The 140173-nt window shown below is 43.2% G+C and overlaps 14 protein-coding genes, 1 long non-coding RNA gene and 1 pseudogene across 16 annotated transcripts; 8 read left to right on the top strand and 8 right to left on the bottom strand.

Annotated features, from left to right (window-relative positions):
* Positions 9802–12557, bottom strand: LOC8054649 (putative F-box/LRR-repeat protein At4g15060). The gene is made up of 3 exons (XM_021456995.1): positions 11001–12557; positions 10462–10644; positions 9802–10321 (listed from the first exon to the last, which is right to left on the bottom strand). Exons 1-3 carry the CDS (start codon positions 12000–12002, stop codon positions 9935–9937), a joined length of 1572 nt encoding a protein of 523 aa, XP_021312670.1. The 5' UTR covers positions 12003–12557; the 3' UTR covers positions 9802–9934.
* On the bottom strand, positions 12701–17586 carry LOC8074526 (ATP-dependent Clp protease proteolytic subunit-related protein 4, chloroplastic). Its single transcript, XM_002455396.2, has 7 exons — positions 17242–17586; positions 16934–17137; positions 16470–16525; positions 15091–15217; positions 14763–14840; positions 13372–13485; positions 12701–13290 (listed from the first exon to the last, which is right to left on the bottom strand). Exons 1-7 carry the CDS (start codon positions 17464–17466, stop codon positions 13219–13221), a joined length of 876 nt encoding a protein of 291 aa, XP_002455441.1. The 5' UTR covers positions 17467–17586; the 3' UTR covers positions 12701–13218.
* LOC8074525 (NEDD8-activating enzyme E1 catalytic subunit) lies at positions 46039–53248 on the top strand. The gene is made up of 9 exons (XM_002457591.2): positions 46039–46259; positions 46363–46526; positions 47452–47654; positions 48184–48416; positions 48493–48555; positions 48634–48690; positions 50727–50848; positions 51844–51961; positions 52742–53248. The coding sequence occupies exons 1-9, from the start codon at positions 46140–46142 to the stop codon at positions 53027–53029; spliced, it is 1368 nt and encodes a 455-aa protein (XP_002457636.1). The 5' UTR covers positions 46039–46139; the 3' UTR covers positions 53030–53248.
* LOC8074524 lies at positions 55479–57919 on the top strand. Its single transcript, XM_002457590.2, has 3 exons — positions 55479–55803; positions 55907–55959; positions 57555–57919. The coding sequence occupies exons 1-3, from the start codon at positions 55713–55715 to the stop codon at positions 57672–57674; spliced, it is 264 nt and encodes an 87-aa protein (XP_002457635.1). The 5' UTR covers positions 55479–55712; the 3' UTR covers positions 57675–57919.
* LOC8074523 (hydroxyproline O-arabinosyltransferase 3) lies at positions 62759–65617 on the top strand. The gene is made up of 8 exons (XM_002457589.2): positions 62759–63410; positions 63708–63775; positions 63998–64199; positions 64370–64467; positions 64561–64630; positions 64720–64791; positions 64931–65044; positions 65254–65617. Exons 1-8 carry the CDS (start codon positions 62958–62960, stop codon positions 65317–65319), a joined length of 1143 nt encoding a protein of 380 aa, XP_002457634.1. The 5' UTR covers positions 62759–62957; the 3' UTR covers positions 65320–65617.
* On the top strand, positions 70717–72635 carry LOC8074522 (pentatricopeptide repeat-containing protein At2g15690). Its single transcript, XM_021455547.1, has one exon. It carries the CDS (start codon positions 70793–70795, stop codon positions 72308–72310), a length of 1518 nt encoding a protein of 505 aa, XP_021311222.1. The 5' UTR covers positions 70717–70792; the 3' UTR covers positions 72311–72635.
* Positions 75250–76430, top strand: LOC8054648 (early nodulin-like protein 1). Its single transcript, XM_002457587.2, has 2 exons — positions 75250–75722; positions 75827–76430. The coding sequence occupies exons 1-2, from the start codon at positions 75494–75496 to the stop codon at positions 76213–76215; spliced, it is 618 nt and encodes a 205-aa protein (XP_002457632.1). The 5' UTR covers positions 75250–75493; the 3' UTR covers positions 76216–76430.
* Positions 76728–79942, bottom strand: LOC8054647. Its single transcript, XM_002455395.2, has 7 exons — positions 79208–79942; positions 78943–78996; positions 78646–78855; positions 77597–77736; positions 77409–77506; positions 77149–77273; positions 76728–77062 (listed from the first exon to the last, which is right to left on the bottom strand). Exons 1-7 carry the CDS (start codon positions 79712–79714, stop codon positions 76910–76912), a joined length of 1287 nt encoding a protein of 428 aa, XP_002455440.1. The 5' UTR covers positions 79715–79942; the 3' UTR covers positions 76728–76909.
* Positions 82125–86268, bottom strand: LOC8074521 (protein DELETION OF SUV3 SUPPRESSOR 1(I)). Its single transcript, XM_002455394.2, has 3 exons — positions 86025–86268; positions 85832–85944; positions 82125–82561 (listed from the first exon to the last, which is right to left on the bottom strand). Exons 2-3 carry the CDS (start codon positions 85929–85931, stop codon positions 82428–82430), a joined length of 234 nt encoding a protein of 77 aa, XP_002455439.1. The 5' UTR covers positions 85932–85944; positions 86025–86268; the 3' UTR covers positions 82125–82427.
* Positions 86395–87659, top strand: LOC8054646 (ubiquitin-conjugating enzyme E2 19). The gene is made up of 3 exons (XM_021456837.1): positions 86395–86989; positions 87113–87172; positions 87298–87659. Exons 1-3 carry the CDS (start codon positions 86539–86541, stop codon positions 87339–87341), a joined length of 555 nt encoding a protein of 184 aa, XP_021312512.1. The 5' UTR covers positions 86395–86538; the 3' UTR covers positions 87342–87659.
* On the bottom strand, positions 87907–91740 carry LOC8074520. Its single transcript, XM_002455393.2, has 8 exons — positions 91535–91740; positions 91361–91427; positions 91182–91239; positions 90988–91046; positions 89079–89302; positions 88946–88979; positions 88736–88864; positions 87907–88463 (listed from the first exon to the last, which is right to left on the bottom strand). The coding sequence occupies exons 1-8, from the start codon at positions 91580–91582 to the stop codon at positions 88288–88290; spliced, it is 795 nt and encodes a 264-aa protein (XP_002455438.1). The 5' UTR covers positions 91583–91740; the 3' UTR covers positions 87907–88287.
* On the bottom strand, positions 89468–90981 carry LOC110433882. Its single transcript, XR_002451289.1, has 2 exons — positions 90069–90981; positions 89468–89980 (listed from the first exon to the last, which is right to left on the bottom strand). It is a non-coding gene; the product is annotated as an uncharacterized LOC110433882 (long non-coding RNA).
* LOC8054645 (uncharacterized abhydrolase domain-containing protein DDB_G0269086) lies at positions 96585–98949 on the top strand. 2 transcript variants are annotated; one of them, XM_021457264.1, is made up of 2 exons: positions 96585–97125; positions 97156–98949. In XM_021457264.1, the coding sequence occupies exons 1-2, from the start codon at positions 96772–96774 to the stop codon at positions 98578–98580; spliced, it is 1779 nt and encodes a 592-aa protein (XP_021312939.1). In that variant the 5' UTR covers positions 96585–96771; the 3' UTR covers positions 98581–98949. The 2 variants fall into 2 exon arrangements, with proteins under 2 accessions (XP_021312939.1, XP_002457630.1); XM_002457585.2 differs by having other exon boundaries at positions 96585–98949.
* Positions 100240–101693, top strand: LOC110433973 (annotated as a pseudogene).
* LOC8054644 (RPII140-upstream gene protein) lies at positions 102376–105305 on the bottom strand. The gene is made up of 5 exons (XM_002455392.2): positions 105034–105305; positions 104793–104927; positions 103999–104254; positions 103285–103362; positions 102376–102759 (listed from the first exon to the last, which is right to left on the bottom strand). Exons 1-5 carry the CDS (start codon positions 105109–105111, stop codon positions 102617–102619), a joined length of 690 nt encoding a protein of 229 aa, XP_002455437.1. The 5' UTR covers positions 105112–105305; the 3' UTR covers positions 102376–102616.
* On the bottom strand, positions 108646–111067 carry LOC8054643 (phosphatidylinositol 4-kinase gamma 1). Its single transcript, XM_002455391.2, has 2 exons — positions 110562–111067; positions 108646–110451 (listed from the first exon to the last, which is right to left on the bottom strand). The coding sequence occupies exon 2, from the start codon at positions 110403–110405 to the stop codon at positions 109020–109022; it is 1386 nt and encodes a 461-aa protein (XP_002455436.1). The 5' UTR covers positions 110406–110451; positions 110562–111067; the 3' UTR covers positions 108646–109019.

Below are 140173 nucleotides of genomic sequence, written 5' to 3'. Positions count from 1 at the left end.
TATCTCTTAATTAAGCATGGTGCTAAGTTTAGGGCTGATGATCTTACTTCCAATGGTTTTTAAATCAAGCTTGGTGCTTAGGTTAAAATGCCCTCCTAAATCAAATTAGACATGGTGTCTAGGTTGATCTTTGAGCCGATAGTATGCTATAGTAGATATTGGATATTTTGTTGGACTAACCCCTGCAGGAAAACTTTTAATATCGACCTGGGAAGTCCTGAGATAAACTCACATTGGAGACAAAGAGAGAGACGCATGAAGGTTAACAATTTACACAAGGAAGACATAGCTCACAAGAGATGATCCATGGAGGGTGCCACAAACACAATGCACAACCGCTAAGAGAGGAAAGCTTCCACAAGGTGATACTGTACCATCACTCTTCAAGTAAGGTAACATCTTAAAGTACTTGACTATCACTTCTATAAGCTTCTCCTTGGTTTTGGCGTTCACATAAATAAAAGAGACAAACATGTATGATTTACAACTCTAGATTAACCAACTCAACCGATTCAATATGTTTAGTCCTTCCACCTTTGTGATTCCACACTCCTAATCATATAAACTAAAATATTGCACACTCAGTCTTTGGAAGATATATATATATATAAAAGAGAGAAAACATATAAGTATAGATAGATTATCTTTCCATTAGGTTGAGCAATCTGATCTAACAAATGTTTTAAATGCTACACTCATGATGTTATTATCCATCAACTTTGTCTTGCTCACTATGCTTAAGGTTAGAGAAGAACAAATATACTTTTGGTTCTGTTGGTGTTTTCCACCAACAGGGCCCATGCACTTGATCTCTGCCTTGTCTCTATGAGCAGGTACACTTCGAGCAAAATATGAAGGAGTTTTACAACTTCCAGACTCCACCAAGTGAAGAACCTAGATCTACGAGCACAAACACACTGGAGATACTGGACACTCATGCAAACACTGCCCTGAGATGCTTGAGGATGTAACTACTGGAGTAACCCCGTTGTGGAAGTAATTACTGACCTTCTGTTGGTTAAGAGAGGCGATCCAGGACGCACCGTCATCCCGATCTCCATCGGCATGGTGGACTTCCCAGAAGCACTCTACAACTTTGGCTCCAGCGTCAACATTATGCCCAGGGGAATATTGAAGAACCACTACATCCGAGTTGGTACCTTGTACGTCCCAGCAGACTTCGTAGTGATAGAGACTGGTACTGATGAGAGGGCACCCATCATCCGAGGGAGGCCATTCCTAAACACGTCGGGAGCTGTCATCTACGCTAGTGCTGCCAAGATCAGTTCTACATCAAGGGGAAGAAGGAGACGTTTTTCCTTCAAGAAACAAGACTACACAAATCCCAGAGCAATCCCGACATGAGCCAAGGAAGAGGACCAACAGGAGGAACAAGAACAAGCAAATGTGTACCGAGTCAGCTAAGATGGTCACTGCAGCTCAAGGAGGTCAAGATCGTCAACTCAAGTCACCTTTCTTGATCAAGAAGGACGACCCTGGTGTCCCAAGCATCGAGTGCACAATCAATGGATATTCTTTTCAGAAGACACTCTACGACACCGGATCTAACGTTAACATAATGGCCGCACTGTTTGGAACCATGCCCCTAAAACCGACATACATTTAGCTCCAGATGGAAGATTAGACATTCCGAAAGGTTGAAGGTTATTGTCATGGGATAAGACGAGTACGATCCACCCATCATCCTTGGAAGACCGTTCCTCAGCACCGTTAAAGCAATCATCTATATTGGAACCAGAGAAGTCCACATGCACTTCCCCTCTGAGAAGGTACGCCGCTATTTTACTGACCCTAACTATATAGTTGAAGACTCTAAGTAGGTCGGGACAAGAAGAAGACGACGCAACCGCAACCAGAGGAGGCAAATCATCAAGGACGGATGGGCAGACTACGAAGGAGAAGTGGTAAGGTCTGAAGACATACAACTTGAACAGAACTGTCCTGAGGAGATCGTAGCACCGAGTCAGGTGTGGAGAGAGAAGATAGTTATACACGAAGAGGAGACGCCACCGGAACCACCGACTACGGCATCCAGCGAATCCCAGGACGAATGAGAAAACGGAGAGTCCCGTTCGGAGGACGTAAAAACACCGAACGCCTTGCCAAAAGGTAAACTTGGTAATTATCTTTCTCCTTTCAATTATTTAAAATAGTTTGCTTAGTTAATCAGGTTCACATCATCTTGAAAAGAAAATAAAAATGTTAAAAATAGTAAGCCCCATGTGAGTATGCTCATGGCATAAAACCCATAAGTACATTCACTGTGGTGGCGTAAAAATAAAATAAATATATTCCTGTCCTATAAAAATGAAAATATAAAAATAAATTTATGATCCTACCAAAGAAAGTAATATTTATTGAGGAGGCTCAACATGATAAAGGCTAGATATTTATGCTAACACTTAACTAGTTCCACAAAGCTTTGTTGTCTATTTGAGCTCCACAGAATTCAAGGATCAAAGAAGACTAGCAGACGGAGGACATCCTAATCGCTGTCAGGGTGCTGCTGACATTCAAATACACCTCCACCATTTGCTAGCTACATTAGAAGAAACTACGTCAAAATCCAGCTTGGGGGAGAGCACCCCCATTTATCCAGCTAAGTATTCTACTCACGTTTATACTTTACTCTAATAATAAAAAAGATGTACAATTATAAAAACCCAAATAAAGATTTTGTGCTTATATATATCTTTGCTTAGTTTGCTAAATAAATAAATAAATAAAGTTTGCTATGAACCCTCATGATAAGCTCTCACATGGAAATGATGAATAGTTGCTCTGCCATGACTAGTTCTCAAAATTGAAATCTCTCTCTCAAGTTTAGGCCTGGCTGTTATTAATTTGCTCTAAACCTGAACTTGTGGGAAGAGTACTTGATCTAAAGTCTAAGTCGTTAACGGATATGATATGGGAAGGTTGAGCTGCTGTTTATCTGTTCCTAGAGATACTAGAATTCTGGAGAATTTTATCTTTGAAAATCTTTAAAATGTTGCATGATGAGTTCCTGTATGATGAGAGTCTAAATTCCTACCACAGCCATATAAACCTGAACTTGTTAGACTATAAACCATACATTTACTTTTTACTGCTTATGAGCATTGAGTGTGGTCAAGCTGTGTAGACCCTTAGGAGCTTGTCATGTGGTTAAATCAAGATTCACTTGCACGTTCACTCACACATGCTACTTCTACTCTGGAAGTACCATCTATATATATCCATTTTCATCTCCAGAACCACCCAAAAATATTCTACTCGTAATCCGGGAGAGAATAGCCAAAAATATTTCTGTTTTTCCCTGTGAAATAAATGCTCAAGTTATCTTGTTACTACCACTTGCTATATTATCTCATGAGATGAGTGCTCTAAAAAAAAGAAGAAAAAGAAGAAAAAAAAAGTATACGAGGAAATAAAAAGGGGCAAGTGCCCGGAACCTCGAAAGAAAAGAAAAAGTGAGATGAGAGGTAAAAATGGACAAGTGTCCGACAGTAGAATTAGGGGTACAAGATACCCACCTGAGAGAAAAGAAAAAAAAGAAAAAAAAGGGAAAATATAGAGCATCTCATTCTCCTCAAAAAGTTTCAAAAGAGCAAGAAAGGTATGTATCCCCTCAAAAGAGCACAAGTAGAATTAGACTTTCACCATTGTTATCACCGTCATCACCATACACCATTCATTCGCCACACATGCACATCTTGATTTGACTTATTGACTTGTTACTCTGGATCCATGGTTTGACTATGCAATAAATGTCTTGTAAGTATGTATTAGCTGTCTCCCACCTATGAGCTCCAGATATCAAAAGCCTTATTAGAGTAGGGTGAGAGAGAAGGCAATGTCACTATGCCTCATACCAAAAATACCACATACTTTGAGAGAAAGCATATACCATTACTGCCTTGGTAAGGATCCAGAAATACCACAAAAGAGAGACTAGAGAGAGTCATACAAGAAATCTCTGAGTTTTATTTGAAAATCTGCAAAAACTCCAGAGCTATAGTTAATCGAAGAACAAGAGACTATATAAGCAAGGCCCCCTGGCCCCTGGAGATCATACCTCTTCTACAGAATCAAAGCTAGGGTTTCAATTCTTCATCCAAGTAGAGAGGATCCCTCTAGTTCTTCTAGTTCTACCTCTAATTCATCTAGATCTAGTTCTAGTTCATCTAGTTCTAGTTCTAGTTCCTCTAGTTCTAGTTCTAGTTGTAATCTAGAAAATAGGGAGAGAGAAGAGGAGAGCGGAGGAGGAGCCGGATCTGTCGGATCTTCCTCAACATTGTACTTTTGCAGCAACTGGTTCGTTCTTCATCGTTCTCCAGGTTCTTCAATTCATAATTCCTGAGTTCTTTAATTACTTTTATTTACATTCAAGTTATTTATTGGATTCCCGCTTGCATCAAGTGCTCTAATCTTTGAAACATTAGAGTAGTAATTAATAGATTAGACGTGGTGTTTAGTCTTACGATTACCTGGAATTGCACCCAATCCTGCGGATTGTTGTGGTAGCCCTAGGGTAGTGACAGCCCTATCGGTCGACGTATTCCACCACGTTCGGATCGGTGTTTGTAGGACCGTAGTCGGAGCTTCCTAGCCCCCTTCTCATCTCTTTCTGTGGTTAGTGTTCTGATGTCCCGATATAGATAATCTTGAAGTAATTCTTGATTCTTAGATCAACTAGAGAACTCTCAGGAAACTTCCTCTCTTCCCACCAAAAATACTTATATAGTTATCCTTGGGCGATCTTGGATCTTAATTAGTACACTCATGTTCCCTGTGGAAAATCGATACTCTGGAATACTCCCGGGTGAAGGCTACATCGGTATCCGTGCGCTTGCGAATTTTTCTGTTTGCGTTTAAAATACCCAACAGTTGTGCGGGATGAGTGTGTTGTTTGGGTCTCTATGACCTTTGTATGGGTCTCTATGACCTTTGTACCTTTTTTCTTCCTTAATGAAATGACGCGCAGTTCTCCTGCGCTGTTCGAGAAAAAAAATATGGGAGTTACTTTTCATGGTGATTGAATATGGGAGTTACTTTCATTATTCTAATTGATTAAATGAATTGTCATTATCTCCACTAAGAGAGTGGCGTGAGCATCATGGGCTCTTGGCTTTCTTGCATGTGTGTGAGGCTTTTGACCTCCAAGCCATGAGGCTCCTTGCCTTTTGGCTTGCCCACCTCTTGCTTTGCCTATATATAGCACATACTACTACGTCAGTCAAGGGTGAAGAACACAATCTAGAGACACAATTCCGCAGCAACGTAGGCTTCTCCATCTCCTCGATCCGCGCGCACGGAGAAGGGAGAGGGCAGGTGCCTCCGAAGCCCTTGTCGTTCGTGATCCTTGCACGGGGAGGACGACAATTAGGTTTTTGGGGAGCGTCTACGCGACTGCCCAATTCACCGCCGCTGTTCGTCTTCCTCAAGCTGGTTCGGGCGGATTTCTTCTTCCCGGTGGAAAGATCGTATTCATCCTCTACATCATGAAAGTTGGTCAAGGATCGGGATCATCGGAGCGCATGGGAGGGTATGATCCGTTCATCTTCCTGCTGTGTTTTGTCTTCCTGTTCATACATGTTGCAGTAGTGTGTTTGTTTTGTTGCGCTTACTATCCTGGTTATGTTTCATATGTTCTACCATGTATTTTCTGTTTTTATCTTATATATGTTTCTGGTATAAGTTATATGTCATGTCTGCTTGTTTCGCTGGTTAATTTAAAACGTTTCATATGTTATTGTCTCTATGTTTATGTTTCACTAGTGGTTCAGTCACGTCGTTTGATATATTGTTTCTCATATGTTTCAGTAGTTCTATTTCGTCGTTTAACATACAGTCTCTTGTTTATTGCCTTTTTAAGATATATGTCTTGCTTTATTATTATATTTCATATATTATGCTTTTATATTTTTAATAATCACATGTTCTACATATTCATGGATCACATGTTCTATATTCCTATGAACATGTTTGATATCATTATTTCTATGATTAATTATATTATATATGTCATCATCGTAATGTTGGTTTATGAAATTAAAATGATATGGAAAATGCCTATAATTCTAACAAATTACGTTGCATGTTTGTCAGTAATAATGTTTTGTTTAGTTCCAAAAAGTTTTACGGCGCATACAACGCATGTATAGAGCATTAAATATAAATAAAAATATAATTAATTATATAGTTTATCTATAATTTATGACACAAATCTTTTAAATTTAATTAGTTCATAATTAGACAATATTTATTAAATATAAATTAAAGTGATACAATATTTATTTTACAAAAAAATTTGAAACTAAACACCTAATCATAGACAATCCGGCCCACGAAAGTTAAAGCCCGGCTCGTTCTCTGGTGCGTAGTTGTCCGCCTGCAGACTGCGGTGCTCGCGCTGGTGCCTACACACTGTGTAGGCTCATAGGCTCATAGCCACGGCACATCTACCGACCGAGGCTTCTCAAAAATTTTGCAAAACACATCGAATATTTAGACGCATACATAGAGTATTAAATATAGATGAAAATAAAAACTAATTATATAGTTTGGTCGGAATTGATGAGATAAATCTTTTAAGCCTAGTTAGTCTATGATTAGACAATATTTGTTAAATACAAACGAAAGTGCTACGGCGTCTATTTCCCAAAAATTTTTGGAACTAAACAAGGCCCGACTCCTATGCCTTGTTTAGATGTGAAAAGATTTTGGATTTTACTACTGTAGCACTTTTGTTTGTTTGTGGTAAATATTGTCCAATTATGGAATAACTAGGATCAAAAGATTCGTCTCGTGATTTACAGGTAAACTGTGCAATTAGTTTTTATTTTCGTCTATATTTAATGCTTCATGCATGTGCCGAAAGATTCGATGTGACGGGGAATCTTGAAAACTTTTTGGTTTCCGTACTTTCCAACTTTTTGACTTGGGGCCTTGTTTAGGCCTTGTTTAGTTTCCAACAAATTTTGCAAAATTGTTCAGATTCCCCGTTACATCGAATCTTTAGACACATGCATGGAGTATTAAATATATACGAAAATAAAAACTAATTGAACAGTTTGGTTGGAATTGACGAGACGAATCTTTTAAGCCTAGTTAGTCCATGATTGGACAATATTTATTAAATACAAATAAAAGTGCTACAATGTCGATTTCTCAAATTTTTTTGAAACTAAACAAGGCCTTAGTTCTCAAAATTTTTTAGTTATAGGCGTAGTATTTTCATTTTTATTTAGCAATTATTGTTTAATTATAGACTAACTAGACTCAAAAGATTTATCTTATGATTTACAGATAAACTGTGTAATTAATTTTTATTTTCATCTATATTTAATGTCTATATATTAGGACATCTCCAATATGTAGGCTAAAGATGTGTGAAGATAAGAGAAAAAAAATTGAGGTACACATATAAAATACATATTGGAAAAGCATAGCAGGTGCTAGTTTAGGACCTTAGGGCTTGTTTAGATTAAAAAAAAATGGATTTTAACACTGTAACACTTTCGTTTTTATTTGACAAACATTATCCAATCATGAAGCAACTATGTACCTGTTTTACTTGGTTTTATACTTTATGCCAAGAATAAATAAACATCACCTCTTATTCTCTCTTCATCGCTAAAGTTAGAAAATCAGAATGCTATATATTTTATTATATGCAGAGCCCACCTTATCCTGGATTAATATATTTACAGTCGTTTTAACTAGTTTAACTAGCAGTACTACAACACCGGTGAGTTGTGACATGAGAGAGCCCACCTTATCCGGAAGTAATTAATATATTTACACTCGTTTTAACTATAAGGTCTTGTTTAGTTCACCTCAAAAATAAAAACTTTTTCAAGATTTCCCGTCACATTGAATCTTACAGTATATGCATGAGACATTAAATATAGATAAAAAAAAACTAATTGCACAGTTTATCTATAAATCATGAGATGAATTTTTTGAGCCTAGTCAGTTCATTTCTAAACAATAATTATCAAATAAAAACGAAAGTACTAACAAGGCCATAGTTTAACTACTAGTACAACACCTTGTGAGTTGTGACATGCCCAGCGCCCCAGACTTGCATCTTTCCAGAAAATTAAACACTAGAGCTGCCCTTAGAAAGCATAAGGTAGTCTAGAAGTGTTTTGCTAGGTTTTGTAAGATATTATTTGGAGGATATTACACATATCAAACAAATTTATTTATTAAAAATAAATCCATAAATATATCTTTTCCAGCTTTTGCAACATACTCTCTCTGTACTTTGACAAATTCATAGAAAATGCATTAACATATAATCTCTCTGCTCTATAGATAATATGATTTTTACATTTACTATGGTTGACACCATGCATTCATATGATGTTTTTTTAAAAGGGATCATTTTATTGCCTTCTCATGGGTACATTTGAGTCCGAGTTAGCCAAAAAAAATTACAAACTCTAGGAGGAGATTAGTCCAGACATAGGATTGATCCAGGTCCCAACTCAAGCCAACACGAGCAAGTTTATGAGCACAACTATTACAAGATTGTGGCGCATGGACCACATTTACATGTACAAAATTCATAGAAATAAGAAATTTTGCTTCTCTAATGAGAACACCGGTAGCCGAGAAATCATAGTCATTAGACTGAAGAGCCCGTACTAGAACTGTTGAGTCCGATTCTTGGATTATATGAGACATTTATTGATCAATCATTGCAGCAAGAGCTGCAAAGACAACCATGGATCTCTGCCCTAAAGGCATCATGCAGAAAGTTTATTCTCCCTGCACCGACTAACATTGCTAAACCATCAGATCCCTCATAATGAACCCCCATCCACCTTTCCTCTCTTCCTGTGAAAAAGCCCCATCAAAATTGATCTTCAGGGTGTCAATACGTGGTGTAGTCCAAGCTGATTTCAATTTGACTTCCTTATGTTGCATCTTCAGTGCATACAAATTTATATCAGATTTTAAGACTTTGGCTTTATAAATTATATCCTCAGTGGAAAACATCTTGTCCATGCATTTGCCTTATTTCGTACATCCCACCGTGCTCGTAGAAGACTAACCAAAAGAGATTTCCTGTCATCATCCAAAGAAGGGATTTGGGAGGCAACCTGTTTGGCGGAGTCTAGATCAACCAGACACAAGTAAATTTTCTCTAAGTTAATTGCTCTCCAATATTTCTTGACAAACTTGCACTTGAGAAAACAATGTCCCCTATCCTCATTCAAACGCACCATACTGGACACCTGGTGTCAACATCCATTCCCCGACGTTGAATATTTATACATAGAGGAAGACTATTATGTACAAATCTCCAAAAAAAAACTGTTTTACCTTCGGTGGGCATTCAAGATTCTAGATCTGCCTCCATTTGAAAAGGCAGGAGGTATTAGGTTTTGAACTAGATTCATCCAACTGCCTAGAGTTGCAATTTTTAAGACAATGTTTGAGTGCTAGAATTGCACCGAAAGGGAAATAAAATGTTGGAATAAATATAATTCATAATGTATCAAATAAGTTTTGTTTGATATTATACTTTCTCTGTTCTAAATTATAAGTCATTCTAATTGTTTGGAGAGTGAAAACTTGACCAAGATTATATAATAACATAATAATACTATACCAAATAAATATTATTAGTTCTTTTATTAATTATAAGTTTTTGTAATTTTCTCTATAATTTTAGTTAAATTTGAGATGTTTCGTCTCTCTAAAAAAATTAAAATGACTTATAATTTAAAATAGAAGGAGTATATATTTATGCTTTTTTTTTGCCAATTTTTTTGAAAGTTTGACTTTAGACACAATTAAGATTGGCTTATATTTTAGAACAGTATACAATGCCAAAAGAGAGTAGAACAGGGCGATCAATAAACACCTCAATTTCTGCATTTTTTTGGGGTAGATCGGTGCAAGCATTATGCATAGTTTAGTCACATATATACTCATCATCCTCGTGGAAGATCCTGGTGTGTGCATGGTTCGGGCTATCGTCTTCCTTGGGCCGGCACACGGAGACGCGTGCCTCGCGGCGAGGCCTCTGCAACTCTGACACCCTCTCTCGCATGGCCTTTAGGTCTGCGGGAGCTTCCTCTTCTTCCGGCGTGACCAGCACCAGCTGCTCCAGGCTAGGGGCCCTCTTCAGGAAGAAGGCAAGCAGCCGCAGCTCTCGCCTTGTCCCCCTAAAATTCACAACCTTGATGAAGGTCAGCTGGCCAAGGACGATCTCGTGCTCGAGTGTCATGTCTGCGTCGTCGGTCTCCTCGTCCCGCGCTGCTGCCGAGCTGCTCCATCCGTATCCAGGATCGCTGGGGAGCTGCGTGCGCACAATGGAATTCAGCTGGTAAGCATGCCAGTTCCAAATACAAACACATTTTTTTTTCTCAGATCAGAGCTGAGGTGCAAACTCAGTTCGATTTGGGCAAGGAAGGGACTGATTGAGGGAGCTTTACGTACACGGAGAAAGAGACGCTGGAGGACGGGAAGTGGGGTGAGCATGAAGAAACTGGACACATGCTCCTGGTCTTCATTGCTCCGGTAGAAACAGGGCTCTGGTGGGGAGGCCAGCAGCAGCTGCAGCTCTTCTAGCTTCGGCATCTCCCTGAATGCGCTCTCATCCCAGCCGTGCTGGTAAAGAAGCTGACAGACAAGAGTAAGGCCTTGTTTAGTTCCCACCAAAATCCAAAAAGTTTTCAAAATTCCCCGTCATATCGAATCTTGCGGCACATGCATGAAGCACTAAATATAGACGAAAACAAAAACTAATTACGCAGTTTGTCTATAAATCCCGAGACGAATCTTTTGACCCCAGTTAGTCTATGATTGGACAATATTTATTACAAACAAACGAAAGAAAAGTTTTCACATCTAAACAAGGAGTAGTGTCTAATTAGCCTGCCCTGTTATCTTCTTCCATGTCTACTGATGTATACCAGGTGAATTTTACAGAGGGAGATAACTATTGCAATCAGTCAATTACTAGTAGAGATCGGTACCAGCAAGCCGATGGAGCAAAGCGTCAAGATCCGGGCATGCGCGACGACGTAGTAGAGGTAAGGGTAGGCCATGTCGTGGACGATGTTGTAGTCGCCGCAGCCGACGTGCGACAGGTACGCGTCCCGCAGCGCCGGCATGTTGCCGAAGTCGAAGAAAACAGGGTAGGCCTCTTGCCAGATCTGCTCAGGTTCTCTCCAGCAGACTTGGCCGTACAGGGTGAGCGACTCCAGCGCGAGCGCGGCGACCCGGAGCTCTTGCAGCACGGCGCGGCAGCCCAGGAGCTGCAGGTCCCGCAGCCGCTCGCTGGCGATACTCACCGAGGTGGGCAGGGAGCAGCTCCGGAGGCTGAGGGACTCCAGCGCCCCGCAGCTGGCGAGAATGCCCCGGACCGCCTCGTCGGTGACGTCGGCGTGGCTGAGGGAGAGCGAGCGGAGGCCAGCGAGGCCCGCCGCGGGGAGAGGGACGGCGCGGAGGCTGAGCCCGCCGAGCGCCACCCGCTCCAGCGAGTTCCTGACCTGGAACAGGTCGCCGGGGAGCTCCAGCTCCAGGAACGCCGTCAGGTGCAGGACGTCCACCTCGACCTCCCTGGCGCCCCTCCTCACGGCGGCCGCGATCCACCCGACGACGTCCCGCCCGAACGAGCCGTCGCTCGGCCCTGCTGCCCCTGACGACGGCGGGGACGCCAGCGCCACGCGGAGCACGTCGAGCGGCGCGCCGTGCTCGGCGTGGAGCCGGAGGCAGCGGCTCACCGTGGCCGCGGCCCGCGCCGGCGGCTGGCCGCGGGCGAAGTCTCGGTCCGTGAGGTCGAGCACCCGGGAGGCGGCCAGCGCGCGGAGCCACTGGCTCGCCCACCGCCGGGAGAGCGCGCTGGTGCGGACGGCCTGCTTCAGCGGGAGGCCGCGGAGGATGGCGTGGAGGAGGTCGTCGGGGAGGCTGCTCAGCCGGTCCTCCTCCTCCATGGCTCCGCAGTTGCTCGTCTTGCTCGAGTGGTGCGATTCCATGTCACCGCTGGACGCAGGGGGGCTTTCGCTTTGGTGGAAGTGTCAAATACTCAAATGTGCTCGGTGCTCCTGCTTAGGGCTTGTACCTCAATTCAATTTTACTAGTAAACCTGTTTTTTTATAAAATAGTTTTATAAATGTCTTTTTAGATAAAGCTGAGCTGTTTTGAAAAAAGTATTTAGCAAAATAACTTCACCAACTACTTCATGCATAGTTGAGAGAGAGAAATGAAAGAGAGAGCTGCAATAAGTTACTCTTATGTCTTTGTGAGAGAAAGGAAAAAATAACTTCAACCATGAAGCTGTTTTGGAAATAAATGTTTGATAAAAAAAACAGCTCATCGAAATAGGATCTCAGCTTCACTCATCATCAGTAATCACCATGATGCAGGAAGTCCGTCAAACCGGTAACTTTCACAAGTATATATATATTCAAAAATCTATTTGTAACACGGGATTTTCAAGGTGCAACAATAGGAAAACAAAGGATTAAACTGCCTAAACACCTCAAATCCTAGGGACTACTAACAAAAAAAACATAAATACCCAGAGCAAAATTAGCCAATAAAAAAGCACATAAAACTGCAAGAATGATTGCATAGATGTAAAACTGAAAAGAACACAAGAATCTGAAGAGTAATACAAGTACCTTTTTTTTTCAAAATACGGTACCTCATGCTAGAAATTCTCCAAGATTTCTATGAACATGCAATTCCATAAGAATTCTATAGGTTCACATTCCATAGGTTTTTCCCTATATGTAATTCAAACCCTATGAATTTTCTATTTTTTTCCTTGCTTCAAATTATGGAGATTAGGTCCTATTAGCTTTATTGCAATTTTGTGTATTGCTACTTGCAGCCTGTTACAAGTATGAGCTGAGCTGAAACAATGAGGGCCCAGATTGTAACAAACCACACGCCAAATTGCCACGATCCAACTATATATGCTTCCCCTGCAAGCTAAAACATACACTCAAACAGGGCACCAACGCCCAACAACCTACAAAAATTCATCTTTCAGCGCGCCCGTTGGGTAAGGGCAATAAGGCGTTGAAATGGTGGAGGAAGGAAATGCTTGCTCATTGCATTGGCTACTCATATGTGCTCTACGCCTCTACAGCCAGCTAATGAGTGATTGAGTGGTAACTACTCAATACTCAAACACGTGAATGACCACTAAACATACAAGACGTGTCTACTTGTGAAAAAAGAACACTATATCAAATTTGATCTTTTGAGTTCTGACACAACACCGCCATCTTCCTGGATTTTCTCGTTGTATATCACCTGTAGAACATGGTAGTTACTATCAGTTGTTGTCAGATCAGATTGAGTAGTTTCTTCTGGTCTGCTATTGTGATTGTTTACCTTGTCAATGATGCCGTAATCCACAGCTTCACTGGGGCTAAAGTATTTAGGACGTCTGATGTCGCGAGCAATCTCTTCAATCGGTTTACCAATGTGTCTTGCCAGCAGCTTAACCTGAACACAAATTAAGACAGTAAGTTGTACACTCGAAGAAACTTGTCACCCCATTGGGAACTGCAGCAAGAAAGAATAACTAACTTTCATGCAAGGAAATTTCTAGGCTACTGCTTTGAGATATATTTTTCCAATGCAAAGTGACTGAGATCTGTATATTCAAACTAGATGAAATGTGTTTCAGCCAACAACCCAACATTAGGCCAAGAAGAGATTCAGGTTTCCCTAACATTAGGCCAAAGTATTGTTATCAACATCCATGGTCACTACACACTACAATGTTTTGGTGTAAGCTTCAGATAACTTCCATGTAAGTAAACTTCATAAATTGAGTTGTGATCGATTACTACAGATGAAAATGGCTTATATACATCAAGTGGAATACAGTGAAAAAATAACCATGAAGTACAGAATTCCACATTCATGTATCTCACTTACTTTGAGGACATAATATCGTAGCAAATTAGATAATACCTAAATAGAAAAATCAACTCCCCATCCATAGAATGGAATCCCTTCTTTTTTTTCTCATGCAAAGCTTGGTCAAAAGTTTTAACACCTGTGCTGGGTCTTAAAACAACCGTACTCTATAATCTAGTCATAAAACATAAAGCTAGTGAGGCAGGGTAGGGAGTAGGGACCCCCTCCCCCCTCTCTTTCCTTCTGGTTTGTTTTACTTAGAAAAAAAATGGGGTGGGGATGGGGGTATTACTTCTTACTGCATTGTGATTCTATACAGACAGGAACATGACCAAGGCAGCATGGGGACTATAGTTCCCCTGCACAACCAGGTTTCCCAGGGCACATGACTACCACATGAACCAGAAACTATAAAGATGGCTTCCCAGTGTAAAAACTCTTCTGAACACAAACTCATTTTAAATCAGTAACCATGAGTAATAAGTAGTGATCTTTTTGTGGCCTGCCTGTATTTGGAAACTGAAAAGAGTTAGGACTAGGAAAAAGTTGGATGAATAGATGGTCGTATTAACGATAGTAGGATGGTCACTTTCTTTTCTTTTTTTTCTCAGTAGTTCTTCCAATAACCAATGAAATGAATGAACTGAAGAAATATAAGTCCGACACTGCACAACTTTCTATGTTTCTACATTGATAATGTGGAGCAATAATATCAACTGCTCAAAACAAGGTATCATTAGCTATGCTAGATTAGTTTAAATCCATGCTAATGTTATTAATTCTTTATTTATACATGCCCTAAAAAACTTTATTTATACAAGAGAGAGAGAGAGAGAGAGAGAGAGAGAGAGAAATACCATTTCTATCTTGACATTTCGAATCTCTTTTCTTGCAATGTCAACGTCTGTCGCCTGACCTTGAAAACGACCAATTGGCTGCACATTGCATGTCACAATGGTAAGACAGTCTAGCTTCACATTATTAGCAAGCAAATACCAATGATACTGCACATATTTTGTGTGTCCATAAACAAAGTATGTGGGAGTGCAGCATGGTATTGGAGAAAGGGTTTAAGATCATAGTATATCCTGCAGTATAATGTTATTATTTGTGTGCCATGTGCATTAAACTCAAATAACAAAGAAATTAGAATGTGTATATATCAACACAGGAAAAAGAAATAACCTGTTTTATCATTATTGTTGATGATGGAAGTGCAGCACGGTTGCCTTTAGCACCAGCAGCTAAGAGCAAAGCAGCTTCTCCCCATGCATTACCGACACAGAGAGTGAAAATAGGAACTTTAACATATCTGCAATGGGGGTAGAGATATTAAGCCAGTACCCCATAATCCTTTTTTAAAGAAAAAAAAGGAATAAGAGCTGGCATGGTAATGCCAATTGGAACAAGGGGAAGTTAACATACTACTACAAGTAAATTAATGTGTGTTATTAATCACTGAAGAAGGCACACTTAATGGACTATTGAGTATTGTATTTTGTACAAGGGGACAAAATATAAGAAGCTCAATCAACATTGTACCTTAATTTTTGTTTATTAACTATATGGGTAGTGTTTAATCTTTAATGTTCTAGATTCTGTGTGACTCGCAAAACTTTGGGGAACTTCAAACCTCAGCAAAGTCCCATAGGCTACTGTGTTGAGCTCTTATCTTGAAGTTTAACAGTCATAGGACCAAAGGCACCTGGCCCAGCTTGTTTGTAGAAATCTTACCAGTTCAGCAGTTATAGAAGGGGAAAACCCTCAGAAATCCAATAAGTGTAGTTATATATAACACCAGTCACCAAGCATGCGGCTTCACGCTTATTCCACTATACATGTTACTTTAGAAATATGGGTATGATTGAACTCTAATAGCTTTAACTAACAACATATTAAAGTAACAAGAGTGGATAAAAAAGTACTGGCAGATTCAATACTAAAAAAACTTACATAATGCTATATTATGAACATATTGCGATAAAAGTTAATAGACAAAATAGCATCTTGACATGGAGTGCAATAAACATGGAATTGGCCCGAATAAAACTTGGGCTGTTATAGTTATAGTATTTAGTCACAGACAAAATTCCTTGTTTCTCGTGGGGCTAGTCGGTAAGCAGGCATGGGTGGGATGTGAAAATGGGGTAGTGGCATGGACTCAGTAGCTTGTTTTCCATTCTAAAGAGCTCTGATCTACATAGGAAAAATATTTGAGTTCGATCTGAGTCTTTCAAGCCACATGCTTGCCAGCCACAAAAATAGGCATGTTTCTTCTGAGTGGCATGGACTCAATAGCTATTGCTTTCCATACAAAAGAGCTCCGATCTACATAGAGGATAAAATATTTCAGTTCAATCTGAGTTTTTCAGGCCATATGCTTGCCAGGCAGCCACAAAAGTAGGCATGTTTCTTATAATGAGCTAACTACAATATAAGTTCACATCGAGAACATGTGGAAAGCATCAGCCAAGTAAAGTCACCATTAAGAGGGGGATTAGGAATCGAAATAGATTTGTAAGGAACAAGAAAGCAGTATAAATACATAGTATGTCAAAGCTGACCTCATAGCATCATATACTGCAAGAGCTTCTGTCTCATAACCTAACTTCTCGCCATTCTGAATAAGGAGGGAGAAAGCATATCAGATGACATGAAGATTGAATTAAAACAAGAATTAATCTGTGATGCTTACTGACAAGTTGCTACAACAAAAAATCCATAGGCTAAGAAAACAAATACACTTGCATATATTCTAGGTGAACAAAGTTAGGCATTAAAGAACCGAAAATCCACAGGCTAAACTAAATTGATGCCCAATTCAAAAAAGGTTTTTGGATCCATAGGTCTGTCAAATAACCCAGGCACAGTTCAAGCTCGTAGCCTCATCATGTTCACTGTTTTCTAGGTAGGTGTGTTTTCATTTCGGTTGTGAGCTCTGATCTACGTCCACACTCATTTGACACAACCAAGTAATAATCACCATACAAGGAAAACAAGGAGAGGTGAATCAGAAGCAGCACCAAACCTTGGTGGTGCCAGTGGAGTTGATGTACAGGTAGATTGGCTTCTCGGCGTCGTCGTACTGGAGGTAGAGGAACTCGGCGAGCATGAGCTCCGTGACCGACGGCACGAGGCACATCCCCAGGTACACGATCCGGTTTTTGTAGAGGAACGAGGCCAAATCCGGCGGTGGCTGCTCCCACGCGGTCCCCCTCAGGAACGGCACCACCTGCAGGCGGCAACAACAACAAAAAAAAAGACACCATTTAGGCGTTATCGCACTCCAGGCACGACGAATTCGCTCCCCGGAGCTCGGCCAAGCGCGGACCGTACCATCGCGACGACATCCCTGGCGCCGCGGCCGCCATCTACGGCGGGTTCTCGGTGGGGGCTCAGGAACCGCGGCTTGGCAGCGGCGAGCGCGCGGGGGCGGGCGGCGAGGCGGAGCTGGGATGAGGGCGAGGCGGGGAGGGAGCGGGGCGGGGAGAAGAGTGTGCGGGCGTCGAGAGCGACGCGGGGAGGGGACAAGGCGGCGGCGGTGGCTGCTGCTGCCTCCATGGCGAGGCGGCAGTGCGGACTGCGGAGGGGACTGGGAGCGGGCTGAGCTGAAGGGAGGTGGCGCCGGTCGGAGTGCGGATAAGACCCCGCAGTCGGCGGTTTGGTTTTTTTTGGCCCCTCCCCCTAGACCGGGCGTCCGGGGCTCCGGGCTGACAGAATGACGGGCTAGACGGATGAAAAGGAGAGACTCTCGTGCCAGTCTAACCATGGACTTTCTTACATTTATCTAAGGCCTTGTTTAGTTCACAAAAATTTTCAAGATTCTCCGTCACATCGAATCTTACGACACATGTATGATGTATTAAATATACATGAAAATAAAAACTAATTATACAGTTCATCTGTAAATCGCGAGACGAATCTTTTAAGGCTAGTTACTTCATGATCGGATAATGTTTGTCAAATAAAAACGAAAGTGCTACAGTGTTGTTTTTCATCCGTTTTTGCGAACTGAACAAAGCCAGCCCTTGTTTAGATAAAAAGTTTTTGAATTTTGATACTGTAGCATTTTCGTTTTTATTTGACAAACATTGTCTAATTATGAAGTAACTAGGCTTAAATAATTTGTCTCGTGATTTACAGGTAAACTGTGCAATTAGTTATTCTTTTTATCTATATTTAATACTTCATACATGTGCCGCAAGATTCGATGTGATGGGAAATCTTGTAAAGTTTTGGATTTTTGGGTGTATCTAAACAAGGCCTAAATCATTAAAATGCTATTAAATAAAATTTATTTTATTTATCTTCATAAATTATTATTTAAAAAGTTATTTGAATAAAATCATTTTTTATATCTTCATACAATCCAACGTTTTTTTTGTATATGTTGTGTGTGTTTTAGAGAATTGTCTCTACTCAAATTCAAAATAGGGGATAATAATATTTAGATATTTAACTAGAGAACCTATTGAAGAGTGTTTACTTAACAAAATCTTTATTCCTATCAATTAAAAAAATATGATGTGAATATAGAACCTGATGTCTTGTCATCAAGTTGTGCAATGTGTTGAACCTTTGTGATTAAGGTGACATCTTTTCATTGTTTGGTCTAACTGTTTGAACAAATTAAAATAAAAAATGTTTTTACTGGTATCACTCCTAATAACCATGGTACAACTTCGTTATTTTGAAAATCTGAGTTAAAATTTTGAAAAACTAAAGACTAAGCTACAATAGAAGAAAGTTGCCTAAATTTATTATTAGAAACGCTAATTGAATATAATTTTTTAACAGTCGCCGCCGCTGCCATGGAGTGCTACAACATTGTTGTAACCGTTTAACTTTTCAGGGGAAGATTTTTGCATGTTCGCAAAATAAGAGTTTGAATTGGTAATGGTGGCTTAGAGCAACTCCAACAGTTTCTCATTTTTTGTTTCCCATCTTGATATTTGCTAACTCCCCAAATCATATGGAAAAGGAAAAACAAGGTCATCTCCAATAGTTTCCCATAATTCACTTTCTAAAAACCAATTTTCTGGACCCACCTAAAATTTTTCCCGCACTTTCTCTTCCCGCGCCGTCTTCGTGGTCTTTTCTTCGCGCCGTCCTCGCCAGGTCGCGACTCCAGATCAGGACGCCGGCCGTCACCAGGTTCGAAGGTTGCGACCCATCGCTGGTGCTAATCCCAGCAGGTCGTCCGTGCATCGTTGGCCAGAAGCAGGTCACAGCAAGCCATCCTCTCAGGTTCGTGCATGCTAATCCCGGCAGGCCGTCCGTGCATGCTAATCACAGCAGGCCATCCTCTCAGAGCTATCGCGCGGGAAAGAGGATTGCGCGCCCGGGATGAAGTGACGGCGCGCGGGAGGACGATGTGTCGCGATGGGAGACGCGATGCGCGGCTCTGAACGCGCGGAAATATGCGTCGGTTCAGATTGTTTTTGCGGTCTCTCCCAAAATAGGAAACCCAGATGGGAAACTGTTGGAGACATATTTTTTCTATTTTTCCTAAAAACCAAGGATGGGAAGGAGAGATGGGGAATTGTTGGAGTTGCTCTTAGAGAAACTCCAACAGTTTCTCATTTTTTGTTTCCCATATCTTGATATTTGCTAACTCCCCAAATCATATGGGAAAGAAAAAACAAGGTCATCTCCAATAGTTCCCATAATTCACTTCCTAAAAACCAATTTTTTGGACCCACCTAAAATTTTTCCCGCACTTTCTCTTCCCGCGCCGTCTTCGCGGTATTTTCTTCGCGCCGTCCTCGCCAGGTCGCGACTCCAGATCAGGACGCCGGCCGTCATCGGGTTCGAAGGTTGCGACCCATCGCTGGTGCTAATCCGGGCAGGTCGTCCGTGCATCGTTGGCCAAGAGCAGGTCACAGCAAGCCATCCTCTTGAAAGGTCCTTGTTTGGTTTTGGTAATTGAGTGACAACTTAGGTGGACTAATAGTGTTTATGTGAGATACACAGGAGATTAGTCCACAGGTGATGATATGATGATGAATGAGCTCATTGCACATGAGACATGACATGGAGTCATGTGACCAAGGTGGAGAAGATCAAGATGAGGCTTGGCTTGATGGACCGGTTGCAAGAGTGAAGGGCAAGTCGAAGGCTTTGAAGCGAGGGACCGCGTGTGACGGTGAAGCTTGAGCAAGACTTGGCGCCGATGGACTGTTGGGTATTTTAAACGCAAACAGAAAAATCCGCAAGCGCACGGATACCGATGTAGCTTTCACCCGGGAGTATTCCAGAGTATCGATTTTCCATAGAGAACGTGAGTGTACTAATTAAGATCCAAGATCGCCCAAGGATAACTATATAATTATTTTTGGTGGGAAGAGAGGAAGTTTCTTGAGAGTTCTCTAGTTGATTTAAGAATCAAGAATTACTTCAAGATTATCTATATCGGGAGATCAGAGCACTAACCACAGAAAGAGATGAGAAGGGGGCTAGGAAGGTCTGACTACGGTCCTACAAACACCGATCCGAACGAGGTGGAATACGTCGACCGTTAGGGCTGTCACTACCCTAAGGCTACCACAACAATCCGCAGGATTGGGTGCAATTCCAGGTAATTGCAAGACTAAACACCACGTCTGATCTATTAATTACTACTCTAGCGTTATAAAGACTAGAGCACTTGATGCAAGCGGGAATCCAATAAATAACTTGAATGTAAATAAAAGTAATTAAAGAACTCAGGAATTATGAATTGAAGAACCTGGAGAACGATGAAGAACGAACCAGTTGCTGCAAAAGTACAATGTTGAGGAAGATCCGACAGATCCGGCTCCTCCTCCGCTCTCCTCTTCTCTCTCCCTATTTTCTAGATTACAACTAGAACTAGAACTAGAGGAACTAGAACTAGAACTAGATGAACTAGAACTAGATCTAGATGAACTAGAGGTAGAACTAGAAGAACTAGAGGGATCCTCTCTACTTGGATGAAGAATTGAAACCCTAGCTTTGATTCTGTAGAAGAGGTATGATCTCCAGGGGCCAGGGGGCCTTGCTTATATAGTATTTTCAGATGAATCTGGGCCGTTGGATCAAACCGACATTAATCGCATGGTTTTCCTTGATCCTTTAGGTCGGTGGAGCATAATCCGCGAAACGTGTCCTGATTGGGCACTGTAGCTAGGCGGGCGCCCTGCCTCCGAGCCCGATTGCCTTCCCGTTCGTTCCCGTGGCTTCTGGAGTCTTCTAGATGATAGAAAATTGCGCGGCACGTTAATATCTCTATGTAAACCCGACGTGTGGGCCTTTCTTCCATATTTCCTCACAACCCCCTGCAGAAATAGACAAACACCAAAACTCGTGGAATTCTGTCAGATAAAACCCTAAGTCTAGGTGTTGGTTGCATTTAGATCCTTTTCCATGATTAATTGATGGTTAAATATGAGCATTAAGGACCGTCAACAAGCTCCCCCAAGCTTAACCTTTCCTCGTCCCTGAGCAAAGATGAACTCAAGAGTTTCTGCAGTGGTTTCATGCCTTAAAGATACACATGCGTTCAAACAAGATCTCATCTTTGGGTTAGGGTAAACTGTTAAGATTTAAACTTACACATTTTACCTTCCACCATGGGGCTTGCAACCGTCACTTCTGTCTTGAGTAGTTAAAAGATAGAACGGTCTAGTCAAGCGCCATGTCTCTTGTTCTTCGATTAACTATAGCTCTGGAGTTTTTGCAGATTTTTAAATAAAACTCAGAGATTCCTTGTATGACTCTCTCTAGTCTCTCTTTTGTGGTATTTCTGGATCCTTACCAAGGCAGTAATGGTGTTTGCCTTCTCTCAAATTTTTGGTATGAGGCATAGTGATATTGCCTTCTCTCTCACCCTACTCTAATAAGACTTTTGATATCTGGAGCTCATAGGTGGGAGACAGCTAATACATACTTACAAGACATTTATTGCATAGTCAAACCATGGATCTAGAAGAACAAGTCAATAAGTCAAATCAAGATATGCATGTGTGGCGAATGAATGGTGTATGGTGATGATGGTGATAACAACAGTGAAAGTCTAATTCTACTTGTGCTCTTTTGAGGGGATACATACCTTTCTTGCTCTTTTGAAACTTTTGGGGAGAATGGGATGCTCTATATTTTCTTTTTCTTTTCTCTCAGGTGGGTATCTTGTACCCCTAATTCTACTGTCGGACACTTGTCCATTTTTACCTCTCGTCTCACTTTTTCTTTCGAGGTTTTGGGCACTTGCCCCTTTTTATTTCCTCGTATTTTTTTCTCTTTTTTTAGAGCACTCATCTCCTGAAATAATATAGCAAGTGGTAGTAACCAAGATAACTTGAGCATTTATTTTACAGGGAAAAAACAGAAATATTTTTGGCTATTCTCTCCCGGATTAGGAGTAGAATATTTTTGGGTGGTTCTGGAGATGGAAATGGGTGGATATAAGTGGATGCGTACTTCTGAAGTAGAAGCAACATGTGTGAGTGAACGTGCAAGTGAATCTTGATTTAACCACATGACAAGCTCCTAAGGGTCTACACAGCTTGACCACACTCAATGCTCATAAGTAGTAAAGTAAATGTGTGGCTCAAAGTCTAGCAAGCATGTATATATGGCTGTGGTAGGAATTTAAACTCTCATCATACAGGAACTCATCATGCAACATTTTAAAGATTTTCAAAGATAAAATTCTCCAGAATTCTAGCATCTCTAGGAACAGATAAACAACAGCTCAACCTTCCCATATCATATCTGTTAACGACTTAGACTTTAGATCAAGTACTCTCCCCACAAGTTCAGGTTTAGAGCAAATCTTAATAAATAACAGTCATGCCTAAACTTAAGAGAGATTTCAATTTTTAGAACTAGTCATGGCAAAGTAACTATTCATCATTTCCATGTGAGAGCTTATCATGAGAGTTCATAGCAAACTTTATTTATTTATTTATTTAACAAATTAAGCAAGGATATATATATATATATATATATAAACACAAAATATTTATTTCGGTTTTTATGATTATGCATCTTTTTATTATTTGAGTAAAGTATAAAGATGAGTAGAACACATAGCTGGATAAATGGGGGTGCTCTCCCCCAAGCTGGATTTTGACGAAGTTTCTTCTGATGTAGCTAGCAGGTGGTGGAGGTGTATTTGAATGTCGGCAGCACTCTGACAGCGATTAGGATGTCCTCCGTCTGCTAGTCTTCTTTGATCCTTGAATTCTGTGGAGCTCAAATAGACAACAAAGCTTTGTGGAACTGGTTAAGTGTTAGCATAAATATCTAGCCTTTATCATGTTGAGCCTCCTCAATAAATGTTACACTGTTTAGTAGGATCATAAATTTATTTTTATATTTTTATTTTTATAGGACAGGAATATATTTATTTTATTTTTATGCCACCACAGTGAATGCACTTATGGTTTTTATGCCATGAGCATACTCACATGGGGCTTGCTATTTTTAACATTTTCATTTTCTTTTTAAGATGATATGAACCTGATTAACTAAGCAAACTATTTAAAATAATTGAAAGGAAAAAGATAAGTACCAAGTTTACCTCTTGGCAAGGCGTTCGGTGTTTTTACGTCCTCCGAACGGGACTCTCCGTTTTCTCAGTCGTCCTGGGATTCGCTGGATGGCGTAGTTGGTGGTTCCGGCGGCGCCTGGTCTTCATGTATAACTATCTTCTCTCTCCACACCTGACTCGGTGCTACGGTCTCCTCAGGACAGTTTTATTCAAGTTGTATGTCTTCAGACCTTACCACTTCTCCTTCGTAGTCTGCTCATCCGTTCTTGATGATTTTCCTCCTCTGGTTACGGTTGCGTTGTCTCCTTCTTGTCCTGACCTGCTTAGAGTCTTCAATTATATAGTTAGAGTCAGTAAAATAGCAGCGTACCTTCTCAGAGGGGAAGTGCATGTGGACTTCTCCGGTTCCAATGTAGATGATTGCTTTAACAGTGCTGAGGAACGGTCTTCCAAGGATGATGGGTGGATCGTACTTGTCTTCTCCCATGTCAATAACCTTAAAATCATCTGGAGCTGAATGTATGTTGGTTGTAGGGACATGGTTTCATGCAGGAGCTGATAAGTGACTGCGGCCATTATGTTGACGTTCAGTGGCGGACCTAGAGAATTATGGAGGGGGGGTGCGGCTTCCGGTCTAACGACAGGACAATAATGCAACTTTATATTACCACAGCCATAATTTTTCACACATAGTTTAAAACAAGCAATATTGATGCACATCAATAATAAAGTAGTGGTAATAAAATATTTGTGCTTACCATTTATCAAAATATACTTAGCGAATCCCACAATGATAACAATAATAGATTGTTGGTGTTGCTAAAATACAATCTGTGCTCAATCAAATGGTTCTAGTCACTGAAAAGGAAACAAATAATTCATTGTAAGCAAAAAGTTAATATATAATGTATCACTAAAAAATGTAAATAGGTGCATTACCTCTTATAGATCAAATCTACGCCTTTTTCCTTCCATGTTCATGAAGCGATGAACCACAACATCATTTGTAACTTTCTTTAATTCTTCTTTCTCCACATAGCAAATAAGTCTATTACTCAAGTGTGCATCACCCATGCGGTTACTAAGAGTTGTTTTCACAATCTTCATCCCCGAAAATATTCTCTCCACTGTTGCGGTAGCAATTGGCAATACAAGCACAAGTTTCAAAAGCCAATAAACTAATGGATAAATTTTTTTTGTCGACACCATTCTTTGTGAAAGCTCACTGATAGTATTTAGGTTGATGAATCGGTTGTCTTCTCTCACATCAGCAATGTAGAGGCCAAGATGTTCCCTAAGATCTCTCAATTCCATAGAGCTAAAATCATCATGATATAATTTTGCTAAGTTTACCAAACTCTCCATATCAAAATCATGAAATGAATCTCTTGGATTGAAAGCAGCTGAACAAACAAGCAATTGAGAGCTTGTCTCACTAAATCGGCTATTAAGCTCTTGAACTAGCCAATCTATAATCTCATTAAAACAATCCACTTCATAGTGATGCTTGTTTGTAATTCCAGATGCCTTCCTAGACCTTTTGGGATCAATATATGCATCTTCCATTTCTAACCTTGTAATATCATGCATCTCACAAAAATCATTGACTTCATCTAATAATTTGCTCCAACCATCTCTTCTACATTTGTCACATGCACAAGACCAACAAACCTCTCTTTCACAATTCCACATTTGGCAACATACCTCAAAACCACAGCCATTTGTTCTTTACAAGAAACATCCCTTGACTCATCAACTAGCAAGCAAAACACATCATCACCAAGTTCTTCAAGAATAGAATGTAGAATTTCATTTGCAAAAGACTCAACAATGTCTATTTGAATTTTATGAGCAACCATACAACTATTACCTGCAAGACCCACTGCTTTTTTCAAATCTGGATCATGATCAGCTAACCAGTCATAAACCTCTAAGAAATTCCCTTTATTCCAAGACTCCTTTGACTCATCATGACCATGGAAAGGCAAGCCTTGCTTTAATAGAAGCCTAGCAGTATCAATGGATCCATTCAATCTAGAAAAATAAGCCCTCTTAGCTGCTTCACTTTGCCTATGCAAAACAACATCTATGTGCTGATTTCTTTGTAACAAAGCATCACACTTCTTCATAGCATTATAATGTGCTCCACCAACATCACCAACATGAGTCTTTAGCCTCTCTTTCGTGTGGAAACCATTCCAACCATCAACAACAAATGCTTCATTTCCTGCATCCTTCTTTTCTCTGAACAAGAAACAACAGAAACAATATCCTCTATCTTTTGATTCACTATATTCAAGTCAACCTCCAAATTCATCAAACCATTCTGGTTGAAACCTTCTTGGATTGTCTTTTTCCCCAATCAATGTAGACGGAAAAATGCACGTGCGAGGTTGGCATGGTCCATTCTCCAAATATTTCCTTCTCACAGTCTCTCTATGATTTGGATGGTACGAATCAATTTCCTTCCTTAAGCCTGGATCATATTTGATCTCTTCTTCAAAACTAGTATCCGGTACTTTTCTTTTCAAAAACCTATCCATGATTTTCCTAGCATCCAAAAGAAAAAGACAGGAATTAACAAATTAAAATCACTTGAAGATGTTTACTGAAAGGATGGACATGAAAAGAAGAGATATGTACTGCTGCTTGCTTCCTTCTGCTTGCGAGATGCAAATTGCAATCTACTGACTGCAGATTGCTGCTTGCCTACTTGCGACGGTTAGCGGCAACCACGATTGGTCACTTCATTAGATGGTTGGATGCTCGCGTCAATGGAGATTCAGATCAGAGAAGATGAGAAGACGGAAGTGCAAACTACAGAGAAGGGAGGCTGCGGCAGTCCATGAGTCGAGTGAAGTAGTCAGAGCGTCTACGCGGCCGGTGGCTGCGTGCATATCAGATTGTGTACACGAGCTGCTGGGCTGTGTGGGCTGCCATTTTGTAATGATGAAACAGTCATGGGCTCTTTTAGGTGGGGCTGTGGGTGCAGCAATTTCAGTTGGGGGTTGCGTATACGGTAAAAAATCATATACTACCAAGGATCTCGTATATTGCTGTGGGTGCGGTCGCACCCAGTGACCATAATGTAAGTCCGCCCGTGTTGACGTTAGATCCGGTGTCGTAGAGTGTCTTCTGAAAAGAATATCCGTTGATTGTGCACTCGATGCTTGGAACACCAGGGTCGTCCTTCTTGATCAAGAAAGGTGACTTGAGTTGACGATCTTGACCCCCTTGAGCTGCAGTGACCATCTTAGCTGACTCGGTACACATTTGCTTGTTCTTGTTCCTCCTGTTGGTCCTCTTCCTTGGTTCATGTCGGGAATGCTCTGAGATTTGTGTAGTCTTGTTCTTAAAGGAAAACGTCTCCTTCCTCCCCTTGATGTAGAAATGGATTTTTGCAGCACTAGCGTAGATGACACCTCCCGAGGTGTTCAGGAATGGCCTCCCTAGGATGATTGGTGCCCTCTGATCAGTATCAATCTCTATCACCACGAAGTCTGTTGGAGCATATAAGGTACCAACTCGGACGTAGAGGTTCTTCAATATTCTCTTTGGGAAACTTAGCGTACGATCTGCAAGCTGCAAACACATGGCTGTTTCTAATAAAGGATGTGTAAAGAATTTTTCATAGAGTACCCTGGGCATAATGTTGACGCTGGAGCCAAAGTCACAGAGTGCTTCTGGGAAGTCCACCATACCGATGGAGATCGGGATGACAGGGCGTCCTAGATTGTCTCTCTTGACCGACAGAAGGTCAGTAATTACTACCACAATGGGGTTACTCCAGTAGTTACGTCCTCAAGCATCTCAGGATAGTGATTGCCTGAGTGTCCAGTCTCTCCAGTGTGTTTGTGCTCGTAGATCTAGGTTCTTCACTTGGTGGAGTCTGGGAGTTGTAAAAGTCCTTCATATTTTGCTGGAAGTGTACCTGCTCATAGAGGCAAGGCAGAGATCAAGTGCATGGGCTCTGTTGGTGGAAAACACCAACAGAACCAAAAGTGTAATTGTTCTTCTCTAACCTTAAGCATAGTGAGCAAGACAAAGTTGATGGATAATAAGATCATGGGTGTAGCATTTAAAACATTTGTCAGATCATATCGCTCAACCTAATGGAAAGATAATCTATCTATACTTATGTTTTGTTTATATCTTCCAGAGATTGAATGTGCAACATTTTAGCTTATATGATTAGGAGTGTAGGATCACAAAGGTGGAAGGACTAAACATATTGAATCGATTGGGTTGGTTAATCTAGAGTTGTAAATCATATATGTTTATCTCTTTTATTCATGTGAATGCCAGAACCAAGGAGAAGCTTTATAAAAGTGATAGTCAAGTACCTTAAGATGTTACCTTACTTGAAGAGTGATGGTACAATATGACCTTGTGGAAGCTTTCCTTTCTTAGTGGTTGTGCATCGTGTTTGTGGCACCCTCCATGGATCATCTATTGTGAGCTATGTCTTCCTTTTGTAAATTGTTAAACTTCATGTGTCTCTCTCTTTGTCTCCAATGTGAGTTTATCTCAGGACTTCCCAGGTCGATATTGAAAGTTTTCCTGCAGGGGTTAGTCCAACAAAATATCCAATATCTACTATAGCATACTATCAGCTCAAAGATCAACCTAGACACCATGTCTAATTTGATTTAGGAAGGCATTTTAACCTAAGCATCATGCTTAATTTAAACTCCCTTGGAAGTAAGATCATCAGCCCTAAACTAAGCACCATGCTTAATTAAGAGATAAATGAAACTACTCCAAACCTAGACATATACTAAAGCAAATAAAGGTAGCATGAGAGCATTTATAGAGTTCTACTCAAGTGGAGATGAAGTAGTGTGATTAGTATTTAACAAATTGAGCATGTCTCAAAGGTAGGGACAACCAACATAGCAACATGGCAAAGGATGTTTTTATGTAAAGTACTCCCCCAAGCTTGAATTTTGTAAAATTCAAGTTTGGATGAATTTAATTCAATGTTGTATGATGATTGGTTGGACATACCTTGTGCTTGTCATTCATCCGATCTTCTTGCTCCAATCCTGGAAAGGTTAGTGACAAGAATACCCGAAGGAATATTTTTACAATTATCCTTATATGCTGAATTCACAAGGTAATGATACAAATAATTAAAAGCTCATGTTACGATCTGATCAATGCTTGTTTTAGGACACTAAGCTTGTCCTTGGGAAACCATCAATTTATGTCAGTGAAGTGGTTTCCCCTCCAACGCTGACCTATATCAAGATCAACTCAACGAGATCTGTAAAATTTATTATAGACATATGCATCGACAACCGCCCTTTTAAAGTTTTTATAAATAGAAAGGAAGAGGGGGTTGGAGATCTCGAATGTGGTGATGTTGGAGAGACCAATGGATTGTGAAGATATTGCATATGAGCATGGAGTAAATGAAGTGGCTATGAAATAAATTCCATGCTCATTAATGCTTAGAGTGAAATCCATGTGGTATGGTGAAAATGATAAGGTGAGTGTGGTAAAAAAGGAAAAGAAAAAGGATACACGGACGACTTGGTTCGAAACTAGCACAGCTACCATTCCCCGGCAACGGTGCCAGAAAGCTTGTTGGGTATTTTAAACGCAAACAGAAAAATCCGCAAGCGCACGGATACCGATGTAGCTTTCACCCAGGAGTATTCCAGAGTATCGATTTTCCATAGAGAACGTGAGTGTACTAATTAAGATCCAAGATCGCCCAAGGATAACTATATAATTATTTTTGGTGGGAAGAGAGGAAGTTTCTTGAGAGTTCTCTAGTTGATTTAAGAATCAAGAATTACTTCAAGATTATCTATATCGGGAGATCAGAGCACTAACCACAGAAAGAGATGAGAAGGGGGCTAGGAAGGTCTGACTACGGTCCTACAAACACCGATCCGAACGAGGTGGAATACGTCGACCGTTAGGGCTGTCACTACCCTAAGGCTACCACAACAATCCGCAGGATTGGGTGCAATTCCAGGTAATTGCAAGACTAAACACCACGTCTAATCTATTAATTACTACTCTAGCGTTATAAAGACTAGAGCACTTGATGCAAGCGGGAATCCAATAAATAACTTGAATGTAAATAAAAGTAATTAAAGAACTCAGGAATTATGAATTGAAGAACCTGGAGAACGATGAAGAACGAACCAGTTGCTGCAAAAGTACAATGTTGAGGAAGATCCGACAGATCCGGCTCCTCCTCCGCTCTCCTCTTCTCTCTCCCTATTTTCTAGATTACAACTAGAACTAGAACTAGAGGAACTAGAACTAGAACTAGATGAACTAGAACTAGATCTAGATGAACTAGAGGTAGAACTAGAAGAACTAGAGGGATCCTCTCTACTTGGATGAAGAATTGAAACCCTAGCTTTGATTCTGTAGAAGAGGTATGATCTCCAGGGGCCAGGGGGCCTTGCTTATATAGTATTTTCAGATGAATCTGGGCCGTTGGATCAAACCGACATTAATCGCATGGTTTTCCTTGATCCTTTAGGTCGGTGGAGCATAATCCGCGAAACGTGTCCTAATTGGGCACTGTAGCTAGGCGGGCGCCCAGGAGAGTAGTGCGGGCGCCCTGCCTCCGAGCCCGATTGCCTTCCCGTTCGTTCCCGTGGCTTCTGTAGTCTTCTAGATGATAGAAAATTGCGTGACACGTTAATATCTCTATGTAAACCCGACGTGTGGGCCTTTCTTCTATATTTCCTAACAACCCCATGCAGAAATAGACAAACACCAAAACTCATGGAATTCTGTCAGATAAAACCCTAAGTCTAAGTGTTGGTTGCATTTGGATCCTTTTCCATGATTAATTGATGGTTAAATATGAGCATTAAGGACCGTCAACATGGACCGAGGCAACGGTGAAGAGCAAGTGAGGTCAAGATCGATGAACCAATACGGTCACGTGATGATATGAAGTGGATCATATCATTTGGTGATTGGTTGGTGCATGTGTTGCATCAACATTGGAGGAGATGGAATGGAATGCACAAGGCAAAGGTATAACCTAGGACATTTCCATTTCACCGGTCATAGGTGTGTAGAGAAGTGCTTGACCGGATTAGTATAGATAACCGTACTATAAAGAGGGGAAATCTTTAATTGCAATGGTTGTCTAGTGCCACTAAGTGTGAGTCTCATTTGCATATACCTAGTGCTTAGTGACGTGGTGAGTTGCATGAGAAAGCCTTTAAAAGTGTTTGTGAAATGCTAACACACATGCACATTGTGGTGTACACTTGGTGGTGTTGGCACATTTGCAAAGAAGAAGGTGTTGGAGTTGTTTTTGATCAACTTGGTGAAGAGAGAGAGGTGTTTCGGTGTTCTTCGGACATTAGGATGGCTCTTGGATTAAGACTTGGATCAAGTATCCATATGGATTGTATAGCCCTCTGAGTAAGCTTTCCAAAATGTCCAAGATCATCGAATTCGGAGTTCGGAGCTAGAAGTTAGCATCCTAACAAGTTTTGAGGTAGTGCTGAGAATGTAGGACCGAAAGTTTCGGTGGAACTTCCGGTGGTACTTCCAGTGCCTGACAGGAAGTTCTGGTTGGGCTGTGAGAGGTGCGCTCGCGTTTGAGAAAACACTTCCGGTGTCTGACCGGAAGTTCCGGTCCATGACCGGAAGTTTCGATCCACAACCGGAAGTTCCGGTCCCTGAATGGAAGTCCGCATAGGAGCCTTTGCGCATGGCCTCGCGTGTCAGGATTCACTTCCAGTCTCTTACCGGAAGTTCCGGTGGGACTTCCGATGGGCCCGAGTCTCTCACAACGGTCAGATCTGCTAGGCCACAACGGTCAGATCTGCTTGGACCGAGGCTCCAACGGTCAGATCTGGTTGGACAGGAAGTTCCGGTGCCACTCTATAAATACCGTTGGGAGCGCGAGCTGAGGGATTGGGGGCTGCAGCTGCCTTCTTCCTTCTCACTTCTCTCCCATTTAGAGCGCAAGGAAGTTACGGTTCCTCCTCTCCTCTATCTCTCCCATGGATTTGAGCTAAAGTTTCTTAGAGGGATTGAAAGCCCTTTGTGGGTGTGGATGAGAGGTTGAAGATCAATCCTTTCCCCTCCTCTCCCTCTCATGCTTGGTGCTATTTTGAGTGAGGGAGTGAGAGCCTAGTGTGTGCATTTGAGATTTGCATTTGGTGGCACTAGGAAATCTTTGTGGTTGGGGAATTATTGTTACTCTTGGTGATTGCCATCACCTAGACGGTTTGGTGGATTGTGACTCCGTTTGAAGCACGCAAGAAGATTGTGCGGTGCTCCGGAGGAGGATTTGTGAGGGGTACGGTGCTCACCAAACGGGGATCGCGAAGAGCAACTCTATTGGATCGCGCGTGTCATTGAGCTACCTCACTTGTGGGTAGGTTCTTGCGGTGTCCTAGTGGGGACGAGGTTCGTGTAACACCTCTTAGCCGCCGAACCACCAAGTGTTGGTCGACACAACGGGGACGTAGCTTGGTGGCAACCAAGTGAACCTCGGGAGAAAATCATCGTGTCAACTTTGTTCTTCCCGTTGGTTTGCAAGTCCCTAACACAAGCTTGTATTTACATTCTTATATTTGTGCTTGTGTAGTTGCTCTTATAATTGGTTAGCTTGTGTAGCTTGCTAGTTAACTTCTTGCTTGTGTAGCTAGAAGTAGTTCCCTTGCGTGACTAATTTGGTTTGTGTAATCTTGTTAGTCACTTTGCTTAGTTTGTGTAGCTAAGTATTTGCGCTCTCTAATTTGGCATTGGTTGCCTTGTTATTGAGCTTGCTAGTGTGCTTAGTCTTTGTGCGCTTTGCCTCACTAGTTTGTGTAGGAGCTCCCCCGGTTTGCAAAGTACTAGTTGCATAGGTTTGTGTGACCTTGCTCCTAGAATTGATTAGGTGAGCTCTTGCTAAGGTAGCACCTTGCTTGCTTGTTTAGGATCTTTTCAAGGTGCTAGAGAACTTAGATAGAGGGGTGTAGTCTTGGCTAGATCGATAGTTTTAATTCCGCACTTGTCTCGGTAAGCCGACGTGTTAAAGTTTTAAAAAGGACTATTCACCCTCCCTCTAGTCCGCCATCTCGACCCTTCAAGTGGTATCGGAGCTAGGTCTCTCATTTGTGGTCTTCACCGACCCGAGAGGATGGCGGCTTATGGGCTAGATGTTGAGTGTCCACACATTTTTGATGGCACACACTTTGCACGGTGAAGAAATTGGATGCAATGCAATTTTAAGTTTATTTCTCCTCAAATGTGGTGGATCGTAGATGTGGGATTTTCTTGTGCAATTGATAAAAAGGTTGCAACTCAAGCGCAAAAGAAGTGCCTACATCTCGATTGCCAAGCTACTAACATCTTCTACTCATCTATAAAAGATAATATATTTGGTGAGATCATGGACATGAAGTCCGCCCATGAGATTTGGGTATTTCTCAATGAGAAATATGGGGTGATCTCCAAAGAAGATGTTGTGCCAAATGTGGAGGCACATGAGAATGTTGAGCATGACCACAACACCATGGTTGTGGAGGATTGCTCCACCTCATGGTCAAGTGATGGTGATAATGATGCTACCACAAGATCACTTGACAAGGACGATGATGATGCCACAAGTGATGCAACCGATGATGCTACCTCATGCACACTTGATGATGAAGATGATGGCTATGAGAGTGATGCTTCCACAAGCTCATCTACTACATCACCACATTGCTTCATGTCACATGGTGACACTAAGGTATCTATTGGTGATGTGATTATTGATTGTGATGGTCCAAATTTTGAGCTTGTATGCAAACTCTCAAAAGCTTTAAGAAATGAGTTAGCAAAAACAAATAAATTGAAAAATGAAAACTCATTTCTAAAGACCACATGTGAACAACAAAAGCATCTACTTTATGTTACTACTTGTTCACATGAGGAGCTAAAATTGGTTCATGAGGAACTTTGTGTTACTCATGATAACTTGGTAAAAGATCATGCTTTTCTCACTAAGAAGATTTCTAATAAAGAAATTAAAACTAGTGAGAGCTCATCATTTGGGTCAAATGATCAATTATGTGATATTACTAACCCTTGTGATGTAGGAAAGAAGCATGTATCCACCTCTTGTGATGATTTATTGTTTATGCCATGTTCTTCACATACAAATGCTTGTTCTACTTCTTTGTCTTGTGAGACTAACCTTTTGAAGGAGAACAATGAGCTCAAAAGTGAAGTGAATAATTTGAGCAACAAACTAGAGAGGTGTTACTACTCAAAAGTCACCTTTGAGCATATATTGAAGACTCAAAGAAACTATGGTGACAAGTGTGGCCTTGGCTTCAAGAAGAAGATGACAAAGGGCAAAAGAAAGCAAGAAAAGAGGAAGCTTTCTCATTTCATGTGCTATCGGTGCCATGAAGTGAGACATCTTGCAAATGGTTGCCCAAACATTGAGAAGCTCAAGAAGACGAAAGAAGAAGAGAGGCTCAAGCATGTCAAGTGCTTCAAGTGCCGCACTTGGGGTCACCTTACCTCAATGTGCCCAACCAAGCAATTGGTGAAGCAACAAGTAAAGCCTCAACCAAAGCCAAAAGTTGAGCAAGAAAAGACACCCCAAGCTCAAGTCAAGATCAACCATGATTGTGATGACTTGAGGATGATGAAGAAGAAAACAAGAAGGGGTGGAAGAGCAAGGCATCCAATGCAAATCCAAGATGCCAAGATGATGAGCAAGAATCAAGACAAGAAGAAAGCTTATGCTCACATCATGTGTTTTGAGTGCAAGAATGATGGACACTTTGCCTCGAAGTTTCCTACCAAGCTTGAGAAGAAGGCTCAAGCAACTCTTAAGAGGCAAGGCAATAAGAAGCAACACATGAGCAAGGAAGAAAAGGCTCAATCAAGGATAAGTTGCTACTTATGCCGGGAAAGGGGACACATGGCTCATTCATGTCCCCTAGGTAATAATTCTAAGCCAATTTCAATTGATAACCATAATATGCTTAGAAAGGATGGTGATGGTACCTTTATGGTTGCTATTGCACAACATCTCACTACTCATACTAAGGCATCGCCTAAGTATGTTGCTCCTAACTTGAGAGGACCCAAACTAGTTTGGGTACCATCAAAAAGTGGATAAATGTGTGTAGGTATCATCGGCATTGGAGGCTTGATTCAACTGATATTATATTATTCGTCATATGATTGAATCAAGTACTGAAGCTTATTACATATCCTATCCCAATGCCACAACAAGATTAGTGAAGTCCAAATATGCTATAACATACAAGTGCAAATATTCAAGTTGTGGTATTTTATTGGATCATTTGATGGCTTGCAAATACATGAGTTTAAGCTTGCAAATTAGATGATCATGAGCTAACAAAGGTATATCTTTGTTGATCACATTCATTTGGTTGCATATGAGTTGATTGAATTGGATATATATGCAATGTTGCTTGCTATAAGATGATTGGATGGATTAAATGATTAGTAATCAAGTTTGGATTGATTTGAGTTGGATAAGTTCATGAGATGAATTTTACTAAGTGGATTGAATTGATATATGTCTTGTAAAAATATTCAAACAAGTCTTTTTCAAGTTTGATTCAAATTGAAGAAGTATAGCTCAATTGCTCGAAATCTGTCCAACATTGAGAATCTGAGCTAGCTGGGATCAAGTCTGCGTTTGAGTGACCAAATCTTATTGAAATGGCTTGAAATTTGGAATGCATGCTGTACAATTATCATAGAAGATGCTGTAGAAATTTCATGAGAATTGGATAAGGGATACTTCGGTTTTGGAGTGAATCTTGTCAGCTATAATGCAGCAGTTTTCAGCATGTAGCAGTGGTGGAAGAATTGAAATCTGATAGCTATCTAGAAGTCAAAAGAAGATCAAATTTTTACAGCTGCTATATGACTTAGTGAAACACATCTCCACCAAATTTCGTGGTATTTGGATCTGTACATTGTGAGATATGGATATTTCTTTAAAGGGTACAGAATCTGCCAGAAAAGTGACAATTATTGGATTGATCTAGAGTCACTTCAATTGAAAGGTCCTCAAGTTGGAAACATGATCATAAGTGTTTGAGGCACCTAAGTTTGGTTTTGAATTGATCTAGAAGCATGACAAGTAATGAGTACAAGGTCATTTGATTGTAGAATGTACTTGGTGTACACATTTAGTACTCAAATTGAAGATCAAGATCAAACTCAAGAAGAAGATAAAGTTTAAGTTCTAGTAACTTTTGGAAATCATTTGGTAAAAATAAAAGGACTTAAACAAAGAAGAAAGAAAAGGACTTAAAGAAGGACTCATGGTTACTCATCATATTAAGTCCATCACTTGAATCAATCAATCAAAAGCAATTCAAGTGAGTATCAAAAATAGTTTTTTGGAGAGAGGTCACTTCTCCCTATGTGAGGGGCGTGCCGCCCGAGGGGTGGGTAAACCAAGTGTGGTGCTTGGAAGGCTAACATGGAAGTGGTGATCTAAAGGACATTTGAGATGCTTAGTTGAAGCAATCAAAAGGATTGATCAAGAAAGCAAGCAACAACCCAAAAGAGAGCTAGTCAAGCTATTTCAAGTGATATTCTTAGTAGTTCTCTCATGCAAGCAATGGTCAAAAGAAGAAGCAAGCCAACCACAACAAGATAGTGCACTTGATCAATAAGTGGTTCTCCATTCATATGGGTGAAGATTTGATCTATCAATTGGCATTTATAATTGGTCTTCACCAAGCTTATTAATTGGACTTCACATTGCTATTGGAGAAATGAATTGGAATCTAACATAGCAACGGTATCATTGTAATGTGCATGATCATTTCATCCCTTACTAGTATGCGGTTAGTGCATATAGTACATGCTTAATAGGATCATGCATGACAAATGAAAAGTTTTAAATTCATAACCTACCACTATTGCTTGAATGATTAGTTGATCTAGTGGTATGTATATGAGTTTATTCATGAGCTAGTGAACCCAAATACTTGATCTATTTTGGATTGCTAACAAGTGACAAGTACAACATTGGCAAGATAACCCTTAATGTGAGGTGTGAAAAAACTTGTCATTGGTTCAAATCAGACTTGGAAGCTTAGGCAAATCAACATAGTTCAAGTCTGCAATTATAAGCTCATGATGATTAGAGTACAAGAACAAGACAACAATGCAAATGGATATCTAAACTCAAATGTTTCCTCAATTGGTATCCTACAATTGGTACTCATGATAGCAAATGTTCAAGAAAACAAACAAGTGGTTCCATACTACAAGACCTTAATTGATAAAAGAATCCCATATGGTATCGGACAAGATATGTCAAATGATATCACATTTATACATATGGTATCTATCATACAAGAAGGTGGTTCCACAAGTGATCCTCAACTTTAAGTGATCATCAAGCAAAGAAAGTTCCCTCACCAACAAGATTGACAAGTGAATGACCCATGCTATGACATAGGGGAGTGCCCCACCAAATGGTATCAAGGTCAAAGATCCTAAGTGGTATCTCAAGAGCAATTCAAGTAATGTCATTCCAACACATGGTGATGTCCATAAAAAATGCAAGATTCAAGCCTCAACCATCTATCCCAATGCAATCCTTTGTCACAATAAGATTCACACCTTTTCAATTGGTATCAATTGATTTAATTGGTATCATACCTTTTATGAAAATTGATGACAAAGGGGGAGAAGTTGGAACAAAGATATGATCATGGGGTAAGTTAGACAACAAAAGATATGTTTCAAAGGAGAGATCAAACAAGGACATGGACCAAGAGGGAGCAACATTGAGAAAAAAAAGATGGATCAAAATTCTTGAACATGAGAAGCACACAAGTAGGGGGAGCAAGCTCATGAACATTGATTGTTTGCATTTGATTTGTGCATATTCATGTGCTTGCTTGCATTGCATAAGTTTCTAAATACAATATGCATGCTTGTGTGGTGTATGCTAGCTATAGAACTTGATTGATGATATGAAAACTAGTATGCATAGGTTGGTAGCTAGACTTGTGTTTATCAAGTAAAAACTAGACCCTTGCTTATAATGTTGATCTCACGGGGTTTCAAGTATTTTTGTTGTCTAGCTACACATGGTGCTAAGGATGGTGTACATTGAATGCTTCAAATGATATCGAATTTGGTATCGAACTACAAAGGTTTACTCTATACACCTTAGCACTTAGTAGGGTTTTATGGTGCTTATCCAATTCTTGACATAGAGCTTAAATGTTGGATAAGTAGCATAAAATCCAAAACAAGTTAGCAATTTACACTTGTGTGAAGTGCTAGCTTGAAAAAGCTTAATTTCCATATCTTTGTAGAGTTGTCATCAATTACCAAAAAGGGGGAGATTGAAAGGTCCTTGTTTGGTTTTGGTAATTGAGTGACAACTTAGGTGGGCTAATAGTGTTTATGTGAGATACACAGGAGATTAGTCCACAGGTGATGATATGATGATGGATGAGCTCATTGCACATGAGACATGACATGGAATCATGTGACCAAGGTGGAGAAGATCAAGATGAGGCTTGGCTTGATGGACCGGTTGCAAGAGTGAAGGGCAAGTCGAAGGCTTTGAAGCGAGGGACCGCGTGTGACGGTGAAGCTTGAGCAAGACTTGGCGCCGATGGACCGAGGCAACGATGAAGAGCAAGTGAGGTCAAGATCGATGAACCAATACGGTCACGTGATGATATGAAGTGGATCATATCATTTGGTGATTGGTTGGTGCATGTGTTGCATCAACATTGGAGGAGATGGAATGGAATGCACAAGGCAAAGGTATAACCTAGGGCATTTCCATTTCACCGGTCATAGGTGTGTAGAGAAGTGCTTGACCGGATTTAGGATAGATAACCGTACTATAAAGAGGAGAAATCTTTAATTGCAATGGTTGTCTAGTGCCACTAAGTGTGAGTCTCATTTGCATATACCTAGCGCTTAGTGACATGGTGAGTTGCATGAGAAAGCCTTTAAAAGTGTTTGTGAAATGCTAACACACATGCACATGGTGGTGTTGGCACATTTGCAAAGAAGAAGGTGTTGGAGTTGTTTTTGATCAACTTGGTGAAGAGAGAGAGGTGTTTCGGTGTTCTTCGGACATTAGGATGGCTCTTGGATTGAGACTTGGATCAAGTATCCATATGGATTGTATAGCCCTCTGAGTAAGCTTTCCGAAATGTCCAAGATCATCAAATTCGGAGTTCGGAGCAAGAAGTTAGCATCCTAACAAGTTTTGAGGTAGTGCTGAGAATGCAGGACCGGATGTTCCGGTGGAACTTCCGGTGGTACTTTCGGTGCCTGACCGGAAGTTCCGGTCAGCCTGACAGGAAGTTCCGGTGAGCCTGACAGGAAGTTCCGGTTGGGCTGTGAGAGGTGCCCTCGCGTTTGAGAAAACACTTCCGGTGTCTGACCGGAAGTTCCGGTCCATGACCAGAAGTTCCGGTCCACAACCGGAAGTTCCGGTCCCTGAATGGAAGTCCGCATAGGAGCCTTTGCGCATGGCCTCGCGTGTCAGGATTCACTTCCGGTCTCTTACCAGAAGTTCCAGTGGGACTTCCGATGGGTCCGAGTCTCTCACAACGGTCAGATCTGCTAGGCCACAACGGTCAGATCTGCTTGGACCGAGGCTCCAACGGTTAGATCTGGTTGGACCGGAAGTTCCGGTCCCAGGCACCGGAAGTTCCGGTGCCACTCTATAAATACCATTGGGAGCGCGAGCTGAGGGATTGGGGGCTGCAGCTGCCTTCTTCCTTCTCACTTCTCTCCCATTTAGAGCGCAAGGAAGTTAGGGTTCCTCCTCTCCTCTATCTCTCCCATGGATTTGAGCTAAAGTTTCTTAAAGAGGTTGAAAGCCCTTTGTGGGTGTGGATGAGAGGTTGAAGATCCACCCTTTCCCCTCCTCTCCCTCTCATGCTTGGTGCTATTTTGAGTGAGGGAGTGAGAGCCTAGTGTGTGCATTTGAGATTTGCATTTGGTGGCACTAGGAAATCTTTGTGGTTGGGAATTTATTGTTACTCTTGGTGATTGCCATCACCTAGATGGTTTGGTGGATTGTGACTCCATTTGAAGCACGCAAGAAGATTGTGCGGTGCTCCGGAGGAGGATTTGTGAGGGGTACGGTGCTCACCCCGCGGGGATCGCGAAGAGAAACTCTATTGGATCGTGCGTGTCATTGAGCTACCTCACTTGTGGGTAGGTTCTTGCGGTGTCCTAGTGGGGACGAGGTTCGTGTAACACCTCTTAGCCGCCGAACCACCAAGTGTTGGTCGACACAACGGGGACGTAGCTTGGTGGCAACCAAGTGAACCTCGGGAGAAAATCATCGTGTCAACTTTGTTCTTCCCGTTGGTTTGCAAGTCCCTAACACAAGCTTGTATTTACATTCTTATATTAGTGCTTGTGTAGTTGCTCTTGTAATTAGTTAGCTTGTGTAGATTGCTAGTTACCTTCTTGCTTGTGTAGCTAGAAGTAGTTCCCTTGCGTGACTAATTTGGTTTGTGTAACCTTGTTAGTCACTTTGCTTAGTTTGTGTAGCTAAGTATTTGCGCTCTCTAATTTGGCATTGGTTGCCTTGTTATTGAGCTTGCTAGTGTGCTTAGTCTTTGTGCGCTTTGCCTCACTAGTTTGTGTAGGAGCTCCCCCGGTTTGCAAAGTACTAGTTGCATAGGTTTGTGTGACCTTGCTCTTAGAATTGATTAGGTGAGCTCTTGCTAAGGTAGCACCTTGCTTGCTTGTTTAGGATCTTTTCAAGGTGCTAGAGAACTTAGATAGAGGGGTGTAGTCTTGGCTAGATCGATAGTTTTAATTCCGCACTTGTCTCGGTTAGCCGACGTGTTAAAGTTTTGAAAAGGACTATTCACCCCCCCTCTAGTCCGCCATCTCGACCCTTCACCTCTCAGGTTCGTGCATGCTAATCCTGGCAGGCCGTCCGTGCATGCTAATCACAGCAGGTGAAGGGTCGAGATGGCGGACTAGAGGGGGGTGAATAGTCCTTTCTAAAATTTAATACGTCGGCTAACCGAAACAAATGCGGAATTAAAACTATCGGTCTAGCCAAGACTACACCCCTCTATCTAAGTTCTCTAGCACCTTGAAAAGATCCTAAACAAACAAGCAAGGTGCTACCTTAGCAAGAGCTCTCCTAACCAATTCTAGGAGCAAGGTCACACAAACCTGTGCAACTAGTACTTTGCAAACCGGGGGAGCTCCTACACAAACTAGTGAGGCAAAGCGCACAAAGCCTAAGCTCACTAGCAAGCTCAATAACAAGGCAACTAATGCCAAATTAGAGAGCGTAACTTACTTAGCTACACAAACTAAGCAATGTGACTAACAAGGTTACACAAACCAAATTAGTCACGCAAGGGGAACTACTTCTAGCTACACAAGCAAGAAGGTAACTAGCAATCTACACAAGCTAACTAATTACAAGAGCAACTACACAAGCACTAATATAAGAATGTAAATACAAGCTTGTGTTAGGGACTTGCAAACCAACGGGAAGAACAAAGTTGACACGATGATTTTCTCCCGAGGTTCACTTGGTTGCCACCAAGCTACGTCCCCGTTGTGTCGACCAACACTTGGTGGTTCGGCGGCTAAGAGGTGTTACACGAACCTCGTCCCCACTAGGACACCGCAAGAACCTACCCACAAGTGAGGTAGCTCAATGACACACATGATCCAATAGAGTTGCTCTTCGCGATCCCCGCGGGGTGAGCACCGTACCCCTCACAATCTCTTCTCCGGAGAACCGCACAATCTCCTTGCGTGCTTCGACGGACTCACAAGCCACCAAGCCGTCTAGGAGGTGGCAACCTCCAAGAGTAACAAGCACCACTGGCTTGCAACACGAACACCTAGTGCCACTCGATGCAATCTCTCAATGCAACACACTAGAATCACTCACTCGCTATTGATTCGCACTCTTGCAAGCACAAGTGAGTTAGTGAAAGCCCTAGTTTAGTTTTGGATAATTGATGAAACCCTAGTACTGACCTCTATGCTAAGTGTGTGTACACTTAATGAGGTTGGTACATGCCAAGTGATGGAGCAAGAGATGATCATGGTGATGATGACGATCAAGACACCATAGTGGGTGTGATCACATTTAGGATAGATAGCCGTACTATAAAGAGGGGAATTCTTTGGCTAAGCGGTTATCAAGTGCCACTAGGTGTCTTTGTTCATGTGCATGCATTTAGAACCTAGTGAGCTAACTTAACTCCTTCGAAGAAAAATGATTGTCAAAATGCTAACACACGTGCACTTGTTGGTACACACTTTGTGGTGTTGGCACACTTTGAGAAGGAGGTGGAGTTTGAAGGGTAGAGAGAGGATGGGTTCCTCTCTCCCTCCCGCCGAGCTTGCGAGGTGGGATTCGGCGCTTTTTGAGAAAATGAAGTGCATATTTTCTATTGCGCCGGTGGGAAATTTGGAGAAGTCACGGGAAACACTCACCGGACGCTAGCTTCTGGGGCACCGGACGCTAAGTCTGAGTGTCCGGTGCAGACAGTGCCTGGCCCAGCTAGAGTAAGGCACCGGACGATAGGCACCGGACGCTGGCTTGAGCGTCCGGTGGTGCGCGTCCGGTGTGCGGGCGTTCTGCGACCCTCTCTGCGCATGGGTCCGGTGTGCACCGGACGCTCAGGGTGCGTCCAGTGGCTTGCGTCCGGTGACCCTGCGAGTTTGTGGAGCTCTCTGCGCATGAGTCCGGTGTGCACCGGACGCGTCCGGTGCTCTGCAGGTTACCGTTAGACTCTGACACGCGGCTGACGTTGGAGCACCGGACGCTGGTGTTGAGCGTCCGGTGCCCCTTTAAGAGCGTCCGGTGACCCCGTATTTCGCCCAGTGAAAGAGCCAACGGCTCTATTTGTTTGAGGGGCTATATATACGTGTTTGGCCGGCTTGGGGCTCACACTCTTGGCATTCTAACATACTAGACATCCTTGTGAGCCTAAGCAAACACCTCCCACTCATCTCCTTCATAGATTATACATCTTTGTGAGATTGGGAGTGATTCCAAGTGCATTTGCTTGAGTGATTGCATCTAGTGGCACTTGGGGATCGATTTAGCTGCGGTTTTCTTGTTACTCTTGGTGGTTGCCGCCACCTAGACGGCTTGGAGCAGCGGAGGAGGATTGGCACGAGTTGGTGATTGTTCGTGGCCATCTCCCGGTGATTGTGAGGGGTCTTGTACCTTCCCCGGCGGAGAGCCGAAAGGTAACTCTAGTAAAGTGCTCGTGTCATTGAGTTACCTCACTTGTGGGTAGGTTCTTGTGGTGTCCTAGTGTGGACGAGGTTCGTGCAACACCTCTTAGCCACCGAACCACCAAGTGTTGGTCGACACAACGGGGACGTAGCGTGCCGGCAAGCACGTGAACCTCGGGAGAAAAATCGGTGTCTCAATTGTGTTTGATTGGCATTCTCCCGGTGCTTGATTGTTTATATTGGTGATTGGTTCATCCCCTACACGGCGGTATAAATATCTCATCCGATACTTACTTACCGCAAACTAGTGTAATTAGTGTAGTTGCTTTCTTTGCCTCGTGTAGCTTAGTTCTTGTGTGGTTAGTGATCTTAGCAACTAGAATTGTTGGGTAGGTGGCATGCAAACACCCCTTTAGAGCTAGAGCAAAAAGCTTCGCTTGTTTATTTTCTAACCTCTTGCTCTAGTGAGTTTGTAGATTTTTTTTATAGGCTATTCACCCCCCCTCTAGCCATATTAGGACCTTTCAGTTAGAGGCTTTCCTAGCACTCCCCAAGCATGGACACTAAGTCCCAAGGGTGCTCAGCACAAGCCAAGGCCGGCCACAACTTCTATTTATAGCCCCAAGGGCTAAACTAGCCGTTACCCTTCACTGCACAAAAGTCGACCACACCGGACGCGTCCTAGTTCACACCGGACGCGTCCGGTATTGACCAGACCAGCGTCCGGTGCTCTTGACCGTTAGAAAACTAGCCGTTGCCTCTGACATTGACAGGGCACCAGACTTTCGCTTTTGAAATACCGGACGCGTCCGATGTCACACCGGACGCGTCCGGTATGCACCGGACCCAAACTCAGGGAGCATCGCAAACTTGAGCCAACACCGGTCGCCACACCGGACGCACACACCGGACGGTCTGGTGTGCACCGGACTCACACCCAGAGAGCTCTGCAAGAGGAGTTTGCACCGGACGCTAACTCGGACGCATCCTAGTTCACACCGGACGCGTCCGGTGTGCACCGGACGCGAACTCAGAGAGTTTCACCGAGAAAGCGACCTCACCGGACGGAGCACACCGGACTCTATGCGAAAACTGTTTCCGCGTCCGGTGCCTCAACTCGGACGCGTCCGACCTCATACCGGACGCGTCCGGCTTGACAGCACTGCGCGAAACGAACTCCAACTCCTTCCCTTGCTTCCATGTGCCAACACCAAAGTGTCACAACACTTGTGCAAGTGTGTTAGCATTTTCACAAACATTTTTGCAAGGGAGTTAGCCTCTCAACTTGCCACGCCACTTGATTCTAACACGTATGCAAAGTTAGATCGTTCAAGTGGCACTAGATGACCGATATGCAAACAAGTTTGCCCCTCTTGATAGTACGGCCATCTATCCTAAATCCGGTCATAAACTTCTCTACACACCTATGACCGGTGAAATGGAAATGCCCTAGGTTATACCTTTGCCTTGCGCTTTCCATTTCATCTTCTCCAATGTTGATGCAACACATGCACCAACCAATCACCAAATGATATGATCCACTTCATATCATCACGTGACCGTATTGGTTCATCGATCTTGACCTCACTTGCTCTTCACCGTTGCCTCGGTCCATCGGCGCCAAGTCTTGCTCAAGCTTCACCGTCACACGCGGTCCCTCGCTTCAAAGCCTTCGACTTGCCCTTCACTCTTGCAACCGGTCCATCGAGCCAAGCCTCATCTTGATATTCTCCACCTTGGTCACATGACTCCATGTCATGTCTCATATGCAATGAGCTCCTCCATCATCACATAATCACCTGTGGACTAATCTCCTGTGTATCTCACATAAACACTATTAGTCTACCTAAGTTGTCACTCAATTACCAAAACCAAACAAGGACCTTTCAGCAGGCCATCCTCTCAGAGCTATCGCGTGGGAAAGAGGATTGCGCGCTCGGGAAGAAGTGACGGCGCGCGGGAGGACGATGTGTCGCGATGGGAGACGCGATGCGCGGCTCTGAACACGCGGAAATATGCGCCGGTTCAGATTGTTTTTGCGATCTCTCCCAAAATAGGAAACCCAGATGGGAAACTGTTGGAGACATATTTTTTCTATTTTTCCTAAAAACCAAGGATGGGAAGGAGAGATGGGAAATTGTTGGAGTTGCTCTTATATTGTTGGTAAATAGAGATGTGCAAGCATGATGTTGTCTCATAGGTGGACTTAATTAGTGCCACATAATTTAAAGATGACGTAATAAATAGCATATAAAATAGTTGTTTTTAAGTTATCTTGTAGTAAATCACATCCTTACCTTATACATAAAATAAAAATAAACTTGTAAGGTGCATAGCAACAACAATTCATACAATGGTATAATAGTCATATTATAGTCCTAAATATTAGCTCATGAGGTGGTTGTTTCGCAAAACGATGACCTATTTCTTATTTTTCTCTTTTCCTCCACATAGGCAAAATCCTACATAGCATTGCATGAGACGAAGTATGAGACCGCTAACGTGTAGCAATGTCCTTACCCTTAGAAAGAAATATAAGGAAGCTAGAGAAAACCAGGTTGCCAATTGCCAACTTCCACCTTAGCCGTCTGATTGAGCGTATCATGTATCCCAACCGTCCACAAGAAAGGACTTATTTGAGGCAGCTCCAAGTGCTCTAGAACCAAGAAAAACAGCTCTAGAACTTAATTTTCTAGCCAAACATATCAACTCCATGAGATAACACCCAAAAATCTGAATTTGAAGGCCAGATCTATGAATTTCGTGGAGTAGCTCAGAATTTGCTCTTAAATCACAAACAAATTGTTTCTCCCGTAAAGCTAGGTGGTAACTACCGGTGCCTTCCTCCATTGTATACATGTGGGTTTGTTCGGATGGAGACGAAGATTGAAAAAGAATAGAAGATATTATATTCAAGTCATCTGTTTTTCATAGCTTATTTAATCTTAGTCATTCATTCATTTTCCTTTTCCTATCCCCCTCTGTATCCCACTGTCCAAACGGCACAACAAAATAACGGTTTACTTCTTTCTTTCTGTCGTCTTCCTCTTTCCCACCGCGACTCCGTTCTGTTCTTCCGCAGCCGCGCGCGGCTCGCCCCTCGCTACGTCGAGCTAGCCCCGCCCGGCCGCCCTGACCGCGCTCGCGCTCGCGCCGGCCCCACCCCCACCCCCTCACCCGCTCCGATTGCCCCTGCCCCTCCCCACGCGCGCCGGAGGCCGGACCCTGGCCGCTCTGGGACAAGCCGAGCTCGCTTGCGGTCGATCTGTTGACCCAGCACCGAGCCCAAAGTGGTACTCATGGGCTGCAATTGGATGGTTATTGGGCCGGCCCAGCAGATCTAGGGTGGAGCTCTCCCAAACAGGATCCAAGTTAGAGCTGCTCCAGGGTGGATAATAAACAGGCCCAAAGTCCATGTTTTTTTCTCCCCGTCTTTCGTCTCCCTTCCGCCACACCCATCAAAGCTTCCTCCTTATTCCTTCTCCCCGCTGCTCGAGAGGAGGCGAGCCAAACCCAGCGCGCCGCCGCGATGGCCTCCCCTGACGCGGAACAGCCGGCGCCGACGGAGCCCGAGCGGTGGCGTGACCTCGACATGCTCCTCTCCCGCCCCGGGAACCTCGTGGAGGCCTCCTTCGATCCCAGCCCCGGCGTGAGTGGCCTGCCCTCGATCCCTCCTCTCCTCCGTTGCTTTCTGGCGTTTTTTTACCCCTAAGCTTAAGTGATTGGTCTCATTGGTTGATCCGCGCGCGCAGCTGCGAGACCTACTGGGGAGCCTCGTGGAGGTTTTGGTTGTGGGCGCGGGCGGGCTCGGCTGCGAGCTCCTCAAGGACCTGGCCCTCTCCGGCTTCAAGAAGCTGCACGTCATCGATATGGACACCATCGACGTATCCAACCTCAATCGCCAGTTCCTCTTCAGGTCCGTACGGTTCCCCATTGGCCTCCCCGAGTGGATCCTCACGTGTTGCTTATCTGGCGAGCTGGAGGGAGGTGATAGGGTTTATGGAATTTTTCGGCACACTGAGGGTTAGTTACTAGTTGGGCTAGGTCTGTTTGGAACCTGGCCACTAAAATTTAGCAGTATGTTTAGATGCTAATTAGAAACACTAATTGTGAACTAATTGCATAAGCGGTGACTAACCGGTGAGACGAATCTATTAATCTTAATTAGTCTATGATTAGCTCATGATTAATGTAGCATCATCTGAGCTAATCATGGGCTAATTATGATTAATAGATTCGTCTCACCAATTAGTCACCGCTTATGCAATTAGTTTTGAAACTAGTTCATGTTTGGATCTTCTAATTAGCATTTAAATATATTGCTAATTGTTAGTAGGTTGGATCCAAATAGGCCTGGCTAGCTACTTTGCTAACAACTAGTTGAAGACTTGGCTAAAGAATTAGCTCACCTATTAGACCTCTTGTTTGGATGCACTAGGACTAATTTTAGCTAACTTTTAGCTAGCTAGCAATTAGCTCTTGTATCCAAACAAGCCATAAAAATCTGGCTTTTGCCAAAAGATGCTGAAAAACTGATCTTTGCTGCAGGACACCATAATTTGTGTGTATTTTTTCTGCCAGACACGATCTACTGTTCTCCACCCAATGTTAGAAAAATGCATCCTTAAAAAGACACTTTGTCTTAGTGAGTTGGGAAAGAATTTTTCGCTCTAAATTCACATTGAGGCTAAAATTTGTTTTTTTTTGCCATCACATAAGCTGAAGTATCACTTCATTGGAGTCGCAACTATTGTGTGCCTTTATATCATATATACTTACTATGTATAAATTTACCTGTCATTTTTATTGTCTCAACTGGAGCTGGCTGTCCTGTTGTACAGAGTTCAAGATGTCGGGAAGTCCAAGGCTGAAGTAGCAGCGAAGAGGGTTATGGAGCGAGTTAATGGGGTGAACATTGTCCCTCATTTTTGCAGGATTGAAGATAAAGAAATAGAGTTTTATAGTCAGTTCCACATAATTGTCCTCGGTCTGGATTCAATTGAAGCTCGAAGCTATATCAATTCTGTGGCTTGTGGTTTCTTAGGTATGTTTTTTCTATACCATTTTTTTGTAGATATATTCTCTTGCTCGGAGTAATAGAGTTTAAAAGGAGATCCTTAGGTCTACAAGACGACAACATGTCCTTGTGCTGTGCTATTGTGGCTGACTTGCTGTAACATTATGCCTTGAGAATTGCAATGAACTTCTTTTTTGCACATTCATCGTACTTACAAATTAATATGACAGCAATCAACTGTGTCCTGTCCCCATGTTAACCTAAACGATCAATGGTCAATGTTGCTTATAGCTGTTTAAATCGTTATTTTTGTGCCAAGTGATAATTGATACACTGTCAGATAAGCTCAAGGTTTCGGTTATGTGGCCACTTGTTTGTCCTCAGTGCAGATTACATTTGTTTGTTATTGCTGGTCATGACATCGAATGTAGCTGTTTTATTGTCTTTTATTTATGTTTTCACTTCCCAGTTGATCAGAGAATACTTAAAAGTATATAAAATTCAAAATATGTCACGCATAACATAATGGTGTGCCATATATTCATTCACATTGCAGAGTATGACTCAAACGACAATCCACTCGAAGAGACAGTCAAACCTATGGTAGATGGTGGAACTGAGGGCTTCAAGGGACATGCTAGAGTCATTATACCTGGAAAAACACCTTGCTTTGAATGCAACATATGGCTTTTTCCTCCACAGGTTAAGTTCCCTTTATGTACCCTCGCCGAGACACCAAGAACTGCAGCTCACTGCATTGAGTATGCTCACTTGATCAAATGGGATGAGGTACTACTCTTCTGTGCGCATTATTTCTCTCCATACCCTGACCCAACACTACTAACTGTTATATTTACTGTTGTAGGTTCATCCTGGAAAACCTTTTGATGCTGATGATGCAGAGCATATGCAGTGGATTTATTCAGAGGTATCTATATTGCAATGCCATGTAACTTATTTTATTAGTAGTCTGCTTGTAAATCATTTGACATACATACATATACAGGCTTTAAAGAGAGCAGAGCTTTTCGGTATTTCTGGTGTTACATATTCTTTAACACAGGTTTGTTTTCTGTTTATTGACAGTTTTACCCATGATGTAGAATATCAAAAAAACTTTGCTTCTCCTTTTCTCCAGTTGATTTTTTAATTTGTCAACGATAGATGAATTCTAGTGCAAACTTGAGTTTTTCTCTGGAGTCATAATTTAATGTGTTAAATCTCTTTTGCATGTAAATATGTTAAACAATCCAATTCTGTTCTATTTAATTTTTATGTTCTAGTAAGAAGCTAGCAATTTGGGCCTGGGTATTAAGAAAAATGGACTGCTGAATAGCTCATCATCCTCTTCTATGGCAACTTGCGTTATATAAAAAGCTAAGTCTGAGTATAAGAATGGTTCTAAATTAGGGGTATATCTTCCTTAGTTCCATTAAGAGCATCTCCAACAACTTGGTATTTCAACATGCTATCCTACCAAATTTGCTAAAAGCATAAAAATTCTCCTCCAACAACTCCTTATCTCAACTTGCTAAATTTCCCAAGTTGCTATCCAGAGGTTTCTACTGCCGAGATTTGTCAAGTTGCTATCCCAAGTTGCTATCCCGAGCGCAACTTGTTGGAGACACATATTCTTTTACCAAGTGAGCGGGTCCCATCTGTCATCCTCTATTTTTACCAAGTGAGAATAGCAACTTATTGGAGACAATCCTTTTTTCTTTTGCTAAACAAATTAGCAACTTGCTATAACTCAAGATTTGACAAGTGAATTTTACCAAGTTGTTGGAGATGCTCTAAGTAATGGAATTGCTTATTGCTTATGTTTTAAATGTCTTATAATATGGTAACTGGTTAACTGCATATGCTCTACCCTGGTTCAAATGAAATCTCTCCTGTTTAGCAGTTTATCTTTGGTTTTAGTGCTATGGCATATATGCTTATTTGTTGCTTTGTGCACAACATGGATTCCATCATCGATTTATTTTTTCTACATAATTTACATGGTCCTTATCTCCAAGAGTTCCCAATACACTCTCCCAATCTAGGATTTTTGGTACAATTGAAAAAAAAACCCATCTCCAGCAGCTCCCAAATCTCACCTCTCAATCTTTTAGAACTTGGAAAAACTCACCTCCATCTGCATAAGGATTTGCACGTATCCTCGTCCATGCGAGTCCCCCCCGGGCGATCTGCTTGTTGTCTGCTGTGTGCCAGCTGCTGCTGGCTGACAGGGGGCTAGTGCTGCTTGACCGGCTGCAGTTGCCTGTGCCTGCTGCTGCTGACTGGTGAGGGCTGCTGGCTGCCTGGAGCTGCTGCTGGTGGCCAGCACAAAGCTGCTGTTGCCTGTGCCTGCTGCAGGATGGCTGGCTGTTGGCTCCTCGCCTCCTTCAGGCCAGGTTGCGGCTGTGGAGTGCTGGCAGGCGGCGGCGACGTAGATGCGACCCTAGTGATGTCAGCGCAAAAAAAAGAAAACTGTCGCGAAGAAAAATTCCTGTGGGACCGAGATTTGATATTTTAGGAGTAAATTATTAGAAATGGCTGGAGATGACCTTATTTATTCCTTGCAATACTTTTTGGCGAGTTGGAATTGGAAAACATCATCATTTTGGGGAGAAATTATTAGGTACTCTTGGAGATGCTCTTAGTTTACCTGTTTATTAGTTTTGTTTTAGACAATCATGTTTCTACTTGTTGGCACTTGACCTTTTGTTTCCACAGAATTGAATCATATTCTTTATCATAAAAGTTTCTGTGCCATTTGCTCAATAGGTCTGAAACTTATTCTCTGTGGATGTTATAGATAGTGCTTTGGTTTTAGTATGCCTAGAGAATCACATATTTGAAAGGAAATAAATTATTTCAATATGCGGCCTGTTTTGATTTTGGTGCTTACTAGTATCTGGAATCTTAATCTTTATTTTGTTAGTGTTATACTCTTGTCATTTTGTTCTATGTTTAGTTGATATGCCTACTGGTTCGAATTCTCCATTAGTTGGACAGTGGAATTTAGCTTTTAATGTGATGCACAACTTTCTACTTGAAAAGTCTATTCATGGGACAATGACATATGTAGTACCCGCTACTTTTTGTGAATTTCAGGGTGTTGTCAAAAATATAATCCCAGCCATTGCATCAACAAATGCAATTATATCAGCTGCTTGTGCATTGGAAGCCTTCAAGCTTATTTCTGGGTGCAGCAAAAGTGTGTCAAACTATCTCACGTGAGTTCCATTGTTTCATAACCCATAGTTACTGTAAAAGTTGATTTCCATTGTCTTATAACCCATATTAGCCTGATCAACTGTGCTATTTGGGTTGTGGCTGCAGCTGTAGCTGCACATATTTAAGCTGCTAAGCAGTAGCAGGCTAGCAGCAGCAGTTGGAATGTATGCAGCTTCAGCCCAAGTAGCACAAGCGATCACATTCACAACTTATGTTGTTTTTGTTTCATCATTTAATTGAATCCTGTGCCACCGGAAAACTGACCTACAATCTTATTTCTCTCTCTTTTTTTACTTTGCATATTTGACCAATAATGAATCCTTAGTATACTACATGTTAGATTTTTATTTGGTAAATACTCAGTAGAACACTTTAATTTGGGCAATAAGCTGGCAAACTTTTCAAGATACAATATATAGATGCAATCATGTGTGGCGATAAACAATGCACATGCAAATTTTGAGAGAAACAGTGGGCCTTAGATAGATAAATGTATTATCTGAATGAGCATGCATCTGTAGTGATTTTATTGCAGTCGTCCTGATACATTAACAGTACACCAAACACCATTCTGTGAAAAAAATGGAAATAAACTCGAGAGGAATTTAAATGAGAAAAAATATCAATAAACAATGGTTCTCATCTTGGATGCTATAAGTAGATTGAAGGAATCACATGAGTGATTTCGTAGATTGAAGGAAATGAGTTTAAAGTAGTTCAACTCCAGCGTAGAGGCCTTTAATATAAGTAAGTCTGTGGTGCTGAGTTTATTATTTTATTATTTGAGTTTTGCATTGCCACTCTGCATATATGCTTGATTTGTTCATGTCCTCTTTTCACTGATCACTATATTTCTTGAAACCACGTTAATTGTTAGTTAATTGTTATCCTCCTAGGTGCTACTGCTGTTAACTTTATTTAACAATTATTTCTGAATCCAATGTGTTTCTTATCAGGGTTAGAGACAACTAGTGATTATTATGTCTATTTGCAGGTACAATGGTCTGGAAGGAACTCACATTAAAGTAACTGAGTTTATCAGAGACAAAGATTGCCTTGTATGTGGGCCTGGTACCCTTATTGAGCTGGATACAACATCTACTCTTTCAGATGTGAGTGCCAATGACCTCATAAACCCATGTCAGTGGAGGAAAATTGTTATTGCATGAGCAATTTCTTTCACCAGGATTACCTTATTAAAACTCCTCATATTCCATGCCATGTCAATTGTGTATGCTAGTCTGTTGTAGATTGATTCATGTATTCTAGTACATGCTATGGATGAAGTTGTGGAAGGAACATAGATATGAAATGTTTTAAGCATGCAATAGATTCTATCTATATTGCATATATACAGATAGACATGCATCTATGATCACAATCATCATATAACAACCCTAAAAGGACAGTATTACCTGGATATATTATTTGGTAGAGTAAATTTCACAAAACTAGAACTATTTGGACATTTTTATCAATTAACTACAAGTTTTAGTTCCTATTCAAAAACCTATAACTATTTTGACATATGTATAAAAAAATTACAGCTTTGTGGCCGCATGACTATGTTCGGCCTCATGGCATGCAACATGGCTACATGAAGTGAACATGTGGGGTTGGTCTAAGGCTGCAGGTTTCTTAGACTGCCAAAATTGTTGTAGTTTTTATAACATGCCACATAAGTCATAACTTTTTCATACACATGTCAAACAATAGCTGTAGGTTTCTGAAATTTACTCTATTTGCTAATTTAAGGTGCCATATTATATATGAGCTCAAGGAGTTAAGGGTAACTCAATGGTTGGTTTGCATACATTTATGGAAACGTTTCCCGGTGACCACTTTATTTATCTGCTGTTTGATCTGTCTAAAGCCTGTTGCCTGATTGACAGTTCATCAAGATGCTTGAAGAGCACCCCACGTTGCGGATGTCAAAAGCCAGCGTGACCCACGAAGGTAACAACCTGTACATGCAGTCACCGGAGGTGCTGGAGCAGATGACACGGCCAAACCTGAGCGTTCCCATGTTTGAGCTCCTCAAAGAGGTCCCATACACCACTGTCCATGCCACGGGCATGGCAGAGAACAACGGGAAGAAAGTGTCCTCATTGAGGAAGCTCCGTGTGGCCTTCAAGGGCATCGAAGAAGCCTCCAAGATGGATACGACCGTGAGCTCATGAAGCCGTCGTCATCCTGTTGCTAATTTCAAGTCTCCCAGGAAAGATGAGGATTAACCCCAATGTTTTTGGGACAGGTTAAGTGTAGTTTTCAAGCGCCATAATATATACAAATTGAAATGTGCGCTTGATAATGTTCAAACATGAAGAAATTTAACGATTAGATAATACCGTGGTTTGTGAGAATCGACTTCATTCACTTATTACTTCATTGGTATGGTATGATTCCAGCCCAAATAGAGCCATCGGCAAAAGGGCTGCACTCGTTCGGTACCCATCGGAAAACAATGGTGAGGCCACCTGAGAAATCTGGTGCCTCCAGGCGTTGTTGACCGTTGGCGTGTCTATTTCGGTGAGGTTGGGTGGTCTTAAGGATGGGATGGACCTCTAAATGGGTACATGCAATTCTTCTCTAATATATAATTTAATGAATTAAATAGATAATTTATTCTCTTATTTTTTTATCATTTAGTTTATTTAGTTATATTAGAGAAGAATCGAGGGTATATGTTAAGAGCATCCATTCTTAGATGGTCTATTTTGATGAGGCTAAAATAGTACTCCCTCCATACCCATAAAATAAGTTGTTTTGGACAATGACATGGTTTCTAAAGTCTAACTTTGACTTCTTGTTTTTATAAAAATATTTATCAAAAAGTGATATAGATATATTTTTATGAAAGTATTTTTCAAGACAAATCTATTCATACGGTTTCATATTTTCGAACTCAACAACTTAAAAGTTATTCATGATTTATATTCTCAATGTTTAACCCAAACCTTATCTAAAACGATTTGTTTTATGGGTATGAAGCTGCATAGCCTCTGAGTAGCACCTCCAAACTTAGTGCTCTCTGCCTTCTCCCTACTACCTACTACGCTTCAACACTGCATAGCCCTTTCTCTGCTGGTTGTCTCCATTGTTTTTCTTTCTCTGCTGGTTGTCTCCATTGTTTTTCTAAATTCCAGCACTATCATGTCACCTCGAAATCTAAAAAGTTTTCAAAATTCTCTGTCACATCAAATCTTGTGGCATATGCATGAAGCAATAAATATAGACGAAAACAAAAACTAATCACACAATTTGACTGTAAATCGCGAGACGAATCTTTTGACCCTAGTTAGTTATGATTGGACAATATTCACCACAAACAAACGAAAATGCTACAGTAGCGAAATCCAAAAAAATTTCACATGTAAACAAAGCCTAAATTCCAGCACTATCATGTCATCAATAAAGTATGTTTCTGGTGGTGAAAAAGAAAAAGAAGAAAATGGCCCAATTTTGATAGAATGATAGAGGCAATAATATGTATGAAATTTATATTGAATATTTTTTGGATGTATGTTAGTGTGGAATATTTCTTTTATACATACGCACACATGTTGAGTATTAATGATAGAAAGGGGAAGTTTTAGTTTAGCTTAGAAAGCCATCAAACCTCCCTCAACTATTTTATTAGTCTGATTTGCCTCCCTTATTTGGAAAGCCAGATGTTTATACCACCTTGACTCTTGAAATTGCCTGATTTATCTCTCTATAAGTAGTTTTGAAAGCGGTTTTCACTAAGGTGGCGCCGCATCATCCATCCTATATGGCACCACGTTAGCAATGAGGGAGATTTACGTCCTATATGGCACCACGTTAGCAATGAGAGAGATAAATCTGGCTTTGTAGTAGTTCGCGGAGATAAATTAGACTTTATAAAAAACATTGAAATAATTTTTCAAAAATCATCCAAGTATTTTTTCTAGAAAATAAATATGCATTAAAACTACTAAATCTGATTTAACGTTAGAAAAAATGTTTGAGTTTAGAAAAAGATGAAGCCGGTTTCACATTTTTTTAAAAAAATTATGTTCTACCATTTTTGTTCATTGCTTAGAACCAAGACAAATAAGTGTGAGTCACCGCGCAAGCCACCATGTAAAATCCAAAAAAATGTCTACAATTCTTAAACCGCAAAAAAATAGAGGATTCATGAATTTAGAGAAAAAAATATAAAACCAACATATTTTTCTAAGTTTATAACCATTTTTTAAGGATTTCAACATAAAATTAGGTTTAAGTATTTTAAAATGCATATTTATTTTCTTGAAAATATTTAGATACTTATAAAAAGAATATATCTAGAGTTTTCTATAATAAAGTTTAAAACTATTATGAAAAGACCGATTATCTCTCATATGATTGACGTGGCGTGAATAGCTTACGTGACACCATGTCATTGGAAATTACTTTCAAAACCGCTCGGGTTGTTAAACGGACGGTTTTAAAACGTTTTTTTTTTCAGTCTGAAGGAGCCAAACTCGGGTTTTACGATTGAAGAGAGGGACAGTTTAACGAGGTTTAGATGGAATTTTTTTGTCAATGCGTAGGATATTTTCTAGAGGATTTTATTTTTAGGACGCCTGGGCTAATCGTCGATATCAACGATTTGGGCCTCACAAGCCATAATGCTAATTTCTCCGGCCCACGCAAGGCCAACAACTGCTCTCCCAAGTCCCAAGCCGAAGAACCCTAGGCGGTGGCGGCGCATACGGCATCATCCCCCACCGTAGTGGCAGCGATCTCCAACTCCAATAGCAGAGGAGGCTCCGTAGAGGCGGAAAGGCGCGAGGCTTCCGTCGAGATCGCATCAGCAGAAGCAACGCAGGCGTCGGCGTGCGACAGGAGAGGACGGAGATGACGCAGAAGCAGACCCTGTTCAAGGGGCAGAGCAAGAAGAAGACCATCCCTCCCAACCGCCACGGCAAGGCGCCCCATGTTCGTAAAGGTACGCGTGGGGGAATCGGGCTGTCTGTCTTTGTGTGCTGCTCTTTAGTGGTGATTTGTTTGGTTGTATTCTTGAATGATCGATTTGCCACTCTCTGTTGCAGGGAAGAGGGCCGTCAAGCCCACAAAGTTCACCAAGGACATGGACGCCGACAAGGTGTACTATGAGTATGAGAATGCGAGTGTAGTACAGCGTAGAACTAGCAAACGCCTGTGTCAATCGGCACTTGTCTTCTTCGTTTGCGAAATAAGATTAACATTAATCGAAAGTCTTTGCTCTGGTTTGTATTGTTTCAGTGAAACTGGTTATTTAGATGATTCAGTTTAATTGGGTGTGTCGTACCTAACCTAATTGTTCACTTTGACTAGGATGGTTATCAGTTCAATTTCGTTTGCCATGACCGTGTTTTGTTTCCTACTCCCTTGATTCTAAATTATAAGTAAAAAAAAATGACTTATAATTTGGAAGGGAGGGAGTGTCCAACTGTCCATTAGCATCTTTTGTAGTTGATTCTTTAGGGGTAGGGGGGGGGGGGGAGGCGGGTACTAAATTTCAATCGTACAGAGAATAGTTCACTCATTTTTGGGCTAATGGTTGTGTTTGTGTTAGCTTTATAAATCAATCTAGTTCTGGTTTCTTCCCTTGTTTCATGCATTATTACTTGCAATGGTATTTTGATTGTGGCATAGTGCGCATTCTTTTTAGTATCAGTCTTCTGTTTTTCCCAACAAAATTGTGCGTCTATTGCTAACTTTATCATGATTACAACTTGAAAGTTGGAACATACATTTTGGTCAATTATAGCCACATCTGTTAGTTTCTTGTAAACTAGTCCCACTGCTGTGAAATATAGGTTGCATGGGATCCATGTGGCCAACCTTTTAAGATCTAATATTTTCTAGAATTTAGTCATACCATATGCAAGTACAATAGTTAATGCAAATCCTCCATGTGGCCAACCTATTAAGATCTTATATTTTCTAGAATTTAGTCATACCATACGCAGTACAATAGTTAATGCAAATCCTATTATCTTCCAAGTGTTATTGTCAGCCAATGATCTAGTCTTGCAGAGATGCTTCTTTCCTTTTGCTGGTGCCAAGTTTTGTCAGTCAGATATGATTTAACTTCATTGTATTCTGGCTTTGATAAACGACACATACATTTTTTGGAAACTGCAATCTTGAACCAAAAGTAATTTGAATTTATATTCAAATCTTGTATTCCAACATTTTAGTAGGTAGTTCATAGAAATTTTCCTATTGAACATATAGTGAAGGGTACCCATACACACTCAGGGATTGGTACTACTTCACTAAGGCATATGTTTAGTCTGATGAGCAGTGTTTTTTTCCTTTTCATTTAGTCATGGTCACATCGAACTACTTTTTTCTTTTATGTTGTTCTATTCTTGTGCTGTCTGTACCTTGGTTCGACATCCCTTTTCTTTTACAAAAGGTTCAGTATTCTACCTTGTTTGTTTTTCAATGGTCCCTTATGCTTAGCTTTACTATTAACCTAATTAATTAGAAGTAATGCAGATATAGACACAATTTGAATATTTTGATATGTACTGCAGTGTGTTTGCGGACATCTATGTTTTCGTTTAGGTGCACGTATAGTGTTTCGATTTAGGTTATGAAACATTTGTATCCTCCTTTTGGAAAAGGAACCTATATAGCCTGCTTTTAACTGAACTTAACTCATATATTGTGCTCTTAGTTGGACCTAAGAATTTCTTTGCTTTGCAGGAACTCACCAAGTTCATCAACCAGTGCAACGAAATAAAAGCTGCAAATCTTGCTAGCAAAGAGGGCGGTGACCTCAACATATTGAAGGCTGATGGCGATCAATCTAAATCAAAGAAGTAGGAAGTCAGCAACTGAAGTTGAGTATGTGAAACGTGATATGTAGTAGGTAATGCGATGTGTTCTGCTGAAGAAATTCAGTTCCATATGGCTGGGTAGATGAATCTGTTTAGCGCAAAGTGACGGTGTAACTGCAACCATGCAACCATGGTAATGGCTTGCAAGTTTTGTTCTGTGTCATCTCTATTTTTGCAATTATTATATTGAAGCTTGTGTGTAATATCTGATCCGTTGAATATATTTTTTTACGTGGTCCAATAGGAACGCCGTGGTAGTGCTGGATATAAAAAAAAGCTCGTTAAACTGTTTCGGTAGCTTATTTCAAATTGCTCTGATTATGTTCATTTTTTTTTCCAAATCAAATTAGATCATTTTGACTCACGCATTAGGCCCCAATGGTCTTAAACAACTCAGATTGTACTAAATAAAAACAAATCAATTTCGAGAAAGGGGCGAAAAATACTTGTGCCGGCTTGGCAGACTGCAATCATGCTTTTCTTGCTTTTGCAAATAGGAGGACGTTGCAATCATCACGGGCATAGTGGCTTGTTCTATGCAGGCCGTTGCAATCATGCCTTTCTTGCTTTTGCAATTCGAGCTGTTTGCTTGCAAGCAACAACGCAGTCCTACCGTTTTGTTCTATCTAGAAACGGCCATTTGACTCGCACTTACTCTAGTTGAACTCCGACTGTGATTTTATTTACAACATTTTCGTGAGGTTGCACAATACTACATTGATGCTAACTTTTTATTTTTTCAAAAAAAAAGAAAGAATCATGGTCGTAGGTAAATACTACTAAATCCACCTGTAGGTGGTGCATTTGTTGGTCTAAATTTATGAGTTCAAGCATTGAAATCCTTACATTTATAATGAGTGCTGACTGCTGAGATACTACATGCTACGGTGCTACCCATTTATTTATATACTCCTTAACAACTCATTTACAGTAAGCATCCCAACCAAATCGCTTGGGGTGGTTGATTACTAGGTCTAGGATCATGAGTGAACGGACTCAAGTCACTTGGTTAGGATAGTGCTGTAAAAAAAAGGTGTAGATCAAGGAAGGTCCTCTTTGACAGGGTTCCTCTTGAGCGGTTTTAGTTCTGGATTTTGGTGAAGTCTTCACAACAACTCATAAGATGGCGAAGCCATTTTTTTTACTAGACTAGATGGGTGAAACTGTTTGTATAAAGGCTACCAAACAAGACCAAAGTTTTTTTTTCGAGACCCACTTACAAACGTAGATGCTTACATACACGAGCGCACTCATCTCTATGAACGCACGCACACACACCCTACCCATATGAGCACCTCTAAAGAACCAAGTTGGACCAACAAATCTTGAGATTGACAAAGTCACCACAGGCGTCTCGTTGCCGACGGACATGTCGTCTACCACTGAAAGCGTAGCGCCGTTAAATCATGGAATAAATCCAAAAAAATACGAGAACCTGTGTCAAGTTGAGGACTTGAACCTAGGTGGACAGGTTCCACCACAAGAATCCAACCAGTTGATCTCCTAATTTTGAAGAAATGGATGTTAGCGCATAAGATGGCTAAATACCAAAGCACTTGGACATGTGGGTCATATGAACCTCATGTACCGCAATTCTTAGATTGCATGAGAGAAGTGATAACTCATGATTACATAATGATGAACAAAGGAACTAACAAAGGGTAAATATCATGCTTAATGATGATGAACAACTAGTTTACAAGCAAATTGGTAATGTAATCAAAGCACTTATCTAGTAGGGACCTGTAGTGTGTGTTGTTAGACTATCTTAGATTGGCCAACAAGACTATGGCACCATCTCTGATCATTGAGATCAAATGATGGACAACGTATCGAGGTTGGAAGAAGAATTGCGGTACAATGATAGTAGATTGGTTTTGGTTTGGTTGTATGTCTTTAATTGATAGTGGCCCTTTATATTTGATAAGGAAGATCTTGTTCTATGGGAGGATGTGTTTCATGTACAAAACTTAAAGCAAACTAACTTAGAACAAATCTACAACTATGATTTCAATCTTCTAAAATCAATTAACCTAAAAGACAAGATGACCTATTTTGTGAAAACTAGATGATCTAATTTTAATTTTTTTCTATCATTGTAACTTTGTCATCCAGAAACTGAATTAGACGATCCATATGTCTATTTTTATAATATGAACAAGAGCTATGTCATGGTGAACTCCAATCTGTAATTTTCTTCATCTTATTGCCATCACAAGTGTTTCTTTAAGCATTTAGTGAAATCAAGCCAAAAAACATGAGAAGGATGAATATGACCCACAAAATATATTGACATACCAAATAATTGGTATATAAGCCAACTTATATAATGTCAAATTATCGTTAAAACACTCTAACTTAGAATTCAACTTTATATAGTTTAGGCAACCCTAATTTATGTAATCCTATAATAAGTTGCCCGAGAAAAGTTCAACTGAATTTATTTTAGTTTATTTTAACTTTTGTCTTGCACTTCTATAAGTTGGATTATCTAATCTGACATGTAAATAAATAAGTTTGTCTACAATCTATTCCCTTTGTTCCAAATTATAAGTCACTTTGACTTTTTTTAGTACATCCATTTTGCTATCTAGATCCATAGCAAAATGGATATACTAGAAAAAAAGTCAAAACGACTTAATTTGGAATGGTGGGAGTATATCTATATCGATACCTAATATTAAAGAGCGAAGTGACTCTTTCGCTCATTCTTCTTACCTCCCAAAGTGTCGTCACATATCTCCTTATCCGTATTTGATAGGGACTCACATCTATAAGTCGGATTATCTAATATGAGATGTTACATAGATACGTCAACAATGCATGATCGAACCTCTTTGCCAACCAAAAAGGCTAGACTAGGAGTTTTTATTATCAATATACATGTGCATCCACCACAAAACATCTACATCAAGGCAGTTTATCGTTTTCATTATCAATACACAGGTGCATCCACCACAAAACATAAAAATCAAGGTACTCATGATAGACGTTCTAATAGATGAGACAACATCTCTAGCTACTGCTGCAGTTCTTCTTATGTGACAGTCAAGATATTGTACATTTCCTAAATTCCTCATATCACGTCACAAAAAAATCCTCGTATCACTCTACCCCACCTGATTAGAGAATCAAGCACCTTATTACACAACACTTCATCAACTAGACACAACAAAGAAGCACAAGGACCTTCAAAAATAAAGAGAAGCCAACTTACCTAGCATTAAATTATCAGTAAAACACTTCTAGAATTCAATTTGTAAACCTTAGGCGACCCTAACTTATAAGTTGCCCAAAAATAGTTTATTTGAACTTATTTTAGTTTATTTGAACTTGTCTTTCACATCTATAAGTTGGATTATCTAATTTGGTATGTAAACAAATAAGTCTATCTACAATCTATGTCTATAGATTTAAAGAGCGAAGTGATTCTTTTGTTCTTACCTCCCAAAGTGTATCGTGTCTCTTCTTAGGCCTTGTTTAGTTTCTAAAAAATTTTGTAAAATTTTTCAGATTCTCCGTTACATCGAATCTTTAGACGCATGCATGGAGTATTAAATATAGACGAAAAGAAAAACTAATTGCACATATTGGTCGGAATTAACGAGATGAATCTTTTGAGCCTAGTTAGTTTATAATTGGACAATATTTGTCAAATACAAACGAAAGTGCTACAGTATCGATTTCCCAAAAAATTTTGGAACTAAACAAGGCCTTATTCATATTTGATCAGGACTCATAATCCGTGCCTATATATAAGTTAGAACAATGCAACAACAATGGTACAAAGTCCGGATACGTTTGCAAGTTACAAATAAAATAGAAAGGAAAACAATTATGTGTATCAATGTATGAATCTAGAATTTTTCGTGCATAATATCTGTTGCAAGGCCTTGTATAGTTTCTGAAGGAAAAAATTTCGGGACACTGTAGCACTTTTGTTTGTTTGTGCTAATTATTGTCTAACTATAGACTAACTAGGCTCAAAAGATTCGTCTCGTCAATTTTGACCAAACTGTGTAATTAGTTTTTATTTTCATCTATACTTAATACTCTATGCATGCGTCTAAAGATTCGATGTGACGGAGAATCTTAAAAAATTTAAGGTTTTTGGGTGAAACTAAACAAGGCCCAACTCGCAAGGTACTCCCTCTGTTTAGAAAAGAACACAATTATGAGATCCGTACAAGTTAAAGTAACTTAAATTTATCCAAATTTATAACAAATAATATTAATATTGATGTTTCCAAATAAATTTATTATAAAAATATATTTTACGACTACTCTAATGATATTAATTTGGTACTAACAATATTAGTATTTTTTATATAATTTTGATTAAAATTTAAACTGATTGATTTTTCGTGAAGTGAGAATCGAATTAGGCCTTGTTTAGTTATAAAAAATTACAAAATTCCTCGTCATATCGAATCTTGCGGCACATATATAGAGTATTAAATATAGACAAGACAAAAACTAATTATATAGTTTACTTATAATTTGTGACATGAATTTTTTAAATCTAGTCAGTTTATAGTTAAATAATAATTATTAAATATAAACGAAAGTACTATTTTATTTAAAATCCAAAATTTTTGACAACTAAAACAAGTCCTTAGGCCTTGTTTAGTTCCGAAAATTTTTGGAAAATCGACACTATAGTACTTTCGTTTGTATTTGATAAATATTGTCCAATCATAGACTAACTAGGCTCAAAAGATTCGTCTCGTCAATTCCGACCAAACTGTGTAATTAGTTTTTATTTTTGTCTATATTTAATACTGCATGCATGATTCTAAAGATTCGATGTGACGGGGAATATGAAAAATTTTACAAAATTTTGTGGGAACTAAACAAGGCCTTATTCTACACGGAAGAGTACCAACCACTTGGAGTCTGCGGCGTGAGAAGGCAAGGCACACGTGCGATCGCGCAGCAGCGTCAACGCTCTGCCCGGTTAGCTGCCGTTGACGAGCTGGCTTCCATGCCGGGCCCACGGGCCACCTCTCACGAACGGGACCACCTGCAAGCGAGCGTCGCCGTCACCCTTCCGCCGCACTTGTCCGCCATTTTCTTTGATCGACTGAAGGATACCACGTCATTTGTTCTAGGAATCGCCATTTCCTAATTCTCAGTCAGTCCTCGCTTCCGGCTTCCCTCCCAACCCCAACTCGCACGCCAAGAATTCTAGAATCTCTCTCCTCTCCTCTCCTCTCCTCTCTTTAAGAGGGGATACAGAGTAGGGAAGAGAGAGAGAGGGCAGAGAGCGATGAACGCGGCGGCGGCGGCGGCGCGGAAGGCCGCGGGCGGCGGCATGGCGCGCGCGCCGGCGCTGGTGCTAGCGCTGGTGGCGGCGGGGGCGTTCCTGATCTCCTACAACTTCTTCGCCATGCTGTTTCGCGGCGGCGGCGGCGGAATAGGCGGCGCGGCGGCGTCCTCGGGGACGAGGGACCCTGTGGTGGCCATGCCGGCGTGGATGCGCGAGGCGGCGGACACCGAGGCGCGGCGGCGGCCGTTCCATGTGGCGCTCACGGCCACGGACGCGCCCTACAGCCGGTGGCAGTGCCGAGTCATGTACTTCTGGTACAAGCGGATGCAGGCGCGGCCGGGCGGGGAGGCCATGGGCGGCTTCACGCGCGTGCTGCACTCGGGAAAGCCCGACGGGCTCATGGACGAGATCCCCACCTTCGTCGTCGACCCGCTGCCCGCTGGCAAGGACCATGTACGCAATCGAATAAACAACAAAACCACCTCTTTTTATCTCCTTCAGGCTTCAGCCTGTTTGATTGTTTTCTCATCAACGCGGGGCAATGTGGGGGGTACATAAGATTTATATGGTTTTATTTTCGGATTATGATTTGTCAAGAAGCTTGCTCGCTGAATAAAAATAATAATGTAGCATGTACAGTACTCTGTAATCTGTTGATGTCTCGTGATTGAAGTATCTATTCAACTGATTTGCTTGTCTGACATTTAGCCTTGATGGTCTGTACCCTGACATTCCAATGTTCTTTTGCAGGGATACGTGGTCTTGAATAGACCGTGGGCATTTGTGCAGTGGCTTCAGAAAGCAAAGATTGAAGAAGAGTAAGTTCCCTTGTATCTGTGTTTTTTATTTTGCTATACCGTTTCTGTTCAGTTTCAAGTTTTAATCTTCCACCCAAACCCTGTGATTCAGCATACAGTAAAGCATGACTTATAAAATAGCAAAAATTGAATAGTTTCCTTCCTCATGCTTAAATAAAAAGGACTATACTAAATTACTAATCTAATGTGTATATGACCGTTCTGCTTTGGTGAAAATGGCAGGTATATACTAATGGCAGAACCAGATCATATATTTGTGAAACCTTTACCAAATTTGGCCCATGACGATGATCCAGCAGCATTTCCCTTCTTTTACATTACACCATCAGAACATGAACAAATTATCCGGAAATACTATGCCAAAGAAAGAGGTCCTGTCACAGATATTGATCCTATTGGAAATTCTCCTGTAATCATTAAGAAGGTAATTTCTTCTTGCACAACACCCTTTTACCTAAGCAGTTTATTGATTTTCTGACCATCCATTTGGTGCATTAGCATTTAAATCCTTTACTTCACTTGTTTGCTATTTGGGTTTACTAACTTCGCGAGACCTCACTTAACACAGTCTCTTTTCATGTGAGAACTTTTCAGACACTTCTTGAGAAGATTGCCCCCACATGGATGAATGTGTCAATTCAAATGAAAGAGGATGAAGAGACAGATAAAATTTTTGGATGGGTGCTGGAAATGTAAGAATTACTTTATCCTTTATCCAAATTGTGCAAATTCTTATGTTCACTTGTTACGTTATTATGATTCCAGCCTTTTTCTTTGACCTTTAGGTATGCATACGCTGTTGCTAGCGCATTGCATGGGGTTCAGCATATCCTTCGTAAAGATTTCATGATCCAGGTGCTCCATTTGTTTGTGTTTTTATCTTGATAGTATTCCTCACTTCAAATAATGTGTTTGATTGACATGATGGTAAACAACAAATGCAGCCACCCTTTGATACAAAGCTCGGGAATACATTTATAATCCACTTCACTTATGGATGTGACTATTCACTAAAGGTATTAGAATCCCAAATTGCTGAATTTCTTCTATATATCTGGTTTTCATATGAAATTTAAAAAAATTGAGTGCATAAAATAGATATTTTACTGCTCCTGTTATTTTACTGACAGTATTTGACAATAAATAATATTTCAGGGTGAACTGACCTATGGGAAAGTTGGTGAATGGCGATTTGACAAAAGATCATTCCCAGATGGGCCACCACCAAGAAATTTTACATTGCCCCCTCCTGGAGTCCCAGAAAGTGTGGTACGTGTATTAGCAGATAAATTGAAAAGGCTTGGCATGTTTTTGTTATAATACAATGAACCTATTATGGTATCAATGTGTTTTAAATGTTCACCATCCACACGATTATTTTAAAATGCTCATCATTTACATGAACTTTTCTTTTGACTGCTAATGTACTTGACAAACAACAAACTAATCTGGCCTTTCCTAATCTTTTCTCAATGCAGGTTACTCTAGTAAAAATGGTCAATGAAGCTAGTGCAAACCTACCTCGGTGGGATGATGGAATATAAACTTTGGCTGATGTCAATTATACCTTAGGTTCCTTTGATTTGCCCCTTGTATATGGGGAATATCAAAGTATCAGGTGCAGTCGGCTGTTTGGTTTATGCCCAAAATAGCTGCTTGCACTCGCACACCATACCTGATAGAAGACGATACAGAATTATCTCATTGTACTTTTTAGAAAAAGAAAAGTAAGTTGGCACCCACAGTTTTCCATTTAATTATCTTGTAACTGTTGCTCACCGCTGAAAATCTCAATACAAGTTTTTTTATCCTAATAAAGTTTAAGTCATTTTAACCTTCTCATTTTTTTTTGAAAAATCTTTGTTTTAGATGTTCTACCTTCTATGTGTTTCTTACACTTTGTTCCTTCCCTGCTCCTACTTAATAAATACTATCACCCTCATGAATGAAAAATCGTCTTCCCAATAATACATAAAAACAAAGGTCACTAAGGGCATGTACAGCGCAAACGGTTTATTTTGCAAAAAAAACACCCTCACCGCCGCGAGTTCAATGAGGAGAGAGAGTGAACCCGTCGTCTCGCGACTCGCGAGGCCACGGGCTCAGCTCATGCTCCGAGAGTCCCAGGTCTCGTCGTCAGCCGAGGGCAGCGCTGTACGGGATGTGCCGTCTCCAAGCTTTGGTGTGGGATCCGGATGTGGCTCGCGCCATTTTAATTCTTCTGTGCCAAAATCACTCCCATCCACACCATACATGTGGCTCAAATCCTTCGTCGGCACCCAAGATCCAGCGCACCCACGCGATGGCACCAAAGAGGGTTACCGCGGAGGTGAGAAAGGAGTCGAAGGGCTCAGCAGCGACAGCGGATCCCAATGGCGCAGAGTCGATTCATCCCCAAACCATGCGAGACTGCACATCTGAAAATAGCTAAGTTTCTTAAAATAACCAAGTTTCTGAAAAATAGCCAATTTTCTGTGATCTGGTATCTAGCTGCACATCTGTAACATTTTATATGATCTGGCTGCTACCGTGAAGACTGCTGCTGAGGTTCTGAAAATAGTTGTTTAAGTTCTGAAAACTATGGGCTGAAAGTATGGTGATTGCAGTTTTGGCTTCAAGTTTCAAAAGTTCTGTTCACCCACTATTTTGCAGGTATGGGATGATTCCATGTTAGTTAGCTAACTTCATGAAGTTGGATCATCGTGGTCCTAACTTTGGCTTGCTGTTCATCTATGTCAAATGAGGTTTCCTAGTTGTTTTAGTTGAGTTGACCTTTTAGTAATTCAATCTTCGCAGTTTCTTATGGATACAGATTGCTAGATTATCTGTAGTTCTGTAGATATATCTGTATTTGCAGTGCAATCAGAATGCTTTTGGTCTCTCATGAATTTGTGTAAACTTGGAAACTTGTACTGTTGCTGGCAAGATATGGGGATGGAGGCCACAAGGATCAGTTCCTGTCTTGATCAGAGTCAGTGAAATCTAAGTCTTTTAATCAGAATCAGTAGTGCAAGTGTCTCTGTGGACAATGCCAAACACATTCCCTGTGATTATGATGAACTACTAGTTAGATAATAATATACTTTGTCATGCAGTACGTAGAGCTTTTACAGGTGTAGGTGTAATTTTGTCATGCAAAGTTGTTCCCAGCATGGAGTTCCTGCACAGCGGCGGCACACACATGTTTCTGAACACAGACCAGGAAGCAAGCAAGCACATGCATCGGCTCCATTTGCTTTTGTCTGATATGCTCTGTTCTGAAAACAGTAAACATGGTCATCATTATTAAGTTATGCAATGACTGACAACAGTAGATAGTTGATTTAAGTTAGTATTTGTTGTCAGTCAGTTCATCTACTTGTTCTACGCTTCTGGAATTTTCTGCACTTGAGATGATGCATATGCTTTTCACTTGCAATGATGAAGATGCTTTCTCCTGCAACATATATGCAGTGTATGTTTTAGCAACTGTATATGTGGATGGCTACTGGTAGTGTGTATGAAGTTGGTTAAGATATCAAATTTATGTTCTTCCAGGAAAGGATAGTTGCAAGATTCAGACAGGTGACTTGTAAAAGAAAGCTCATTTTGGTTTCTAGTTGTCTGAATGTTTCATATATGCAGAAAGGTCACTGTGATATATTAGATCAGTAGTGCTGTAGATGAGTGGAAACTTGCTTCTTCTTTTTTTTTACAGTTTATTAGTCTGTTGTTTTTGCTGCCCTGTAAACTGAACATCATGTTTTTTTTTCAGATGCTGTCAAGCTGTTACATGCTGTCATAGGCTGATAGGCACAACTGATGGTTTCACTGTTGCATGCATGCTGCTACCGTGAGAGAGGCTCTTTGTTTACTTGTAGGTGAAAGAGAATTCTTGACAATTATATTATAGTATGAACATTTGTAATCTTTGGTTGCTTGTAGGTGTGAAATCATGTTTTATCAAATAGCAACACAATGATATACTAAGATGATATTCATGATTGATTATGACTACATGTCATTAAACCACATGCAGATAGTCAAATAGATGATTTGTGGGTTGTATGAGTTAACGTGCAGACAGTCAAATAGATGACTTGTGGGTTGTATGAGTTATCTGTTTAGTTGTTTGTGTTGTGAATTTTAAGAACTTACAGATAGATATCTGTCGGTGGGTTGTACATGCCCTAGAATCCTTTAAATTCTTTATTGTGTACAAGTCTAAAATGACCTATGTTTGGAATAAGAGGCGATGAAAAAAAAATGTAAAAACCTACTGATATTGACATGATCTCCAACATGACACTTTGAAAGTATATTATAATAAATAGAAAGACCTATGTACTTATTATTAAAAAATTATTTTAGAATGAATTAGTAATAACAATGTTGTGATATCAATCCATATAAAAATTTTAGGATAAAAAAGTTTGATTTAGAATAAATCTAGATGGATAAGAAAAAGAAATCCACCGAACTATTTTCTCTGTATCTTGAGATCATAGATTTATATTATTAGGTGCATGTTTGTGACACAAAAAGAAAGTAAAATGTGGAAACTTTGAGGCCTCTTTGGAACATGGGATTTTTTTTCTATTCCTGCGTTTTTCCTACGAAAAATGAACTAAATGCTTTGAAATTTCTGTGTTCTAAGGCCATCCTCAATGGAGGTTTCATGACCCAGTTTCCAATACATCAATATTTTGGAAACAGTGCACAAGAATTTCATGGGGATGAAACTCTCTCTACTCCCATGAAACTCTTATCATCTCTCTTGTCATTAATATAGTGCCACATCAGCATATTTAATGTGCATGAAACTCTAATGAAACACCCATTGAGACTGGCCTAAAGAGGCCCTGAAACATCGGAGTTAGAACCTTACCTTGCTTTGGTGACAGAAAGGAAGGACATGTAAAATAGCGGTAGGAGTTTACAGATGGAAATTCACTTAGGAGCTTGATTTTTAGGCCCTTTTTAGTAGGGTCTAGGCTTCTTAGAAAAATAGTAAAAACATGTTATGGTGGTTTAGGTTTCTGACAAAAAACTGGCTTCGACTCCATCTTCTTTGGCTTCAAAGGCTGTTCTCACATGTGCAAGTTGTGGAGGGAACTATTACTAAGAAGGATATATTGAGTAGTCAATTCATGTTTTTTTTTGTGTGAGGGTTTGAGAGTGGGAAATTGTACCATGTGAACATCGTAGATGTATTTTTCTTTGACTTAAAGTATAATTTTCACTAATTCCCACCCTTCTCCTCATAAGTCGTAACAAGTTAGTCATTTGTGCGAGTTGACCCTCTTAAACTCTCATTCTACATCCTATAAAAATTCACATTCCCGCTGAAAAGGATTTTTAAAGTCTTTCACCAGTAATCTTCTACCAATCCTTTTAAACTCTCATTTACTTTCACCAATTATCTTCAACCCATAGCTTACTTTCTCCAATGCACCATGAATTCAAAGATTTTACCAACCCATAGCTTACTTTCTCCATCCATTTCAAATTTTATGATATTTTAGCTTTTATAGATACGTGGCTTTTGCTATGCACTTGGATATATATTATGTCTAGATAAATAGTAAAAGCACTTATAATTTAGAATTAAGGGAGTGTATATCATTCAATATCCATAGTACTCCCAAATTTGAATTTCTTTGTGGCTCGATTCCATGGGATCTATGTAAAGCCTCCAATCTAGTCCTCGTGACTTCTTATGACTTCTCAAACCATCTTTTATCATCTTCAAGCTTGACTAAGTTTTTAAGTTTATTTGGTAGAGCCCATGCATTTTCAGTAATGCTAGAGTTTTAGACATTTGCACAAGTAGTACATACTCCAGTGAGTTCTAGTGAGTCTTAAAATTTCAGTGAATCTTAAAATTTCAGTGAATTTTATGATAAGGCCATAATATAATCGAATCTGCTCAAAGGCCCGATTTTAATGAGTAAAGGCCATAATCGGATCTATAATTTCAGCGAGTACCCATCCATCTCGACAAGCTGGTTTTCTGATAAGCCCATAATCGGATCTGCTCAAAGGCCCCAGCTCCCGTAAGGACGTCAGGCCAAATAACTGACTGAGCTGGACACAAGATAAAAAAAGGAAAAAAAAGAAGAAGAATTCCAAGCTGCACCGTATGCAGCATTTCTCGGCAAGTGTGCGAGCTAGCGCTTCAGCACTCTATGCGATTCTTTTTTTTTTACTCTCTTTCCTTCATATAGTATAAAATATTCAGTTTGTTAGCTATTAGATCAGTCGCTTTCACCAGTATGTCATGCATATTTATTAGAGCGTCATCTCAGCAAAACTGCACTTTTTGCATAAAACGAAGAGTAGAGAGAAGGAAGTAGTTTCACCATGGTGAAACCCCGCGGACGTTGTTTCCCACGCGGTGAAACGGGATGAAATTTCCACTGGGGGCTAAATCGTTTCACCATCTTGCATGTGATCCAATCATTTTGCAGTAATTAAATGCTTTGCCCAGCCTAGGAAACGTCAAGGTGAAACTCGTGCATTGTGGAGGTTGTTTCATTATTCGTTTTTGTCAACAGATTTGTTTTGAAAATAGTGCATTGAAAAGGGCCATTGAGATTGGCCTTAGATAGCTTTGTTGGGACATCTAAGACTATCTACAACCAATGTCATTCAAAATACAAGACTTATTTGTCCTTTATAAAAGGTTCTAAACCTATTTTTAATCTTCTTCAACAACAATACCTAAAAGACAACACTCTATATAAATGAGTCTCAAGAAAAGAGGATATCCAAATTTAGGTTATGCTTCTCCCAATATCTAAAATGAATCTTTATATAAGTATTCTGTTAAAAGCTATAGGTATTATTTTGAAGATCTAATTTAGATTTAGGTTGAGGCCAAGTACAGTGTAGGTCTCGGCTGGATTTAATTTTTTAGAAATTTGAGGCCCTATCAAAGGGTAATTCACACTTTTCAGAAAACTAGCACGACGCTCTGTCTCTCCCGCCCCGGCGTTCCCAACCGCCAGCACAAGCCCTCGCCAATCGGCAATCGCCATGGCCGGCAGCCACCTGCGCTCGCTCCGCTTCCTCGCCTTCTCCTCCGCCAGGTCCCGTTCCCTCCTCCACCTACTCGCCCGCCCCCTCACCTCTTCCCAATCTTCTCACGCCTACCACCATTCCCCCTACCCTGCCGCCGCCCCCAACCATGTCCACCAGGCGCAGCAGCAGCAGTGGTCTCCCCCACGGAACCCTTGTCCCGACGCCCTCCCTCCACAATGGTCCTCGCAGGGACATCCCTCTCCGCGGCCGCCGAGAAACTACCAGCAGCAGGGGCCGCCTCCGCCGCGCCAAACCTACAGGTCTGCACCCACGCAGCAGCCGGTGCCACCGCCACGCCACGGCTACGAGCCTCCTTCCTCGCAGCAGCACGCGACCCCACCGCCGCCGCCGCCGCCGCCTGAACCTGTTGCGGGGCCTGGTGAGCTGATTGGACTGTGCCGGGAGGGACGGGTCAAGGACGCAGTTGAGCTTCTCGCCAAGGGGGCGCGTGCGGACCCGCCCGCCTTCTACGAGCTCGCCGCCGCCTGCTCCAACCCGAAGCTGATCGAGGAGCTCAGGAAGGTGCACGACTTCTTCCTCCGTTCGCCCTTCCGTGGGGATCTCCGGGTCAACAACAAGCTGCTCGAGATGTACACCAAGTGTGGTGCCATGCCCCACGCGCGCAGGACGTTCGACAATATGCCTGACCGCGACATGGACTCGTGGCACATCATGATGGATGGGTACTCAATGAACGGTCTCGGGGATGAGGCACTGCGGATGTTCGAGCTGATGAAGGAATGCTTAGCACCGACCAGCCATACCTATGTGCTTGTGCTCAATGCTTGTGCCAACTCGGAGGCTATTGAGGAGGCATTCCTTTACTTCGATGCCATGTCCAGAGACCATGGCATTGAGCCTGGTGTGGAGCACTATGTTGGGATCATTGAGGTGTTGGGGAAGTCGGGGCATCTCAACGAGGCTCTGGAGTACATCGAGAAGCTGCCTTTCGAGCCCAATGCTATGGTATGGGAGTCAGTTTTGAACCTGGCACGTATGAATGGTGACATTGATCTTGAGGACCGGGCAGAGGAGCTATTGGTGTCGCTTGATCCATCCAAGGCAAATCCTAAGAAGCTCTCAACCCTACCTCCAAAGAGGCGTATGGGGATTAACATGCTCGATGGGAGGAACAGGCTGGTGGAGTACCGATTGCCACCCAAGATTGAAAGGAAGGTGGTGAATGAGCAGAGGTATGTCCCAGATACAAGGTATGTGCTCCATGACATTGATCAGGAGGCAAAGGAGCAGGCATTGCTGTACCATAGTGAGAGGCTGGCAATTGCGTATGGTCTGATTAGCACCCCAGCAAGGACTCCACTTCGCATCATTAAGAACCTCAGGATATGCGGGGACTGCCACAATGCCATCAAGATTATGTCGAGGATCGTAGGGAGAGAGCTCATTGTTAGGGACAATAAGAGGTTCCACCATTTCAAGGATGGGAAGTGCTCTTGTGGGGATTATTGGTGAACATGGATCCTACAATCCGAATGTGGTAGATACTGAAGTTTACCGGTATCCTATTTGAATATATGCTTACATCATGTCCTTGTTCCTAGTGTGGCTGCAACATTACACCTTGTGATTTGCATGTGAACCTGTTGGTCATTGCCACCCACATAGTACTTGCGAATTGAGATTAATAGAGTTGGACAAAAAAAAGTGTAATAGAGAATTAATGGTGACTGATGGTCAACATTGCGTTCTGCTTATAATTCTTTAAAGTTACTGTTTTTGTGACAAGCGATAACTATGATAATATGCAGATAACCTCAAGGTTGGCTTTGTGAGTTCACTTGCCTGTCCTTGCTGCTGATTATATTTGGCCATTATTGTGGTTATGGTCTTTGTGATGTACTTTGATTATTTTTCTTCTTCTCAGTTGATCAGACCTTGCTATGTTATTACTACACTGTAGAGATCAATATATGTCATGCATAGTGTAATGGTGCTCCATATGTTCATTTACATTGCATAGTACAACTCAATGAAAATCCACTCATGGAGACAGTCAATACCTCTAACTTTAGGGTCATGCTAGAGTCATAATACCTCGGAGAACACTTGCTTTGAGTGCAACATATGCCTTTTTCCTACCCAGGTCAAGTTTCCCTTGTGTACCCTTGCCAGGAATTGCAGCTCACGTCATTGGGTATGCTCATTTGATCAAATGGAATGAGATAATGCTCTTGTCTGTATAGTTTCTTTTCAGTGTTCATCCCATACTTAAACATTTAAATTTACTGTTGTAGGTTCATCCATGCGAACATGTTGATGCTGATGATGCAGAACATATGCAGTGGATTTATTTAGAGGTGTTCTTTAATGCAATGTCATGTACTATATAATGTTTTGGCATTTATGGTGTTACGTATTCTTTGTTGTTCTCTGTTTATTGACCGAGCCGCGCCTGTGATTATATCTCAAAAAATCTTTTCATCTCTTCTATTGAGAGAATGTGCTTGTCTTCGAGTTGGCAATGATGCACAACTTCACATCAAACCAATTTTTTAACCCTGCAGTCATAATTCATGAAATCAAATTTCTATTGCATGTAAAGATGTTAGACAATCCGACCTTGTTCTGTTAAATTTTTATGTCCAAAGACTTTAAAGACTTATTTTATTTGCTCGCCATCCACATGAAATTTTCTTGCAGCTGCTCTTGTACTTTACAATCTAATCTAACCTGGCCTTCGCTAATGTTTTTCTGGGGGTATCATGTGCAGTCAGCCATTTGGGCAAAAACAGCACCGAAAACTAATACTCGCTCGGTATCCAAAATACTAGATGTCCTGAGCTAACTATTGGTTTGATTTCGTAAAACCTGACGTTCAAAGCTGGCCGCTGTGCGCATGGACGGCAATGCCCCTGGCGCTCACAAGTCCGTTCGATTCGCCATTGGTCCTCATGTCTGTGCCCCTGCCGCTGTTTGTGCCATGGACGGCAATACCCCTAGCGCTCGCACTTCTGGCAACCTAGGACGCAACACTATGGCCTCTAGGCACCGACCAATTGGCTGATTTACTTTCTCATACAAAAAGCACACGCCACCATATATTTATTAGGGACAGACATAGAAAACTAACTTTTAATTAATCATTACTTAATTACCACAATCATATCCTAAACGTTGAGCATAATGGATATGGAGGGATTAGCTACTTGCACCTACATTCCTCACATCAGAAGATATATAAGTTAGGAATCATAGGTTTTCGTATAATAATTACTCTCTTCATGCTAAATTATAAGACATTTAACTTTTTTATCCTAAATTTAATCACTCGTCTTATTCAAAAAAATTATGCAAATATAACTAAATTTAAGTTATTCTTGAAAAACTTTTATTAATAAACCAAGTCATGACAAAAGAAGTGATATTTTGCACAATCTTTTTAATAAGATGAATGGTCAAATTTGATGTACAAAAAGTTAAATGTCTTGGATTGAATAATTGGGTACTTGTTGCTATAAGTTTTTGCACTAGTGCAATTGTGCTTGCATTTATGTGCCCCCATGTGGTTGCCAAAATATAAGTTTTTGTTTATCTAAAAAGTCATGGCCATACCGTTCGCTGATTTTTGTGAAAAAATAACACACTACTGAATGACGATTCAACAGATAAACTTAAGCGAACAGGCTCGTAGATAACTTGGTTGTCCAGATGTGGCTCACCTCCTCGATTTCAATTTGCCAGCCGTAACGTGTTGGGTTGTATTTGCACTTTTTGCGAGCTCTGGTCCTTAAACAAGAGATTTCCAGAGTTATGAATGTAGATGGTCGTTTTTTGCTTTCCATAAATTTCATATGAATCAAAATGAGGGCTATATCCACTAGGGGGGGTTCAAAGTTTGTGTATATCCACTTGCGTGTTAAAAATGTTGCTTGATTTCCATTTTCCCAGTTACACCGATCAGCCAGTGTTCAGAGAAACCAGAGTCTAGTAGGTTGTTGTCGGTTATTTTGTTGTATTTTATTTATTTGTCTGTGAACTACCCCAAGTGAAATCTGAAAACATTAGGCTGTGAAAAGAATGTTTTTTAAAACTGAGAAAAGGACCACAAAACCGATTTCCACCCCAAATATTGTCTTTTGAAATGAACAAATCCATACTGTTATGTTTTACAGGAAAAAAAAATTGAATGTACAAGCAGATTTGAAGAATTCAGACACTGATTCGATAAATTCAGACGGTGCTATTTTGGTCTCTCAAATTCGAAGATCACCCTACGAAACCCCCTTCGAGATCCATGGGCCCGAGGCATAGCATAACGCCTCCCACGTTTGGCACAGCCCGGCCGGCGACGGCGACAGTGTGACACGCAGCGAGCAGCTCGCTAACCGCCGGCGCTCCCTCCTTCCCCACGTTCTCGCTCTCGCCCACGAACGCACGTCCGCATCGAAGAGCGCGCGCGCGCGCCGGCGTGTGGTCAAACTGCAACCGGCGACGCGACGCGATCCGGCAACCGTTCCCGCCCTGCCAAGACCCAAGAGCCCACTCTCCTATAAAGCGAGCGAACGCGCAGCCTGTGGAGTTCCACTCCACCCGCGCGCACCAAGCAATTCTGAGCACGGCGACCGGCGACCACCAGTAGTGCCATTTCCTTCTCCTCGCTCGCACCGCCGTGCGCCGCCGCCTGCTGCAAGATCCATGGCCGCTGCCAACAGCTCCCGCGCGCTTCTTCTCCCCGTGCTGACCCTCGCCGGCGTCGTCTTCTTCCTTCTCGCTCCCGCTGCCGCCGCCGACGCCGCCGATGCAGCCGCGCCGCAGGGCCTGGAGTTCCACGTCGGCGGCCCGCGCGGGTGGCGCGTCCCTGACGCCAACACCAGCTACGGCTGGTGGGCCATGAACAACCGCTTCCGCGTCGGCGACCACCTCTGTGAGTATCCCAACTTGTTCAGTTCAATCCTCCGGCTATCCACGGCCGTCGTCGACGGCATCTGTGTGTCTGTGTGCGTAATGATCTGAATTCTCCTGTCGCAGACTTCAAGTACGCCAACGACTCGGTGCTCCTGGTGGACCGCACCGCCTTCGACGCCTGCAACACCACGGAGCCGCTCGCGACCTTCGCCGACGGCGCCACCAGGTTCGTCCTCGACCGCCCGGGCTTCTTCTGCTTCATCAGCGGCGAGCCGGGCCACTGCGAGGAAGGACAAAGGCTCATCGTGCGCGTCATGGTGCACCCGGCCATCGTCGCGACGCCAGGCCCGGCATCCGCACCAGCGACGTCGGCGCAGCCGGGCCACGGCGGCGGCGGCGGCCAGGCGCATCCGCCCGGGGCTTCCTCCGGCGCAGACACAGCGGTTGCCGCTGCTGCCGGCGTCGCCGTCGCGGCGGCACTGGCTGTCTTCGTCAGTCTCGTCTCGTCTTGATGCTCCAGTAATCAGCTGTGTTGCGGCGCTTGCATGCGTACTCGCGTACGTAGTTTGTTAAGTTAATGCTATGCAATGTCTTAGTTTTGCTTGGATTCCTGTGTTTTTTTACATATTATTATTCATCAAATCACTCTTGTAGTATTTGTGGTGTATCGTGCCAAGACAATTATTAGCTAGTTTTACTGAGTAATTGATGATTATATTATATGCCATTGAATTCCTATGTAATGCGGTTTATTTTATTACGTTGAATTACTATGCGAGATGTCCTTGGTTAGTTTATTCTCGGTTAAAAAAATGCTTTGCATTGAATTTTTTGGTGTAGATCCATTCATTGTCTATCGGACGAACTAGTGTGCTATAACTCTGAAATGATTATGTGCCTGAAAGAACTTCTGAATTCTAATAAGTCTGAAATATAAATTTCATTGTTTGGCTAAACATTGCAGATACAGATCTGTAGTATATATTGTTGTATCAAATCAATTCGAAACTATAAAAATAAGCCGTGCAAATTTCAGATGAAGCATTCCACCTCCTGAACAACGCGATCTTCTGTAAAATCAGGAAATCGATTCATCCCGCATGGATTACCAAGTGGCTGTACAACATATCCACAGTTGAAAATGCTATATACAATCTGTAGTTCTTTGCTTGAGTTGCAAATTGCAACGAAGGTCAGCTACCTAAACTACCACGGTTCAGAGTTCTTGGTCCAGTAACTTGCCACAGGTCTACGTCTGCTCCAGCCATCCTCTGCTAAAATAAGTGTTAGCCGTGCTCTGAGAGTATTCACAGCTTCCTCCTCCAAGATCTCCAATCGATTCATCGGGGATTGCCCAGCCTGCAAAGAAACAATGCAGAGATGTTCATGAGTTTTACATTTTCTGGGTCACTCCCATGATAGGGTGTCATGTCTGAAAGAATTACCGTGGCAGTTTGGTACAATGACAAGTAGTGTAGGCAATCTTCATAGTATCCACAGTGGTACAGAAGGGCTGCGTAATCCCTCAGTTCATGCGGATCGTGATGCAGTAGTATCAGCCGCTCACAAGCTGAAACAAGAAAAATGCAAGATATGAAACAGGTATCTCACTGAGAGAAATGCAATGCAAAATACATTCATTTCTGTGATAAAGCAATGGCATAGGAATGGCCCATGAGGCCATGCTACATTCAAACAACAGTACCTGCTAAAGCACGACGCATATCACCAAAACGAACATTAGTCCATACTCCACGCATCAATCTATGATGAGCAGCTTTAGCAGCAGCCATCTCAATGGCACTGTTAACCAAAATTGACATAATTCCAGATCTCCAGCAGCATCCAGTGTAAGAAAAGAGGAACTACACTTGATAAATTCAGAGAAAGTACCTTATGTTTCCATGTGACCTTGCTTGGTTATCACCTAAAGTACCAGGGCCGTAGTGGTTTACAGCAACAGCATTCAGAAATAAGCTACTAGACTGATCAGACTGGAATGGCCAAAATGTACTCTTCAAAGTTCTCAAAGTCTGCATATAAGGACTAATAAAAATAAGCCCAAATCAAAAACCAGCAACTTTTGCAGCCTGCTTATACCATCTTTGACACAATAAAACCAAACATTATGAACAGGATTAAGAACAGACACCAACTTTAATAAAAATGTGTTCTGAAGCTGTTCAAAAAATTTGCAACAAATTGGATTCCTAACTCAAGTTAATCAGATGCAAGCCATGGCAGAAAGTATTGTTGGTTGATTTATTGTGAGAGAAAAACATTGTTGAATGGCTGGCAGATTTGGCTGATAAGCTCAAGCGAACAAGGTGAACCTGAAGTTTAAAGTTGGATTAAAAGGTCTCAAACATAGTAGGGGAAAACAGAAGATTTGTTAGAAACAAGTCTACTCACATTATTATATACTGAGTATAATGGTTGAAGCGAACCACAAGTTCACCACTCAAAGGTGTGTCTGTGCCTGTGTGTTTTTATTGTTGTCTGATCTCTAAGAAAAATCTTGTGCAGGCAAGAATGGAACAAAACCAAATTTCAACTTAGGCATATCTGTAAGTGCTGATAAAATGAATCCTCGCAGCAGTAGAACACCAAAAAAAAACAATATTGGTGGAATTTGTAGATAGGAGATAATATATTGAATTACTTGATTTGGTTGAAGTCTCGTTTGGAAACATGAAATATAACTGCAAACAATCTTTTTTCTGGTGAATGTGAAGGGCATAGCAAAATTAAGATGAAAAATCCCTTTTGTTGACAACCAACCAGAAATTTCACTATGGTATCTTGGGTGCATCTGGAGACTGCAACGAGCACCTTAGCTTTAACACTCGTTGCTCAAGACGAGCATAGTACTATATATTAAGCACACAAAAAGAAACTCAATGGACTCCGATAATAAAGATTGAAGGTTGGAATAAACTCACCTCAACCAAAAGTGACTTTGAGGTCATAATATGTGGCTCATCACCCAATCTGCCTTTTTGTTTGTCATAGCCCCTAGGGACGCTATTGAGATCATTTGGAAAGAAAATCTCTGCATCAAAATCCAGTAACCCATATATTCGTACAGTCTTCAGTATCTCTGAATATATCAATGCAAGCATTAGAGCTGATCCAGAACGGCACGTCAAGACCTGGAAATTGTACAACCAAATATCACTAGATGAGGCATAGCATATTACAGTAGTGTACAAGGCATAGAAAACTAGATTCTGTCATACCGAGTGAAGATACATAGTCCGCACATCCAATACTCGATTTGTTCTTCGAAACCCCTGAATGGAAGATCCTAGTAAATTAGCACCAATACTAGTAAGCTTTGCATGTAGAACAGAAATTTGCTTGGTAGAGACCACACACACTACATCATGCTACATCAACCAGACAGCTGAAATGGCTTCAAAATCAATTCGTACCTAGTGATACCCAAATTGGGTAGCAAAGCAACAGGATCAGAATAACTTGGCGACAACTATACACCAGTACCTTATGGATGTAGAGGTAGCGGTCAAGGTAATCGAAGAAGACCTCGGGCGGCGCGCCGGAGGGCGGGAAGTTGCCGCCGGCGCAGAAGCCCGCGGAGAGGCCGTCGAGGCGCGCGATGAAGGCGTCTACGGGGAGCGGGACCGAGGAGTGGGAGACGAGCGAGTCGTCCTCGGCCGCGACGCAGAGCGCGGCGCGGGCGAGGTCAGGGCCGCGGCTGATGGCGATGCTGCTCCCCGCGCTCACCCGGGTGAGCCGCCCCACCTGCGCCGCGAACCCCTCCCGCGCCGCCCTGGCGTGCGCGGTGGCCACCCCCACGGCGTCGAGGGAGTCGTGCAGCACCAGCCGCGGGCGCGGGGCCTCCCCCGCGGCGCCGCCGCCCTCCTGCTCCACGGCCGCCGCCCGGGGCCTGATGAGCCTGACGGAGGAGCGCCGCCTGCGGCCACCACGGCAGGGACGGCGGCCGAGAGCGGAGGAGGAAGGGGGAGACCACGCCGCCGCGCAGCTCATGGCGGCGAAGGTGAAGTCAGATTCACCGGATCGGGGCCGGGAGCGCGGTGGCGTCGGACGCCGCGGCTAGGAGACGGCGAGGCGGCGAGCTTGTGCTGCTGCGTCGTGTATATACGTGTATAAAAAAAACAAAATATGGGAAAGTATATAATATAATATATAATATGGTGGGCATGGAAGCTTGTTCTTGCGCCGCTCCTATATTTTTCTACTAGCGTCGGCATCGTCTGCTGCAACTGCAATGGCAGCAGCAGCAGCAGCAGCAGCGGTGCCCAAACTTGTTTGTCTCTCTGTTTGAAGCACCACTTCCCCAACCATACGCTGTGGAGGGGCCTTATCTCCTCCTTGTCTCCTTCTCCGCCGCGGCAAGGAGCCTCCATGGCCTCAGAGAAGAGAAGGCCAGCGCTCGCGAGCAGGTCCACGTCTCTGGCGCCTCACTTGCACGGACATGGCCAGCGCTCGCGACTTGGCGAGTAGATCCACTTCCGCGCGTCGCCGTCCCAGCAGCGTCCGTCGTCGTCTCCACGCACGGAGTATGAAGGCCAGCGCTCGCGAGCAGATCCACTTCCGCGCGTCGCTGTCCTAGCGTCGTCGTCTCCTCGATCTCCCGGCTCCCTCAGTGCCGGTCTCGCCGCCCGCGGCCCACAGCGTCCCGCGCCCCTCCGCCCCACAGGCCGCCGTTGCCGGTTCCGCTCGCGCCGACGCGCCCCCACTGGCAAAACGGACAACGGCCGCGCGCGGGCCCACAACACAGGAGGAGACGAAGGGTTTGTTTGGCATAGCTCAACTTCACTAGTAAAGCTGTTTTTTTAGAAAATAGTTTTATGAGTGACTTTCTAGATGAAGCTGAGTTGTTTTGGAAAAGTGTTTGGCAAAATAGCTTCACAACTACTTTATGCATAGTTGAGAGAGAAAAATAAGAGAGAAAACTGCAATAAACTACTTTTTTCAGCTTCATACCAACTTATGTCTTTGTGAGAGGAAAGAAAAACAGCTTCATCCATAAAACTGTTTTAGAAATAAGTGTTTAGTAAAAAAACAGCTCACAACGCTACGAAGCTGGTGTACCAGGCCCGAAGCCGGGTGAAGGGAGTATTTCCAGCTCTCTCCTGCTCTCCCTCCCGCATGCAGCTCCAGTCAGCAGGAAATTCGCGACTTCGCAATGGATTCGTGGAGGAGCAGTTTCAGAAGCAGGGGTTGAAGCGATACAAAACGGCTGCTGCGTTTGTTTTGCCAGCTGCTCCTGCTGCTGCATTTTGTGATGTTTTTCTCTTGAGCTTGAACTTATCGGCTAAAATCAGCCAACATATACCGATATTTTTCTCTCACAATAAATTAAGTTCAGCATCAGCCAAAATATCTCATGTCCTTAGGTCTTGTTGAGTTCAAGACAAAAAAATTTTGGGTATCACATCAAATATGTCAGCACAACTAAACATCGATTAATAAAAAAATAAATTACATAGCTCGTCTGAAAACTGTGAGATGAATTTGTTAAGCCTAATTAATGTCATTAGCACATGTGGGTTACTGTAGCAGTTATAGCTAATCATGGGCTAATTAGGCTTAAAAGATTTGTCTCACAATTTACAACCAAACTGTGCAATTATTTTTTTATTTTTATTTACATTTAATGCTCCATGTATATATCTAAAGATTCTATGTGATGGATAAAAAAAATTAAATGGGGAAAGAGCATCTCCAATAGTTTGCCAAAATTTACTTGGCAAATGTTGTGTTTTTGCCAAGTTGCTAAAAGAATATGCCAAGTTAAAAAGAGACTCTCTCCAATAGTTTTTTTATTTTTAACTTGCCAAAGTACGACACTTGAGAGTCTACGTAGATTTGTTGCTGCGGTTGTTGAGATTTTTGGAGCTGCATACCTAACATATCCCAACAAGGGGCATGTGGATAAACCCACTATCATTTTGGATGTTGTTGCTTCAAACGACCTTTGGATATGACATGTCTTCTTTAGAATGCTCATGTCTCATAATGACATCAATGTTTCATACACTTGATTTTGTATGTTATAGTTTATTATGATGGACACATTTGTATTAACTTACATTTATATTTCATCCAGTTGGACAATGAAATACTTAAATGTAATCCGTGGTCTGTTTTCACTCAAGCAATGATTTCTTTTTTACAAGTGCCGTTTATGCTTGTTTTATTCAGTAGTATCATGCGGTATCCATGTTCCATCAGGCGACGGCGCCATCATATATGTCCCATCACCATGTACGACAAACAACAGCATGTGGACCTTTGCGGAGTAGGATACGCGCGCGCGTAAAGATACACGCGTGAAGACCTTTGATGACAACTTGCTAAAAATACCAACCTCATTTGACAAACTGTTAGAGAATAAAATTTATGACAACCGCATTTAGCAAACTGCTAGAGATGCTCTAAACAAGGCCTCAGTGTTTATCTCATGTCGCTAAAAGAACGAGATTGGACGTAAGTAGAAACAGTTAAGATACGCAAAGTGGGGTTTCTAGCGTTTCGGATAGAGACCTGTCCTAACGACAACTGAGATATGTTCCACCGGAACAGGTACAGTGCTGTCACATTGCCGACTGATGTCCGTAAACTTTCTGCCGTTCACATAGCACAACCATATCAACCCATCCATAGCACATCACGGTTCCGAAAGTAGCTGGCATATAACAATCATTTATCATCTATAAACTAGAGAAATACTACTTCAGCTCTTCTGGGCATTATTTCCCTCCAGCTCTTTCCTCAGCTGCAGTGAGAAATCGTCATTCACGTCGTCGTCATCCCAATCATCCTCCCACTGCTGGACGGCTTCATTGCCTTCTTCGTTGTCATCCCATTCTGCATAATACAGGAACGTCAGTAACAAGCATTCAAAGTGTCAAACTAGACCCACTCTCCAGCCACAGAATCAGCCATACAAAGAGATAAAAAAACAAATGTTCATTAGATGTGAAGTCACTTGCAATAATTAGTGCAGGTTATATTGATTTTAGTGACCTGAGTTTTTAGTTTCAACGAGCAACATGTAACAAAAAAGGTTTTCTTTAAACCAAATCCTTTCCCCACTCCTCTATTCCAAGCGCTCTCCCCCGCTCCTGTATTCCAAGCGCCCTCCACCTTCACCCATCCCAAATGACCACTCTTCCAATGGTAGGTTTCCCTCTTGCTGAACATGGTTCATGATTACATGGATCCTTACATCCATACACATCACTTGTATCATCCATCAATCCGTGATACTTATGGTTATGCACTTCTGTTGTTAGCTATTGAGATTGAACAACATAACTAGCAATGACATAGGCATTTGAGGATTTTCAAATCTGATACTAAGATGTAATGAAACAAATTCACAACTTAGGTAACTAACATCTTCCACAGGAATAAGGTAGATGGCATGATGGCTGACGGGACAGATTAGAAGGAAATTGTGTAGGTATTCAATGATTGCCAAAAATGATAAATACTACCTCTGCCCTGAATAAAACAATTTCTAGAGTTGTCTTAAGTCAAACTTTTTTATGTTTGGCCAAATTTATAGAGAAGATCACAAATGTTTTTAGCACCAAATAAGAAATTATAAAAATATATTTTATGGTGAGTCTAATGATACATTTGATTTCATAATCTTTTTTGACTTAAGACAACTACAGGAATTGATTTATTCAGGGCTGGAGGGAGGGCAACAATAACAAAGCCTTTGTATTTCTAATGCAACTAACAAATTGGGCTAAGTATCTCTTGCAACTAAAATAAATGTACTACCTACCCTTCCATATCCACAGGTTAGCATGCTAACTGTGCACTTTTATGGAAACAGGACAAATAGAAGCAGTGCAAAGCCGTCATTTCCAATAACTTTTACCATGGTGACCCAAAATGTAATCATAATATCAATTAAGCATCTAATATATAATCTTTAGTCTTAAAAAAGTCAGGGATTTGCAGAACTAACTATGTCACTTTAGAAGGACACACCAGAAGAGGAACATCTATCTTCTCTATCCGGACAACAAATTAAAGTGTCAAACTAAGATTATGGAACATCTATCTTCTCTATCCGGACAGCATAGTAAGACACCATCTGTAGCATCAGATTCAGATTCCATCTTTTTACTAACTAAGAGAGAAAAGACAAATCAGCAATACAGATACTCCCTCAGTCCCTTCTAAGAAATTTAGAAGTTTGCCCCCTCCTTGAACTAACAGAACAATTAGGGAAAATGAATTATATGTAGCTCTGCGTGAGTAAGAAACAAAAACAATGATACTAATTCATGTGTCGTGTCAAACAATATAGTTTTACTTACAGCAACAGACATAACACATGTATGTGACAATGCCATTTGTCAGAAAAAAATATATATACATGATTGACTACAAGTAGAAACTGTTAGTTTAGTTTGTCAACCAGTAAAGCAAGTATATATACTTATCTAACCATCAGGCAAAGCTATAATCATGAAGCGTTACTAGAAAATGGGATAGGGATTTCTATAATAGCCACTCTTCTTCCCAAAAAAGAATGGGCATTGCATTTCCATTAAGAGTGGTTCAATTTTACCTAGACCCAGTGAGGAAAGGACTCCAGAATCCAGACAGATGCAATTTTGCGCAACAGATAGAGCAAAATTTTCCTACTATATATGTTGTACACTTGTACTCTGATTTCAAAACTGACTTCACCTTTGCAATACAGTAGAATTGTAGAAATTACTGTATAAAACACAAAATGTAAGTACTCATATCATGCATCTGTTGAGTTTTCAGCAAAATAATACAACATCCATTTTATTTCTTTATTCAGTCGAACAATATCACCATCCCTCTTCTTTAAAAATCAGAATGCGCTTTGCTGTTTAGATTAGTTCGATTCAATTTTAGTCAAAATAATACAACATCCATCAATATCACCATCCCTCTTCTTTAAAAATCAGAATGCGCTTTGCTGTTTAGATTAGTTCGATTCAATTTTAGTCAAAATAATACAACATCCATCAATATCACCATCCCTCTTCTTTAAAAATCAGAATGCGCTTTGCTGTTTAGATTAGTTCAATTTTAGTTAGACCCAAGGTGGCTAGGACTCAGCGTGACTATCAATAAATCAAAATATTTGATTGGGAACAAGAGGTAATCATATTGCAAATTCCAAATTGCAAAACACAAGCAACAACAGAATGCACATACAAGTCTGCACATAAACACAAGCATGCAGGTGCTGCAAGGACAGAAAATAGAAGATAGAGAGAAAAGTTCTGCGAATGACATATGTGCAGATATACCCCTCAATCATCATCTCTTTCAACATGGCTTATGGCATTGCTTCTTTGTCATCTAAGTGCATAGCATGTTAGCATTTACTTTTACTGAATAATGAGGTTTGACTCAATAGATCAAAAGTTAGCATTAGACGCTCAAACACCAGCTACAAATATAGTAGTGTTTGGTTCATGCTTCTTACGTTCAATGGAATAACATTGGGATCAGCACTCAATTCTGCAACTGGTTTACAATAGTCAGTGGTAGATCTGTTGTAGTTATACAATTTTAGAGACTCACCAAGAAGAAGCAAAAGCATCACTGAAACAGAGTATCCAGGGTAGACCAACATGTAATCAAATCATCTTTCACTGTGACATATTTTTTCAATAAAGCACAGAACAGCACAAGACTGCATGTGTGATAAACAATGCCAACACTTAACTGCACCAACGTCAGAACAATGTTTTTTCATGCCAATTGCCAAACTAACTAGGAAATATACAAGGATATTTGATTTTTAAGGATAGGATTACATGCAACAGCAACAGTCCGCTTAAAGATTTGAGAACACAAAGATTTAAGTACCAGCGCAGGTCCAAACGAAATCAGGCGCCACATTAACAGCACAAACATTTACTCCGCATCACAAAAACAACTAACGCCTTGTAATTCCCCATGGTTTCGCCCAAATCCGTCCCTGGTCGATTGGATCTGATGCGCGAGACACTAGCAACACCACACGGGTTCCCATCTAACCGACCAATCAAATCTACTCGTCCAAATGGCTTAATCAACATGCCCACGCAAACGAAAGCAGGGGAGCGAGGGGGGGCGTGCGCGTACCTTGGTCGATCTCGAACTCTTCGAACTCGTCGTCGTCCTCGAGGAGGTCCATCTTGGCGGCCTCCGCCTTCGCGTCCGCCGGTGCCGGTGCCGCCGCCATCAACGCTGCGCCCCTGCGATGCAACCGAGCGGATCAGAGGGGAGCGAATCGAGGCGTGGGGAGGGAGAGATGGCGTGAGCGGCAACGACCTACCTCGCGTGCCTGGAGAGGATTAGAGCAAGCCGCGGAGACGAAAACCCTAGCTACACCAGGAGGCTGCTTTGGGGGGCGCTGATGCGATCGAACATCGGAGTTGGGCTGGGCCTAACTAGTGGTCAGCCAACCCAGATCACCACCTGCCACCCCGGGCCCACACGTCAGCCAGCCATCCGTCCTGCTACAGTTCTACCGCCTACCGCGGACGCGTGCACATGCTGTCGCCTGCCCGCTCTGTGCTCCCCTAGAAGCTGATGAACTAGCCGTTGGAGTCAGGGCGGCGGCGGACGCGGCCGAAAGGCGAAAGCTGTCAACCGTGCCGGGTGCCGCGCCGCCCCCAACGGTCACTAGACAGCAGAAGAGACTCGCATTCCCATCCCGAGCCAATCGCCTCTCGCCTTTAAATCCTGCGCCCCCACCGCAGCCTCCACTCCCACCGCTCTCGATCCTCCCACCGCTCCGACTCAATCGACGCCGAGGAGAGAAAGGAAGGGCCACTCGATCGTAAGCGATGGCCCGGGGAGAGAACCAGGAGTCGCAGACGGGGAACGTGCCCGCCGCATCAGCGGCGTCAGCGACGGGGGCGAAGCCGGCGTCGGCGGGCACCGGGAAGGGTGCGGAGGGCCAGTCGGTGGTGCGGCGGCTGCAGTCGGAGCTGATGGCGCTGATGATGGGCGGCGACCCGGGCGTGTCGGCGTTCCCGGAGGGGGACAACATGCTCCACTGGGTGGGCACCATCGAGGGCTCCGCCGGGACGGCGTACGAGGGCACCTCCTACCGCCTCGCGCTGGCCTTCACCGCCGAATACCCGTACAAGCCGCCCAAGGTGCGGTTCGACACCCCCTGCTTCCACCCCAACGTCGACGTGCACGGCAACATCTGCCTCGACATCCTCCAGGACAAGTGGTCCTCCGCCTACGACGTGCGCACCATCCTCCTCTCCATCCAGAGCCTGCTCGGAGGTAAACGGAGTCGCGACCGGTTCCTTCCTTTTGTTCGGTCGATCCATCGATCTCGTGTGCTGCTGGCGTGCGTTTTCCCCTTGTTTTTTTTTTCTGACCGACGGATTATGATTTACTATGCAGAGCCGAACAACGACTCGCCGCTCAACACGCAGGCGGCGGCGCTCTGGGCGAACCAGGAAGGTACGCGATTCGACATCTCGCTTCGTTCTCGTCAACAATCGCTCGCTCGATCGATCGATTTCTTGTTCTGAATCTCAGCAAGCCGGTTCCTTACTTTTGTTCTGAACCGTTTTCTCCCTGTTCAGAGTTCAGGAAGATGGTGGAGAAGCTCTACAAGCCCGCGGCGTAGAGGAGAGGAGGAGGACAGCGCCCGGCGCAGATGTCGCCTCGGGTTCTTCAAGCACTGATCTCGCTTGGATCGATCGACAAGAGATTATTGGGTGGATGGATGGGTTTCGTTGGGTTGAAGGCTCCCAGGAGTATGTGGGTCCCTGGAGCCTGGCGACTCTGTAATTGTTCTTTGAGTTCTGAAATGTTCAGAGATTCATTTTAACAGGACCTGTTTTCGTCCCTTTTCATTCTGACTGCGATATGGATAGGGACAAGACTGCTCGTATGATCTCGAAAATGTCCAGCAACTGCATCAACGCAATATTCAAATGGCTTCGCAGCGTGTTGTTGTGTGTGCCGCCTTGACGGAAACCACTGCTTTGAAGTTGCCGATTGGTAGGACCGTAGGAAGGGAAAAAAAAACACTCTTATTTCCTCTTCTAACGCAGTGTTGCTCGGCTGGGTGTATCAAGGATTCAAGGGTCAAATGGAGGACCCTGTCCACCAAAGCGACATTCAGTGACTATGAATGATGTGGACAGGGTTTCAAATTAGTTAAAAACAATCAGTACACTATGCAAACATTTTTTGTATAAAAAACAGGCAAACTAACCGAGTAGCCTGTGTCATTGCTTCCACATCATTCTACTACGATTTCATTTACACAGTCCACAAGGAACTTAAAATTCCAAAACTGTCTCTGGGCCATTTGGACTGGAGCAAAATTGACCGCAACACTAGCTCGTTTCCTGTCAAGTTTATGCATATGAGACAGTTTCCTGTCGATCTAGATGGCCCGAAACAGGAACACAAGAGATGCAACAATTGTCGCCCACAAACCAGTATGCTAGAGCTCCGCACAGGCCTACAGTAACATAAACGGCAGTTCTGGAATGAGATAGTACATCAAATCATTTTTACATCGGGAGGCTTCCATTTACAAGTTGGTTAGGCAGGGCATGCCGTCATCCTTTTGTTATGACACTTGATATCCGCTCAAAGAACATGCGGCACATTTTCATGCTGAATCTTATGTCTTGCCTCATCCAATCAGTGGCTATCCTGTCTAGGGTGCCCAGCGAGGAGAGCTTATAGGACCATTCATCAGATTCTTCTAACCAAGTGAGGGTGAAACTGTAACCTGCAGTTGTTTAAACTCTGTAAGGATCAGAATCAACTCATTTATATTATATGAATATGACTAGAGAGTGAATACACCCTCGAATGAAATGAAACCATATGAAAGGTGCTACTTTGTTAACATGTAACCGACAGAAGAAACATGTGAAAAAGTAACACACAAAATCGCATTATGATAGTGCCAGCGCAAGCACGAAATATATAAAGCATAACACCTATGCTAATACTGAGCTGTAGTAAAACAATAACATGAGATTCAGCATGAGCAAGTACCACTAGCTTCATGAGAGACTGAAATCGAAAATATTTCTGTTTCATCATTTACTGAGATCTTCATGCGAACCAAAGATTGAAGCAGCGAACAAAGCATATGAGCACTCGGCATTTCATTTGTCCCATTCCCTGAATCAACATACACACTGGCCAAATTAATTTCAAGTCATACAACAAAGTAGTGACAGATTTAATTAAAATTTCACTAACCTGAGATGCATGCATGTCTTCTAGAGCATTCTAGCTGCAGTATCAGATCAAATCAAGCCACAAGAAGGATTAGTAAAAAAGCTCACTCAAATACTTGTACATGAAAAGGAACTACTCAGGTTTCTAAGCGGACCTCTTGAGGTTCCTCTGCAGGGCTACTGTGATGAGCATTTTCACTCAACTGTACCCTCTTTACCTTGCCGTGGGAAAGTGGTGTCTTTCTTTTAGGTGACATTGGAATTGAATTTTCTAGGATAGATTCAGGTGTTCTGACAACAAGCCCAGTAGATTTAGAATTGCTCTTTTCAGCCTTCTCATCTAAGAGCTGCTTCAGTCTCAGAATTTCACTGTCCCTTGCTGCATGAAACAAAAATGAAAATAAGTAAACATTGTGCCACCTAAACCAACTTAGGCCTCGTTCGTTTCTGGTGGATCGAGGACGGGAAATAATCCTGCTGATCATCACTACTATAAATAAACCTATCATTCCAGTTGGATCCGTTCCAGGCATCCATTCCCAAGTAACCGAACGCAGCCTTTTTTTTTTGACAACTGCATATATTATATATTAAGCAGCCATTTTACAGAAAGGTCCTCCAAGGAAGACCAAATTACATCTGGGTCCAAAGACCGGATAAGCACGACAGCTATAACGAAGGCGTTGACGACGACGAATTCGCCGGTGGGGGGTCGTAGAGGCGCCGAAGACGCATACACCCAGGTGGAAGGCCGCGCCAAGCGTCGGTTGAGGGTGGGGCGACGAAGCCGGTGATGAAGCATGCGCCAAGCGACCGAAGAATAAGGTTGTTGCCGTCGCTGGGGGAAGAAGATGGAGCTCCAAGTCGGGATCCCGGTGGAGACGAAGTCGACGCGACAACGCCGCAAGAAGACCTGTCTGGATCGGCGGATGCGATGGCTGCATAGTAGAGGAGGAGGCGGAGGCGGGACACGGTGGATGCGGGTCGGAGTAGCACAGATCTGGGGGGTGGCGCGAGGAAGGCGAGGTGGAAGAGGAGGGGGAGACCGAGCACAGATCTGGAGGGTGGCGCGAGGATGGCGAGGTGGAAGAGGATGAGGGGGAGACCGAGCTGCGGAGGAGCAGATTTACTTTATTTAAACGTACCTTGGTAGGAGCCTCGTCGGCGGCGGGAACTGCAGCAGCAGAGACAACGACGGCGAAGGCGACCACCAGGGGAGACCCCATCGGGACTCCTATAGGCTGTACAGGAGGGAGGGAGGGTGGGGCCCCTTTCCCTACCCGGTGCGGCGAGGACGCCGGGACCGAGAGGGAAGGGGCCAGAGAGCGGCTGGGCGGCGGCGGCGGCGAGATCTATTCGATGGGGGGAAGAGGAAGGAGAAAGAGAGAAGGAGGAAACGCACCGGGCGTCGCTTCCGCACTACGCGTCTCCTATATCAACCAACGCAGCCTTAGTTGGTTCCAAATAAATAAAGAAGACAAGGGGGAAAAACTGTTGGGAGAAACTTAAAAGTAAATTTGATGCCAAGGACCACTCCATCTCACAGAGTCATAACCCTAGTCACCGCGGAACGGGAACGATGCAGCGTTCCACGTTCCAGGAACGAGTGTTCGGGACGGGAACGCGGGAACGAAATCGTTCCCACAGTGTAAAAATTGCATCTAAACGTCGTTCCCGTTCCCGGTTCGTCGTTCCTCGATCCGTCGTTCCGGGAACTCCGGTGACTAGGGTCATAACCCAATTTGTTAACCACGTGATGCAAACCACTCCATCTCACACTAAATGATTGTAGCATGCCATTCAACAGGGATTTCGTGGCCATTACTTGTTAACATTTTTAAGAGTTAGTGACTCGTTGTCTTTTGTTTATGGCAGTCATAAGCATAAAAATATCATATAACTAAGGGGAATCAGCTCAAAAGGATTAACCCAATTCGTGTCTGCTTCTCATGACTAGACAGAAAAAAGAAAAAACATGGTCACAGGTAATAAGACTTGGACCAAAGAAAAGTACTTCTCATGACTAGACACAAAGGAACTTTGAGATTGGATAAATAATCTTACTACGGATATCTTTAAGGAATTCCTGACGGGCCTTCTGGAGCTCATCCACCTTGTCCACCCTTGAATCATCAAATTAGCCAAAAATAAAACAAAAAAAGAAGGGATATAAGCAACGACACAGGCACCAATTCTTCCCCAAACAACAAAACGTCAAAACCCTAACCCGCGCACAAGCATAACAATTCTCATCTTACAGCATCTCGTTGAGCTCCGCATTGTCTTTCTTGAGTTCGCTATTCCAATTTTTCAGGGCTGCAATGCAACATCAAAACAGAAGGAAAAAAATCAAAGCAGGGGAAAAAGAACAAGCTTCTTCCAAAACCCTCCCTCCTCCCATAGCCCCGCCCAAATCGAGTTCGGCCGGGACTTGTACCATCGTAAAGCTCCTTGAACTGCGCCTCCCGCTCCTGCTCCAGACCCTCGTCCAGTAGCTTCCGCTTCTGCGGCGCGGCGATGAATTGAACCGGGAAACAATTAGTGCAGTGTCAAACCACCGCGGGCTGGCCTTAGAAACGGGCTGAGGAAGAAGCGGGCGTGCCCGCGGTACCTTGAGAGCAGTGTACTTCTCGTGGAACTTGGAGTCGAGCCTCTCCATCGGCGCCAGTGACGGATCCAGAAGCTTCTAGGCGCGGGTCCGAGCGGGAGCAGCGGTTTTCGCTGGAGACCGGGAGCGGTGCCCGCGGAGCAGCGGAGGGAGGACAGAGGTTTTTTTTTTTTTTTTGACCCCTGTGAGAGTGGAGAACGAAACGGCAGATGCAATTCTGTTTGCTCATATGGCAATGGGGTCTCCGTCCCGTGGGGACAAAATTTCCCGGTCCCGGTCCCCGTCCCCGTCACCGTCACCGCGAAGGCTATCCGGAAACATTTTTCTCCCATTTTCGTTTTCGGGGGAATTCGTCCTCGACGGAGATCTCCGTACCCGACACTAAACAAGATAAAAGCAATGAGCAATTGTCATCTAAAGTTCATACAAACATCATAATCATAGCATACAACCAGTTACATATATTTTAGTTTCTCAGTCATAGTCTCACAGATCATGGCTTCCAGCCATCAAGTCCAAGCTACTAGAACAAAAGCATACTGCATACAACATCCAGCAAGGCCGCAAGGCTACAAGCAAAGCAAGCACATGTTGTCACTCGGCGAATCCATGTTTAGGAAGAGGAAGCAGGGAACCTGTACCACTGGAGATCCGGAAGCTAGAGGTCGATTATGATGGTGGGTCGGCGATGCTCGAGTCGCGGTCGCTGGGTGCCGCCGTGCCAGCCTGCTGGGGCCCGGGGTCGCGGCCTCACGGCCTCGCCGCCTCGCGCAGTCACGAACGCGAACTCGCGCGACTGGGTGCTGGCCGAGCAGTCGTGAACGCGAGCTGACCCACCGCGACCAGCTGGCAGTTGGGCGGGCTGTGGCCTGCGATGCGCCGACGCCTGCCTGGGTCAGGGGAGTGGCTAAGTCTAGAGTGGGGATGGATAGCCGGCAGCCGGCGGGTGGGAGCAAGCGAACAGTGGGGAGTGGGGAGTGGGATCTAGCTCTGGCTGCTCGCTGGATGCTGGCTGGTGGCGGCTGGGTGGGAGTGGGAGTGGGATGGGAGCAGCTGGAGGCCTGGAGCTGGCCGTCTGGGTCTCTGGGAGCAGTGCAGGACTACTGGATGCCTTGGGTTAGGGTTATTGTTGCAATATATACTTCCTTAGTTGGGCTGGATGTTGGACCTCAAGTGGAGTTGGATCTGGCATTTTGGGCCTTTGCATTCACATTCTGTACAGTACCTATTAGCGGGGCGGGTATGCGGGTTTCGGGTATGGGGACAGGGGGAACGTCCCCGAACCCGTTAGACCCGATGGGGAGGGATTTTTCCCCATTAGTCTCCCCGTGGGGAGTAAATCTCTCCCATCCCCAATCCCCAGTGGAGGATTTCTCTGCGGAGAATCGGGTTTCGGGTCCCCATTGCCATTTGTACTCATATGGGTCTGATTGGTAGCCAACACAAGCCTAAGCCCCAGCCTCGTTGGAACTTGGAAGCCAGATGCAGGCCCAGCTCAGTCAGCACGCGTGCCCAGGCCTTCTTGAGTTCTAAATTTTTCTTTGCAAAATAAACATTATAGCACTTTTATTTGTATTTGACAAATATTATTTAATCAAGAATCAACTAGACTCAAAAGATTCGTCTGGTAAATTACAGATAAACTACTCAATTATTTATTTTTATCTATATTTAAGGCTCTATGCATGTGCCGCAAGATTCGATATGACACAGAATCTGAAAAATTTTGTAAAATTTTTTGGAGGTAAGCCCGCTCGCTGGACTAGATCCCATGATGATTTCATAGAGGTAGAAATGGGCACCAACTCAAAACTAGCGGTATGAGTTGACTCAGTCAAACCCGAAATAACCGACATTGAAATATGGCTTAGTGGATTTCAAATACTAGCAATTGGAGGCTGAGATATCTAGCCAACTTTGGCTGAGGCTGGACCTTTTGGGTGTTCTTCTCACTCTTGTCTCTTAGGCTTAAGTTTTTGTGTCGTGTGTTAACTTTAGCACCATTGCTTATCTCCTTTTTTATAGTGTGGCATACCTATACTCAAGAAGTAAATATAAAATAAAGTTTAACCTTCACTTGAACTTCTCTTTATCCAACTGCTTGCCACATTAATCATGCATGATTGAAGGTCTTCATCACTTCACACGTTTGAGCATGTGACTTGTGTTGGAGGTTTTTAAGTCAGTTTTATCATTTGATTTGATCTTTCATATCAATACAACTTTTCATAGCTTGATTAGTACTTCGACTAAATATAGGTAAGTTTTGTATTCACCTTAGGTAGGTTCATTGGCCTCCAAGCAGTCGCTTGGTTCACCCTTCCTAGTACCTCAAAGACATTTTTGTACCATTTCACCTTTTCAAAGCCATCAAGCCATGGAAATGCTTCAGACCTTAAATTGAATATCGTTTTATTTTTTGCATTGTTGTCTTGTGCTTGAACTAAATTGTTTCCAAACAACAATAATCCAAACGGGCTTTCATAACAATCTTTTTTTGAAGTAATCTAGGGGGATTGGCAATAATCTTTAGTATTTGTACTTTGCAAGTTTTATAGTTGAGGCCAATCCATATGCAAAACCTCGGGTCTCATTCTTTCGATAAAACACTTGCTTGCAAACTTTTGCTTCACAATAATTAACATTGGGCTCGATTGATATTTATATGTCAACAACATAAAAATACGAGTCCAGCAAATAATAATAAACTTAGGACTAAGCACCTGCAATATGCAAATCTCATGACTATTAACTGTGTTGTCCTTTAATTTGTTAAAATCAACTTAGGGCTTAGATGTACTTCTAAGGGTATTGGTCTAGATATTGAACAACAACTATGACCGCACCATTCACTTATCCTCCTTGCAAAAGGTGTGGATGGGTTGGTGCACACGTACTCCACATATGCACCTAACCAATATTACCCACATGTATTGTCCTTCTCCGACATTAGAAGACAAAAGTAGATTGGGTCAACATCAACAAATATAGTAATTATACACATCACAAGTATGGTCTGGAAGTTGTTGGGGGCACTTGTAGAACATCTTTGTCTCCTTGCTCACGCATCTAATCACTTGGATCGCACCTTGGACAGTCGGATCCGAGGAAGATAGCGATCTTGGCCGTCAAATGCCGTTGAATACATTTAACATCAACATCTTCTTAACACCAGCTCCTAGTGGCGGACGCAAGAATTGAAGATTGGGTTTACATGGTTTACATGGTATACATAGATACATATACAGAACTAAACCATTGCAGCATATGTAAAGCTAAATGTCCATCAATTTAACACAAACAATACTTGAGTGAAGTTTAACTAATAAAGGAACATTACAAAATTATTTGTGCTACGGTGAGTTTCTATGTGTTTGTCGTGCCACCTACTGGTGCCGACTGTGCATCAATGCCATTGAAATCAAACACTAGGTGCCCGAGCGGCGCAAGTGGGGAACAAATTTTTTGGTTGATTAGGAAAGATGAGTACAAGCAGACAGGGCAAATGCTAGAGGCATCGTCACGGACGATTAGTGGACATCGCTTCTGGTTGGCTGGTTCCCTCCATGAGTTTGCTTCTTGGGCTAGCAGGCAGGCCTAGCTATATGGTGGAGGGAAGGAGGCAGGAAATGTGGCTTTTTTACTCTTAGGCCCTGTTTGAATACCTATGTTAAACTTTAGTCTCTATCGCATCGAATGTTTGGATACATGCATGAAGTATTAAATATATATTATTTATGAAACTATTAAATATAGACTATTTATAAAACTAAAAATACAGCTAGAGAATAAATTGCGAGACGATTTTTTAAGCCTTATTAGTCCATGATTGGACACTAATTACTATAGTTACAAATGTGCTACAATACCTATTAAATTTTAATTCCTCCAACCAAACACTCCATTACTTGGATCAAATATACAGAGTTTGGTCTACGTATATGTACAACATATACAAATGCATAGTACCTGTAAATTTTTTCTTAAAATTATTGGGTGTACATCTGTACACCCCATGTCCACATACTGCGTCAGCCAGTGCTAGCTCCAACAACAAGTCACCGATGACGTCGAATGCACTCGTCGCCACTAGGTCCAGAACAATCGTTTTCTTCGCCTAACTAGGGCTATGATTCGTCATAGCGCGGGGAAGAGGCGAGAGGGATGGACCGGATAGGTTCAAATAGGCAACCAATCCACTTAAGTGAAAAAGAGGCGGGACAAGATGGTCGATACAAAACAAAATACCATATACGTACTCCTAGATAGGTCTAGCCAAGCGTAGAAATATCAAACTTGAAGAACACTTCTCATAATAGTAATGATATCTTTTCAATACCACGAATACTAATGACATTTCAACAAACTCACATATAATTATAATGCCACCATTCGAATTAACCTGATGTCAAATTCATGGACTGGCCACGCAAGTGCATGAATTTTAGCGACCACTTCCATCTTGACTGTTTTCATGTTTGCATTTTATGTCTTGCCGTTCATGTGTGGGATGGTTCGGTGAACCATCACTCCTTAGAATGGATTGTCCTACCATGTTAACTGTTGGACAAAGAGCAGAAGCAAGTCAAGGGCAATAGAACTGCAGAAGAAAATTGTATCGATAGCCTCTTCTAAAGTGAAGCATCTCTGAGTTTGTTCTCTTGATCCTTCAACTGTAGGCTGTAGCCGATGCTTCTTCTGAGATTAGATATAAAACCGTGTTATTGTTTGATCACTGTTTCGTTGTTCTTCATGCACATCTTTAAAATAATGCCGTAGTGTTATTAACACGTGCATTATACTAATAATTATAAAGACACATTTTGAATTAACCTTCTTCTTTCTAGTTTCACTGTCACACTGAACAATCTAAAACTCCATGATCGCGGTAGTGGATTCAGAACCGCAAGTGGGTAGAAAGCTCGGCTTCCACCGAAACAAACACCACACGGGCGTTGCCGGGTTGAGCTCTGCCTACCTGGCCAGTGCGAACGTCCAGAACTTCAGATCTCATCGCACCCAGCCGCCGCCCACTAGCCCAGCCCTGGTGCCATGCTGCCAATCTTCTCTCTGCAAATGGGTCCCACTCGTCATCCTATGACTGAAGCACGTGGCAGAGAGGAGGGGACAATTTCTCGCCGACGGCAGGTACCTGATATATCTATCCCCCGACGCCACCGCCGCCTCCGCCGCCTTCCCTTCTCGCCCAGATCCAAATCCGAACCCCGATCCGCGCGCGCATGAATTTCTTCAGCTCCGTCTTCTCCGCCCCTGCCGAGGAGGATGGCGAGGAGCCGCGGCAGGAGGGCGAGCAAGAGCCGGCGGCCCAAGAGTCCGGCGGAGGGTGGATTTTCGGCAGCCTGATCGATACGCTCAAGGAGGAGATTGAGGAGCAACGGAAAGTGAATGAGTCGGCCGCCGCCGCGGAGGCGGAGGAGGCCCATAGTGGGGCCGAGGGAGAGGCTGGCCCCGGCGGCGGGTGGATCTTCGGCGGGCTGATCAAGACGCTCGCGGAGGAGATTGAGGCCCAGCGAAAAGAGCAGGAGGCCATTGCAGCCGCAGCCGCAGCCGCCGCTGCGGAGGAGGAGGAGGAGGAGGAGGAGGAGGAGGAGGAGGAGGAGGAGCTCGAGCGGGGAGCAGAGGCTGATGCGGCGGCGGCGGATGAGGAGGGAGAATCTTCTGGCGGCGGGTGGAGCTTTGGCGGCCTGATCAAGACGCTCGCGGAGGAGTTTGAGGCGCAGCGCAATGAGCACGAAGCTGCCGCCGCGGCGGAGGAGGACGGAGAGCGGGGAACCGATGCGGAACCGGCGGTGGCGGATGGGGAGGAGGGGGATCAGGCTGGGGAAGGCTCAGACGGCGGGTGGAGCTTGGGAGGCCTGGTGAAGACGTTTGCGTCGCGGTCGGAGTCGGTGCTGGGAGGCTACCGCCGCGACCTCGAGGACCTCGGCTCGGGGCTCCGCCTCGAGACGGCTGCGCTCCGGGCCGCCGCCGCGCGCGCCGCCTCAGCTCTACCTGGCGCGCTGGAGGCCGGTGCGTCCGCCGCCTCCGACAGGCTCGAGTCCGTCGGTCAGGCCGTCGACGAGCTCGGTGCCGCCGCCGCCGGCCTCCTGTCGCATGCCAACGAGGCCCTCCGGTCCGCCGAAGCCGACGGTGACGATGGTGACAGTGCCCCCCGCTCCTCCGATGCCTCTGCTTCTGGTGCCTCCTGGCGCGCCTCCTTGCCGACCAAGAAGTATACAAGGTTCGAGGCCCAGGTCTTGGCGCTGCGTGCTGACCCTGCCACGTTCACCGAGGAGCCTGAGGACTCTGAGGGCTTTGGTAGATGGAGTGCCTCGTTCTCCATCGACGATATGAAGGAACAGATAGAGGCGGTGCTCCATGAAAGCCCTGGATTGGAGAGCTTTGTGGAGAGGCTTGTGCCGTCAGTTGTGGATTACGAGACGTTCTGGTCCCGGTATTTCTTTGCAGTTGATAAGCTGAAGCAGGCAGAGGATGTCCGCACTAAACTCGTGAGCAGGGCCATGTCAAAGGAGGAGGATGAAGAACTCAGCTGGGATGTCGATGATGATGATGATGAAGATGCCGATACCAGTGATCACAAAGAAGGCACAAACTCAATGGTAGATAAGAAAGAGGAGCAAACAGTGGAGCCTGTTAACTGTGAAACAGAGGGCAGTCAAAAACAAGAAGCAGCAGTTGAAAATGATTCAGCAGAAGATAAGGAGGTTGTTGTTTTGGCTGCAGCCAAGGATGGTAATGGTGAATCCAGTGTTGAAGCATTGACATCAAAGACAAGCGATGGGACAGGAAGAGAAGAGAAGACTGAAGCTGGTGACTCATCTAAGGGGGTTGGTTTTTCAGTGGTTGCACAACCATCAGTGCAGGAGGAAGATCTTAGCTGGGAGGAGATTGAGGACATCGGCGATGAAGATGAGAAGAATGGGCCTAGCCAACGGTCAAGCTCTGTCAGCAAAGTGGAGGATCTCCGAAAACGTCTTAATTCTGTAGAAGATGATGATGAGGATCTAAGTTGGGACGTCGATGAGTAGAAAGAACGTGTGCAGCTCTGCACTGAGTTGTCTGAAGAACTTTTAAATTAGAGACTGCCATAGTTTTGCCTCCTTAAGCATGAATTGAATCTGCGTGGTGTCGATGAATATGCTTTGTGGATGGATTGATGCGATTGGATATCGGGATTCAAATTCATGGGTGCTGCATGTTTGATTATAGCCCCCTTGCAAGAACTTGATAGAGTGCTAGTGTTTTTGTGTAGTGTTGGTAATTTGTTTTCAGTTAGAATACACATCTGTTGCAAGTTCAACATGTACCACTTTCCTGTTTGAATATGACACAGATCATTTACATGTGTACTCAGATTTACATGGTAAACATCAAAATTGTGAAACTATTCATCCAAAGTGCTTGCATAGTTGCAGTTCATACTGTGCTTTTAGTGGATAGGTAGGGTTTGTGAACAGTAATTACTTGAAATAACTATATTACTATGCAGGTCCTGCCTGTTCTACTTCAGAAGTTCTAGCCTTTTTCTGTTATTGTCAATCTAAAATTTGCACAGAAGCTCTGGTAAGGGGTTTAGTGATCCCCTCTCAGAAAGTGTTTTACTCTTAAGAAAGTCCAGGTAACCAGAGTCCAGAAAGTTTCATACATTGATATGATATACTCTTCTTGGCCCATTAATTTGGAATGTGCTGACAAGTTTATTACCCAAGGTAACGGAGAACCAGAGACATCAGGCTGAATCCGCTCCAAATATGAGCCATGAATTTTGATTGACCATGTAATAGGCCGTCTCTTTATGGTAAACCCCTCCCCAGGTTCAATCCACGCTAAATGGAACGTGGGACATCTGGAAAATTGAGGCGACTTGTCTCTTCGTGTCTTGACTCCTGAGGGTGTCTCCTGTTCCGCGTCCGCTGCTGCCACGATCAGTTTCGCATCAACCGCCAAGGCGCCAATGAGTTTCGTGTTCACCGGCGCCGACGCGAGGACAGGCCTGCAACTGCGTAAGCATTCTCCCGGTGCTAAATTCTGCTTCTAAGCCATTAATTCTCCCCCTCTGGGTTCATGCTTCTTTGGTGGTGGTGCTTGCAAAAGGGAGAAGCGATACACAGAAGCTGACATAGTTCTTCTATGGGCAGATTTCTACTACTCTCTGGATTGCATCTAAGGGACAGGATGGACGTGGCACTAGCGTTCGCATGGGACAGCCCACCGCTCTCCATCATCGCTGATGCCAAGATTGTCGATGTTTCCCTGACAATTGATCCAAGCCTTGCTTCTGGTTCAGTGCCCACGGCCCACGCTGTACCTTGGTTCTTTGTAAGTGAGTGCAACCCATTGCAGGTTGCCTCTATGATGAACATCGCCTTTTTTTTTGGTATCTTTATTATGAATGAACACTATCTTTGCTGTCAGTTTGCTGTGCTTTAGATTTTAACAGTAATTGTGGTTGAGTGGTTTAATGTGATGTCATGCTAAATGCAAAAGGTTGCCTTAGAACACTAGCTTAACTAACATTGCTTTGGGTTATGATTTTAATTGTTGTAGTCTTTGTAGGCTGCTTAGATTCCACCTTGGGATTTGGCAGAGCAGCTTGATTCTTCTTTTTTTCCCCTACTATTCAAGGCATGGTACGTCGTGGCTTGAAGATTGAAGCATTGACACAATTTATACTCGAGCAGGTAATTATGTAATTAGCTAATGTTTATGACATTTTAACTATATGAGTGGTGTTCTTAACCTCTATTTTTTTTCTTCCTCAACGGGTGCGTCAAAAAAATCTAAATCTAATGGAGTGGGATAAACTCTGGACAATCAATAAGAAGATGATTGATCCTGTGTGTGCAAGGCATACCGCTCTGCTAAAAGACCAACATGTGCTCTTGAGTCTTACCAATGGTCCAGAGGAACCGTCATTTGAATCTTACCAAGACATAAGAAATACGAGGGTGCTAGAAACAAGAATACAACCTTCACAAACAGAATTTGGTTAGAGTGTGCTGATGCATCTGCCATCACCACCGGTCAGGAAGTCACTCTGATGGACTGGGGAAACACCATCATTAAAGAAATCAAGACAGAGAATGGAATACTCAACTGGTTGGTGAACTCCATCTTGAGGGATCAGTGAAGTTGACCAAGGTGAAGCTATCTTGGCTGCCTGATATTGAAGGCCTTGTATCTCTATCTTTGGTTGAGTTTGACTACCTAATTACAAAGAAAAAGGTAACGTCTTAATAAAAAAGGGTAATATACACTAACCCCATTAGAGACATTCCTTCACTACTTATTTGCTACAAAAGTTGTAGCTTGTAGAGTGTGGTGCCTTTTCACTTAGATAAGCCATATACATTTCTTACCTGTATCACAGTTGATTATTTTATTTGTTGAAGAACAACACCTAGTACCCAACTTATCTTTCTTAGCAGTTCAATAATTTTTATGAACCGAATGGTCATAAAACTCAAGACAGTACTTGAAAAGCTTAAACTTTTTAGGGAAAGTTGGCCATCTACTTAAATTTCATTCTGTATTTGTCATGATACATGGCAGTGGAAAAGCAAACATGTGGAATCAGGTTCCTTGGGCAAAATAATATCATTTTATCAATTAATTTATGCTGTTTATTCTGTGGTTAAGTATCATCTACTTGTATATGTTATAAATTCTATTGTTTGGCCTCTTCGCAGTTGGAAGAAAAGGATGACCACTTAGCTAACCATCTTAATCCTTGCACACGACGAGAAACTTCGGTTCTAGGAGATCCGGACATGTGCAATCTCAAACAGGGAGAGATCATTCCATTTACTGGGCCGTTCTTTTCGCCATACCAGCAGCTGACAACAGTTCCCAGCAAACTAAAGTCTCATATTGGTTTGATTTCCGGAGCACATGAATTACTAGATGTTAGACTGGTTCAGTTACAGTAGTTTTGATTCTGGGCATTGTTGTTTAATTGGAATCGTGATAGTCAAGATGAACTGCTTTTGTAATGATCAAAAGCTTGGGAAGTCAGAATGCAAGATTACTTCAGCGTTTTAATGTTGACTGTTATGCTTTCGCTTTGCCATGTTTGTGTGCAACTACCGATAGGACTTCAACATTGTTGAATGGATGCTATGCAATGCAAACGATCTTCGTTGAGACAACTCTGTACTAGGATGAGTGATGTGCGAGCAACTACTACTGTATTAGCTCGGCTTCCTGATCCCAGTCCTGTTTCTGAACTATCTTCCGTTTCCTCTCTATTCTTTGGATAGGCAGTATATAGACTTGGTCCTATCTTCCACCTGCCAGTCAAAGCATTGGACTCCTTGCTCTCCATCATGGGTATGACACACATTTATAACTCGTGACTTCTGCCTTCGATATAATGGGAAAGTAATATATACCCTCAAGGGCATATGCTCTCATTACCTAGATCATAGGATTTGCATTAAGATGTATGCATGCATACTTCTCAACGTGAATCTACACTGAGATGTGTACACACATTTCTCAATACAAATCTAGTGGTTCATGTGATAAGGGCATGTTTAGTTCCAAAATTTTTGGCAAAATGAGTACTGTAGCAATTTCGTTTGTATTTGACAAATATTGTCCAATCATGGACTAACTAGGCTCAAAAGATTCGTCTCGTCAATTTCGACCAAACTGTGCAATTAGTTTTTATTTTTATCTATATTTAATACTTCATGCATACATCTAAAGATTCGATGTGACGGAGAATCTGAAAAATTTTACAAAATTTTTAGGGAACTAAACAAAGCCTAAGAGCACGTGCCCTTAAAAGGAAAAAAAAACTACCTTCGAGATACAATACAAGTTGCCAGAGCGATATCTACTGCAAACTTGAAATAAAATTCAACGCAGAACAGTCAGTTCAAGCAGGTCGTATTCTACATCAATACTGCCAACAGCCCATCAATACTGCCAACAGCCCAAAATAAAAGTCGGTAACATTAACATGCGAGAAAAGAAGCAATAGTCAGTGCAGCCCAGTCCTTGTAGCTGCTACATTTATGGAACCAAGAGAACGAGAAAAATGCCATCGATGCATAAGCTTCACTTCTTCAGACTACCCTCAAGTCGTTCGATAGCAGCACCCACACGGGTTTGATTTCCTTTTCCCTCTGTCAAATCGGCTGATGGTTTTGAATTTGCAATCTCCAAGTTGGCCTTTTCTGCCAGCTTCAACTGTACCCAACCTGTAGAAGCAACCACTGAAAATTAACAGCAGATTTTGCTAGCTTGTAGCAATGTACAATGACCAAATAAGTTGTCAAAAATAGACCTACAGGAACACAAAGTTTGTGCAACAGACAACCATACTGTGATGCATGCACTTTAAATACTAACCATGATTTCAATTCTAGAACACTAAAACAAAGAAATGATAGTGTTTTTTTAAGGAAACGATAGTTCGGTGCCAGATGAAAAGGGTATTCATCTACTGGAAGCTTTTAGCTAACAGATCAAATTGGAATGGGGGTACATATGAGGTTTACTCCCCCAATGTGAAGCAAGCCAGTAGCCAAAGATGCTAGTGCAATTATCTAACTAGGAGGGTTTCAATGCACCCTATTACTGTCATGGAACACTAGGACATCTGTGGCTAATTGACCATTCCATTATCAGCTCATATTAAGGAAGTAATAAGATGATAAACGCCCTTGATTGTTTAGTGCAGAGTGCAGAAATTTGTGGTTGAGTTAATGATGAGATGAAAATACCAAGTGGATAGCAGATGCCAGCACCAAGAGCAGATCCCACCATTACATTCCTCGCACGCCACATCATTGAGCCTGGCACTGAATATACAAACGTCAGTCCCGTTGAAGTCAGGATGCAAAGCACTATCATAAGTTAGCACTGATTATTTCCATAGTAAATCAGAGAAAATATAAAGAATAGTGATAACTCATATTGTGAAGGAACAGATAAAATAGCAACAAATCCCAAACGATATTTACAGTTTCTGAACACGCAAGTTCACACCAGTGTAATCCAGCAGACATCTTTTTATAAGCTTCTTACTCAGCCCAACTAGTACTGAGTTGCTGACATAAAAAAATTCAAAGTGTCTTCATATATACAAAACTTAAACTAGAAAAATCTTGAAACATCTATTCCTTCTAGGCATTAGAAAACCATAGAAAGACACCAAAGACAGAAACATTATAGATGAAGACAAATGAAGTATACTGGCAAAATTTGACATTGGTCTGCAGTAAGAATCTTATAAAAATAGCTACCAATACAAAGGATTAAAAATACCAAAATGCTCCGCTTCTGCTCATTCCATACTAGTTCTTTTATGTGCTTCATAGTAATTCACATATTTCATAAGATTACTCAAAATCATACAATGTCAAGTCAGAACAATACTTTAGGCATCTTTACATAACCAAAATTATGTTGGAGACAGAATATGGTGAGATACATACATATAAGCCCAAAAGCAGCTGCAGTAGCAGATCCAGCTGCGGCAATATTGAATACATCATGAACTCCCCGAGTATCGATAAGAAGGTTCTGTATGCCAAAGAAAGTCGCAGTAAACATCCCCAGCCGAACACCCCCGACTAGTGAACCTTTGGCAACCCGGATGAACCTTTTCTCCATGGCATCTCTCATCAATCTATACTGTTCACGCTTGTCAGTGGTGCTTCCCATCTTCAGCATCACCTCGGCATCCTTACTCTGTTACAATACATGACACATACATTGCTTTCAGGGAAAGGTATTTTCAACTTGTAGCATGTTCACAATTGTAGGATGAGGATAGAACTATCCACCTAACTTAATAGGGAGATTGAGGTGAGTATCATATCTACTGAAGTTTTGGGAAGTTGTGGAAACCTAATTTCCATTTAAATATATCTGTAGATTCATCAGTACAGTATGGACTACTATATATTTAATAGTTTTACTTGATTGCAAGAGAATTCTTGAATCTTATATCCAATCCCACAAGTCCGCTTCAACTAAATGGTGACATATGAAACATGAGATGATAGGACCTTGGTATGATTTTAGGAATGAAGAAAACAGCAGGAGAAATGGACAACAATACAAAATGGCCATTGAAGCATAGCAACAATTATGATCCATTTTATATTTTTATTATCGGTTGAATAAGTCTGTTTGAAACAAGACATCTAGCTAACACACTACGAGCTAATATAGAGTAACAGAACAAAAGATGCAGCAAGGAGACTAGAGTAGAGCAGCAACTTACGACGGAGGCGGAGGCCTCCCTGCTCCCGCCGTATAGCAGCCCAGCGAAGACCCCAACGAGGGTGGCCGTTCCCCAGTTCACCGTCCCCACTGCCGAAGCCCTCGAAGGCGAACCGGCAGTCGCCTCCACCTCCTCCTGGATCATCCATCCGCACTCACACACGTCAGAAGCGGGGGAAAAAAAAAGCAGAAAATGGGCGGGCTGATCATCCGAACAAGAAGCACGAGGCGGCGGGGCTGACCGGAGGGGCAGGAGAAGCGGGAGGAGGAGGAGGGGGCGGTGCCGCGGGCTGGGCAGGAGGAGACGCCGAGGAGGGCATGTCGCGACCTCAGCGAAAGGCGGCGGCTAAGCACGAAATTAAGAGGTGATTCAGGCGCACAGGACCACAGGGGATACTTGCTGGAGGAAGGCGGCCGGCGCCGGCCGTGGTGCGTTGCTTCGCGCGCGGCGTCGAGATCACCGGTGGGCGGCGGGGGCCGTAGGCGACGCCCTGCGACTGCGATTGAAGTGGAGGAGCAATTGGGAGAAGGGGAACGGAGTGTGGTGTGGGTTTTGCCCGTGGGCTGGGCTGGGCTTGGCCCGTGCGTGGCCATTCTTCGTTGGTTTGCAGCAAAATCGCCTACTTCGGCCTGTTTAGGATTGTTTTGTACAGTAGAGCTCTACTCTTTGATTTCTAGATCTAGTAACTTTTAACTTTTGGTAGAGTGATTTTAGTTAAAATTCTGATGCGAAAGCAGTATAAGAGCATATGAGGGCCTAGATTGGTTTTAGTAGGACTTGAATAGAGTGTAGTAACGAGTGGGATTTTTTAGCTATAGTATAAATAAAGAATTGAGAATTTACTTTCCACTAGAAATATGTGCTGTTTTTTTTTTCTGTTTGGCTGAGGAGTGATTCTTTGCCACGGTGCGCATACCACGTACGGTTCGAACAACACGTTTCTTACACGTGTGTCAATATATGTGTCTTCATCGGGCACACAGAGAATCCTATCTAAGGAGAGCTGCCAAACGGCCTCTAATTAGTAGAGCTCCACTCCAAGTTCTAAAGAGCAGATTATATGGAGCCCTACCAAACGGTTAAAACCCATTTGGATTCTAGTGGAAGCTGACAATAATTATTTATCCACCTACACTACGAGCATGGAGCTAAAAATCCTATTCGCCACTGTTTTCCATTCATTTCCTATCATTTGTAGATTCACTTCTCACTAGCTTCCCATGCTGCTCATGAATAGATTCACTCCACTAGAAAATCAAGAAGTGGAGCTCAATAATATGAAAATAGAGCTCTAACAAATTGTCCTATCGTTGTTCGCTTGTTTGGTTTTCTACCAAAATTTGGCATGACTAAGTTTTCCTCGTCAAATCAGTGGCTTAAGGGGTGTTTATTTGCTAGCCACATTTTGTCACACTTCATCTTAGACACATTTGACTAAGTTAGCAAATATTTGGTTCATAACTAAACATATACAAAATTCTTTTGATTCCATATGCCATTTACAATAAAAAGATATGATAAGATTTCCTTAGTCATGGCAAAGTATGACTTAAAATTTTCTAGCCACATTTTTTGTGGCTTGGAACACTTATTATGGCTGGGAACCAACCCTACAATATCAAGATGCTTATGTCCATGAAATGATTTAAGATCAGTCAACTAACTCAGTTTGAATTTGAAATTGAAAGGGTGGACTGCTTTAAACTTAATCAACATCACACGACATACTTCCACCTATGTATAATCTACCATTTTGTCTTTGGTTAGCACTTAGGTGAGTTGCAAAACAAAGTTTTAGAAAAATGGTGGCCAACTTAGCAATGTCAATCTGCCCCGTGCAGTCTGAATTTAGCATAAAGCAATGATTCTAACTAAATTTGGGCTTGAAAATGGTGACCAGAACATGTTCAAACTTTAAATCGTTTATTTATCCCATGGCTCTTCCTCGTTGTATAAACTATCATTTTGCTTTAGTCAATAAGGTTTGTCATGCTGACATCAACACTAGAAATTTTTCTTAGTGTTGTTGATTTCATCATTTTTATTCAATCTTTGACTTCATGTATAATATGTTTTAAATGCTAACTTTCATCTTAGCTTTGATCTAAGATAAAGTAGATGACTTATATTACATTTTGCATGTTGGCACATTGTGAAGTGTTTAATAATTTATTATTACTCAATCAGCTTTAATGGTCCATTAAACAATTAAGTGGGACCCTATGTTTTCAAACTTTTGAATGTACACCACATAAATTTTGTACTAAACCTTAATAAAAATGTGTTTACAAATTTAATTAGAGTGGTTTGGTCACTAAAATAGATTTTAGTTGCATCTAATTTATTGTGATAACTATTTTGTTAGCAAAAAACTTGTTTAGAGTTTCATGTGCCTTATTGTTTTTTTGTAGTTATAAGTTGATGCCACAATTCATGCACCCATCAAATTGAATTATGTTCACATTTAATTTGTACATATATTGAATAATTGTTCAAATTTTCCCATAAATTGAGTTTAATCTTATTTAATAGAGTTTAACCTCTATATGACCATTATCCCAGAAGTTATTTAATCATTGCTTTGAGGTTGTTAGTAAGTTTACCATGTTTTACATGATTTCACATGTATTATTTATTTAACCATCTCTTTGGTATTCCTTACATGAAATTATTTAAGGCTTATTAATGGAGGAATAAATTTACCTGTATGCACCCTTAATTTAAAGTGAATCATAAGGATTTCCCTAGTTTTGTAAAACATGATGCCTTTATTTTTGAAGTTGTAACACATTAGTTTTTAGAGTCTTTCTCCTATCTTGGTTTATGATTAAACCTCTAGCTCTTAGAAAACTTTAAATTTGGCGTGGTTTAATTTCAAGTTAAATGTAGAAGCTTGCTAGGTTTCAAAAACAACACTACAAAAATGAGTTGACCTAAGGCTTTGCATTATATTCTTTTAAAGAAATTCGTTTAACTTCTTCAAATTTTTAGAGTTGATTATGCAACCTCTTGTACTAATCTCTTGACTTGTTAATGTTATGCTAGATCAAGGCTAATGACCATACTTAGCACAAGGGGTGTTACAATCGGCATTCAGCGCACCTGAACACCATCACCATCCCGCATTGTGTCAATGACAGATGTATCCTACATGTGTCATAAGAAAAGTAGGGGTCCTAATTTTGTGGGTATTGTTGAAGTTGAACCCAAAAAAATAACATCAGGAAGTAGGAGGACCTCCAAATCAAAAGTAGGAGGCATGATTTAGGGACTACTACTACTACTACTACTACAATTGCTCTTATAAGAGATGGAGTGCAAATAAGAGAGGGTGGTGAGACAAGTTCAACCCTTGTCTAGGACTAGGGCATTGCATTTCTTTTGCCAAACCTAAGTTAACAAAGGTGGTTGAGCATTGGGTCCTGACACACCTATGCCAAAAACAAAAATTCAATTATTATACTCAAATTTTTACCATACGCGTACCCTAACAAAGCACATCCCTTGTATTTGCACTAACTTTACCCTTTATATCTACCCTAACTCTGCCTCTAGCCCCCTAAGCACCAATCCAAGTTAGACAGTAATCACAATTTATATAAGTTTTGTGCCATAGACACCATGATTAGCTTCCTCCATGTATTTCCAAAGGTAATAATTATACATACATTTCTATCTTCTTTCTATGTAATCCCGTCGAAAAGCACGGGATTTTATTGTATAGCCATATGTAGTTTCCGGTGTGGCCGTCATTGCGGGAAAATCCACACCGGCCCACACGGATTCTACGTTATATACAAATTTTTGTAGGTGTTGTGTATATAATATAATAACAGATTTGTGGAGACACGCCTGCCTGGGGAAGAGTCGTTGTTGTTCAAAGTATCGGAAGGCATTGCCCGACACGTCCGCTTCTTTGGAAGGGTGTTCCAGAGCAGCTTCCCTACAGCATGCATGCACATCATGCCACCGTACAAGATGGATCGTCTCCTCTTACACGGCCTTCGGCTTGTCGTACCCTACGCAGACACAACAAAAAGGCATCCAGATGGAGCTAGCAGCAGTAGCTACATGCACATGCAAGCTCTGTTACCCGTCAAGCTGGCATGCACACGTGTACAGATCTTGCGTCCACGGAAGCACGCACGCACGCATGCATGCAAATGGTGGTGGTGGTGGTTATGGTGGTTGTGGTTCACTAGTATGTAGTAGTATGGTCAGCTCCGGTCAGAACGACGACGACGACGACGTCCCTAACCCAGCGCGCTTCTTGTCCTCGAGCGCCGCCGGCAGCTGCTGCTCGAACCTCTCCAGGAACGACGCCCACTCCGCGAAGCTCAGGTCGCCGAACGACACGTGCTTCCGCCCGCCGGAGACGGTTGTTGTACCCTCGTCGACGCCGTCGCCGTCGGGCGAGGGGTGTACTGGGAAGGAGGAGGGCAGCAGACGTGGGTGGACGGAGTCGTGCACTTGCTTGCACAGCTCCTCGAATGTGCTCAGCCCTTCCTGCTGAGCCGTGAACTCGCGGGTCATCATGTCGCCGATGTCGGCGAGGCAGAGCCCTGCCGCGGCCGCGCGCTTCAGGAAGATGGTGCAGACGGTGAGGATCCGGAACGCGGGCTCCTTCAGGGACGGCAGCTCCGCGCGGAGAGTCTCGGCGTCCTTGAACGGGTCCAGCGACGCCATGTACTCCAGCTCGTCGTCGGTGAAGGGCAGGGAGGACTGCGGCCAGTGCAGCCACTCGAAGTACGGGTCGTCCAGCTGCTCCGGCAGGCAGAGGCCGTGGTCGATCGGCACGAGGTCGAGCGGCTGCGGCGCGGAGGACGAGCCGCCGTGGGTGCACTGGAAGCTCGCCGGATTCTTGACGAGGATGTTGCCGGCATGGCGGTCGATGTTGAGGAGGCGGACGTCGAGGATCCCGACCCGGTGCACGGAAGCCACCGAGAACCGCGACGGGCCCAGCTCGCCGGCGTCGTACTCGTGCGCCACGAAGCGCTGGATCGACGCCACCGTCGTCGCCGTCGCGGGGCGCGAGATCCTGATCAGCGCGGTCGGCTCCACGCTGGCGAAGCCGTCGTGGTCGAGGAGGAAGGCGGCCACCTCCCGCAGCACGGTCCTGCTCTCGTACCCACCGCCGCTCGCCGGCGGCGACCCCACGGCGGTCACAGCGTCGTCGTCGAGCGGCTTGATGACCGCGACGTGCTCGCCAGCGCGGCTTCCTTCGAGCAGCAGCGCCCCGCCGAGGCCGTTCTGCGCGGCGACGAGCCGGGTCCCGGACGCGATCGCGGTCGCGGCCTCCGCGATGAGCTCGCGCACGCCGCGGGCGTGGCGGCCCGCCACGATCTCCACGCGCGGCTCGGACCCGGACCGGTCCGCGTGCTCCGAGCCGGCAGGCGCGACGACGGTCGTGAAGCACGGGGAGGACTGGCTCCGGCGCCGCGGGGACAGGCCCGTGTGGCCCCCTCCGGCGGTGGCGGCGTCGCCGTGATCCCTATGACGATGATCCCTGTCGAGCAGCGGGCTGTCGAGCAGCGCGACGGAGTAGAGGCTGTAGTGCCGGTCCCGCATGGCAGGGGGCTTGAGGTCGTGGAAATGACCGACCGCGATTGCCATCCTGGCTACGTACCGAGCAGTTGTAGCCCCTGTGGCGGCAGGGCGGCTTCTCCGTCGTATTAATTATTTTTCCATGCATGCATCCGAGGCGCTCAATTAGAAATTCACAAAGTCGCAGCAGCATGCAAGCAATTCGATCAAGAATTTACACCGTACCTTTTGTTTGTGTTTGAGGCTTTGTTAGAGGTTATCAGAACAGCATGTCAATCGAGAGGTACCTATAGCTACATCCAGAGCGATCAGTCAGTAGCAGCCGTCGCAGCCGCTGAGAAGCGACGGCGGCGGCGGCGGCGGCAGAAGCGGCACGGCGTCAATGGCAGGGGCTGGCGCAGGCATGGAATCGAGGCTTGCTCGCTCGCTCGGCGGAGGCTTCAAACTCCGATCCGGCGTGTTCTTGAACCGATCGAGAAGACGAAGGCTGGGAGAAGGGGGGCGTGGAACGAAGCTCGCTCCCCGGCCCGGCCCGCCCACCGCGCGCGCCGCCGCCGCCTGGCCAAGCCGACCCTAGTTTTGATTTTTCCTAGTTATTGGCTAGTCAGCGTAGCTGCGTTCTTCTCCTTCCGGCGCCCTTCTAATCTCTTCTTCCCCTTCCCTCCGCACGCGCGGCTGGGAGGAAGGAAAGGAGAAGAGGGAAGAAGATCGGAGGAGCAGCAGCGACAACTGTCTATTTTTTGCATCCGGGACGCCCCCGCGGCGTACATATAGATCGGGCGGCGCGACCGGGCCAATTTTAGCCTCCTCTCCCACCTCTCTCTCTCTCTCTCGCTCCTGTGCTGCTGCCATGGCCGCACACCTGAGAGAGATACGCGGCGAATGCAGAGCCTCTGGTCCATTCCGAGCCTTTACTGTCATGGCTTGTGGATGTGACCAGCCGAACTTTGTGGGAAGGGAGGAGAGTAAGGCCCTGTTTAGATTTGAATTTTTTTGGTCAAAGTGGTAAAAATTTTTGTTGTCAGACTTTGAGCTTAGAAATCTGACACAGACAAAAAAATTTAGGTGTTTAGTTGGGCAAAATTTTTTCTGACACATTCTGGACTGCATGCACAGTTGGAAGGGCATTAAATGATCAGTTTGCAGAAACATGCACATGCAAACGTTGCTTTGCATGCTGCATGGCTCCACTGTTTACGTGTACATCCATTCTTCACTTTACAGGAAATAACACACATGCATATATATATAAACATTCATCAATTGTATTTAATCACAATCACTCAGCCCTATTATTCACCACTGTCCCTGTCACTATTGTATGCCGATTACAACTGTTATTCACACATCCACACTCGGTCCTCAACCCAGGACGAACATAATGAGCAAAATACGATCAAAACTGTTCATGCGGAAAAAACCATTCAATCAGAAGTGCACAAAGCAGTAGCGATTGAATCACGAAACTAATTCATCTGATCCATCTCGTCCTCCACGACCTCAGGATCTGAAATTCAAATGCCTCTGGTGGCACATAGTTTGCATCCCTATTAAGCTGCTCAAAGTGTCTGTCATGGACTCCACTAGTCCTCATGAAATTGTGTAGTGCCATACAAGAGACTATAATCATACGTTGCTTTACTGTTGAGTATGGAGGAATGTCACGCAACATACGCCACTTCATTTTCATTACGCCAAATGCCCTCTCAACGACATTCCTAAGAGATGAATGCGTAAATTTAAAGATTTCTTCTTTACCTTGAGGGGCGATGGTTCTATACTCTTGCATATGGTACTTAGTGCCCTTGTATGGGGCTAGATAACCAACACGGTTTGGGTATCCGGAGTCGACAAGGTAGTATTTTCCTGTACGTAAATTATCGTATCTATGATCATAATCATGCCTAATGAGATAACATGGATCAACATGCGACCTAACAAGAATGTACCTGGAGGTGGATGAGGGAATTGATCAGTGAATGTTGATGTTGCATCATTGAATACCCTCATATCATGAGTAGACTGTTGACGGTCCTTAATGCTCAGATTTTACAATCAACTAATCATAGAAAAGGATCCAAATGCAACAAACACCTAGACTTAGGGTTTTATCTGACAGAATTCCACGAGTTTTGGTGTTTGTCTATTTCTGTAGGGGGTTATCAGGAAATACGGAAGAAAGGCCCACACGTCGGGATTACATAGAGATATTAACGTGCCGTGCAATTATCTTACATCTAGAAGACTCCAGAAGCCACGGGAAGGAAGCGGAGGCCGAACGGGGCCAGGCACTGGGCGCCCGCCCAGTTGAACTGGGCGCCCGCCCTGACTTAGAGTTGGATCAGGACTCTTTTCGCGGACGATGTTCCACCGACCTAAAGGATCAAGGATAATCGTTTAATCAATGTCGGTTTGATCCAACGGCCCATATTCACTTGAAGGGACTATAAAACCAGACCCCCTGGCCCCTGGAGATCATACCTCTTCTACAGAATCAAAGCTAGGGTTTCAATTCTTCATCCAAGTAGAGAGGATCCCTCTAGTTCATCTAGTTCTACCTCTAGTTTCTCTAGTTCTAGTTCTAGTTAGTTCTAGTTGTAATCTAGAAAATAGGGAGAGAGAAGAGGAGAGCGGAGGAGGAGCCGGATCCGTCGGATCTTCCTCAACATTGTACTTTTGCAGCAACTGGTTCGTTCTTCATCGTTCTCCAGGTTCTTCAATTCATAATTTCTGAGTTCTTTAATTACTTTTATTTACATTCAAGTTATTTATTGGATTTCCGCTTGCATCAAGTGCTCTAGTCTTTATAACGCTAGAGTAGTAATTAATAGATTAGACGTGGTGTTTAGTCTTACAATTACCTGGAATTGCACCCAATCATGCGGATTGTTGTGGTAGCCCTAGGGTAGTGACAGCCCTAACGGTCGACGTATTCCACCATGTTCGGATCGGTGTTTGTAGGACCGTAGTCAGACCTTCCTAGCCCCCTTCTCATCTCTTTCTGTGGTTAGTGCTCTGATGTCCCGAAATAGATAATCTTGAAGTAATTCTTGATTCTTAGATCAACTAGAGAACTCTCAGAAAACTTTCTCTCTTCCCACCAAAAATAATTATATAGTTATCCTTGGGCGATCTTGGATCTTAATTAGTACACTCACGTTCTCTGCGGAAAATCGATACTCTAGAATACTCTCAGGTGAAGGCTACATCGGTATCCGTACGCTTGCGGATTTTTCTGTTTGCGTTTAAAATACCCAACAAGCTTTCTGGCGCCGTTGTCGGGGAACGGTAGCTGTGCTAGTTTCGAACCAAGTCGTCCGTGTATCCTTTTTCTTTTCCCTTTTTATCACACTCACCTTATCATTTTCACCATACCACATGGATTTCACTCTAAGCATTAATGAGCATGGAATTTATTTCATAGCCACTTCATTTACTCCATGCTCATATGCAACATCTTCACAATCCATTGATTTTTCCAACATCACCACATTTGAGATCTCCAACCCCCTCATCCTTTCTATTTATAAAAACTTTAAAAGGGCGGTTGTCGATGCATATGTCTATATTAAATATTGCAGATCTCGTTGAGTTGATCTTGATATAGGTCAGCGTTGGAGGGGAAACCACTTCGCCGACATAAATTGATGGTTTCCCAAGGACAAGCTTAGTGTCCTAAAACAAGCACTAATCAGATTGTAACATGAGCTTTTAATTATTTACAACATTACCTTGTGTTTTGAGCATATAAGGATAATTGTAAAAACATTCCTTCGGGTATTCTTGTCGCTAACCTTTCCAGGATTGAAGCAAGAAGATCGGATGAATGACAAGCACAAGGTATGTCCCACCAATCATCATACAACATTGAATTAAATTCATCCAAACTTGAATTTTGCAAAATTCAAGCTTGGGGGAGTACTTTACATAAAAACATCCTTTGCAATGTTGCTATGTTGGTTGTCCTTACCTTTGAGACATGCTCCATTTGTTAAATACTGATCACACTACTTCATCTCCACTTGAGTAGATCCCTATAAATGCTCTAATGCCACCTTTATTTGCTTTAGTATATGTCTAGGTTTGGAGTAGTTTCATTTATCTCTTAATTAAGCATGGTGCTTAGCTAGGAATGATGATCTTACTTCCAAGGGATTTTAAATTAAGCATGGTGCTTAGGTTAAAATGCCCTCCTAAATCAAATTAGACATGGTGTCTAGGTTGATTTTTGAGCCGATAGTATGCTATAGTAGATGTTGGATATTTTGTTAGACTAACCCCTGCATGAAAACTTTCAATATCGACCTGGGAAGTCTGAGATAAACTCACATTGGAGACAAAGAGAGAGAGACATGAAGTTTAACAATTTACACAAGGAAGACATAGCTCACAAGAGATGATCCATGGAGGGTGCTACAAACACGATGCACAGCCACTAAGAAAGGAAAGCTTCCATAAGGTGATACTGTAGCATCACTCTTCAAGTAAGGTAACATCTTAAGGTACTTGACTATCACTTTTATAAAGATTCTCCTTGGTTCTGGCGTTCACATGAATAAAAGAGACAAACATGTATGATTTATAACTCTAGATTAACCAACCCATTTGATTCAACATGTTTAATCCTTCCACCTTTGTGATCCAACACTCCTAATCATATGAGCTAAAATGTTGCACACTCAATCTTTGGAAGATATATAAAAAAAACAACATAAATATAGATAGATTATCTTTCCATTAGGTTGAGCGATCTGATCTGACAAATATTTTAAATGCTACACTCATGATCCTATTATCCATCAACTTTGTCTTGCTCACTATGCTTAAGGTTAGAGTAGAACAAATACACTTTTGGTTCTGTTGGTGTTTTCCACCAACAGGGCCCATGCACTTGATCTCTGCCTTGTCTCTATGAGCAGGTACACTTCGAGCAAAATATGAAGGACTTTTACAACTCCTAGACTCCACCAAGTGAAGAACCTAGATCTACGAGCACAAACACACTGGAGATACTAGACACTCATGCAATCACTGCCCTGAGATGCTTGAGGATGTAACTAATGGAGTAACCCCGTTGTGGAAGTAATTACTGACCTTCTGCCGGTCAAGAGAGACAATCCAGAACGCCCCGTCATCCCGATCTCCATTGGCATGCTTGCAGATCAGACACTAAGTTTCCCAAAGGGAATATTGAAGAACCTCTACGTCCGAGTTGGTACCTTGTACGCCCCAGCAGACTTCGTGGTGATAGAGACTGGTACTGATGAGAGGGCACCCGTCATCCTAGGGAGGCCATTCCTGAACACCTCGGGAGCTGTCATCCATGCTAGTGCTGCCAAGATCAGTTTCTATATCAAGGGGAGGAAGGAGACGTTTTCCTTCAAGAACAAGACTACACAAATCTCAGAGCAATCCCGACATGAACCAAGAAAGAGGACCAACAGGAGGAACGAGAACAAGCAAATGTGGACCAAGTCAGCTAAGATGGTCACTGCTGTTCAAGGAGGTCAAGATCATCTATTTAAGTCACCGTTCCTGACCAATAAGGATGACCCAGGCATGCCAAGCATCCAGTGCTCCATTAATGGATACAACTTCCAGAAGACGCTTTGCGACACCGGGTCAGGCGTCAACATAATGGCCGTAGTCACCTATCAACTCCTATTCGGAACCATGCCACTAAAACCGACATACATTCAGCTCCAGATGCAGATCAGACATTCTAAAAGGTTGAAGGTTATTGACATGGGAGAAGACGAGTACGATCCATCCATCATCCTTGGAAGACCGTTCCTCAGCACCGTTAAAGCAATCATCTACATTGGAACCAGAGAAGTCCACATGCACTTCACCTCTGAGAAGGTACGCCGCTATTTTACTGACTCTAACTATATAGTTAAAGACTCTAAGCAGGTCAGGACAAGAAGAAGTCAACGCAACCGCAACCAGAGGAGGCAAATCATCAAGGACGGATGGGCAGACTATGAAGGAGAAGTGGAAAGGTCTGAAGACATACAACTTGAACAGTACTGTCCTGAGGAGACCGTAGCACCGAGTCAGGTGTGGAGAGAGAAGATAGTTATACATGAAGAGAAGGCGCCGCCGGAACCACCGACTACGCCATCCAGTGAATCCCAGGACGACTGAGAAAACAGAGAGTCCCGTTCGGAGGACTTAAAAACACCAAACGCCTTGCCAAGAGGTAAACTTGGTAGTTATCCTTTTTCCCTTTCAATTATTTAAAACAGTTTGCTTAGTTAATCAGGTTCATATCATCTTGAAAAGAAAATAAAAATGTTAAAAATAGTAAGCCCCATGTGAGTATGCTCATGGCATAAAACCCATAAGTACATTCATTGTGGTGACGTAAAAATAAAATAAATATATTCCTGTCCTATAAAAATGAAAATATAAAAATAAATTTATGATCCTACTAAAGAAAGTAATATTTATTGAGGAGGCTCAACATGATAAAGGCTAGATATTTATGCTAACACTTAACTAGTTCCACAAAGTTTTGTTGTCTATTTGAGCTCCACAGAATTTAAGGATCAAAGAAGACTAGCAGAAGGAGGACATCCTAATTGGTGTCAGGGTGCTGCTGACATTCAAATACAACTCCGCCACCTGCTAGCTACATCAGAAGAAATTACGTCAAAATCCAGCTTGGGAGAGAGCACCCCCATTTATCCAGCTAAGTGTTCTACTCATGTTTATACTTTACTCAAATAATAAAGAGATGCATAATCATAAAAACCCAAATAAAGATTTTGTGCTTATATATATCTTTGCTTAGTTTGCTAAATAAATAAATAAATAAAGTCTGCTATGAACCCTCATGATAGCTCTCACATGGAAATGATGAGTAGTTGCTCTGCCATGACTAGTTCTCAAAATTGAAATCTCTCTCAAATTTAGGCCTGACTGTTATTAATTAAGATTTGCTCTAAACCTGAACTTGTGGGAAGAGTACTTGATCTAAAGTCTAAGTCGTTAACGGATATGATATGGGAAGGTTGAGCTGCTGTTTATCTGTTCCTAGAGATGTTAGAATTCTGGAGAATTTTATCTTTGAAAATATTTAAAATGTTGCATGATGAGTTCCTGTATGATGAGAGTTTAAATTCCTACCACAGCCATATATACATGCTTGCTAAACTTTGAGCCACACATTTACTTTACTGCTTATGAGCATTGAGTGTGGTCAAGCTGTGTAGACGCTTAGGAGCTTGTCATGTGGTTAAATCAAGATTCACTTGCACGTTCACTCACACATGCTGCTTCTACTCCGGAAGTACGCATCCACATATATCCACCCTTTCCATCTCCAGAACCACCAAAAAATATTCTACTCCTAATCCGGGAGAGAATTGCCAAAAACATTTCTGTTTTTCCCTGTGAAATAAATGCTCAAGTTATCTTGGTTACTACCACTTGCTATATTATTTCAAGAGATGAGTGCTCTAAAAAAGAGAGAAAAAAGTATACGAGGAAATAAAAAGGGGCAAGTGCCCGGAACCTCGAAAGAAAGAAAATGTGAGACGAGAGGTAAAAATGGACAAGTGTCCGACAGTAGAATATGGGGGTACAAGATACCCACCTGAGAGGAAAGAAAAAGAAAATATAGAGCATCTCATTCTCTTCAAAAAGTTTCAAAAGAGAAAGAAAGGTATGTATCCCCTCAAAAGAGCATAAGTAGAATTAGACTTTCACCGTTGTTATCACCATCATCACCATACACCATTCATTCACCACACATGCACATCTTGATTTGACTTATTGACTTGTTCTTCTGGATCCGTGGTTTGACTATGTAATAAATGCCTTGTAAGTATGTATTAGCTGTCTCCCACCTATGAGCTCTAGATATCAAAACCTTATTAGAGTAGGGTGAGAGAGAAGGCAATGCCACTATGCCTCATACCAAAAATATCACATACTTTGAGAGAAGGCATACACCATTACTGTCTTGGCAAGAATCTAGAAATACCACAAAAGAGAGACTAGAGAGAGTCATACAAGGAATCTCTGAGTTTTATTTGAAAATCTGCAAAAACTCCAGAGCTATAGTTAATCGAAGAACAAGAGACATGGCGCTTGATTAGACCGTTCTATCTTTTAACTGCTCAAGACATAAGTGACGGTTGCAAGCCCCATGGTGGAAGGTAAAATGAGTAAGTTTAAATCTTAACAGTTTACCCTAACCCAGAGATGAGATCTTGTTTGAACGCATGTATATCTTTAAGGCATGAAACCACTGCAGAAACTCTTGAGTTCATCTTTGCTCAGGGACGAGCAAAGGTTAAGCTTGGGGGAGCTTGTTGACGGTCCTTAATGCTCACATTTAACCATCAACTAATCATAGAAAAGGATCCAAATGCAACCAACACCTAGACTTAGGGTTTTATCTGACAGAATTCCACGAGTTTTGGTGTTTGTCTATTTCTGTAGGGGGTTATCAGGAAATACAGAAGAAAGGCCCACACGTCGGGATTACATAGAGATATTAACGTGTCGTGCAATTATCTTACATCTAGAAGACTCCAGAAGCCACGGGAAGGAAGCGGAGGCCGATCGAGTTGACCTGCGCGCCTGCCCTGACTTAGAGTTGGATCAGGACTCTTTTCGCGGACGATGTTCCACCGACCTAAAGGATCAAGGATAACCGTTTAATCAATGTCGGTTTGATCCAACGGCCCATATTCACTTGAAGGGACTATAAAACCAGACCCCCTGGCCCCTGGAGATCATACCTCTTCTATAGAATCAAAGCTAGGGTTTCAATTCTTCATCCAAGTAGAGAGGATCCCTCTAGTTCTTCTAGTTCTACCTCTAGTTCATCTAGTTCTAGTTCTAGTTCCTCTAGTTCTAGTTCTAGTTAGTTCTAGTTGTAATCTAGAAAATAGGGAGAGAAGAGGAGAGCGGAGGAGGAGCCGGATCCGTCGGATCTTCCTCAACATTGTACTTTTGCAGCAACTGGTTCGTTCTTTATCGTTCTCCAGGTTCTTCAATTCATAATTCCTGAGTTCTTTAATTACTTTTATTTACATTCAAGTTATTTATTAGATTCCCGCTTGCATCAAGTGCTCTAGTCTTTATAACGCTAGAGTAGTAATTAATAGATTAGACGTGGTGTTTAGTCTTGCAATTATCTGGAATTGCACCCAATCCTGCGGATTGTTGTGGTAGCCCTAGGGTAGTGACAGCCCTAACGGTCGACGTATTCCACCACGTTCGCATCGGTGTTTGTAGGACCGTAGTCAGACCTTCCTAGCCCCCTTCTCATCTCTTTCTGTGGTTAGTGCTCTGATGTCCCGAAATAGATAATCTTGAAGTAATTCTTGATTCTTAGATCAACTAGAGAACTCTCAGGAAACTTCCTCTCTTCCCACAAAAAATAATTATATAGTTATCCTTGGGCGATCTTGGATCTTAATTAGTACACTCACGTTCTCTGTGGAAAATCGATACTCTAGGCTACATCGGTGTCCGTGCGCTTGCGGATTTTTCTGTTTGCGTTTAAAATACCCAACACAGACCCAGGCCATCCAGCAAGGACAAAACTGAACCTCATGTCAAAGTCACAAACAACCAAGACATTCTGAGTTGTTCTACCCTTGCGGTTCAAGTACTGGACAAACATATTACTAGGCACAGTCATTGGTATGTGGGTTCCATCTATTGCCCCTATGCAGTCCTTGAAGTATGGATAGAACCTAGGGCTCCTAAGTCTCTCATGCATTGTACTGAATGTAGGGTCAACAGGTTTTAGGATGTCAGCAGCCAACCTATCCATACATATCAACACTTTGTTGAATAGCCTAGAGATAGTACCCATAGACCTCTCAAATCTTTCTTTAGCTTGCCTAACACTTTGACAGTCACCCAACATCCATAAGAAGATTCCTAAAGCTTATAAAGAGGTTGATTTCTTACTCGATTTCAGGCCATAAGTTTGTGTGAGGACTTCATGCAGTTTGTGAAACATTTCAGGGTTCATTCTAAACATGGTGTAACACCTCTCAGGGTCATGTAGATTATCCATGACCCATTCTATTCCAGGCAACTTAGGGATCCTATAAGTGCGTCTACTCAAGTACTTATCAATATGAATGGCTTGTTCTAACATACCACTGCTTTGAAATGCATGACTTGACATGAGCTCAATCAGTATCATGTTTTGAATGGCCTCGTCCCAATCATCGTCTAAGCATAAAACCTCACTGTGTTCATCTTCTTGTGGTTCATCATCACTGATCACTTCAAGGTCTTCATTAGCCTGTCAAATGACATAGGTATCTCAGCCCCCTTTCTCAATTGATATGATGTCCCAAACCATCCACCCAAACAGATTCACATAGCTCGATGGCCAGGCAACAGCACATTGACAATCAACACTAATCAAACTGATCACAAAGATGCTAGTGCTAAAGGTTCAGATAACAAATTCCTGCAAAAGATCCTAGGTCAACCCCAAACTGACACTGCATCAGGGGTATTAGGTTAAAGTTCACAAAGATGCTAGTGCTAAAGGTTCAGAAAACAAATTCAAACTAAATGAATAAAAACAAATGCTAACAACATTAAGACTAACTTCATGAACTTCAATTAAGCAGGGGTACTAGTTCTCCACCGGGAGGTTTTCGTTGATGATGATCCACCTGGCCTCATCGTCGTTGCAAGAAAGGAAGATGGCCAGGTCAACCTCACTGTGGTAGATCTTCCTCATGGCAAGGAAGGACATCTTGGTATGTGCAGATATTCCCATACCCAGTGCAATGTTATACGCCTTCTCGATCTTCTGGTCCTTTGTCAAAGAAACATTGTGATGCTGCTGCCGCTCATTTTTCCTCTATTACATCTCCAGGATGGAACCAAACAAGTTAACCTTTTGCCTCTTAATGTCATTGGCTTCACGCTGATGGATCTCCCACGACCTAGCATTGGAGCTCCTAGTCTTCTTGCTAGGGCTGGAGATAGAGGGACTGCTGCTAGAAGCCCTTTTGTTTCCTTGGTTTTGGGTTCCAGGTGTTGCATAGCCTTGGCTTCCTCGTGCTGGAACATCTTGTTGTTGATCATGCTGCGCCTCGTCATCCGAATCATCCAAGGGGATGGCACCAGTCTCAGCACCAGTACCAGGACCTGTATGCAGTGGAACCATCAACTGTCCATCCTTCAAATATGTCATCAAGCTGACCAATGTAGTCTGGCATTCCTACCTCCCTTATCTTCATCAATGCCTTTTTCCCCTAGAACAACAATCATATTCTTGTAAGACTGCATGCATAGTCTTCTATTGAAAACCTAAATTAATTGGAGGGTACCTTCGTCTCCTTCTCCCACCAAGCATCATCAGCTTCAATTGTGTTGCCACTACCTCCTAGGCCAGAAGCCTTGCGCAGAGCCTTGCATATCCTCCACTCAGCCTTCAGATCTTGTGGCTTACTAGTAAACTGGTCCTTCTCGTGAACTAACCCAGTATCCATGAAGTACCTATGCTTGATGTCTCTCCAACCAGCAACGCTCATGACTTCCTTGTTGTAGTTGCCATTTTTAATTTGAGCGTGATACACATCAATAAACACGCGGAGTCGCGCCGGATCCCAACTACCTTTGTGTTTTAAAACCTAGACCAGAGAACTACTTCAGGTGCAACAAAAGCGCAGAAAAGTAGAGAAGAACCCGAATTCACAATACAGAGAAGAAGAACACTAAAACTGGCATGACAATGTACACTAGAACAGGCATGACAATGTACACAATAATAAAATAAGTACACTAAAACATTCATGACAATGTACACGAGAATAGAAAAGAAAATACGGAAGTGCAAGAAATTTATCGGATATCGGAAGCCGTCCGTGCCGGGGACGACTTCTTCTCCTCCTGGCCTTGCAGCCCGGGAACGGGGAGCACGGCCCATGCGAGCGCTACCCGCTCCAGCAGCTGGCCTTCGGCCACCGGATCCGCCGGGAACGAAAGGCATCCCTGGCGACGCTGGAGGCTCGAAGTAGCCGTATCCGGGAAGAAACGCCTCCCCCAAATCCGCTAGGGAGCCAGGGGATCCGGGACGAAGATGGTTGAAAAGCGCGGACATCGGGGAGAGGGGAGTCAACGCGGCGAGGAGGGTTGAAATTCAAGGAACGGGAGGCGGATCGAGGGGGAACGGGCTGACCTAATCCCAGTTGACTCCACTCCGAGCCGTAGTTGATATCCAGGGAGGCCAGACGCGGGTTGATGAAGCTGGTGTTGCCGGCGCCGTCGTTCGTCAGTGGTGGATCTTGGGGGACGTCATCTATGGCGGCATCATGGACGCCGAACACCTCTTCGTCAGCGTACTGACCACCGCTGAAGCAGTCACCGTGGGATCCATCCATGGATTCGGCTGATGTGGCGGAGAAGCGGGGCGGCGGCGTGGATTGGGCGGCTAGGGTTTGCGGGAGGCTGGCGAGAAAGAATACTGCGGCTAGGGCTTGTTCGTGGGGGAGACGGGAGGAATGCGGAAGCGAGGGGGCCGCTGGCGGATCGGGAATAAAAGGAGGATTGGTGGGCTCTGCTTGGGAGTGAGTGCACAGTTTCAGGCCTTGCAGGCCAAAATTTTAGCCCAAAAATTTTTGAACCCTGTTTAGTTCCCAAGTCCCAAAACCACAAAAATTTTGCTGTTTGGGCCAAAATTTTTCATATCTAAACAAGGCCTAAACCTGCTGACGACGACTGACTGAGACAACAGGCCCAAATCACGGCAATCAGCCCATTTGCAGCCCACAAGGACACTAAGCAATACATTCATTCCGCTCGAAAAAAAACTAAGCAATACTACATTCAAAACACCACCCTTTTATACCCTTTTCGATTTCTGTTCTAGTACTACTACTTTTCGGGGGGATTCTCGTGGCCTTCGGTTTTCAATTAATCCAAAATAATAGGCATAGTTTTTCCAAATTTTTCTATGATTGCCATGACCAATTTGATTTTAGAATTTGAGTTCAGCGTTGGAAAGGTAGATTAATTTAAATATTCCATAATTATTTCGTAGATTTTTTGAAACATGAAAAGGAAAGGAGATACCGCATCTACCTTGGAATAGAGGAGGAGGCTTCTTCATCTTCATCCCATGGTTGCCACTGTGGTAGAAGAGAAAAATTGAAGACCAAGGTATACAAAGTTTTGTTCATTTAGGAGGTTCATAAGACCTTTCCCCATGAGATGGTTGTTTCACCTCTCTCTCTCTCTCTCTCACACACACACACACACATTACCGATAAACCTATTAGCATTGCATGAGATAGCCTTTGAGAGTTGAGACTGCTAGAATACAACAATGTACCTACTCTAACATAACTCGACCAACAACATAAAAGTATAGATAACCCCTATACTTTTATGTTGCCGATCGAGTTATGTTAGAGTAGGTACATTGTTGTATTCTAGCGGTCTCAACTCTCAAAAGCTATCTCATGCAATGCCATAAGGTTTGTCGGTAGTGAGAGAGAGAGAGAGAGAGAGAGAGAGAGAGAGAGAGAGAGAGAGAGAGAGAGAGAGAGGTGAAACAACCATCTCATGAGCAAAAGTTTAGGATTGTAAGACAACTATTCCATTGTAAGATTTAATAGTGTACCATGCAACTCACAAATCTTCCTTTGATAATTGCACAATTAAAAATAATTGAATTGCTACAAGACAATTTAAAAGGCAACATATTATATGAGTTTTGGTTTTCAAATATTCTCACGATTTCCTCAATTTTAAATTATAAGTTGTTTTAGATTTTTTTAAGGTACATTGCGTTTATCAAGTATCTAGGCATAACATATACCTAGGTGCATAGTAAGATCTATATACCTAAAAAAGCCAAAATAATTTATAATTTGAAAGAGAAGGAGTACATGGGATATAAAAAATGTGTGAACTTGGACCACCATAGCCTAAAATCTTGGCCACACTTGTTAGATCCAAACTCAACGTATTAAAACTTTGGAATAGTTGAATTAAGACAAAAAAAAATGTAGCACTTGTGACTGAATCGAATATCATTTAGCTCAGGGCTAAGTGGCGGCACTGGTGTCATAGAATTTATATATCTTTCCTCTTGTCACCGGCGATATATCATTGTGAGGAGTCGCACAATTTTTAGATACACGGAATTAAATCTTCGGCCGCACTTCCAAATTAAAAGGGCACAAATAAATCTCGTTTCTTTATTATTTGGAGCAACGTGCGAAGAGCTTTCATGTCAGAGTCCTACAACGCCTGCTGGCACGGGGCGGCTGCCGGCTGCAAGCACACCCTGTCCCTGATTGCCTGTGATCTGCAACAGTGATGAGTGTCCAAGTGCCGAGCACCGGAAGGCATGCAGGATGCAGCGCGGCAGCAGCAAACGCCCGCGACACGACCCTCGAACAGGACGCAGAGCTGGCCGGCATAAACGCTCGGAACCATGTGCCGTTCCCCCGCGCGCCGAGAGCGACGGCACCAACAACAGCCGCCCGAACCGAACCCCGCAGCAGCTGGCTAGCTGTTGCGGTTCACGCTCTCACGCCCACGCGCTCACGCAAAGCGCGGTCGCGGAAATGGTTCCCAACCTGGCGAAAGCGACCCCCCGCCGGCAGCCCCGGCCACGCGTGGCCCGCCGTACGTGGCGCGGTGCGAAACGGTAAGCGCTCGTGTCTACCTGACGCCTAAGCTAGTCCTGTAGCATCATGTTCTTGTTAAAAGAGAGTTTGTGAAGTACTGTAGTTGTGTATGTGGGGTGTGATGGAGACGTATCCTAAACTAAGAGCCGCCGATCGAATCAATCCATTGTCATCACTCATCAGCAAAACACAGCTCGGAAATAGCTTGCACGAACCGTGTTATCTAGTGTCACACCCAAATTTAAGGATAAATTTGAGTACAATAATCTCACGTGCGCTCCAGGAATAGTCGCGCACACAAGTCGACAAATTACAAATGTATCATCACAAGTGTCTTACATAACGTTATTACAACAAAAATATATCAAAGTCTGCGACAAACGGAAAAAATATAACTCATAACTAGCTGTGATAAGATAGCTCCAACACAGGGACGACCGACTGGGGGATCGCCAACCTAGAAGTCCTCAGGGAATTCCTCGTAGTAGCTGTCATCTGTTACCCATCCGGAATTTTGTCCAAAAAGAAATGTAAAGACAAGCGTGAGTACATCTCGTACTCCGCAAGCATAATATAGGATTTTATGTGGCTCAAAAGGGCAGACACTGGCTACTGCAGTTAGCATTTTAATTGGTCAATGTTTTAATCATATTTAATCATCATTTATGCTTAAGCTCCCGATTAGCCCCAATGAGTACATGATAATAACACTGTTAACCTTCACGGCTAACACCATCACCATCACGGTTAATCCACATTAATCATCACGATCAATGTGTCAGATTTTCATAAGTTATTTCCCATAACCATCCACACCTAACTATTCCGTAAGGGTCCAAGGCCGCTCATGTCCGAGAGCACGGCTAGTATACCAGATTGATCAAACTCTGCGCAGAGGTGTGCACTTTTCCCGTAAGTCGTGTTACCCATATGCCCGGGGTTTGCAAGACCCACTAACACTGCCAAGGTGAGCGGGCAAGGAACACTATGAAGCCTTCCATAGGCCACGTCTAACCAGTTAGGGCCACGAGGTTTCCTCGGCAGGCAGATATAGAGAACCCCCCTTTCCTATGGCACATTTCCATCACGGCTATACACATAGGAACAGAAGCAGCCCAAAGTGGCAAGCCCCTCTTGCGCCCTTTCGGGTAACCTCTAACCAGCTAGATGAGATCCTATTACTGAGCTAAAGTTAGAGCCATATAACCATCACGGTTGCACTGTAAGTCCCGGATTGTCGCTTACAGAGAAGTCCTTACGGAGGGTCTAGGTCAACCCGACCGAAGTCAATTGCACCATAGCCCTTTTTCCCAACATTCATCATCATATTCATTAAAGTCAGAGTGATAATAAAGTCTCAATTAATTAAAGCACTAGCAAAGCTACCCATATGCAATCTACCCATAGGTGTCATAAATATATAGTCAGGTAGCTAGGGTGTCCTTAGGGTTACCAAATTAGACACATGCAGATGCGTAATTAATTAAGTGAATAGGTGTACAAGGGAAACCCATGTTATACTTGCCTTCGGTGAAGGGAAACTGCTGCTGGTCCTGCTGCTCCTCGAAATAAAATGGATCACCCACGGACACGTCACCGTGTGCGCTCGATCGGTACCACACAACAACACGCATCTAAGTTCATTCATACAAACAAACAATCATTTAATTATAACAGTACACCAACAGATCAAAAATGAAATAAAATACTTAAAAACAGAACCTACGATTCGCTACGATCACATCGATACGAAGATCACGAAAATCGGAGCTAAAACGACCGAGTTACGACTTTTCGGCGATTTCCTATAGGCATTTAATTAATTAAACCTAACCCTGAAAATAAAAAGTGACAAACTACAGAAACAGTAGTACTATCATGTAGAGAATTTAATTACGAACCTAACGCAATTTGAACGGGTCAATTCGGAGCTATAACGAATATTTTATGGCCAAAACAAGTTTAGTGGCAATTCCGTAATTTTCTGAAAACGTAATTTGACCGAACCGACGGGATTTACGCTTTCTGAAAGACAAAACGTATTTCACCTGAAGGCGCTAAGGACCGCGGCTCGAAACCTAAAATCCAGGGGGTTTCTTAAGCAAATTTCACCCACGAAGGGGTACGGGGCGCCCTGGATCGTCCGATCGCGAACGGACGACCGAGATTAGAGAAGGGGGAAAAGAGAGAGAAGAGGTGGCGCGCCTGGCCGGAGGGAGGAAAGGCGCGGCGGCGCCGCCATGTCCGGCCTGCGAAGCTCGCCGGAGAAACTCGATTAGGCGCTACGGGGCTCGGTTTCGCGAACCAGTTTCGCTGCGAGAGAGAGGAGATCGCGGCGAACTCGGTTCCAACCTTAGCGCGGCCGGGGAGACCACGCGTGGCCCGCTCCATGGCCGGCGGCCATGGAGCTCGCCGGAGCACGCGGCCAGGGGGCTAGGAGGCACGAAAATACAACGGGTTGGGTCGAGGAGAAAGCGGGGAGGATGGGGAAGCTCACTGTCGCGACGAAGTCGGCGAGGACGGCTCGGACGGCGGCCTTCACGCGGAGGTCGCGGCGGCGGCTTCTCTGCGCAAGACCGAGAGGAGCGAAGACAAAGAGAAAAGAAATTGGGAAGGGGGAGAAAGAAGGCTCGGGCGCACGGGGTTTTCTCCAACTGAAGGCCGTGGCGCGGGGGACGGGAGAACGTGGGCGCGGGGGAGGCGCCGAGCGGTTTTCCAACCGAGAGAGAGAGAGAGGAAGAAGCGGGCGGCGGTTTGGGGAAGGGGGAGCTGACAGGCGGACCCGGCCTGTCAGCGGGAGAGAGAGAGAGAGGGGAAGGTAGGAGGCCGGCTGGCCAGGCCGAAGAAGGGGCGTGGGGAGGGTTGCTGGGCCTCCAGGCCGAAAAGAGGAAGGGGAAGGGAGGGAAAGGATTTCTCTTTTTTTTATACACATTTTTCTAAATGAATTCTTTTTCTTCAAATATTTTCTTGCGCAAAATATTTTGATTTTTAAAACATTCATCACATAAAAGAAATGCACCGGCATGTATGCAACATAAATATTTCTCTAAATTTATATTAAATTTTAATTTCTCCTAATTTATTTATTTTCCTATATTGAAAATGCTCACAAAATAAATTCATTTAAATTCATTTTTATTTTCCTATATTTCAAAATAATTTTTACCCCCTTAAAAATAATCTCGTCCTCGAGATTGAGATGGTGCTTACTCAAAGAGACACGGATAAGATTGTCTCAGCTCATCTTCTCTTTCCCAAGTGGCTTCTTCTTCTTTATATCGGTGCCACTGCACTTTGCACATCCTTATAACCCGACTCCGGGTGACTCTTTCCGCTGTTTCTAAGATCTTGATTGGATATTCCTCATAGGTTAGATCTCCTTCAACTGTGAGTTCCTCCAATGGAATTTGTTCCTCAGGCACTCGCAAACATTTCTTCAAACATTTCTTCAGTTGCGACACATGGAACATATCGTGAATACCCGACATACTCGCAGGCAACTCTAACTGATAGGCCACTTCTCCACGTCTCCTAAGAATTATGAACGGTCCAATGTACCTCGGTGCCAATTTACCCTTCATATTAAACCTCCTGACACTTCACATAGGTGATACCTTCCAATACACATAGTCGCCTATCTCGAATGCCAATTCTCTTCTTCTAGTATCTGCATAACTCTTTTGTCGAGACTGAGCTACTCTCAAGTTGTCCCGTATTTTCCGCACTTTTTCCTCTGCATCTCTAAGAACGTCAGGTCCAAATACTTGACTCTCACCAGTCTGATTCCAAAACAGAGGTGTTCTACATTTCCGCCCATACAATGCTTCAAACGGTGCCATATCGAGACTTTTCTGGTAACTATTATTATATGAGAATTCAGCATATGGTAAACTAGTGTCCCAACTGGTACCATACTGTAACGCACATGCTCTCAACATGTCTTCTAGAATCTGATTTACTCTTTCAGTTTGTCCATCGGTTTGGGGATGATACGCGGAACTAAAGTTCAACTTTGTTCCCAAAGATTCATGCACTTTATGCCAAAACTGAGATGTGAACTGTGTACCCCGATCAGACACGATCTTCTTCGGAACTCCGTGCAGACTCACGATTCTATCCATATATAACTTTGCCAACTTTGCACCATCATAGTTGGTCTTAACGGGCAAAAAGTGAGCAACTTTAGTGAGTCGATCCACTATTACCCAAATTGAATCATACCCACGCTGAGTGCGGGGCAATCCAGTGATGAAATCCATTCCTACTTCTTCCCATTTCCATTCAGGCACTTGCATTGGTTGCAACAACCCTGCAGGTCTTTGGTGCTCGGCTTTCACCCTCTGACAAGTAGCACATAACGCTACATACTCTGCCACATCTCTCTTTAATCCATACCACCAGTATTTTTCTTTTAGATCTAGATACATCTTGGTGCTTCCGGGGTGAATTGAATATGCAGAGTCACGTGCTTCACGCAGGATTGCATCTCGGATGGATTTCACTTCGGGCACACATATTCTCTTCCCAAACCATAGTGTACCATTTTCATCTAACTTGAAACCCGGTGCTTTTCCAAGCACTACATTCTCTAAAATTTCTTTTAATTTCTCATCTTCCAACTGACCTTTGCGGATTTCTTGCTCTAAGGTGGGCTCTAACTCTAATTCAACAGTGTTGTTCACTAAACCCAAATTGAGATGCTCTATTTCAGCTAGCAACTCCGTGGGAATGAAGGTCAATTGCAGCCCATTGGCATAGCTCTTTCGGCTAAGTGCATCGGCAACAACGTTTGCCTTTCCGGGATGGTAATGCACTTCCAGGTCATAATCCTTTATTAATTCTAGCCAGCGGCGTTGCCTTAGGTTCAGATCTGACTGTGTGAAAATATACTTCAAACTTTTGTGATCCGTATAAATATCACACTTGTGTCCAATTAGATAATGCCTCCAAATCTTTAGAGCATGAACCACGGCAGCTAGCTCCAAATCATGAGTAGGATAATTCAGCTCATGTTTTCTCAACTGCCTGGATGCATAGGCCACTACTCTTTCTTCTTGCATAAGCACACAACCAAGGCCTAGGCGAGATGCATCGCAATAAATAGAGAAGGTTTTACTCAGATCTGGTAAGGTCAACACTGGGGCTGTGGTCAACCTTTTCTTTAGCTCCTCAAAATTCTCTTAGCACTTATCTGACCAAATAAATTTGGCACTCTTCTCTAGTAGGGCTGTCATGGTCTTTGCTAACTTAGAGAAGCCTTCAATAAATCTCCTATAATAACCAGCTAGTCCCAAAAAGCTACGGATCTCACTAGCATTGGTTGGAGGCTTCCAATTTAGCACATCTCGCACTTTACTGGGGTCTACGGCTATTCCACCGTTAGAGACCACATGTCCCAAAAATGAGACCTCATCCAACCAAAACTCACACTTGCTTTTCTTGGCATACAATTTATTCTCTCTAAGCTTTTGCAAGACCAGCCTCAAGTGTTCAGCATGTTCTTTTTTGGTTTTGGGGAAGATTAATATATCATCGATGAATAGTACCACGAACTTATCCAAATACTCCATGAACACCTTGTTCATCATATACATGAAGTATGCAGGTGCATTGGTCAACCCAAATGACATGACTGTATACTCATACAAGCCATACCTTGTGGTAAAAGCTGTCTTAGGTATGTCAGTTGCGCGGATTTTCAACTGGTGATAGCCAGATCGGAGGTCAATTTTGGAGAACACACATGCTCCTTTCAGTTGGTCAAATAAGTCATCTATTCTAGGTAGTGGGTACTTGTTTTTAATAGTGACTTCATTTAATGACCGATAATCCACACACATCCTCCTAGTGCCATCTTTCTTATCAACAAAGACTACTGGTGCGCCCCATGGTGAAGAACTAGGACGAATATGCAACACCCTAGGTGTTAAGCATGCACTTAGTCTCACCAAAGTCAGGCATAAGCATTTCCATCAAGCATAAGCATCATGAGCATGACACTCTTTTCAAATTATGATTTCATGTGCTTTAATTATGTTAAAAATGTGATGCTTGTTCCTAAAATAGTGAAATATTCAAATTAGGTTGCTTTATGTGTAAGAAGAATTAAGAATATTTTTGTGCAATTTTTGGAGCTATGGAAATTGAGAAATGGAATTTATACAAAATATCCAAAATAACTTTAATTAAAACCTAGAACTAAGTTTTAACTTGTAATTCAAATTTTGTTTGGAATTTGGTCTTGCTTGTCAAAGCAAAGTTGTAGAGTTTTTAATTTGGAACAATTTTGTTTTTGGGAGCAAGAGGTGAAAATGCTTTTTGGCTGGTCCAAATAATTTTAGAAAGGAATTTGGAAAAAGAATTTCAAAAAAAAAGAAAAGAAAGGGGGAGCTGTTCACTGGCGGGCCGGCGCCAACCAACCGGCCCAGCCAGCGAAGCCAGCCCAGGCCGACCGCGCCGCGTCCACCCCCTCCCCGCGCGCGCTCGGACACGGCCGCGCCGCGCGCGCCCGACCGCGTCAGGCCGACGGCGCCGCGTGGACGGCATGCGCTGCTCGCCGGCGCCACGACCCCCCCCCCTCCGCTGCGGACAGCGCCACCTCCCTCGCCATTCTCTCCTCCACCCGGTGCGCGCCCCCTCGCTCTCTCTCGCGCTCTCCTGCCTCCTCTCCGCGCGCACCGTGCCGCCGCTCGCCATTGGAGCTCCCCGAGCTCCGCTCGCCGTGTTCCCGGCACTCCGTCGCCTCTCAGCGCCTCCTTCCACCTCTCCGAGCTCCGCATTCGTCTCCGCGTGCTCGGACGTAGTTTCTTCGCGCAGGTAAGCGGTTCTAGCGAGCCGAATCGCTCGCCGGAGAGTCCGCGGCCTCGCCGGAGCTCTCCGCGGCGTCGGCATCGCTGGTTTTCCCCCTCCCGAACCTCTCTTGCCTCGCTAGCGCGCGCTTTATGGTCGTCGTGGCTCCCTGAGTCGCGAGAAGCCGCACTCGAGCGCTCTACCGGAGCGTGGTGGCCGGCACCGCTGCGGCAGCGCCGCCGGTCCGCCATTGCCGGTGGCCAACTCGCTGTGCGGGGTTTCAGGGCGAGTAAAGGGGTGGGATCGAGTCGCAAGAGGGAGGCGAACGTGTTGGTGCCGTTGGTTCCGGCCGAGAGGCATCACCGGCGGCGAGCCGTCGTCGGGGATCCCCTCCCCTCTCGGTGTCCTGGCCAGCGGGCCCGGCTGGCAGGCGGGTCCGCTCGTCAGCGGCCGCGGGTGCACTGCACCGGGTGCACCTAGCGGGGTCACGGGGTGGATGACAGGTGGGGTCCTCTGACTCGCGTGTCCCGCCTGTCAGTGACTCCGAGGGAATGGATCCGGGTGCGTTTAGTGTTTTAGGTGGTTTTCCGTTTTAAAAGTTTTTCCAGGAAATGATTTAAATGTTCAAAAATCCATATCTTGATGAATATAGCTCCAAAAATGGTGAAATAAATTTTGGTGTGTTCCTTATTTCCAGATCTACAGCCTAGTATGATTGCATGTCATGTTTGAGTAACTTTCCTATAAGAATATAATTAATCCATGTTTTTCCTAAACTTGGAAAATGCATAGTAAATAAAATAGGATTCAGAAAAATGTAAAACTTGTTTTGCTGGCTCTGCATGTGTGTTTAATCACTGAGAAAATATTGTTACATATTATTTGGTGTATAAATGAATTTATGGTAATTTAAATGCTTGCATGGCAGTACTTTATGATTTTTAATAATTAAATGGGTCATGCAATAAATCTGGAAAATTTTGTGGGTGTTTCTTATGATATTAGACAAATTGTAAAAATATGAAATCTGTTGTTTGACACTTATATCACATTAGGGTGATTATACTTACTTTATTACTTAATCTTGTGATTTTTGTGGCTCAAAATAAGTAACCAAAAATTATGAAAAATTTACAGTAGACTTTATGATTAGCTAGTAGTCTCCTGTAATTTTTCTGGAATTTATTGATGAACAGAATTGCATGTGATTTTTAATGGGCTTAGAAATGAATAAAGAAAATTATGAATGGTTGTGTATGTGGGTTGAATGGACTAAGTTGGGTTTGGTGTATCTTTGAAGCATCATGTAGGTTGCTGATTTCATTTGAAAAATAATTATAGAAGAGAATGTAATAGATGTTTGATTCAATTGTTTATTCTTGGATGATGTTGACTACCTTGTAATAAGCATGACCAAGTGCATTACCTATGCATCATAACATGACTCCTTTGGTACTCCCTCATGTAAGCATCCACTCGGGCATCTCGCACTCCACTCATGAGCATGTATGCATCATACAGGCTCGCAGGAGAACGAGGTGGGAACCGAGGAACCCGAGGAGCTTCAGGAGCAGGAACCTCCGGAAGCACAGGAACCCGGAGAGGAATTGCAGGAGTGTCCGGATCACCGACCCAGCACGTTTGAGAAAGGCAAGCCCCGGAGCATTCTAAGTCTCCCTATTCTCGCTAACTTATATAAAGTGCTATACTTGTTCTACTGTATTGCATATTAAGTGATAGGAATTGCCTGATACCGTTGCTGCATGAGTACTCCTTGTTATCCCTACTCATTTATTTACCTTGTCCTATGTAGATAGGCGCGGAGTCTATGCTTAGCTTGCTTAGTCCGGTAGAAGTCGGGTGATGTCCTGTCACCTGCGAGATATAGGTGGATACTTGCTTGATTAAGCAGTGGTTGCTTGGGGAAAGAAATAACCAAGTGTGGAATGTAATTGGAGACCGGGCAGGGTCTTATGGTGGGTTGACCATGGTGTCCCTGCCTGTGTCGATTAAGGACCGATCGTTGACGGCCCTCTTGTCATGTTGAACGCATGCCCCACACTTAGCTGGAAGGATAAGTCGTTCCGACCGCGAAGCCTGAACACTATCCGGGCCGGGAATCGAGCCGCCATGCGCTGTATTGGTGATGGTTGAGGAGAACGACGAGGGCGCGGCGCGCAACCTTGGTATACCTTGGATACCTCGGTCGCCGGAACGGTCCTCGGGTACTGGCGGTGCCTGCCGAACCCGCGAATTGGTCCTGGATAGTGTAATACGGTGATCTGTAGCTCACTTGATCAGTGAGTGTGGTTTGTGTGGGGAATACCTCGCCAGCTGGTTAGAAATCGATTCGAATCGCCATCGCTCCTGGATAGTGAGCACTTGACATGAGCCCTGTCCTCGTAGTAAGGACTATGGAACACTTGGGTTATAATGATGAATAGTTTTAAGAAATACTATGATGAGGTACTATCATAGTCTCCTACTTGCTTGTAATAGTGCAGGTGCAAACCTAGACGATAGGTAATGATACTTTCAACTTGAGCCAATTAAAAGAAGAAAGACTTATGTAGGTTATGTTAGCGAAATACTGCGGTTTTGCAAAATGGTCGTCAGCTACCCCACTATATAGCCTTCATGATCCTTGATGAGTCTTTATTTTAAGTTTATGACGGGTAAGTCTAGCTGAGTACCTTCTCGTACTCAGGGTTCTATTCCCATGTTGTTTTGCAGATGGTCAAATGTACTATGGTTATTGCATCCTCTGTCTGTACCCAGCTATGGGTGATGACTAGACCAAGGGCGATGGTCACTCCGTCTCTTCTTTTGCTTTTATGGGAATGACCGAACTATGGCACTGTATCAGACTTATCGCGTGTGTTGTAATTTCAAACTATGAAGCTTCCGCTACTTGAAGAACTTGGTTTGTAATAACTTTAAGCACTCTGATGTATTTTATGAATGTTGTAATCTGGATGTACTTGTGGATGGCGGCCGCTAAACTTATTACGATCTTGGCTGTTATGCGATGTGTGGTTTGAAATCCTTCGAGATTTCACGGACTACCGGGATTATATGGGCTTAAGCGTGATGGTTCGACTATGCAAATGGTCACTATCAGGCTTAATCTCTTATAATTTGGTCGGTTCTGTTACAGCTGGCATCGGAGCAAGGTTTAGCGAGTTACTGTTCATAAGTATGTTTTAAACAAAAGTCTAAACCGGTTTAGTAAAAGATTTTATTAATTAATTAATAATGATCAAGGTGTTAAACTAAGTTTTGGGAAAATTATCAAGTGTGCCATGGTCATATCCTTTATGCCCAGTTAAGGACTCTAAGGTGGCTAGCTAAGTACTGACTTGGGGGTTAATGCATCATATTTTTATTTCGTCGCTCATACGGCGTGCAATAGTATGAGTGCCATTCATTTGAGTGGTAATGTATGGATCAATTCTTCCTCTACGCCATGGTAAGTGGGAGTTGTGAGAGCATGATCGGATACACTGCCGGTCTAGGGAAGTGTTGTCAGGTACTGTGTCATGCACACATGTTGGTGTGTCTTGGGAACAGTACCGCATGCTGGGAATTCCGTCCTGAGAGGCGATGCCGTCATTAGGGCGATGATGTGGATAGTGACACATCGCATGCATGGACGGGTGTCTGTGTATGTGAAGTGTATAGTTTAAATTTTGTTCTGCACGATCATACTGTGGGTGGGCTGAAATGAGTTTTCTGCAGGTACCCTAACCACGTTCTCGCTTAGAATGCTAGTTACGTTATGGGAGAACGTTGTGTGCCACCGCATATACCGCCTAGTGTTAACCTTTGTTTTCTAAGTTTGTGAGATCGTAAGTTCGTGCATGCATCATGTTCATTTCATATCATTGCTTACTTTCCCCCTTAATTTAATCTGTCCCAATTCTAAATAAAATAATTAAAGGTAATCCTCGCTCTTACCCACGGTATTCCATTTGCAGCAGATGGCACGCACTAGGCTCACCGCTCGCAAGTCCACTGGTGGGCGGGCCCCTCGCCGTCCGTTGGCAGCTAGGAGCTCGCGACATAAGAGCAAGTTCCTAGAGGAGTTTGGGATGCCCACTTTGCTTTGGAGGGTGCACAGTTCGATGGGGTATCCCGAAGGAAGGGAGCCTCGCTACTATTGGGATAAGGAGCCGCTTGGTGATGAGACCCTGGTGGGGATCGAGGCAGTTGTCCCTACCAGTGGAGGAGACCCTGCTTGGGGCGGTTGGGTGTACGAGTCCCGAGGTGTCACGCCTTTCCACGGTGCCAGCAGGGCAGCTTTCGCAGTTCTGAGGGACCTCATGGAGAGGTTTCCACAGGAGCTGGCCCACGCCTTCGCTGGGGTGTTTCCCCGGGGTGACCCTTACACTTCGGTGTGGGATCAGTCCGAGGTGAATGCTCTAGAGAGGAGTGCGGATGAGGACCAGCACAGTGACAGTGCAGCTATGAGTGCCATGTACGCATTGATGAAGACCTATGGAGGCCTGGAGCGTTGTTTGGGTTGCTTGTCCGGGTCTCTTCTCACCGTCCAGGATGAGAAGCGTCAGTTGCAGCGTGAGTTTGACTCTGAGGTTGAGAGGCTACAGGCAGAGTTGGCTCGTGTGACCAGAGAGAGAGACCAGGCAGTCCAGAAGAACAGTGAGCTGAGTCAGGACCTGCTTGCAGTGCGGGAGCAGAAGGACAGGGTGACTACTGCTCACAGGAACTGCGAGCGCATGCTAGTCCATGTGCTTGGACAGAGGAATGAAGCCTGGCACGAGGAAGACACTTTGAGGGCCCGACAGCTGGAGCTAGAGCAGCAGCTAGCTAATGCTGAGGAGTACAATGAGAACTTGCATGAGGAGATCCACCAGCTGCATAACCAGCTCCACCCTCACCACCTGCCTGGAGCAGCTGAGCTAGACTCTAAGGACGAGATGGACGCGGATCCCGAGATAGGGGCAGCTGCTAGTGGTGATGAGGATGAGGATGGCTCTGGCATGGACAGTGATCACAGCGAGTAGATGCTAGGGCTCTAGAGCTAGTCTTTCCCCTTTTGTGATGTATGTTGCGTGGCATGCCATGTACTTTTGGATCTGGGCTGTGTAAGACTTTATGAGTTGATGCTGAAAGTCCAGTGTATGTATGCTGGCAAGTTGGATGTACGCGAACCTTGTTGCGTGAATGTTAAGTAATGTGTTAGTGATGTTGTGCGTGGATGATGAGTTGTTGTGCCTTTGTTTATTGTGTGAATTTATTCCCTCAGTAAATTCAGTATGGCACGATTTTACACATTTTCAACCGGTTGATGGCAACTCCTAACGATTGCTTATCATTGGCGTATGCAGATGGTACAAACACGTGGCGGGGGTAACGGCAACCCGGGTCTTGGAACAGGTACATCCGGAAATGGGGCTCAACGGAATGAGGACCGAGCGCCAACACCACCACCACCTCCCTCGTACACTGTGGATGTGTTTTTCGCGCAGTTTCTGGGAAGCCAACGCAACATGGAACAGATGCAGCGCAACATGGAAGAAGCTTTGTGCAACATAGCTGACAACACCCGTCGTGGAGATAATCAGGGTGGTCGGGAGGTCAACCAGTACAGTTCGTTCAAGGACTTCATGGATACCAAGCCACCAATCTTTAAGGAGGCCTTGGAACCGCTCGAAGCAGATGAGTGGATCAACACCATGGAGGAGAAGTTTCGTCTTCTCCGGATGACAGAAGAACTCAAGGCTGAGTATGCGGCACATCAGTTGCAAGGACCCGCTGGGATTTGGTGGTCCCATCACCGTACCACCTACCCAGAAGGGACCCCAATCACTTGGAACCGCTTTCCGGGGAAATTACATTCCTCCTGGTGTGGTTGAAATGAAGGTTGGGGAGTTCATGAGGCTGTCCCAAGGGACGAAATCTGTGAAAGAGTATCTACACGCTTTCAACAATCTTGCTCGCTATGCCCCTGAGTTTGTGAACACAGAGGCCAAGAAGATTGCTAGTTTCCAGAGGGGCTTGAATCCAAAGATGCTGAAGACCATGGGTACAGGGGCCAGGGCTACTTTCAATGCCTATATCAGCGACTGTCTGACCCAAGAGAACAATAACAACAACTATAGTGCATCCAAGTCACGTAAAAGGGCTTTTGAAGCAGGATCATCCCAGTCCAGGGCACCAGTGGCAGGGCGACAGCAGTATCGTCCTCCTGCCCCAGGTGCTAGATTCCGACCGCCGCAGAGAAGGAACACCGGACATCCAACACAGCAGAAGCCGTACAAGGTGGCGATAGCTCCTGCCAAGCCAAAGGCAATTCAAGCCGCAGCACCTGCCGTCAACAGTGCGCCCAAGGGTCCGTGCTATAACTGCCACAAGATGGGGCACTTTGCTAAGGAATGTCCCTACCCCAAGAGGCAGCAGCCAACATATCCAGCTCGTGTGCATCATACCTCGATTGAGGAAATCCTGGAAGGAGAACCGGTAACAGCTGGTATGTTTTCTGTCAACCAACATCTTGCAGTTGTTTTGTTTGATTCTGGATCGTCGCATTCTTTCATGAGTCAAGCATTTGCACAAAAGCATAATCAACCAGTTACAGATCTGGGCTATGGCTACCGCATCAGCTCAGCAGGGGCAGATGTGTTGACCAATAGAGTGGTCCGAGGGGCAACCCTGGATGTAAGTGGCCGAGTTTTTCGGGTAAATCTAGTGGTCATGCCTGGGTTAGTTTTGGATGTTATCATGGGCATGAACTGGATGAGAGAATGGGATGCTGTCATAGATACTGGAAAGAGGATGTTATCTCTCAGAGAACCACAGGGCAGTAACTCTTTTCAAGTACCTCTGCCCCGTCGTCTTGACTTTGCTAGCATCTCCTGTGCTACGCACGTGGTTCCTTTACCACAGATCCCAGTCGTCTGTGAGTTCCCTGATGTTTTTCCCGAGGAATTGCCAGGACTTCCCCCAGATAGGGAGGTAGAGTTTGCAATCGAGTTGATACCAGGTACAGCACCAATATCTAGAAGGCCGTACCGGATGCCACCAAACGAACTCGCAGAGCTGAAGAAGCAACTGAAGGAGTTACTAGAAAAAGGGTTCATCCGGCCAAGCTCGTCGGAATGGGGTTGTCCAGCGTTGTTTGTGAAAAAGAAGGATCAGTCGTTGCGCATGTGCGTGGACTATCGTCCACTCAATGCAGTGACAATCAAAAATAAGTATCCCTTGCCAAGGATTGATATCCTGTTTGATCAGTTATCCAAGGCAAGAGTGTTTTCTAAGATAGATTTGAGATCTGGGTATCACCAAATCAAGATTCGTCCGCAAGATATCCCGAAGACTGCTTTTTCCACCAGATATGGGTTGCATGAGTATCTTGTCATGTCCTTTGGGTTGACAAATTCTCCTGCATACTTTATGTATCTGATGAATTCAGTCTTTATGCCGGAATTGGATAAATTTGTTGTAGTGTTTATCGATGATATCCTGGTGTATTCAGAAAATGAGCAAGATCACGTCGAACATCTGAGAATCGTGCTGGCACGATTACGAGAGCATCAGTTATATGCCAAGTTCAGCAAGTGTGAGTTTTGGTTGAAGAAAGTTCCGTTCCTAGGGCACATTTTGTCTGAAGAAGGGATTGCTGTGGATCCATCGAAAGTGCAGGAGGTCATGGACTGGAAGGCACCAACTTCGGTCTCGGAAGTTAGAAGTTTTCTTGGTCTGGCCGGGTATTATCGTCGTTTTATACCTGACTTCTCCAAGATTGCTAAGCCAATGACAAGTTTGCTACAAAAGGACCATAAGTTTGTCTGGACGGAAGGGTGTGAGTTAGCCTTCCGCACCTTGCGAAAGTTGCTAACCACTGCTCCCGTTCTGGCACAACCTAATATAGAGAAGCCTTTTGATGTGTTTTGTGACGCATCGAAGAGTGGCCTGGGGTGTGTGTTGATGCAAGATGGCAGGGTGATAGCTTATGCTTCCCGACAGTTGAGAAAGCATGAAGTCAACTATCCAACGCACGACCTTGAGTTAGCAGCAGTGGTACATGCTTTGAAGATCTGGAGACATTATCTGCTAGGAAATAAGTGTCACATTTATACCGATCATAAGAGCTTGAAGTACATCTTTACGCAGTCCGAGCTGAATATGAGGCAACGACGGTGGTTAGAGCTAATCAAGGACTATGACATGGAAGTTCACTATCATCCAGGCAAGGCTAATGTAGTAGCAGATGCTCTAAGTCGTAAACCCCACTGTCAAGTGGTTCAACCGTTGTTTGAAGATGGGTTCAATCTTATGCATCCTGAGGTCTTATGTCATATACAACTCAGTTGTTCACTCGAGAGTCAAGTCATTGAAGGTCAGAAAACAGACAAGGGTATTTTGCACATGAAAGAGAAGATCAAAGATGACCCA

This window comes from Sorghum bicolor, chromosome 3 (assembly GCF_000003195.3).
Source record: "Sorghum bicolor cultivar BTx623 chromosome 3, Sorghum_bicolor_NCBIv3, whole genome shotgun sequence".
Lineage (NCBI taxonomy): Eukaryota > Viridiplantae > Streptophyta > Magnoliopsida > Poales > Poaceae > Sorghum > Sorghum bicolor.
The sequence above is the reverse complement of the archived record's forward strand: the minus strand, read 5'-3'. Positions and strand labels throughout refer to the sequence as shown.

What these genes read in the sequence shown, in the direction of transcription:
- LOC8054649 (XM_021456995.1), bottom strand. Translation starts at nt 12,002, where the DNA reads ATGGAATCGCACCACTCGAGCAAGACGAGCAACTGCGGAGCCATGGAG. An exon ending in TTTGCTCCATCGGCTTGCTG is followed by an intron (nt 10,645 to 11,000) that starts GTACCGATCTCT and finishes CTTGTCTGTCAG; the next exon opens with CTTCTTTACCAGCACGGCTG. An exon ending in TCCAGCGTCTCTTTCTCCGT is followed by an intron (nt 10,322 to 10,461) that starts GTACGTAAAGCT and finishes GTGCGCACGCAG; the next exon opens with CTCCCCAGCGATCCTGGATA.
- LOC8074526 (XM_002455396.2), bottom strand. Translation starts at nt 17,466, where the DNA reads ATGGAGGCAGCAGCAGCCACCGCCGCCGCCTTGTCCCCTCCCCGCGTC. An exon ending in CCAGGGATGTCGTCGCGATG is followed by an intron (nt 17,138 to 17,241) that starts GTACGGTCCGCG and finishes TGCCGCCTGCAG; the next exon opens with GTGGTGCCGTTCCTGAGGGG. An exon ending in CAACAATAATGATAAAACAG is followed by an intron (nt 14,841 to 15,090) that starts GTTATTTCTTTT and finishes TGCAATGTGCAG; the next exon opens with CCAATTGGTCGTTTTCAAGG.
- LOC8074525 (XM_002457591.2), top strand. Translation starts at nt 46,140, where the DNA reads ATGGCCTCCCCTGACGCGGAACAGCCGGCGCCGACGGAGCCCGAGCGG. An exon ending in TTACATATTCTTTAACACAG is followed by an intron (nt 48,691 to 50,726) that starts GTTTGTTTTCTG and finishes TGTGAATTTCAG; the next exon opens with GGTGTTGTCAAAAATATAAT. An exon ending in CAACATCTACTCTTTCAGAT is followed by an intron (nt 51,962 to 52,741) that starts GTGAGTGCCAAT and finishes CCTGATTGACAG; the next exon opens with TTCATCAAGATGCTTGAAGA.
- LOC8074524 (XM_002457590.2), top strand. Translation starts at nt 55,713, where the DNA reads ATGACGCAGAAGCAGACCCTGTTCAAGGGGCAGAGCAAGAAGAAGACC. An exon ending in GGCGCCCCATGTTCGTAAAG is followed by an intron (nt 55,804 to 55,906) that starts GTACGCGTGGGG and finishes TCTCTGTTGCAG; the next exon opens with GGAAGAGGGCCGTCAAGCCC. An exon ending in AGGACATGGACGCCGACAAG is followed by an intron (nt 55,960 to 57,554) that starts GTGTACTATGAG and finishes TTTGCTTTGCAG; the next exon opens with GAACTCACCAAGTTCATCAA.
- LOC8074523 (XM_002457589.2), top strand. Translation starts at nt 62,958, where the DNA reads ATGAACGCGGCGGCGGCGGCGGCGCGGAAGGCCGCGGGCGGCGGCATG. An exon ending in TGCCCGCTGGCAAGGACCAT is followed by an intron (nt 63,411 to 63,707) that starts GTACGCAATCGA and finishes GTTCTTTTGCAG; the next exon opens with GGATACGTGGTCTTGAATAG. An exon ending in AAAGCAAAGATTGAAGAAGA is followed by an intron (nt 63,776 to 63,997) that starts GTAAGTTCCCTT and finishes TGAAAATGGCAG; the next exon opens with GTATATACTAATGGCAGAAC.
- LOC8074522 (XM_021455547.1), top strand. Translation starts at nt 70,793, where the DNA reads ATGGCCGGCAGCCACCTGCGCTCGCTCCGCTTCCTCGCCTTCTCCTCC.
- LOC8054648 (XM_002457587.2), top strand. Translation starts at nt 75,494, where the DNA reads ATGGCCGCTGCCAACAGCTCCCGCGCGCTTCTTCTCCCCGTGCTGACC. An exon ending in CCGCGTCGGCGACCACCTCT is followed by an intron (nt 75,723 to 75,826) that starts GTGAGTATCCCA and finishes CTCCTGTCGCAG; the next exon opens with ACTTCAAGTACGCCAACGAC.
- LOC8054647 (XM_002455395.2), bottom strand. Translation starts at nt 79,714, where the DNA reads ATGAGCTGCGCGGCGGCGTGGTCTCCCCCTTCCTCCTCCGCTCTCGGC. An exon ending in CAAAGTCACTTTTGGTTGAG is followed by an intron (nt 77,737 to 78,645) that starts GTGAGTTTATTC and finishes CCTTATATGCAG; the next exon opens with ACTTTGAGAACTTTGAAGAG. An exon ending in TATGCGTCGTGCTTTAGCAG is followed by an intron (nt 77,274 to 77,408) that starts GTACTGTTGTTT and finishes TTCTTGTTTCAG; the next exon opens with CTTGTGAGCGGCTGATACTA.
- LOC8074521 (XM_002455394.2), bottom strand. Translation starts at nt 85,931, where the DNA reads ATGGCGGCGGCACCGGCACCGGCGGACGCGAAGGCGGAGGCCGCCAAG. An exon ending in AGAGTTCGAGATCGACCAAG is followed by an intron (nt 82,562 to 85,831) that starts GTACGCGCACGC and finishes TGTATTATGCAG; the next exon opens with AATGGGATGACAACGAAGAA.
- LOC8054646 (XM_021456837.1), top strand. Translation starts at nt 86,539, where the DNA reads ATGGCCCGGGGAGAGAACCAGGAGTCGCAGACGGGGAACGTGCCCGCC. An exon ending in CATCCAGAGCCTGCTCGGAG is followed by an intron (nt 86,990 to 87,112) that starts GTAAACGGAGTC and finishes TTTACTATGCAG; the next exon opens with AGCCGAACAACGACTCGCCG. An exon ending in GCTCTGGGCGAACCAGGAAG is followed by an intron (nt 87,173 to 87,297) that starts GTACGCGATTCG and finishes CTCCCTGTTCAG; the next exon opens with AGTTCAGGAAGATGGTGGAG.
- LOC8074520 (XM_002455393.2), bottom strand. Translation starts at nt 91,582, where the DNA reads ATGGAGAGGCTCGACTCCAAGTTCCACGAGAAGTACACTGCTCTCAAG. An exon ending in AGAAGTACACTGCTCTCAAG is followed by an intron (nt 91,428 to 91,534) that starts GTACCGCGGGCA and finishes GCCGCGCCGCAG; the next exon opens with AAGCGGAAGCTACTGGACGA. An exon ending in AGTCTCTCATGAAGCTAGTG is followed by an intron (nt 88,464 to 88,735) that starts GTACTTGCTCAT and finishes AAACAACTGCAG; the next exon opens with GTTACAGTTTCACCCTCACT.
- LOC8054645 (XM_002457585.2), top strand. Translation starts at nt 96,772, where the DNA reads ATGAATTTCTTCAGCTCCGTCTTCTCCGCCCCTGCCGAGGAGGATGGC.
- LOC8054644 (XM_002455392.2), bottom strand. Translation starts at nt 105,111, where the DNA reads ATGCCCTCCTCGGCGTCTCCTCCTGCCCAGCCCGCGGCACCGCCCCCT. An exon ending in CCGCTTCTCCTGCCCCTCCG is followed by an intron (nt 104,928 to 105,033) that starts GTCAGCCCCGCC and finishes TGGATGATCCAG; the next exon opens with GAGGAGGTGGAGGCGACTGC. An exon ending in AGCTGCTTTTGGGCTTATAT is followed by an intron (nt 103,363 to 103,998) that starts GTATGTATCTCA and finishes TTGTATATTCAG; the next exon opens with TGCCAGGCTCAATGATGTGG.
- LOC8054643 (XM_002455391.2), bottom strand. Translation starts at nt 110,405, where the DNA reads ATGGCAATCGCGGTCGGTCATTTCCACGACCTCAAGCCCCCTGCCATG.